A 129,620-nucleotide genomic window follows, 5' to 3' on the forward strand; every position below is an offset into this window, starting at 1 on the left:
ATGAAAGAAACTGAAGATGACACAGACAGATGGAAAGATGTACCATGTTCTTGAATTGGAAGAATCAATATTGTTGAAATGACTATACTACCCAAGGCAATCTACAGATTCAATGTAATCCCTATCAAATTATCAATGGCATTTTTCACAGAACTAGAACAAAAAAATCTTAAAATTTGTATGAACACAAAAAAGACCCCAAATAGCCAAAGCAATCTTGAGAAAGAAAAATGGAGCTGGAGGAATCAGGCTCCCTGATTTAAGGTTATACTACAAAGCTAAAGTCATCAAAACGGTATGGTCCTGGCACAAAAACACAAATATAGATCAATGGAACAGGATACAAATCCCAGAAATATACCCATGCACTTATGGTCAAATAATCTACAACAAAGGAGGCAAGACTATACAAGGAGATGACAGTCTCTTCAATAAATTGTGCTAGGAAGACAGGACAGCGACATATAAAAAAATGAAATTAGAACATTCTTTAACAGCATACACAAAAATAAACTCAAAATGGATTAAATGCCTAAATGTAAGACCGGATACAATAAAACTCCTAGAGGAAAATATAGGCAGAACACTCTTTGACATAAATCGCAGCAATATATTTTTAGATCCGTCTCCTAGAGTAATGTAAATAAAAACAAAAATAAACGGGACCTAATTAAACTCAAAAGCTTTTGCAGAGCAAAGGAAACCATAAACAAAACAAAAATGCAATCCACAGAATGGGAGAAAATATCTGTAAATAATGTCACCGACAGGGGACTAATCTCCAAAATTTACATGCAGCTCATGCAGCTCAATATCAAAATACAAACAACCCAATCCAAAAATGGGCAGAAGACCTAAATAGACATTTCTCCAAAGAAGATATACAGATTGCCAGCAAACACATGAAAGAATGCTCAACATCATTAATCATTAGAGAAATGCAAATCAAAACTACAATGAGATATCATCTCACACCAGTCAGAATGGCCATCATCAAAAAATCTAGAAACAATAAATGCTGGAGAGGGTGTGGAGAAAAGGGAACACTCTTGCACTGTTGGTGGGAATGTAAATTAGTACAGCCACCATGGAGAACAGTATGGAGGTTCCTTAAGAAACTAGAAATAGAGCTACCATATAATCCATCAATCCCACTCCTGGCCATATATCCAGAGAATAACATGGTTCTTAAGTATACATGCACCCCAATGCTCATTGCAGTGCTGTATACAATAGCCAGGATATGGAAATAACTTAAAAGTCCATCAACAGATGAATGGATAAAGAAGATGTGGTACATATATACAATGGAATACTAGCCATTATAAAGAATGAAATCATGCCATTTGCAGCAACATGGATGGACTTGGAGATTAGCATACTAAGTGAAGTAAGTCAGACAGAGAGAAACAAATATCACATGATATCGCTTATATACAGAATCTAAAAAAATGATACAAATGAAATTATTACAGAACAGAAACACACTCACAGACTTAGAGAACGAACTTATGGCTACCAGGGGAGAAGGGTGAGGGGAAGGATAGATTGGGAGTTTGGGATTGACATGTACACACTGCTATACTTATTTTTTTTATAGTTGATTTGCAATGTTGCATTAGTTTCTGCTGTACAGCAAAGTGTATCAGTTATACATATATACACTATTTTTTAGATTCTTTTCCCATGTAGGTCATTACAGAGTATAAAGAAGAGTTGCCTGTGCTATACAGTACCTTATTAGTTATCTATTTTATATATACTAGTGTGTATATGTCACACTGTTATATTTAAAATAGATAACCAGCAAAGACCTACTGTATAGCACAGGGAACTCTGCTCAATATTTTGTAAAAACCTAAATGGGAAAAGAAGTTGAAAAAGAATAGATACATATATGTGTATGACTGAATCACTCTGCTATACACCTAAAACTAACACAACATTGTTAGTTGTGTATAGTATATCAACTATGCTCCAATATAAAAAAATTTTTTAATAAATAAATAAACTTCACTACCTTAAAGACAATGGGCTTATCTGGCTTTGTTCAGCAACTCATGGCAGATCACACTATGAACATTTCCCACGTAATTTTTCCCGTCCATTGACAGCATATCCTGAAGATCCGTCTAGTCAGCACAGTTGGATTCCCCTCATTCCTCTAGGCGTGTGCAACCTCAGCTATCAAGCGATACTGGTGTGTTGCGTCAAGCTCAAAGCCAGTAACAGAATGGCCTTCAGTATGTGTTCTCTAAAACACTCAAGGATTCTTTGTAAGTTTCCAGAGAAAGCAACATTCAAGCTTCCCTTAATTCACAGGGAAATCACAATTATGGAAAATCCACTTTATTTAACTCTGCTAGAAAGTGTTTGCCTCCCTGTAACTCTCAGCCCACAGATGCCGGTAGCTCCTCCCAATCATTTCAACACCCAAACCTACCCTCTGAAACTTCGTGTCAGCTTCCACTTACTTACCAGATGCATCATTGTGGTAGTAAACCACATAACATACTGGTTATCAACCACAAGAATAGGATTTTATGACGGTATCCCCAGACCTCTTATTCACATCCAAAGGATAGGAATGTTATGGTCCATGTCAGGGTCTGGTCTGGGGAAATAGCATGGCAGCATGCAGTAGGACACAGGACTCCCCAGGAAGGATTCCAGGCACCTTCCTCGTCTGTCTTGCTTTCTGTGACAAGATAACGGTTCAGGGACAGATGGGGTGTGAGGTAAGGCTTCGTTTCCAAGGTCAATCACTGCCGTAGGCATCAACGTTTAGGATGGTTCTGTGGTCGTCATGGCTCTTGGCTCCCAGGTCTGGGGTCCTTCTCAGAGAGGACGAGACCTCTCCAGGCTAGGTCACCAGAGTCACGGGCCAGGCGAGGACTTTAAGCTACTAGGGAAGGCTGTCTGCTTTGGCACGGCAGATGAGGTCAGAGGAGGACAGCTGAGAGGAGAAGAGGGGAGAAGATCTCCTCAGGTCAGGGGCAGGTGTCTGATGGGTGAAGGGAAGACATTTTTCCTAAATTCTGGTTGCTCTGGGCTTGTGTGGCATGGAGGGGGTGAGGGTGCAAGAGAGAAGCAGAGGCTGACTGGAGGTGGGGAAAATAGGTCATATAACCTCATATTGTCTGTGTCCCATGGCCCCCGAGAAAAGCCCAGGCCATGTGGGATCTCAAAGGTCATCTCCTCTCACCACCTCCACCCACTGGCCATGAAGAGAATGGATCTGAGATAAACTGAAGCCTCAGAGAGACAGGCCAGTGGGGTGGTGATGTCTTCTCAGAAGATCCACTGCCCTGCCCTTGGTTTGACTCTCACGCTGTGTCCTTTGCCTTCTGTCTCCTGTGCTCTCAGGTTGGTCTTCCCAACTGTGTGTTTGTCCTGGGAAGAGTCAGTACATTGGAGACAGTCTCGCTACCAAAGGAGTTTAATAAAGTTCCTGAGAGTTTCCCAGGCAGAGTGAAAAATCAAAGATTCTAGGGCACCGTCGTAGCCACACTAAATGAGATTCACTGAGTGCGGATCATGGAATCTGCACTTTTTGTTTGTTTGTTTTTTCATAATTCCTCAGTGCTGATTGACATGGACAACTTGTCTGGGCACTGCCAGAGCAGAGGAACGGTCTTATTTTCCCTACTGCCAGGTTTCTCTCTCCATCGGGAGCGTGTGGAGGTGACAGAGGTTTGCTGCCTTCTCTGATGCACAAACCCAAGACCTTCAGGCTAGGAGGCTGACATGCTGTCTGCTGTTCTAAGGAGGCTCTCAGATCATTGTTTCCACGAAACATCCTGATTCCAATCCTGTCAAGCCTCCATCTAAAAGATTTCTGAAGAAACCAGATTTCTATTTAGTGTGCAGCTCCATGCTGTAAGGTCAATTTGTGTTATGTGTTAGCTGCTTTTCTACATATTTTGCAGTAGCCACATTGGATCTTGCCCTTGACTGAGTAAATACAGAACACACTGGGTTTTCCACAATGCCTCCACAGACCTGTGGCTCCAGCCCTTATGCTGGGTGACCCTGAGCAGGCTACTTAGCGTCTCTGTGCCTCAATTCTTCCATTAGTAACGTGGAAACACTAGTTAGGAGTAAATGTAACTACTTCTTGGGGCAGTTTAGAGCACTGACCGTGTTAAGACATGGGAATTTGTCAGGACAGTGCTCGGCATGTGACAAGTTCCTGGTGAATTCTAGCTGTTGCCATTACTGTTGTTAATATTGTTACCGTTCCCACATTTCCCTGGAGAGTGTTCCAGAGAGACAATGTCAAGACCACCTTTGACTCACCACATGGACTTTGCACTATCACTTCAGCCCCTCAGGGACTCAAGAACTGAATGTATGGGGCATGGGTGTGGGTATATTTTTTTTTTTAGCATAATGAGTATTTAACTCTCCTTATGGGGATATTGTGAAGCCTAAATGCACTGCTGGGGTTTCATCAGGCACTCGTATGGAAAAGTTTAGTGCCTATTCTCTAGGAAATTAGAAGTCTAATGACCTCTTCGTATGATTTGTATAATGACGGGAAAGTAAGTGATCGCTGGACGATTGTAGAACATGAGTATATACATTTTCAAAAGCATTCCAGAGGGAAATTTAAATGCCCAAAACCTCATCATATACCCTTTTGGGGGGCCATTATTTTTATCAAGTCTAATTCTCCTGTATCAAATTCTGAATATCTGAATCTGATGAAGATACAAAAGTTTTAATATTCAAACTTTGATCAGTAGGACTTTATTTCTTGTGTAGTTTTCACATTGCCGGTTTTATGGTGTTTCTTATTTCTTCCAGTAATATTCACGTTTTTTTAACCAAAGGGTGATGGTATGAATATTTTCTGAGTTACATCCTGAGGAGTTGGTAAACACTGTTTTTGGATGGAGAGTCTGAGGAAAGGGGCAAAGAGGAGAGAGAGTGCAGCGGCAGTGGGGGAGGAGAAAGCATGGGGGCAGGGAGAGAGGGATATGGCTACAAGCAGAAACAGAAGTGAAGACACACAAGAATAAAAGCTCACCCTTCTGGACCATGTTTAGCTCTCTATATGTATAAGTATAATAAGGTCTCTGAGTACTCACAGCAACATTATGAGGTAAGCATTTTTAACATTACCATCCTTTTTTGCAGATGAGGAAGCTTGAGACACGTAGAGGTTAATGGGTGAAGGAACTTGCCCAAATCACCTGGCCGGCAAGAGCTGAGTCAGATTGCTACCCAGGCCAGAAAGAAACAGAAATGTGGTATCTGACCCCCAAATCTGGAATACACTGCAGTGTCCAACGTCCTCTGGATCAAAAAGCAGGTGAACATGTCCATCGGCATGAATCAGATTACAGTGAATCTGTGTGTGGATTGAACATGATGTCTCCTAAGTGCATGAAAGACCACGGGGTGTCGTGTCAATACGCACACGTCACAGAGCACAGTTCTTGGTCGATATCAAGCTCTATACATGTGTTTGCTCCTACTGACACCAGTATCAACATCCTCATCTTCATTCTCATTATAGAAAGTAGAGTATGGTATTATGTTAAACAAAACAGAATAAAAACTACAGACAGTATTATAAAGACATTACCACCACCCGCCAAGCTCATAACCTTTACAAATGCATTTTTAAAAGCCTGGAATGAATACACAGCGTACTAAGTTGTTTTCTCTAAGTGTGAAACTCTAGATAATTTGCAAATAACAATTTGTTTGCTGCTTTCTTAGTTTTTATTACTCAGCCAACATTTCAATTATAATTTTTAAATGATTTTTGTAAATACACATTCTCTTAAGTCTCTAAATGATTCAAGGTATCAAATTGTTTTGATATCTTTCTCAGGTTAAAAACAGGCAAGTGACCAGAGGTAGCACTTAATGCAAAAAAAGATCTGAGGTACAGTAGAGAGGAGCGATGAGGAAAGGGGAGGCCCAAGTAGAAGGTTAGCTAAGTTCTGCAAGCATCGTGAAAAATGCCACAGATGATACAGGCAAAAACACCGGTCCCTACGAGGACTGTTGGACTATTGAGATGAGTACAGTTGATTCTCCTTATTCACGGTTCTTATATTCTATGTTGTATTCAGTAAAAGTCTGCACAAACAATGAATTAGCAAATACTGAATCACTGCTCCTAAGTGAAATACAGAGCTAGGTTCCTGCAAGACTCTAATAACAACATTTTATCAACCAAGCAATACATATTCTTATTTTTATGTGTGTTTTTATTTAAAGTCACTATATATAAATTGATTGATTGATTGAAGATTCAATAGCATTGTATTCAGGCCCATCAGCACTGTAACTCATTCCTGAACAAAACATATTTAACACATGTATGTTCTCCATTAGTCACATCACAGCCTTCCTGCACTTAGGAACACTGGACAGCACTTTAACACTATGCTTGGGAGCCATTTTAAGCAGCGAAATCATCAACAACAGGCACAAAAATTTGAAAACCATGGCACTAAATCATGGAAAGAACATTATGAGAGCTGAAACAAGATGTCAGACAGTTGGCTTGTTCTTCTACCTCAGCTGGGAATGTGTGTTGAGTTACTCAAATTTTTCAGTGCTCTGTACATGTCCGTGACTGAGACAGCACTATATTTATTTGGGAGTTTCAAATACATTTTAGCGATTAGGCAAATTGAGTACATGGAATCTGGGGATAATAAGGGTCGACTATGTCTTCATTAAGGCTTCTTAGGCCTTTATTATCTTTGGTTCCTACGGTGCAGTGTGGTAGCATGTGATTCTTATAAGACAATACTGCCTTGAGCTATGCTGAGATTGAGAGTCACAGCCTCATCTGGAGCACCACTCCTTTTCTGGACAATCTAGAGCACTTTTCTTGATATCTGGAAGCCTACAGATTCAGAAAGGGAAAAGCGAAAGAAAATACATAGTATAACTGTAGTATATAAAATCATAAGCAACTATTATGAACAATTATATACCAGCAAATTTGATAACATAGAAGAAATGGTTAAATTCATAAAAACATACAATTTATCAAGATGAATCATGAGGAAACAGAAAATATGAACAGACCAGTAACAAGTAAGGAGACTGAGTCAGTAATCAAAAATCTCCCAACAAAGAAAAGCCCAGGATCAGATTGTTTTACTGGTCAATTCTGCCAAACTTTTAAAGAAGAATTAACACCAATCCTTTTCACACTCTTCCAAAAAACTGAAGAGGACAGAATACTACCAAATTCATTTTATCAGGCCAGCACTACTCTGATGCCAAAGCAAGATAAGAACACTACAAGAAAACAAAACTACAGACCAGTATCCCTGATGAATATACAATTGACCCATGAACAATGCAGTGGTTAATCAGCACATAACTTATAGTCAGTCCTCCATATCAATGGATTCAAACAACTATGGACCATGTAGTCTTTTAGTATTTATTATTGAAAAATATCTGCATAGAACTGGACTCTCACAGTTCAAACCCACGTTGGTCAAGGGTCAACTATAGATGCAAAAATTCTCAACAAAATATTAACAAACTGAATTCAACAGCACATTAAAAGGATCATACACTGTGGGGTTTCCCTGGTGGTGCAGTGGTTAAGGATCCGCCTGCCAATGCAGGGGACACGGGTTCGAGCCCTGGTCCAGGAAGATCCCAAATGCCACAGAGCAACAAAACCCGTGCACCACAACTACTGAGCCTGCGCTCTAGAGCCCACGACCCACAACTACTGAGGCCCGCACGCCTAGAGCCCATGTTCCGCAACAGAGAAGCCACCGCAATGAGAAACCCGCACACCGCAATGAAGAGTAGCCCCCACTCGCCACAACTTGAGAAAGCCCGTGCACAGCAACAAAGATCCAACTCAGCCAAAAATAAATAAATAAATAAGAAAATTTATATATTAAAAAAAAAAGGATCATACACCATGATCAAGTGGGATTTATCCCTGGGATGCAAGGAAGGTTCAACATACACAAATTAATAAATGTGATACATGACATTAATAAAATGAAAGAAAAAATCATATAATCATCTCAATAGATGCAGAAAAAAATTTGACAAAATACAATATTCTTCCATAATAAAAACCCTCAACAAATTGGGTATAAAGGGAAGACACCTCAACATAATACAGGCCATATACAAGAAACCCACAGTTAACATTATACTCAATGGAGAAAGGTGTGAAAGATTTTCCTTTAAGATCAAGAACAAGGCAAAAGTGCTGACACTCACCACTGTTATTCAACATACAACTGAAACTCCTAGCTAGAGCAATTAGGCAGGAAAAACAAAAGTTATCCAAATCAGAAAGGAAGAAGTTAAATTGTGTTTATCTGCAGATGATATGGTCTTGTATATAGAAAATCCCAGAGACTTAAGCAAAAAACTGTTGGAAATAATCAATGAATTCAGGAAAGTTTCCTGATATAAAATCAACATACAAAAATCAGTGGTGTTTCTATACACTAACAACAAAATATCTGAAAAAGAAATAAAGAAAAATGATCTCATTTATAATAGCAAAAAATAAAATAAAATAAAATAAAATACTTTGGAATAAAGTTAACCAAGGAAATGAAAGACCTGTACACTGAAAACTGTAAGTTTAATGAAAGAAAAATTGAAGAAAACACAAACAAATGGAAAGATATCCCATATTTCTGGATTGGAAGAATTAATATTGTTAAAATGTCCATAGTACCCAAAACCATCTGTAGATTCAATGCAATCCCTACTGAAATTCCAAAGGCATTTTTCACAGAAGTAGATAAAACAATCCAAAAATTTGTATGTAACCACAAAAGACACAGAATAGCCAAAGCAAACTTGAGAAAGAAGAACAAATCCAGAGGCATCACACTTTCCGGTTTCAAACTATACTGCATAGCTATAGTAATCAAAACAGTATGGTAATGGCATAAAAATAGACACATAGAACAATGGAAGAGAAATGAGAGCTCAGAAATAAACTCTCATATAAATGTTCAACTAATATTGGACACAGGAGCCAAGAATACACAATGGGTAAAGGATAGTCTCTTCAATAAATGGTGCTGGGGAAACAGGAGAAACCACATGCAGAAAAATGAAATAGGACCACTGTCTTAGAGCATTCACAAAAATTACCTTCAAATGGACTAAAGACTTAAATGTAACACCTGAAACTATGAAAGTCCTAGAAGAAAACATAGGGGAAAAGCTCCTTCACATTGGTCTTTGCAACAATTTCTTATATAGGACACCAGAAGCACAAGCAATAAAACAAAAATCAACAAGTGAGACATTAACCTAAAAAGCTTCTGCACAGCGAAAGAAATAATCAGCAAAATGAAAAGGCAACCTATGGAGTGGGAGAAAATATTTGCAAATCATATATCTTTAAGAGGTTAATATCTAAAACATATCAAGAACTCATGCAACTCAATAACAGTACACAATCGGATTTTTTTTAATGGGCAGATGAATAGATATTTTTCCAAAGAAGACATACAAACGGCCAACAGGAGCATGAAAAGATGTTCCACATCACTAATCATAAGGGAAATGAAAATGAAAACCATAAAGAGATACCACCTCAGACCTGTCAAAATGGCTATCATCAAAAAGAAAAGGGAGGGCTTCCCTGGTGGCGCAGTGGTTGAGAATGTGTCTGCTAATGCAGGGGACATGGGTTCGAGCCCTGGTCTGTGAAGTTCCCACATGCCACGGAGCGACTAGGCCCGTGAGCCACAACTGCTGAGCCTGAGCGTCTGGAGCCTGTGCTCCGCAAAACAAGAGGCCACGATAGTGAGAGGGCCGTGCACCACAATGAAGAGTGGCCCCCGCTTGCTGCAACAAGAGAAAGCCCTCGCACAGAAACGAAGACCCAACACAGCCAAAAATTAAATAAATAAATAATTAATTAATTAAAAAACAAAAAAGAAAAGAAAAGAGATAAGAAAAAGAAATAAAAGGAATCCAAATCGGAAGAGAAGTAAAACCATCACTGCTTGCAGATGACATGATACTATACACAAAAATCCTAAAGATGCTACCAGAAAACTACTAGAGCTAATCAATGAATTTGGTAAAATAGCATGATACAAAATTAATGCACAGATCACTTGCATTCCTACACACTAATGAGGAAAAATCAGAAAGAGAAATTAGGGAAACACTCCCATTTACCATTGCAACGTAAAGAATAAAATACCTAGGAATAAACCTACCTAAGGAGATGAAAGACCTGTATGCAGAAAACTATAAGACACTGATGAAAGAAATTAATGATGATACAAACAGATGGAGAGATATACCATGTTCTGGGGTTGGAAGAATCAACATTCTAAAAATGATTATACTACCCAAAGCAATCTACAGATACAATGCAATCCCTATCAAACTACCAATGGCATTTTTCACAGAACTAAAACAAAACATTTCACAATTTGTATGGAAACACAAAAGATCCCAAATAACCAAAGCAACCCTGAGAAAGAAAAACAGAGCTGGAGGAATCAGTCTCCCTGACTTCAGACTATACTACAAAGCTACAGTAATCAAGACAGTATGGTACTGGCACAAAAACAGAAATATAGATCAATGCAACAGGATAGAAAGCCCAGAGATAAACCCACGCACATATGGTCACCTTAACTTTGATAAAGGAGGCAAGCATATACAGTGGAGAAAAGACAGCCTCTTCAATAAGTGGTGCTGGGAAAACTGGACAGCTACATGGAAAAGTATGAAATTAGAGCACTCCCTAACACCATACACAAAAATAAACTCAAAATGGATTAAAGACCTAAATGTAAGGCCAGACACTATAAAATTCTTAGAGGAAAACATAGGCAGAACACTCTATGACATAAATCACAGCAAGATCCTTTTTGACCCAGTTCCTAGAGAAATGGAAGTAAAAACAAAAATAAACAAATGGGACCTAATGAAACTTAAAAGCTTTTGCACAGCAAAGGAAACCATAAAGAAGACGAAAAGACAGCCCTAAGAATGGGAGAAAATATTTGCAAATGAAGCAACTGACAAAGGATTAATCTCCAAAATTTACAAGCAGCTCATGCAGCTCCGTATCAAAAAAACAAACAACCCAATCCTAAAATGGGCAGAGGACCTAAATAGACATTTCTCCAAAGAAGATATACAGATTGGCAACAAACACATGAAAGAATGCTCAACATCATTAATCATTAGAGAAATGCAAATCAAAACTACAATGAGATATCACTTCACACCAGTCAGAATGGCCATCATCAAAAAATCTAGAAACAATAAATGCTGGAGAGGGTGTGGAGAAAAGGGAACCCTTTTGCACTGTTGGTGGGAATGTAAAATGATACAGCCACTATGGAGAACAGTATGGAGGTTCCTTAAAAAACTAAAAATAGAACTACTATATGACCCAGCAATCCCACTACTGAGCATATACCCTGAGAAAACCATAATTCAAAAAGAGTCATGTACCACAATGTTCATTGCAGCTCTATTTACAATAGCCAGGACATGGAAGCAACCTAAGTGTCCATCCACAGAGGAATGGATAAAGAAGGTGTGGCACATATATACAATGGAATATTACTCAGCCACAAAAAGAAACGAAATTGAGATATTTGTAGTGAGGTGGATGGACCTAGAGTCTGTCATACAGAGTGAAGTAAGTCAGAAAGAGAAAAACAAATACCATATGCTAACACATATATATGGAATCTAAGAAAAAAAAAAGGTCATGAAGAACCTAGGGGTAAGACGGGAATAAAGACACAGACCTACTAGAGAGTGGACTTGAGGATATGGGGAGCGTGAAGGGTAGCCTGTGACAAAGTGAGAGAGTGGCATGGACATATATACACTACCAAACGTAAAATAGATAGCTAGTGGGAAGCAGCCTCATAGCACAGGGAGATCAGCTTAGTGGTTTGTGACCACCTAGAGGGGTGGGATAGGGAGGGTGGGAGGGAGGGAGACGCAAGAGGGAAGAGATATGGGAACATATGTATATGTATAACTGATTCACTTTGTTATAAAGCAGAAACTAACACACCATTGTAAAGCAATTATACTCCAATAAAGATATTTTTTAAAAAAAGATTTGGAAAGGATTTTAGGCATCATCACATCAGACCAACTGCCTATCTAATGAAGAATTCCTACTATAATAAACTGGGAGTTAGTTGTCCAAAATGAAAATCTTTTGTATTTTGAGAGAAAATCCTGGTTCTGTGTTGGACAGCTCTGCTAACAGAGTTGCCTTAAATTAAATAAAAATCTACTTCTCTTGGAAAAAAAAAAGAATGAATAACTGTGAGAAAAGCTTTGCTGAAGAAGATATCACAGTAAACACTGGTGCTTGTCACAAGAAGTTAATATATAAAATTTCAGGTTATATGTTTCAGTCGTATGAACCTAAACAGTAGGCTAGAGTGATTATTAACCTACTAGTAATCAATAGAAACTAATTCACAGACTTACTCTTCAGGACATGAAGTATTAAATTGTTTTCAAATGGTTATAATGATTCAAAGACATGACATGTCAAGAAGAAATTACAGTCTATTCAACTGAGAGAAATTAAGAATAAAACAACCTTTTTAAACAAAATAATTCAAGAACGGAATATAGTCTCAACTGTGAATTGTTACTATTTTGAATGTTTTATATTTATAATATATTTAGCATGAGCAGTAAAAAAAAAAAAGAAAGAAAAAAGAAAAAAAGAAAAATGGAGCTAGAGGAATCAGGCTCCCTGGCTTCAGACTGTACTTCAAAGCTACAGTAATCAAGACAGTATGGTAGTGGCACAAAAACAGATATATAGAGCATTGGAACAGGATAGAAAGCCCAGAGATAAACCCACACACATATGGTCACCTTATTTTTGATAAAGGAGGCAAGAATAGACAATGGAGAAAAGACAGCCTCTTCAATAAGTGGTGCTGGGAAAACTGGACAGCTACATGGAAAAGAATGAAATTAAAACAATCCCTAACACCATACACAAAAATAAACTCAAAATGGATTAAAGACCTAAATGTAAGGCCAGATACTATAAAACTCTTAGAGGAAAACATAGGCAGAACACTCTATGACATAAATCACAGCAAGATCCTTTTTGACCCACCGCCTAGAGAAATGGAAATAAAACAAAAATAAACAAATGGGACCTAATGAAACTTAAAAGCTTTTGCATAGCAAAGGAAACCATAAACGAGATGAAAAAGCAACCATCATAATGGGAGAAAATATTTGCAAATGAGTCAACGGACAAAAAATTAATCTCCAAAATATACAAGCAGCTCATGCAGCTCCATATCTAAAAACAAACAACCCAATCCAAAAATGGGCAGAAGACCTAAATAGATACTTCTCCAAAGAAGATATACAGATTGTCAACAAACACATGAAAGGATGCTCAACATAACTAATCATTATAGAAATGCAAATCAAAGCTACAATGAGGTATCACCTCACACCAGTCAGAATGGCCATCATCAAAAAATCTACAAACAATAAATGCTGGAGAGGGTGTGGAGAAAAGGGAACCCTCTTGCACTGTTGGTGGGAATGTAAATTGATACAGCCACTATGGAGAACAGTATGGAGCTTCCTTAAAAAACTAAAAATAGAACTACCATACGACCCAGCAATCTCACTACTGGGCATATACCTTGAGAAAACCATTATTCAAAAAGAGTCATGTACCGTAATGTTCGTTGCAGCTCTATTTACAATAGCCAGGACATGGAAGCAACCTAAGTGTCCATCATCAGATGAATGGATAAAGAAGATGTGGCACATATATACAATGGAATATTACTCAGCCATAAAAGGAAACGAAATTGAGTTATTTGTAGTGAGGTGGATGGACCTAGAGTCTGTCATCCAGAGTGAAGTAAGTCAGAAAGAGAAAAACAAATAACGTATGCTAACACATATATATGGAATCCAAAAAAAAAAAAAAAACATGGTTCTGAAGAACCTAGGGGCAGGAAAGGAATAAACACGCAGACATAGAGAATGGACATGAGGACATGGGGAGTGGGAAGGGTAATCTGGGATGAAGTGAGAGAGTGGCGTGGACATATATACACTACCAAATGTAAAATAGATAGCTAGTGGGAAGCAGCCGCATAGCACAGGGAGATCAGCTCGGTGCTTTGTGACCACCTAGAGGGGTGGGATAGGGAGGGTGGGAGGGAGAGAGATGCAAGAGGGAAGAGATATGGGAAGATATGTATATGTATAACTGATTCACTTTGTTATAAAGCAGAAACTAACACACCATTGTAAAGCAATTATACTCCAATAAAGATGTTTAAAAAAAAGATATATGCGCCCCAATATTCATTGCAGCACTACTTACAATAGCCAGGACTTGAAAGCAACCTAAATGTCCATCGACAGAGGAATGGATAAAGAAGATGTGGTACATATATACAATGGAATATTACTCAACCATAAAATAGAATGAAATAATGCCATTTGCAGCAATATGGATAGACCTAGAGATTGTCATACTGAGTGAAGTAAGTCAGACAAAGAAAGACAAATATATGATATTACTTATATGTGGAATCTAGAAAATGATACAAATGAACTTATTTACAAAACAAAAACCGACTCACAGACTTAGAAAACAAACTTATGGTTACCATAGGGGAGTGGATAAATTAGGAGGTTGGGATTAACATATACACACTACTATATGTAAAGTAGATAATCAACAAAGACCTACTGTATACCACAGGGAACTATACTGAATACTCTTTAATAACCTACACGAGAAAGGAATCTGAAAAAGAATAGATATATGTACATGTATAACTAAATCGCTTTGCTGTACACCTGAAACTAACACATTGTAAATCAACTATGCTCCAATATAAAATAAAGATTAAAAATAAAATAAGCCACAAAAAAATAAAGGAAATTTTTAAAGAATTTTACTGAATGCTTTTTGTTAGGTATCTGATTTCCAAGAGTTTTTTTTAAACCTCTTTTTCTTCTTTTTCTTAATAAATGCCTAACACATAAACATACAGCTTACACAATTGAAGTCTCCTTTTGAGTTCTGATACCAATATTATGGCAACTTCCTTCAAAATATTAGAAAATTCATTCTTTCCCTCTGCAGTGGAAGAGTTGGCAGTAGACTTACAAACCCTGGCGTTCCCCAGCATTGACAATAACTTGGGTGTTTTTTAAAAGAACAAAAGATAACCCATAGGGAGCAGAAATTCTTAGGTTATATTAACTTTGGGTTGGAATGTTTTCATTGAGCTAAGCTAAACATGGGGTAAGCTGAGAGCCATGGAAAATTGGCTGATGTCTGCTATTTCCCCCAAGTCACTTGATGACTTTCCTTCATTCAGAAATTTAGGTGAGGAGATAATGAAAGGGAAGACAGAAAATGTGGGCAATGAAGAAAGGAGGAGAAATGTTTTTCCTTACAGAAAAAAAAGTGTATCTTTGAGGTCTGGTCTGTTTAGACTCAGGTTTACCCAATAAAGGTGGTTGGAAATGTTTTTCTACTGATAAGAGTTTGGATCACAAACCTTTGTCAGGAGCTATGCGGCTAGGTCAGAAGCCATGTTGAAGATTGGTGTCAGCTGCCTCAGCCAGGAGCCTTAGAAGAGACATACTCACCTCTGAGCATCGTGAGGCTGAAAATCCTGTGATGAATTCTGAAAGGAGTCATCCTCCAGGCTGCTCAATTCTAGAAACCTCAGGAGATTCAAGGCCTTGGGCACCTGAAATTCGAGAACTCACAGGACGAATATTTGCAGCAGTTGTGGGTTAGAGGTCTCTTCCTCCTTCACTGAAACAGTCTGATTTGCTGGTACTGGTAACAACCATTGCTTAGTTTTTCGCTGCTTTCTCCACTTCACACATGTTTCTCTTTTTTTTTTTAACATTTTTATTGGAGTATAATTGCTTTACAATGGTGTGTTAGTTTCTGCTTTAGAACAAAGTGAATCAGCTATACATACACATATATCCCCATATCTCTTCCTCTTTCATCACCCTCCCTCCCACCTTCCCTCTCCCACCCCTCTAGGTGGTCACAAAGCACCGAGCTGATTTCCCTGTAATATGTGGCTACTTCCCACTAGCTAGCTATTTTACATTTGGTACTGTATATATGTACATGCCACTCTCTCACTTTGTCCCAGCTTACTCTCCCCGTGTCCTCAAGTCCATTCTCTAGTAGGTCTGCGTCTTTATTCCCATCCTACCCCTAGGTTCTTCATAATGTTTTTTTTTTTAGATTCCATATATATGTGTTAGCATACGGTACTTGTTTTTCTCTTTCTGACTTACTTCACTCTGGATGACAGACTCTAGGTCCATCCACCTCACAACAAATAACTCAATTTCGTTTCTTCTTATGGCTGAGTAATATTCCATTGTATGTATGTGCCACATGTTCTTTATCCATTCATCTGTGGATGGACACTTAGGTTGCTTCCATGTCCTGGCTATTGTAAATAGAGCTGCAATGAACATTGTGGTACATGACTCTTTTTGAATTATGGTTTTCTCAGTGTATATGCTCAGTAGTGGGATTGCTGGGTCATATAGTAGTTCTATTTTTAGTTTTTTAAGGAACCTCCATACTGTTCTCCATAGTGGCTGTATCATTTTACATTCCCACCAATAGTGCAAAAGGGTTCCCTTTTCTCCACACCCTCTCCAGCATTTATTGTTTCTAGATTTTTTGATGATGGCCATTCTGACTGGTGTGAAGTGATATCTCATTGTAGTTTTGATTTGCATTTCTCTAATGATTAATGATGTTGAGCATTCTTTCATGTGTTTGTTGCCAATCTGTATATCTTCTTTGGAGAAATGTCTATTTAGGTCCTCTGCCCATTTTAGGATTGGGTTGTTTGTTTTTTTGATACGGAGCTGCATGAGCTGCTTGTAAATTTTGGAGATTAATCCTTTGTCAGTTGCTTCATTTGCAAATATTTTCTCCCATTCTTAGGGCTGTCTTTTCGTCTTCTTTATGGTTTCCTTTGCTGTGCAAAAGCTTTTAAGTTTCATTAGGTCCCATTTGTTTATTTTTGTTTTTACTTCCATTTCTCTAGGAACTGGGTCAAAAAGGATCTTGCTGTGATTTATGTCATAGAGTGTTCTGCCTATGTTTTCCTCTAAGAATTTTATAGTGTCTGGCCTTACATTTAGGTCTTTAATCCATTTTGAGTTTATTTTTGTGTATGGTGTTAGGGATTGTTCTAATTTCATTCTTTTCCATGTAGCTGTCCAGTTTTCCCAGCACCACTTATTGAAGAGGCTGCCTTTTCTCCATTGTCTATTCTTGCCTCCTTTATCAAAAATAAGGTGACCATATGTGCGTGGGTTTATCTCTGGGCTTTCTATCCTGTTCCAATGCTCTATATATCTGTTTTTGTGCCACTACCATACTGTCTTGATTACTGTAGCTTTGAAATACAGTTTGAAGTCAGGGAGCCTGATTCCTCCAGCTCCGTTTTTCTTTCTCAAGGTTGTTTTGGCTATTCGGGGTCTTTTGTGTTTCCATACAAATTGTGAAATTTTTTGTTCTAGTTCTGTGAAAAATGCCAGTGGTCGTTTGATAGGGATTGCATTGAATCTTTAGATTGCTTTGGGTAGTATAGTCATTTTCACAATGTTGACTCTTCCAATCCAAGAACATGGTATATCTCTCCATCTGTTTGTATCATCATTAATTTCTTTCATCAGTGTCTTATAATTTTCTGCATACAGGTCTTTTGTCTCCTTAGGTAGGTTTATTCCCAGTTATTTTATTCTTTTTGTTGCAGTGGTAAATGGGAGTGTTTCTTTAATTTCACTTTCAGATTTTTCATCGTTAGTGTATAGGAATGCACGAGATTTCTGTGCATTAATTTTGTATCCTCCTACTTTACCAAATTCATTGATTAGCCCTAGTAGTTTTCTGGTAGCATCTTCAGGACTCTCTATGTTTAGTATCATGTCATCTGCAAACAGTGACAGCTTTACTTCTTCTTTTCTGATTTGGATTCCTTTTATTTTTTTTTCTTCTCTGATTGCTGTGGCTAAAACTTCCAAAACTATGTTGAATAATAGTGGTGAGAGTGGGCAACCTTGTCTTGTTACTGATCTTAGTGGAAATGGTTTCAGTTTTCCACCACTGAGGATGATGTGGGCTGTGGGTTTGTCATATATGGCCTTTATTATGTTGAGGTAAGTTCCCTCTATGCCTACTGTTTGGAGGGTTTTTATCATGAATGGGTGTTGAAATTTGTCAAAAGGGTTTTCTGCATCTATTGAGATGATCATATGGTTTTTCTCCTTCAATTTGTTAATATGGTGTATCACATTGATTGATTTGCATATATTGAAGAATCCTTGCATTCCTGGGATAAACCCCACTTGATCATGGTGTATGATCCTTTTAATGTGCTGTTGGATTCTGTTTGCTAGTATTTTGTTGAGGATTTTTGCATCTATGTTCATCAGTGATATTGGCCTGTAGTTTTCTTTCTTTGTGACATCTTTGTCTGGTTTTGGTATCAGGGTGATGGTGGCCTCGTAGAATGAGTTTGAGAGTGTTCCTCCCTCTGCTATATTTTGGAAGAGTTTGAGAAGGATAGGTGTTAGCTCTTCTCTAAATGTTTGATAGAATTCGCCTGTGACACATGTTTCTTGAACCAAACCTTTACTACTGATTATCAAAGTTGAGGATTAAAACCTATTTCTCCAAGGTAACACAGTCTAGGTATGTTTTCTTCCTGATCACATCATCCAACACTCTCAGCTGTTCCAGAATAAAGATTTCATTGCTCTGAGCACAACTTGAGTATTTTGACATAGATCCTTTGGAAGTGTAAGTTCAATCAGCTGGGTCGCTCCTGAGTCACTCTGTAGTACCTCGATTTATTCTATGTCTTCTTATTTTTAGTATAGAAGCATAATTCAAAAACAGAAAAATTCACTTTTTCTGGTTTCCAGTTTTATGGGTTCTGACAAATGCATACAGTATGTAACCACTACCACAATCAAGGTATGGAATAGTTCCATCTCCAGAAAAAATTGTCTCCTGCCTTTTTTAGTCAAACCCCCTCCTGAACTCCAGCCCCTAGAGATCACCAATCTATTCTCAACCTGTACAGTATTGCCTTTTGCAGAATGTCATAGATATGAAAACATCAAGTATATAACCTTTTGAGTCTGGCTTTTTTCTTTTCTTTTTTTTTTATAAATTTATTTATTTATTTATTTATTTTTGGCTGTGTTGGGTCTTCGTTTCTGCGTGAGGGCTTTCTCCAGTTGCGGCAAGTGGGGGCCACTCCTCATCGCAGTGCGTGGGCCTCTCACTGTCGCGGCCTCTCCTTGTTGCAGAGCACAGGCTCCAGACGCACAGGCTCAGTAGTTGTGGCTCATGGGCCCAGCTGCTCTGCGGCATGTGGGATCTTCCCAGACCAGGGCTCGAACCCGTGTCTCCTGCATTGGCAGGCAGATTCTCAACCACTGTGCCACCAGGGAAGCCCGAGTCTGGCTTTTTTCACTTTGCATAATGTGTTTGAGATTCATCCATGCTGTTGCATATGTAAGTAGTTGGTTCCTTTTTATTGCTGAGTAGTATTTTCCTGTATGGATCGAATATAGTTTGCTTATCCATTCACCAGTTGAAGGACGTTTGAGTTGTTTTCAGTTTTTGGTGATTTTGGTGGTTATGAATAAAGCCACCATAAATAACCACCTACAGGTTTTCAGTTTTGGTGATTTGGGTGATTATGTTGTTTTCAGTTTTGGTGATTATGAATAAAGCCACCATAAATAACCACCTACAGGTTTTATTATTATGAAAAGCCACCATAAATAACCACCTACAGGGTGATTTTGGTGATTTTGGTGATTATGAATAAAGCCACCATAAATAACCACCTACAGGTTTTCAGTGAACATAAGTTTTCATTTCTCTTGGATAAATATCTAGGTGTGGAATCACTGGGTCATGTAGTAAGTATATGTTTAACTTCATAAGTTTGTAAACATATACAAACATATTACAAACATATATGTTTGTAAACATATACTTCATATCGTAAGTATATATTTAACATAAGTTTTCATTTCTCTTGGATAAATATCTAGGTGTGGAATCACTGGGTCATGTAGTAAGTATATGTTTAACTTCACGAGAAACTGTGAAACTATTTTCCAAAATGGCACTATCATTTTGCATCCCCACCAGCAATATGAGAGTTCCAGTTGCACTATATCCTAACCAGCAACTGATACTGTCAGAGTTTTTTCTTCTCATTTTAGCTATTAGAATAGGTATGTGGAGGTATCTCATTGTGGTTTTGATTTGCATTTCCCTCATGATTTATGATATTGATATCTTTTCATGTATGTATTTGCCATCCATACATCTTTGGTGAAGTATTTGTTCAAATCTTTGGCCCACTTTGTAATTAGTTTGTTTATTTTCTTATTATTGAGATTTGAGTGTTTTTTTGTATATTCTGCAAACAAGTATTTTATCACGTAGGTGTTTCATAAATATTTTCTCCCTGTATGTGACTTGTCTTTCTTTCTTTTAACCATGTCTTTCTAAGAGCAAAACTTGAAGTCCAATGTATCAATTTTTCTTGTATGGACTGTGCTTGTAATGTTTTATCTAAGAAATCTTTGCCTAACTATATTAGTTTCCTAGGGCTGCCATAACAAATTACCACAAATTTGGTGGCTTAAAACAACAGAAATTTATTCTCTACAGTTCCAGAGGCCAGAAGTCCAAAATCAAGTTGCTTCCTTTTGGATGCTCTAAGGGAGAATCCGTTCCATGCCTCTCTCCTAACTTCTGGTGGGAAGCCCTGATGTTGCTTGGATTACAGATGCATCACTTCAGTCTTCGCCTTCATTTTCACATGGTATTTTCCTCTCCAATTGTGTTTCTGTGTGTCCTCTCCTCTTCTTATAAGAGCACCACTCTTTGGATTTAGGACCCACCTTAATCTAGTATGACCTCATCTTAACATAACTAACTACATCTGCAAAGACCCTATTTCCAAATGAAGTCACATTCTGATATTCTAGGTGAACATAAATTTTGAAGACACACTATTCAACTCACTACACTAACTAAAGGCCATAAATATTTTCTTCTATGTTTCGTCTAGGAGTTTTATAACTTTGGGTGTCACATTTAGTTCTATGATCCATATTGGGTTAATTTTTGTATGTGATGATAGTTATAGGTAAATGTTTATTTTTGTTCTTATCGAATCCAATTACCCCAAAACTATTTGTTGAAAAGATTGTCTTCTGCCTTGAATTGCCTTTGTACCTTTGTTGAAAATCAATTAATCATATATGTATGAGTCTATTACTAGACTCTTGATTTTTTTGGTCAATATCACACTGTCTTGATTACTATGGTTTTATAGTAAGTCTTGAAATCAGGTAGAGTGAGTACTCCAACATAATTCTTCTTCAGAATTGTTTTAAGTATTCTAGCTAATATGCTTTTCTATATAATTTTGATAATCATATTTATTGAAATAGGTTGAAAACAGAATGGTCTCAGGGTAAGCTGAGGTAATCTGCTTTGAAGGACAACACATAAAAGTGCCAGTATCTGCAGAAGGACATGTGGGAAGAGGGTGGATTTCTGCCCCCCCACCCCAGATTGGAGAATGCTCAAATATAGAAGGAGTAGTTGATGGTTCAATGGAGAGGAGTGATAATTGCAGGAGCAAAGTCCCTGAGAAGGTAGAAGGCATGGGATCTGAACAGAGGTGAGGGGCTGGGTGCTATCAGGAGCATGTATGCAGAGGAGTGGCAGAGAATGCCAGGGCAAAGACAGGTAGATTAGGTTTGGAAAGCTCTGAGAAGTCTAACCTGATTACTTCCACCTTTTCCATGAATTATTGCAGGGGGGTCATTAGAATGGAGGAAGTTCGCTAGTGATTGTGGAGGAGTAATGTAGTAGTGTAGGTAGGATGAAAATAAAAGAAGCAATTCTTTCATGGTCATGAATTTAAGATATATAATTCAGTGTGGTTTTTAAGGTTTTCTCATCATTTCTTGGTTGCTCAGATAGGCATTATAATATGGTCACTTTATTATTATTTGTACTAGGAGTAATAGCATATAAAATAAATATAATAACACTCGCATCCTCAAAGGCACAAAAAGTATGTGTCTTCGTTTGCTCAGGCTTCCATAACAAAGTACCAGAGACTGAGTGACTTAAACAACAGAAATTTATTTTTCTACAAATCTGAAGGCTAGAAATCCAAGATCAATGTGTCAATAGAGTTGATTTCTTCTAAGTCCTCTCTCCTCGGCTTATGAATGGCTGACCTCTCCTTGTGTCCTCACATGGTCTTCCCTCTGTACATGTCTGTGTTCTACTTCCCTCTTTTTATAAGGACACCAGTCATGTTGGGTTAAGGCCCACACTAATGACTTCAAGTTAACTTATTGACCTCTTTTAAAACCCTATCTCAAATACAATCACATTCTGAGGTACCAGGGGTTAGAACTTCAACATATGCTTGTTATGGGGATGAAATCTAACCCATAACAGTATTATTGTTAGTTTTATTTTAGCACTATCTTTACTCACATTACTAATAGAATGTCTCAGATAGTTAAGATGCATATCTAAGGGATAATCTCAGTGAGCCCAAACTTTTGTTTTTATTGGAGTATAATTGCTTTACAATGTTGTGTTAGTCTCTGCTGTACAGTGAAGTGAATCAGCTATATGTATACATATATCCCCTCTCTCTTTTTATGGCTGAGTAATATTCCATTATATATATGTACCACATCTTCTTTATCCATTCATCGGTCCATGGACATTTAGGTTGTTTCCATGTCCTGGCTATTGTAATTATATTCCAATAACAAAAAAGAATAAACAACAAGGACCTTGTGTATATCCTTGTGTATAGCACAAGGAACTATATTCAATATCCTGTGATAAACTATAATGGAAAAGAATATGAAAAAGAATATATATATATGTATATATGTAGATAGATATATAGATATATAACCAAATCATTTTGCTGTACAGCAGAAATTAACATAACATTGTAAATTAACTATACTTCAATAAAATAAATTGAAAAAAAACCCAAAACATAAAACAGAAACAATATTGTAACAAATTCAATAAAAACTTTTAAAATGGTCCACATCAAAAAACAATCTTTAAAAAAAATTTTTTTAGAAGAACTAGATTCACATTGCAATATCTAATGAAAAACAATATGAAAACAGTTGTCATTGCTTTTGTAGAGTAAGTGCAATTTGGGAGTTCATTGATGAAAGTAGATTTCAGTACTGGGCTTGTGTTTCATCATAGATGCTATATACACAGCAACCCTAATCCTCAAAATCACTGTTAGTCTAAATGTTCATTAAGCACATGTGTGCCAGGCACTGGGTTGGGCACTTGAACATGTGCTATCCCAGTAAAACTTTAAAACATTCCAAGCATGTAGATATTCGTTTTGTATCTTACAGGGAGGAAACCAAGGGGCTGAGAGGTTGATTTGCCCCAAATTGAATGTCAATCCTAGATTGTCCAGGTTCTGTCAAAATGATATTGTGTTGGTGTTTTACCCTTTTATGAGCCTCAGTTTACTCATCTATAAAATGGGATTAGTTAGACTATACATTGTCTTTTTTTGTGTGAGTTCGACATACTTGTGTCTGTGTGAATGAAATAAAATCACATATGTGAGGCACTTAGCCCAGTTGCTTGCACAACTTAACAAAACACAATAATTTTGGTCATTAATATTGCTATTGCTACTACTGTAGAAAATTCCAGACTGTACATTCTATGGAAGATGGTTGGAACCACTAATTTGCCAACTCTTACCACAACAATATCCTTTGAGAAGAATCTTGACAATATACAACTGGCCAATCCCCTCTTTCTTGGGATGTTATTAAAAACCTAATAAAACAATTAAAAATACAAGTTTAAGGCAGGGGTAAGGGACTTCTTACAGAGCTTGTGGAGATGCTAGGCAATGATGACTTCTTATCTCATTAACCATAGTTGCTGCCAAGAATCATATCACCTGATCAAGATTTTTAAATACCATATTAGGTGTATTTTTCAAGAGACAAAGATGATGCCCAAGATGACTATTACTTGCTTTTTGGTGTTGTATGAGTTATTTTGCATGCAGATTCTCACACTTATTTACAAGGTACACTGAAGTAAAGCAAAGAAAGTTCTTCAAGTTGAAGATAATTGTCCAATATCTCCATTCCCTACAAGATCCTGGCAGTAAATAAGAACATCCACATTTTACAAAACTGAGGCTCAGAGATGTTAAGTGATTTGTCTTCAATCACATAGTGTAATCTCACTAAATCCAAAGACTGTCTTGCCTGCTCTGACACATGGTCCTGACTCAAGTCAGGCTTTTCCCAAAATCTTCCACTTTTCAGAAGGTTGTATGACAAGATAATTCTGAAAAGTGATGCATTACTGGTCTTACCTGTCACCCAGCTGTGAGTTTGATTGAAGAATAATTGTAAAGACACATGTTCTTTCCATGGTCCACTCACTCACAGAGTTTCTTCAGCTTCACCAGGTTTGGAAGCTGTGGCTTGGACCATGATTATGTGAATCTAAGGAACCTGGGCACATCCTGGCTCAGTCCTGTGGTTACTCTAGGGTCTGTTCCAGTGAACCAGACCTCTCTCTGCCAAGGGAATAGAGAGGGCTTTATCAAACACACGTTCCCACTCTAGAATCCAGGAGTCCTCATAAACTTTTCTTTGGGGCACAAACAACTAGACGTAACACCCTGAGCTCTGACATTTTCAATCTCTGTGACCTTTAACAAGACTTTGAATCACTCTGAGCCTATTTCCTCATCTGTCATGTGGGGGGAACACCTGCCTTGCAGATTGGCTCTGAAGATTTCATGGAGTAATATACATAAATTACCTGACATGGTGGAGGAAGGGCACCAATAAGCAACATAGTTCCCTTCCTTCTTCCACTTATTGCATATTCTATCCCTTGGCTTCAGCTACGAGCCCAACCCAGACCCATTATTCCATGGACCAAATCTCTGCCTAAATCACTCCTGCCACAAGCTTCCTTCACCTGATTAGCTTCTGAGAACAGGGGGGAAATTTTTGTGAACCCAGAGGAATAGTTTCTGGTCACAGCTTCAGTCTGGAAGGCAATTTCCTTGTTTCATGGATTCCCACAATTTACCACATTTCCTTCTAGCTAGATCCTAAGGACATTTACTAGATGCCCACCATGAACTGGGTCCTTTGCCCTCTCTTGTCTTCTATATTTCCTACAGACCAACAGCTCACCTTCCCTCTCTCCTTTCTGCCCTCCACAGCAGCCTCTAGATCCTCCAGACTCTATCTCCTCCTCAGCACTTTGCCCAAAAAGGACAATTTCCATCTCTCTCTCTCTGAGGCCCCTATCTGAATTCTTACTCCCAGAAAACAGCTCTGCAACTAAAACCCCTACTTAGAATGCTCACTCCTTAATAGTCCTCAGGTAGGTGTAAATAACAATTGTTTTATGCTCTCAGAAGACTTTAAAGTATCTATTTTCCTCTGTTCTAGCAAGTCTCAGTGTTGACTGTATAGGCAGTGGGCCAGAAAATCTGGGGAGTGGCCTGTGGGATGAGGAGCTGCTGAAAGTGTGAAGAGGAGCTGACCTGAAAACCAGGGAAGTCTGGATCAGTGAGAAAAAGGGGAAGGGAATCAAAGAGAATCATTTGGAAACAATACAGTTGGGGACTGCCTACAGTGCACTCCATGTGGGCTTTAGCATCAGATAGACTTGGATTAGAGTAGTCTCATCTATGGAAATAGAACTACCTATGTATTCTTTGAAGAATTTTGAGGATCAAAGAAGAAGAGATACAAGAAATGCACAGAATTATACATTTTTTCTTCTGAAATTATTTATTTAATCATTTATTTAAAATTTTTAATTATGGCAAAATACATATAACATAAAATTTACCATCTAACCTTTTTTTGGAGATTATTTTCCATTATAAGTTATTACAAGATATTGGATATAATTCCCTGTGCTATACAGTAAATCTTTGTTGCTTATCTATTTTATGTATAGTAGTTTGTATCTGTTAATCCCATACTAGCAATTTGTCCCTCCTCCCCTCCCTTTTCCCTTTGGTAACCATAAGTGTTTTTCCTATGTCTGTGAGTCTCTTTTTGTTTTGTGCATAGATTCATTTGTATCTATTTTTTTAGATTCCACATATAAGTGATATCATATAGTATTTGTCTTTCTCTGACTTATTTCACTAAGTATAACATTCTTTAGATCCATCTATGTTGCTGCAAATGGCAATATGTCATTATTTGTTATGGCTGAGCAATATATGTATATATCACATCTTCTTAAGCCAATCATCTGTTGATGGTCACTTGGGTTGCTTCCCTGTCTTGGCTACTATAAATAGTGCTGCTATGAACATTGGGGTGCATGTATCTTTTTGACTTAGAGTTTTCATTTTTTCCGAATATATACCTAGGAGTGAGATTGCTGGATCTTATGGTAACTCTATTTTTAGTTTTTTAAGAAACTTCCATACTGTTCTCCATAGTGGCTGCGCCAATTTACATTCCCACCAACAGTGCAAGAGGGTTCCCTTTTGTGCACATTCTCTCTAGCAGTTATTATTTGTAGACTTTTTGATGATGGCCATTCTGACAGGTGTGAGGTGAAACCTCATTGTGGTTGTGATTTGCATTTCTCTAATAATTAGCGATGTTGAGCAACTTTTCACGTGCCCATTGGCTATCTGTATATCTTTGAAAAATGTCTATTTAGGTCTTCTGCCCATTTTTTGATTGGGTTCTTTGTTTTTTTTGCTATTGAGTTGTATGAGCTTTTTGGATATTTTGTCTATTAACTCCTTGTTGGTTGCATCATTTGCAAATATTTTCTCCCATTCCATAGGTTGTCTTTTCATTTTCCTGATGGTTTCCTTTGCTGTACAAAAGGTTTTAAGTTTAATTAGGTCCCATTTGTTTATTTTTGTTTTTATTTCTTTTGCCTTGGGAGACTGATCTAAGAAATATGGCTACGATTTATGTCATGAAAGTTTTGTCTATGTTCCCTTCTAGGAATTTTATGGTGTCATGTCTTATATTTAGGTCTTTAAATCATTTTGAGTTTATTTTTGTGTATGGAGTGAGGGAGTATTATAATTTCATTGATTTACATGTAGCTGTCCAGCTTTCCCAACACCACCTGTTGAAGAGACTGTCTTTTCTCCATTACATATTCTTGCCTCCTTTGTCATAGGTTAATTGACCGTAGGTGCGTGGGTTTATTTCTGGGCTTTCTATTCTGTTCCTTTCATCTATTAGTCTGTTTCTGTGCCAATATCACATGGTTTTGATTACTGTAGCTTTGTAGTATAGTCTGAAATCTGGAGGGCTTATACCTCCAGCTTTGTTCGTTTTTCTCAGGATTGCTTTGACAATTCTGGGTCTTTTGTTATTCCATATAAATTTTAGGGTTATTTGTTCTAGTTCTGTGAAAAATTTCCTGGGTATTTTGATAGGGATTGCATTAAATCTGTAGATTGCTTTGGGTAGTATGTCCATTTTAACAATATTAATTCTTCCAATCCAAGAGCACAGGGTAGTTTTCCATTTCTTTGAATTATCTTCAGTTTCCTTTATTACAGTTTTATAGTTTTCAGCATATAGGTATTTCACCTCCTTGGTTAAGTTTATTCCTAGGGTTTTTTTTTTACTTGACTTTAAATGGGATTTATTTTTACTTTCTTTATCTGATATTCCATTATTAGTGTAAAGAAAAGCAACAGATTTCTGTATATTAATCTTGTATCCTGCTACCTTGCTGAATTCATTTACTAGTTCTAATAGCTTTTGTGTGGAGACTTTAGGGCTCTCTACATAGAGTATCATGTCATATGCAAATAGTAACAGTTTTATCTCTTCCCTTCCAATTTGGACACCTTTTATTTCTTTTTCTTGTCTGATTGCTGTGGCTAGGACTTCCAATACAATGTTGAATAGAAGTGGTGAGAGGGGACATCCTTGTCTTGTTCCTCAATTTAGCAGGGAAGGTTTTCAGCTTTTCACTGTTGAGCATTATGTTGGCTGTGGGTTTTCACAAATGGCCTTTATTATGCTGAGATATGTTCCCTCTATATCCACTTTGGTGAGAGTTTTTATCATGAAAAGACATTAAATTTTTGCAAATGATTTTTCTCTATTGAGATGATCATAGAGGACCCATAGGAAAAAACATAGAAGATCATGGTTTTTGTCTTTCCTTTTGTTAAAGTGGTGTATCACATTGATTGATTTGCATATGTTGAACCATCCTTGTGACCCTGGGATGAATCCAACTTGACCATGGTGTACAATCCTTTTATGTATTGTTGGATTTGGTTTGCTAATATTTTGTTGAGGATTTTTGCATCTATATTCATCAAAAATATTGGCCTGTACTTTTCTTTTTCTGGTTTTGGTATCAAGGTGATGGTGGCCTCATAGAATGACTTTGGGAGTGTTCACATTGATTCATTTGTGGATATTGACCCATCCTTGCATCCTTAGGATAAATCCAACTTGATCATGGAATATGATCCTTTTAATGTATTGTTGAATTCAGTTTGCTAATATTTTGTTGAAGATTTTTGCATCTAAGTTCATCAATGATATTGGCCTGTAATTATCTTTTTTGTGGAGTCTTTGTCTGGTTTTGGTATTAAAGTGATGTTGTCCTCCTAGAATAAGCTTGAAAGCATTCCTTCCTCTTCGATGTTTTGGAATAGTTTGAGAAGCATAGGTATAAGTTCTTCTTTGTATGTTTGGTAGAATTTCTCAGTGAAGCTGTCTGGTCCTGGACTTCTGTTTGCAGGAAGTTGTTTTATTACAGATTCTATTTCACTTCTAGTGATTGGTCTGTTCAAATTAGCTGTTTTTTCTTGACTCAGCTTTAGCAGGCTGAATGTTAATAGAAATGTGTCCATTTCTTCTAGGCTGCTCAATTTGTTGGCATATAACTGTTCATAGTATTCTCTTATGATTTGTATTTCTGTGGTATCACTTGGTATTTCTTCTCTTTCATTTCTTATTTTGTTTATTTGGGCCTCCTCTCTTGTCTTCTTGATGACCCTGGCTAGAAGCTTGTCAATTTTGTTTATCTTTTTTAAAAAAGCAGCTCTTGGTTTTACTTATCTCTTCTATTGTTTTTTCGATCTCTGTTTTATTTATTTCCTCTCTGACTTTCTTATTTCCTTCCTTCTGCTGATTCTGGGTTTTGTTTGTTCTTCTTTTTCTAATTATTTTAGGTGTTAGATTAGGTTGTTTATATGAGATTTTTCTTGTTTCTTGACTAAGGCCTGTATTGCTATGAACTTCCCACTTAGACCTGCTTTTGCTGCATCCCACAAATTCTGTAAACTTGTGTTTTCACTTTCATTTGTCTGGACGTTTTTCTGATTTCGTCTTTGATTACATCATTGACCGATTGGTTCACTTTTTTTTTTTTAGTAGCATGTGACTTGGTCTCCATTTGTTCATTCTTTTCCTGTTTTTCTTTCAATGGTTGATTTCTACTTTCATACCATTGCGGTCAAAAAAGATGCTTGAAATAATTTCTATCCTCTTAAATTTTTTGAGGCTTGTTTTGTGACCTTGTATGTGGCTTATACTACAGAACATTCCATGAGTGCTTGAAAAGAATGTGTATTTCTGTCTTTGTTAAATGTAGTGTTTTATAGATATCAATTCTGTCCAACAGATCTATTGTGTGATTTAGGACCTCTGTCATCTTATAGATTTTCTGTCTAGATGATCTGTTCATTGATGTCAGTGGGGTGATAAAGCCTCCTTACTATTATTATATTATTGTCAATTTCTCCCTTTATGTCTGTTAGTATTTGTTTTATATATTTAGGTGTTCCTATATTGAGTGCATATATGTTAATGATTGTAATATGCTCTTATTGTATTATCACTCTATCATTATATACTGCCTTTCTTTGTCTTTCTTTGTGGCCTTTGTTTTAAGGTCTATTTTGTCTGATATGAATATTGCTACCCTGCTTTCTTGTCGTTTCCATTTGCATCAAGTATCTTTTTCTATCCCCTCAATTTCAGTCTATGTGTGTCTTTCACCCTAAAGTGAGTCTCCTGTAAGCAGAATATTGCAAGTTCTTGTATTTTTATCCAATCTGCCACTCTATGCCTTCTGATCAGAGCATTTAGTCCATTGACATTTAAAGTAATAATTGATAGATATGTACTTACTGCCATTTTAATTCTGTTTTCCAGTTGTTTTTGTAGTTCTTCTTTATTCATCTCTTCTTCATTTTGTTTTTACTTTTGTGGTTTGATGATTTTCTTTTGTAGTATGCTTGAGTTCCTTTCTTTTTGGTATTTATGAATCTATTGCATGTTTTCAATTTGTGATTACCATGGAGTTCAAGTATGTTGGCCCATAACTATATCTACTTACTTTTAACTGATATTCATTCAAGTTCAAACACATTCTAAACGATCTACATTTTTATACTCTCCTCCCTACCATTTTGTGATTTTGATGTCTTATTTTACATCTCCATGTTTATCCTTTTACTGTTAACTGTAGTTATAATCACTTTTACAATTTTTTCATTGTTTTTTAATATATGTACTGGCTTATTTAAGTTATCTTTAATCCTTTTATGTATTTCCCTTTCCTATTGTGATTTTCCCTTTCCTATAGATTATTCCTTCTTTTCTCTTTAGAGAAGACCCTTCAATATTTCTTTTAGGGTAGGTTTAGTATTGCTGAATTCTTTTAGTTTTTGCTTGTCTGAGAAATTCTTTCTCTCCTTCTATTCTAAATGATAATCTTGCTAGGAGAGTATCCTAGGTTGCAGGTTTTTCCCTTTCAGGACTTTGAATATATCATGCCACTACCTTTGGCCTGCAAAGTGTCTGCAGAAAAATCAGCTTATAGCCTAATGGGGGTTCCATTGTAACTGACTCTTTGTTTTTCTCTTGCTGCTTTTAGAATCCTTCCTTTATCTCTAACTTTTGCCATTTTAATTATGACGTCTTGGTGTGGGTCTGTTGGGGTTCATCTTGTTTGGGACTCTGTGCTTCCTGTACCTGGATATCAGTTTCTTTCTTTAGGTTTGGGAAGTTTTCAGTCATAATTTCTTCAAATACATGTTCGAGCTCCTTTTCTCTCTCTTCTCCTTCTAGAACCCCTATTGTGCATAGATTGGCACATTTTCTATTATCCCATAGATTTTGTATGCTGCTTTCTTTTTTTAATTTCTCTTTCTGTCTGCTGTTCTGATTTGGTGATTCCCATTATTCTATCTTCCAGATCATTTGTTTGTTCTCCTGTGTCATTTAATTTGCTATTCATTGCTTCTACATTGCTTTTTATCTCAGCAATTGAATTATCCATTTTTGATTATTTCATCTTTACATTTTCTAGTTCCTTGTTACAGTGATCTGTGTTTCTACTGATAATCTTTCTTAATTCAGTTATTTTTATTACTACTTTTTTTTTTAGAAGAGAGACAAGTGTTTTTTGTTTGTTTGTTTTTAATTAATTTATTTATTTATGGCTGTGTTGGGTCTTCGTTTCTGTGCTAGGGCTTTCTCTAGTTGTGGCAAGCAGGAGCCACTCTTCATCGCAGTGTGCGGGCCTCTCACTATCGCAGCCTCTCTTGTTGTGGAGCACAGGCTCCAGACACGCAGGCTCAGTAATTGTGGCTCACGGGCCTAGCTGCTCTGCGGCATGTGGGAATCTTCCCAGACCAGGGCTCGAACCCATGTCCCCTGCATTAGCAGGCAGATTCTCAACCACTGCACCACCAGGGAAGCCCTATTACTACTTTTTTTAACTCGGGGTCTGGGTAGACTGGTGAGGTCTATTTCATTATTCGTTCTTTCAGGGGATTTCTCTTGGTCTTTTGACTGGAAGTAGTTACTCTGCCTTTTCATTTTATTTAACTTTCTCTGTTTCTATGAATTTAGGAGAAACAGCTATCTACTGTCTTGAAGAGGTGTTTTTATGTGGGAGTGTCCCTGTGTAGACTGTGTGTGTCTAATGTCTTTGGTGTGAAGGCTGGTTTTGATATACCATCTTAAGCATTTTTAAGTGTACAGTTCAGTAGTGTTAAGTACATTCACACTGCTGTGCAGCCAATCTCTAGAACCCTTTTCATTTTGCAAAACTGAAACTCTATATCAGTTAGAAAACAACACCTCATTCCCCCTTCCATCCAGACCCTGGGAACTACCATTCTATTTTGTCTCTATGAATATGTAGAATTATGCAATTTTTATTATTACTTATACCTAGTCTGAACGTTATATTTTAAAAGTTTATAGTCTTATTTTGTTTTGCTGTATTTAATTTTAATTAGTTGAGTGTGTTTAGTTTTTTGCCAAATGGAATTTTTTATTTAAATAAAAGTATCAAGTCATAGTTCAGATGGACTGCCAAGAAAGTAACAACTCTGAGGGAGATACTTAATGACTTAACTCTGGAAACTATTTCATTCATTGAGTCAACATTCAGTGATGTTAAGCAGGATTCTAGCTTTGTCCTGGAGAACAGACTTCCAAAATCTAGAGCCCTTGACCTGGAAGTTCTCTTAGTTTCATGGGGAGCCAGAGCAATCCGTTCAATCTACATCAATTTATTAAGTGCCTACTATGTGCCAGACAATGTTCTGGATGTGTGGGGTACAGCATTTCACAAAACAGACAAATATCCCTGTCCCACAAAAGATTATATTCCTTCAGGATCACTGATGGGTGAGCATAATATTAATAACTTACAGATCATCTGATCAAGGTACATGCCTGATATCTGTCAATAGCATTTGGGACTTGAGTACACCACAGCTCCGTGTCACATAGTATAATATTTTTATTCCCCACCCCTCCATTGGATATAGACAAAGCAGAGACATTAAGATTGAAGACATATGAACTCATGTGATGCTGATTAATAACTCCCATAAATAGCACACTAAGTGAGCCATGGCAATAAAATCTTATAATTGTGAGCTTCCCTGGTGGCACAGGGCTTCCCTGGTGGCATCTGCCTGCCAATGCAGGGGACACGGGTTCGAGCCCTGGTCTGGGAAGATCCCACATGCCATGGAGCAACTAAGCCCTTGAGCCACAACTACTGAGCCTGCGCGTCTGGAGCCTGTGCTCCGCAACGGGAGAGGCCGCGACAGTGAGAGGCCCGCGCACCGCGATGAAGAATGGCCCCCGCTCGCCGCAACTGGAGAAAGCCCTCGCACAGAAATGAAGACCCAACACAGCCAAAAATAAATAAATAAATTTATTTTTTAAAAAAATCTTATAATTGTGAAGTAGTACCATGACATCACTGCGTCCTGGAGGATCCACAACTGTGGAGGGCCATGGTGACTGTCACCCCTCATCTCAACCCCAGCCAACCAACAACCTCACCACCAAACTATCTTGAGAGTCTCTTAATTCATTTAAATTCTCTTTTAGAGTGGTAAGTAAAATTTCATTGTTTTCGTCTATGAAGAACTACAGATTTCATTTTGGATTTTCTCAGTATTTTATTCTAAGATATTTTCTAACTGATTCTTTTGCTTTTCTGGACATATAATGTTGATACACAAAAATCATGTCATTTCAATCAAGTACTGACTCAGTATTTCACCTAGATTTTAATGTAAGATTTATATTATCTCAGATTTTTCCCTTACTGTTCTCTTTTGCTACACGTTCAGGGTTCCATATTTGCTTTTAAATGTACTGCATTTTAAAGGAAAATACATAAATTTAACAATAAAACACTTTAACAAAACATGCTGGGCAAAAATTGTATATAAAGTATATTTTAAATGTTGTAAATTATGTATATGTATACCCATACTCACACATAGAGAAAAATGCCTGGACGGTGATATGCAAAAATGTTAATAGTGTTTGTGTGTGGGTTATTTCCTTTTTCTGTATCGTTGGAGTTACATGACTTTTTAAGTATTCTACCTTTTAAAAAAAAAGACCAATGAAAAAACATTAAAGACAGCTCAAACAAAGTAAAATGTTTTATATAATATGATACCTATTATCTGGCAGAAAATTAAAGATTCATGTGTTGTCTCTTAGGTTGTATATATCAACCATGTAAAAATTACATTTATAATTACTTTTAAATGAGCCAAAATTAGACCTTTTTTCATTCAGGGTGTTTTAATGAGCCTTCATCATTTTCTATCCAGCAAAACTTTATTATTTCACTTGTGAATTCTTAAGCAGTTTTAACCTCTGTTTGTTGTACAGGAAATTGGCCAAGTATTCATATCTGCTTATGAGTCCACTCCCATTATTTGAGTTTAAATTATAATAGTTTTTCCCAGAAGTGTGAATATTTTCCAGGACACGTGTGATAGAAAGTTCACAGGTTGAGGTGCTAAATCAGAGCTTTGTCTCTTATTGATTGTATTAACCTTAGTCCAGTTATTTCCTTTGCTAGGCCTCAGTTTCCTCTTCAGTTAAATGGGCCTGATCATTCCTATTAGAGTTTTATGTCTTCAGCCCATGGTGATTGGCAAAAATAATCATGGTTATTACACTTGATTGTTCTTTAGCAGAAGGAAGAGATCAGATTGCAGTGAAAACATTCATATTTTTCATGGCAAGATATCCATTTTTAATATTTACAATCAAACACAGGGTGACTGGGAGTTTGAAACACTTAAAAAGTAAACATGAGGTTTGATGAGTGGTCATAGAGGAAAGTACAAAGGATCCAGCTCCTGCTTTCTGCCTCAGTGCCCCTCTCTGTGCTGGGTATGGACAGGCTGACTAATGGGGATGGCCCCTACTCTGTGTGAGTGAGAAGCACCTACTCAGTTGGGAATAACTGCCAGGGCTCTGGTCTGGGAAACTAGGTGGGTGGTGACCACATCCAATAACTTCCTCCTTCTTCTATGTCCAGCAATTTGCACTGTTCTCTCATTGACTGTCTCCCCTCCAGCATCGCTCAACCGGGAAAACAACAATAATAAAGGCTGCCATTCACTGAGCACCTACTCTGCACCAGGCACTTCATTCATTCCAGGAACTGACGTTTATTGAGGATCATCTATGTGCCTGGCAGTGTTGTAGGAGCCAAGGATGCACCAGTGCACTAAGCAATCTAAAATCTGCCCTTGTTGAGTTTATATTCTAGTGGGGGAGACAGCAATAAACAATGAATTTAATAAATCAACAAATGATGCAGTGTGGTATGTGTTATTAGAAAAGTAGTGAAGGAAAGGAGGCCTGGCAGTGCTGATCGCTGGGTATGCAGGTTTAAATGGGTGTTCAGGGTCAGCCTCATTGAGAAGGAGACATTTGAGCAGATACTTGAAGATGGTGAGGGACCAGGACACAGGGATATCTAGAGGAACAAAGCTACAGGCATTTGGAACAACCCTGCACTCCTCTGAAGAGGGGGTGGGTGTGCTGTGAATTCCCGAACACTGAGCTGGGCATTGGAGTTACAATGCTGAAATCACACTCCCATGGGCTTGGGAGAGACGGACAATTCTACGAACAATTACAACAAACTTGCAAGTACTACCTGGTTTAGAGGGAATGAAGGGGATTTTGTCAGCATTTATTTGCCTTTTTAAGGAAGTCAGAGGAGCTTGCCTGAGGTGCCAGGAACCTCAGAACAGAAGGAATAGGAGAAGTTACCTAGGATGGGGGGAAGAGTTTTCTAGACAGTGTGAGTGCCATTAGGAAGTGCGTCTCAGGAATCTGAGGGCAGGGAATTTAATTGTCTGAGGGCACCAGCTGCTGCATTCTGAAATCCATCTCCACATTTTTACTAGACTACACTTCCCACAGGCTGCTCTCAGCCTATAACTGAATGTGACAGAAATAGTAAGTCAGGACTGTTCCTGGGAGGCTGATTTTGTTTCTGTTCCACCTGCCCTTTGTTCCCTTTGTGCTTTTTTTCTTCCTTTTTTGGTACTTTGTGTGTGTGTGTGTGGTTCATTTTTCCCCTTTGTAGGCTTATTAGCAATAAATTTTGTTTTGTTAGTGTTTGATCTTGAACTTATCACATATACTTTTATTACTTAAAAGTCTATTGCTGTAAGATAAAAGTATTTTTATTTAGCTAGATTATACTATGAGAATATTACAGTAATAGTCCATTTCTCTGCAGTCAACATTTGCGAGGTATTTTCATACATTTTACTTTCACATAGTATGTTTAAATCCCTACACTGCATTGTGGTTTTTCATAAACAGTAAATATCTTTGAAAAAGTTTAAATAGTAGGAAAAATTCTCATACCTTTGCCCATGCAGTTACTATTTCAGGTGTTCTCCACTCCTTTGTGTAGATCTATGTTTCCATTTGCTATCATTTCCTTCCTCCTGAAGGACTTCCCTTAACATTTCTTGTAGGATGGGGCTGCTGGTGAGGGAGGCTCTTAGATTTTGTGTGTCCGAAAAAGACTTTCTTTTGCCACTGTTTTTGAAATGCTACCAAACCAAACTTGGGCCCATTCACCCAAGTGTTGTAAAGCCAAACTACTGACACCGATTCGTGGTGAAGGAAAGTACAACATTTACTCTAAGGTGATCAACATGGGTCCAAGCAAGAGGACATGCAGCTCATGCTTAAAAGACCTGAACTCCCAGAAGGCTTTCAGGGAAGAGTTTTTAAAGGCAAGATGAAAGAGAGGGTCGTGGGGTGCATGATCAGTTCATGCTCAATTCTCTGGTTGGTTGAAGGTGAGGTAACAGGATGTTTTGGGAATCTCAATCATCAATCTTCTGGTTCCAACCAGTCTGGGGTCTATGTGCTGGTGGTCAGCATGCAGTTAACTTCCTCCACCTGGTGGGGGTTTTAGTATCCGCAAAGCAACTCAAGGACATGGCTCAGAATATTACCTATAGCTCTTGAGGAGGAACTAAAGGTCCTTGACTTTGTTTTATGACTAAACTAATAGTATTTTGTCTTCTTTGACTGTTTTCCTCTGTTTCTGCATTTTCTCACTTCTCTGATTAAATTTGCTCCCGTTTACCATTGCAACAAAAAGAATAAAATACCTAGGAATAAACTTACCTAGGGAGACAAAAGACCTGTATGCAGAAAACTATAAAACACTGATGAAAGAAATTAAAGATGATACCAACAGATAGAGAGATGTACCATGTTCTTGGATTGGAAGAATCAACATTGTGAAAATGACTATACTACCCAAAGCAATCTACAGATTCAATGCAATCCCTATCAAATTACCAATGGCATTTTTTACAGAACTAGAGCAAAAAATCTTAAAATTTATATGGAGACACAAAAGACCCTGAATAGCCAAAGCAGTCTTGAGGGAAAAAAACGGAGCTGGAGGAATCAGACTCCCTGACTTCAGACTATACTACAAAGCTACAGTAATCAAGACAATATAGTACTGGCACAAAAACATAAATATAGATCAATGGAACAGGATACAAAGCCCAGAGATAAACCCACGCACCTATGGTCAACTAATCTATGACAAAGGAGGCAAGGATATACAGGGGAGAAAAGACAGTCTCTTCAATAAGTGGTGCTGGGAAAACTGGACAGCTACATGTAAAAGAATGAAATTAGAACACTCCCTAACACCATACACAAAAATAAACTCAAAATGGATTTGAGACCTAAATTTAAGACTGGACACTATAAAACTCTTAGAGGAAAACATAGGAAAAACACTCTTTGACATAAATCACAGCAAGATCTTTTTTGATCCACCTCTTAGAGTAATGGAAATAAAAACAAAAATAAACCAATGGGACCTAATGAAACTTAAAAGCTTTTGCACAGCAAAGGAAACCATAAACAAGACGAAAAGACAACCTTCAGAATGGGAGATAATATTTGCAAATGAATCAATGGACAAAGGATTAATCTCCAAAATATATAAACAGCTCATGCAGCTCAATATTAAAGAAACAAACAACCCAATCCAAAAATGAGCAGAAGACCTAAATAGACATTTCTCCAAAGAAGACATGCAGATGGCCAAGAAGCACATGAAAAGCTGCTCAACATCACTAATTATTAGAGGAATGCAAATCAAAACTACAATGAGGTATTACCTCACACCAGTTAGAATGGGCATCATCAGAAAATCTACAAACAACAAATGCTGGAGAGGGTGTGAAGAAAAGGGAACCCTCTTGCACTGTTGGTGGGAATGTAAATTGATACAGCCACTATGGAGAACAGTGTGGAGGTTCCTTAAAAAACTAAAAATAGAACTACCATACGACCCAGCAATCCCACTACTGGGCATATACCCTGCGAAAACCATAATTCAAAAAGACACATGCACCCCAGTGTTCATTGCAGCACTATTTACACTAGCCAGGTCATGGAAGCAACTTAAATGCCCATCAACAGACGAATGGATAAAGAAGTTGTAGTACATATATACAATGGAATATTACTCAGCCATAAAAAGGAACGAAATTGAGTCATTTGTTGAGACGTGGATGGATCTAGAGACTGTCATACAGAGTGAAGTAAGTCAGAAAGAGAAAAACAAATATCGTATATTAATGCATGTATGCGGAATCTAGAAAAATGGTACAGATGAACCGGTTTGCAGGTCAGAAGTTGAGACACAGATGTAGAGAACAAACGTATGGACACCAAGGGGGGAAAACCGCGGGGGGGTGGGATGGTGGTGTGCTGAATTGGGCGATTGGGATTCACATGTATACACTGATGTGTATAAAATTGATGACTAATAAGAACCTGCTGTATAAAAAAATAAATAAAATAATATATTTTTTAAAAAAAGGAAGAAAGCAGGGAATGGTGGCTGCCAGGGATGGGGGGAGGGGTGTGGGGAGTTGACTGGGTAGAGAGATTCAATTTGGAAAGATGAATAATGTTCTGGAGATGGGTGGTGGTGATGGTTGCACATCAGTGCAAATGTACTTAATGTCACTAAACTGTGTACTTAAAAATGGTTAAAATAGTATATTTTATGTTATGCATATTTTACCACAATTTAAAAAAAAAACCTGTACCCTGTAGCTATCACATCCCCCCCCCATATTTCCTATACTCCCTATCCCCACCCTCCCAGCCACTGGCAGCCTCTAAACTATCTTCTGTCTCTGTAGATTTCTCTGTTTTGGACTTTGACATGAATGGAATCATGCAATATGTGGTCTAGTGTGACTGATTTCTTTCACTTAGAGCAATGTTTTCACTGTTCATCGAAGTTGTAGCATGTATCTGTGCTTCATTCCTTTTTATGGCTGAATATCCTCTTATCTTCTAAGTTTTAATAATTAAACCTCTTCCGTTGGTTCCTTTCATCGTAGGAATGGGAAGCTGCTTCCTGCAGTTGCTACCTCTGTGATCCCTTTTTTTACCTGTTTAGTTACTAGTGAATAACTTTATATGTAGGTAACAATTCTTTATATTAAATTCTTTCTGTTCAAATCACTAGTGTGACTTCTGTCTCCTGATCAAACCCTGATAGTCAAGAAAAATCAAGATAATTTGAATTCCTGGGCTATTCATGCAGCTGCCTCATACATCCTCTGTCAGGGATGGTTCCCTCCATCTTCATCTGGTCAATTCCTGCTTACCTTCAGCTCTCAGGTTACACTTATCTTTCTCTAGGGGGCTTTATCTGTCCCTCTGAAATTAGGTTATTTCCTGCTATGTGCAGACAAATCCATATAATTACCTTCTCTCTGATAGAAAGCACTTATCCCAGTTCCTTGTCAGTGCTTGTTTTATCGAATGTCTCCCAACAGACTAGGAGTCCTTGAGGGTAGAGATTGTACATGTCTTTTCCTCCCTTGAACCCCAGAACCTAACATAATCTGAGAGACACGGTGTTACATATTCATTGTTTTAGTTCAATATCAGATGTTAGAATGGGGAAATAATCAAATATGAAATCATACATCCAATTCCTGTTCATCCAACAAAGGTTAAATCTGAATGGAAGACTTCAGTTAATAAATTTGATTTTTTTATTTCTCATTATAAAAACTAGACTTGGTTTTTATGGATAATTTGAAAACAAAAGGATAAATAAGAAAATTAAAATCACTTATAACCCTATGATCTAGAGATTATTCAATATTTTGGTATATTTCCTTCCAATCTTTTTTGTAAGATGAAGTATATCAGTGCCTTCTGAAGCCTGGATGCTGTGTAAGCAATGAATATGTAACACTGTGTCTCCCAGATTATGGTAGGTTCTGGGGTTCAAGGGAGGAAAAGACATGTACAATCTCTACCCTCAAGGACTCCTAGTCTGTTGGGAGACATTCGATAAAACAAGCACTGACAAGGAACTGGGATAAGTGCTTTCTATCAGAGAGAAGGTAATTATATGGATTTGTCTGCACATAGCAGGAAATAACCTAATTTCAGAGGGACAGATATAGCCCCTAGAGAAAGATGAGTGTAACCTGAGAGCTGAAGGTAAGCAGGAATTGACCAGATGAAGATGGAGGGAACCATCCCTGACAGAGGATGTATGAGGTTGTTTACAACAGCATGTATGAGGTTGTGGAAATCAGAGACAGCATGGGGAATGTGATGAACAGAAAGAGGTTCAGATTGCCTGGAACATACAATGTGGGATGCTGATTCAAGATACTGCCTGAAACATTGTGAGCTTACTGAATATTTATTGACTTGAATAGTCTTTATGCTCCTGACTGGAAGAACACTCCCTCAATCCTTGAGTCAGTACGGAGGAGATATCTGTGAAGTCACTAATCTATAACTTGTGTGTACCAAGTGTTGGACAACCTCCTGTACTGAGCTGCAAGTTGTTGCAGGAATAGAACTTTGACTTGCTTTCCTTTGTTATCACACAACAAGTAATACAGTTATCATCCACCACATGACATGCCAGCAATTGCAGGACTCAGTCATTTCCAGAGAAGCTTTGGGATTATTGGAATATCTGACATGGACTGAAGTGTTATTTAATTAATTTATTTACTTATATCAATTTTAACAGCTTTATTGGAATATAATTCACATATCACACAAAGTATTCCTTTAATGTGAACAAGTCAGTGATATCTAGTATGTTCACAAAATTGTGCAACCATCACCACAACTTAAGAACATTTAAGAACATTTTAATCACCCCAACGAGAAACGCTAACCCTAGGCATCTACCAATGTACTTTCTGTCTGTCTGCCTGTTCTGAGCATTTCACATAAATGGAAGCATACAATATATTGTTCTTTATGACTGGTTTCTTGTGATTTAACAAAATGTTTTTAAGGCTCATCCATCATGTACTTCATTTCTTATTATTTTTGAATAACATTCCATTGTAAAAATGTACCATATTTATTTATCCAGTTGTCAGTTCGTGGATATTTCTATTGTTTGTACTTTTTGGCAATTATGAATAATGCTACTATGAACATCATATACATTTTTTTTTGAGTATACATAAGATTTTATTTCTTTGTGGTATATACCTAGGAGAGGAATTGCTGGGTCATATGGTAACTCTATATTTAACTTTTGAGGACCTGCCATATTGTTTTCCAAAGCAGCTGTACCATTTTACACTTCAACCAGCACTGTATGAGGCTTCCAATTTCTTCACACTTATTATCTGTCTGTTTTATTGTAGCTATCCCAGTGCGTGTGAAGTGGTATCTCATTGTGCCTTTGATTTTTGTTTTCCTGAAGCTAATGATGTTGAGCACCTTCTCATGTGCTCATGGGCTATTTGTATATCTTCTTTGGAGAAATTTCTATTCAAATCCTTTGCCCATTTTTTAACTGTGTGGTTTGTCTTTTGTCTTGAGTTGTAAGATTTCTTTGTATATTCTGGATACAAGTCCCGTATAATGTATATGATTTGCAAGCAATTTCTCCCATACTATGGGTTGTCTTTTCACTTTCTTGATAGTGTCCTTTAAAGGATAAAAGTTTTAATTTTGATGATTCCAAATTACCTATTTTTGTTTCTTCTCTTGCTCGTTCTTTTTGTATCATACCTAGGAAATCATTGCCTAATCCAAGATTATTAACATTTACATCTACGTTTTCTTCTGAGTGTTTTATAGTTTTAGCTCTTACATTTAGCTTTTTGATCAATTTTTAGTTAATTGTTGTATACAGTGTGAGGTATAGGTCTAAATTCATTCTTTTGCATGTGAACATCCAGTTATCCCAAGACCATTTGTTGAAACATTATTCTTTGCCATTGAATGGCCTTGGCACCCCTGACAATAATCAATTGACCACAGAGATATGGGTTTGTTTCTGGACTCTCCATTCCATTCCATTATCTGTCTATATACTATCCTTATGTCAGTACAATACTGTCTTGATTATAGTAGCTTTGTAGTGGGTTTTGAAACTGGGAAGTGTAAGTACTTGAACTTTGTTCTTCTTTTTCAAGACTGTTTCATCCATTCAGGGACCCTTTTATTTGCTATTGTTAGAATTCTAGGATCAGATTGTTAATTTCTGGGGGGAAAGAGCAGTTCAAATTTTGATAGGGATTTTATTGAATCAGTAGGTCTACTAGGGGAGTATTGCCATCTTAACACTAAGTCTTCCAATCCGTGAATGTGAGGTGCCTTTCCACTTATTTAGATCTTCTTTAATTTCACTCAACAATGTTTTGTGTAGTTTTCAGTGTATAAGTCTTGTATGTCATTTGTTAAATTTATTCCTAAGTATATTACCCTTCTGATGCTATTGTAAATGGAACTGTTTTCTTAATTTCATTTTTGAATTATTCATTGTAAGTGTATAGAAATACAATTGATTTTTGTATATGATCTTGTATTGTAACCTTGTTGAGCCCCTGTATTAGGTCTAATAGTTTTGTGCAGGGGGGTGGGGTTCTTTAGGATTTTCTACACACAGGATTATGTCATCTGCAAATAGAAAAGTTTTACTTCTTTTCCAATGTAGATTCATTTTATTTCTTTGCCTTGCCTAATAGTCCTGTCCAGAACCTCCAGAACAATGTAGAATAGAAGTGGTGAGAGATGACATCCTTGCATTGTTCCTGATTTTAGGGGGAAGCATTTCTGTCTTTCACCATTAAGTACTGTGTTAGCTGTGGGTTTTTCGTAGATGTCTTATATCAGGTTGAAGATGTTTCTTTCTATTTCTAGTTTGAGTGTTTTTATCATGAAGGGATGCTGAATTTTGCCCAATGCTTTTTATGCAGCTACTGAGATGATAATGTGGTTTTTGTCCTTTATTCTATTGATGTGGTATATTTAACTTAATTGAGTCCTAATATTAAATCAATGTTGCATTTCTGGAATAAAACCCACTTGCTCATGCTGTATAATTTGGTTTGCTAGTATTTTATTAAGGATTTTTGTGTCTATATTCATAAAAATATTGGTCTATGGTTTTCTTTTCTTGTGTTGTCTTTGTCTAGTTTGGTATCAGGGTAACAATGGCCTCATAAAATTAGGCAAAGGAATTAAATTCCTTAATAGATATAGTGTTATTCATCTTTATTTCTTTTTGAGTGGCCTTTGCTACTCAGCATTTATCAAGGAATGTTCTCATTTTATTTAAGTATCAAATTTTTTTAGATAACATTCTTTCTACTGTCCTTTTTTAAACACCTTTATCGAGGTATAATTGATATACAACAAATTGTTTATATTTAATGTGTACAATTTGATGAGTTTGGACATATGCAAACACTGATAATACCATCACCACTATCAAGGTAATAGACATATTCAACACCTCCTAAAATTTCCTTGTGTCCCTTTATTTTTGTTTTTTGTTAGGTTGTGTGTGTGTAGTGAGAGCACTTAACGTTAGATATACTCTCAACAAATTTTGAATAATATTTTTTAAATCTTCCCTTATTGTGCATTTAATATCTGAAAGCTCTGTATTGATGTCCCCTATGGCAGTGGTCCCCAATCTTTTTGGCACCAGGGACTGGTTTTGTGGAAGACCATTTTTCCACGGATGGGGGGGAGGGGGGAAGGATGGTTCAGGCAGTAATGCGAGTGATGGTTCAGGCGGTAACGTGAGTGATGGGGAGCGATGGGGAGCGGCAGATGAAGCTTCGTTCGCTCGCCCGCCTGCTCACCTCCTGCTGTGCGGTACAGTTCCGTGGCCCAAAGGTTGGGGACCCCTGCCCTATGGCATTACTGAACTTGGTAATTTGTGTCACTCCTTCTTTTTCTCTTTTTTTAATCAATCTGGCTAAAGGTTTATTATTTTATTAATCTATTCAAAGTATCAACCATTGGTTTCATTTATTTTTTTGGTACTGATTTTCTGGATTCTATTTAATTGATTCCAGCTCATATGTTTGCTATCCTTTTCTTCTCCTGGCTTTGGGTTAAATTTGATTTTATTTTTCTAGTTTCTTAAGGAAGATTATTGATCTTTGAATGATCATTGGCCTTTTACCTTTTCTAATACAAACATTTAATGCTATAAATTTCCCTCTATGAAGCTTTGGCATCAACTCATAAATTTTGATATGTTGTTATTTTCTATTTCTCCTTTGATCCTTGTATTAATTTGAAGTGTTGTTTAATTTACAAATAGCTTGTGATTTTCCAGCTATCTTGCCACAGCTAATTTCTATTTTAATAGAAACAACTTTACCATTTTCAGGCTTGCTTTCAAGCACTGTTAGATGGGACAAGAGCAGTCACTAATCTAGTGCTAATTTGCCCCACTACTGAGGTAATATCTTGCTAAGTAATCTACATAATACATATCTACATAATATGAGAGTTTTCTTCCCTCTGGTAGGCGAAGATGAGCTATTTCCATCCCTCTGTGAGCTCTGGGGTTCTTCCGCCCACTCCTTTTTGATGGTTCTTTTCCCAGCCATAGGTAATTTCTTCACACACACGTGCTGATCAGAATTCAGCAGGAGACACCCAGGGAACTCTGTGCAGATCTCCAGAGAGCGTTCTCTCTCTCTCTCTCTCTCTCTCTCTCTCTCTCTCTCTCTCTCTCTCTCTCTCTCTCTCTCTCTCTCGCTGCAGTCCTCCCCCTCCATGCAACTCCCTTTTATCTGGTCCTGTGCTCTAGGAATTCTAGATGCCTTGGCCTCCCTGAGTGCTGAACTCTGTTTCCTCAGCTCTGATAGAATGCTGGCCCCAGTCTGGGTTCCCTCTTTCTGAACCGAAGCCTGGAAAGCCTCTCCAGGAAGTAAGCTGGGGGAAATTGTAGTGCTCACCTCGTTTTTCCCCATCTCTCAGGTATCAACATCCTGCATGCCTGTTGTACCACATCCGAAAACTGTCACTTCCAATTTTTTAGTTATTTAAAGTGGGAGGATAAATCCAGACCCTGTTACTCCATCATGGCCAAAACCAATTCCTAGTTCAGTCTTAATTAGCCCTTGAGTGCTCTGTTCAGAGGATCAGTTATCTTCCTCATATGACGTGTGTGCGTGCTGTGATGAAGAGGTTGAGGGAAACTCCTGAGGTTCTGTCAGTGTAAAGATGTAACTGCTGTTGCTATCCTGACAATTACCACTGTTGATGATGATGAGAAGGCATCATGTGTAAAGCATGTGGCAGCTGAGCACGATTTAAAGAGCACCTGCTATACTAGAGGCGGAAGAGAATGTTGTTTTACATCAGGACACAGAGTCAGAGAGTGCAGTGTGTGAATCCAGGCTTTGCCATGAACTAGTGGAGAGACCCTGGGCAAGCTGTCTAACTCTTTGATACCTCAGTCTCCTTGCCCATTGGTCTATTAGCAGAATCAGGGGTGAATGTGGCCTGTTGCAGCCACTCAAAGGAGGGAGTGCCAGGAAGGAGGTTGTGAAGGGTCAGCTGGGGCAAGGGGCAGAGGGTTCCTAGAACGTGGGGCCTCAGAATGCCTTGCCCAGCAGCAGGGAGAGGTGGGTTCAGCCTTGGACATGATCCTGCAGGTGACTAAGAGGTCTCTGGAGGACAAGACCCACAGGATGGATTCTCCAGCCCACAGGACATGCACAGAGAGGAGTGGTCACTGAGACTGAGAGTACTCCGAATATCTGGTCTTTCCAATTCATGTGGTGGGGACCACATTTCTTTCCGGGATTATGCAGGTGCGGTCTTGATTGGCTTTGACTGTCTTTCTGATATCAGTGGCTACTGCTGTCACTGATATTGATGTGGAATAAGGCACAGACAGGGGTAATGGGCAGGAGCTCTGTGACCAGACAGACCTGGGTATGAGTATGGTGTTTCCCCCTCTGGTGAGCTTGAGTAAGTTAGTGAGCTGATGCACAGTACATCAGTTTACTCATCTGTAAAATAGTGATTAATGAGAATAACCACCTCCCAAGGGTGTTAGAAGGAGATAACTGATGGTTAAAATAGAGCATCTCTGGAAACAATAATAATGACAAAAACATTAATAATACTGGCTAATATTTATCTCACATTTATTCTGTGCCAGGCCCTGCGAAAACTCTTATTGGGATCATCTCATTTACACTTCGTGAAAGCTTGTGAGGATTGATACTACTTCACAGTGGAGAAGACGGAGGAACAGGGAGAGAAAGGGAATGAACCAGTCACACAGCTGATATGAAGAGGACAAGCTGAGAGCAACACTCAGGGAAATGCCAGAACCCAATGCCAGAACCAGTGCCAGTGTTCGGGCTAGGCCGTGGAGACATCTATTCCAGATGGGGCTCTGCTGGGGCTGAAAAGTGGAAGAAGGAATCAGAGTGGGCTGCTGTGGGCAGTGAGTACTGGGAAGATACACCGAGTGGACGAAGGGGTTGAAGGGCAGTGATGATGCCTACCGATGCGGGGGATTGGAGTGTCGACTGAGGACCCTAGGAACGGAGGAGAAAGAGGACTGTATGGGAATCAGAGGGAACATCACTGGCTGAGAACAAGGACCCTTCTGGATGTTAATGTTAACTCCTGAATTTGTTCGTTCATTCATTCACTCATTCATTACTTCACAAACCATTTCCTGAGCTCCTGCTGTCTTCTAAAAGGGCTCCAAAAAGGAGCGCTCAGACTCAATCCTGCTCCCAGGCATATTGTTCTACATGACTTACACAGAGTTAGATTGAACCACAATTTTTTTCACTTTAATTTCTATCATTTAAAAAAAAAAAAAAGCAGAATATGACAAGAACCCAGACCTCCAGCTTCTCTGGGAAAATCACAACCCCTGCCCATGCAGGGGTCTCATTCCTGCACAAAGATAGTAGGCGATAGCAGCATTGTGGATGCCCCCTCAGACAGGGTGAGGGTCTGGGGTCTGCGCCAGCCCCATCTTCTCTATCGTACCCACACGCTGGCCTCTGTCTGGGTTCCCGCTCCCTGCACTGATGCCTGGAAATCCTCTCCAGGAAGTAAGCTGGGGGAAACTGTAGTGCTCACCTCATTTTCCCCCTTCTCTCAGGTATCAGCATCCTGCATGCCTGTTGTAGTGCTTCTGAAGACCGTCACTTCCAAATTTTTAGTTACTTAAAGTGGGAGGATAATCCAAACCTGTTAATTCAACATGGGCAGAACCAATTCCTAAGTCAGTCTTAATTAATCCTTGAATGCTGTGTTCAGAGGATCGGTTATCTTACTCATCTGACATGTGTGTGTGTCCTGTGATGAAGAGGTTGAGGGATGCTCCCAAGGAGTTTACATCAGTGTAAAGATGTAACAACTGTTGCTATCCTGACAATTACCACTATTTATGATGCTGAGGAGGTTGTTGTGAGGGTCTGGGGTCTGTGCCAGCCCCATCTTCTCTATCGTACCCACACCGGAAGCAGGTTGGCAGGGAACATTTACCATACCCATGTGCTGCCCTTCCCTACCCTCACATGAGCTGCGTTCCCTAATGCACAATAACTGCCTGGCCCTGGGGCATGTAAGTTTGAGAACCCTGTTACTGGAGACCCTCCAGATACCCTCACACACAAATGCTCTGTGGTACAGGTATTGTTTTCGCCACATGACTTTGCTTTAGACAGAGTTATTCGTGAATAAGTGGCTGCTGTGAAAGATTCCATTAGTACATCAGTACATGGACTACACAGGTCATCACATTCCTCCACATTCTCTACTTCCTGGGCCAAACAGTGGGGCTAGTTATAGGTGCTTCCTTGTTCCTTTCAAAAATATTTCCCTGTATTTAAACCACACACACAAACACAGAGCAGGCCCCACTATGAGCATCTCCCATTTGCTTCCCCTCCCACCTAATATTAACAGCATGTCCTGAAGAAGATCCCTCTGATCAGTACACACTGGTGCCCTCATGCTGTTCCATGGCCAGTGTGTGCTCCATGGTATAACATGAACCCCTCACCGTTTGTTTACAATCCAACCATCATCGACTCTTAATGGACATAAAGAGGTTTTACACAATTGTTGGCTACTACCTTCCTTCTACACACAACTCTGTGAATGTGTATGTTGATTATACAGTTTTAAAGTGGAGCTGCTGGGTCAAAACTCAGTCATTCACCAATCATCCACTGAGCACCTACTATGTGCTGGGCACTGGGGAGACTGGCCGTACTAGACAAAAAAAAAAAGTCTCTACCCTCACCGACCTAGCATTGTAAGGATTTTTCACTTTGATACATGCTGCCACGATGCTGTCCATCGGTGGTGCAGGAGAAGTAAAGCTTGTTTATGGGCTCCTCACATCATTCTTGGGGCAGACGCTCTGCTGCAGTGAACAGGATGCTTAGACCTTTGCTCCCTTCAAGATCTTCAGGGTCTGGCGATGAGACTGTACGTTTGGATGTGTTGGGGGGTAAGGAGGGGGGGAGAGAAGGGAAGGAACAGTTCACAAATAACGTGGTGGAGGGAGGTAGGAATACTAGAGTCCACCACTTAGTTGTGTAGGAGGGACGCTGAGCCTGGTTAGAAATGCAAATTCTCGGGCCCCACCAAGGACCCACTGAATTAGAAACTCGGGGATGGGGAGCAGCAATCAGTGTTTTAACAAGCCCTCCAGGTGACTGCGATGCATGCTAAAGTTTCACATTCACATTAGACCCACAGAATAAAGTGGGAGGCTAGGACTGAAGTGAGAAACAGCACACACACACCCCCCACCGCCCTGCGTATCACCTCCTGGGGGTGTCCGGTTCACCCCTTCGTTTCTACCTGGTCACATTCAGGTGGGGATGGCAACGGGGCGAGGGATTGGCTCCGGGATTGCGGGGGCCGGAAAGCGTTCTGGGCGGTGATTGGTCGCCACGAGATTGCCGGAATAAGCTCTTCCGGTACACAAAACGGAGCCGGAAATCCCGCTATTCCTTCCCCCTCCCCCCGCAAGGTGGTAGCCGAGTTGGAGTTCAGGGCGAGAGCGTGTTCGTGTGCGCGCGGGCATTTTCAGAATGTACATTTTTCTGAGTTGGACTACTCCAGAACTGGCTGTCCCGACAGGCATAGCTAGAAAGGGCGAGGATTCCGCTAGGGTACATGTACGGGGTAACAGAACGGTGACAGAGCCCATGGTCTTTATCTCATGTAGTCAGTGTCTTTGGGACCCCTGGGAGATGTCCCCTTTCCTAACGGAACCGAAGGCACGGTTGTCCTTTCCACCGATTACAGTCAAGGACAGAGGCCTGCCCCTCACCAGGCCTTCTGATCCCAGTCTGGAGCTTTATCCCTCCTGCCCGTTGGGGGGCTGTGGCTGGCTTGCCCCACTAGGCCTATTCTGTATTACCCAGGGAGGCACAAGCAATCACAAGGCCCAGCACAGAGAAAACTTCTTGTAATGCTCCCTGTTATAGTGGTGTTACTGCAGGGAGGTAACTTTCCACGTAGGAAGACTTTTTCCCAGATCCAAGACTCCAGAGAATTGCGAGGGTTTCATCCTAACTGTGCCCTCCCTCCCTTTGGGAACCGGCCAGCAATGGTCCGCGGGCATCTACATCCGCTGTTCCCCGATCCCACCACCAAGGGGCGCGCGAGATGAAACGGTTCTGTCGTGGAACGTACCGCTGAGGGACAGAGGGAAGACCTTCGAGTAGGGAAGGAACCATTGGGGAGGGGGCGTCCATTCTGGAATAATCCACTGAGCGCTGTGACAACACTGAGGGTCCCCTTACACCGCGTCGGGCATCAACCATGGGTCCCAGCGGAGGCACTCAGGGCGCCGCTGGGTCCATCCCCATTGTAACCGCTCCATCTTCCCGGCACATTCGAGGCCGATTGGACACCGGGTCTCAGCCTGCTGCCTTCTTTTCTATCTACTCCAGGTTCACCCCTTCGTTTCTGCATGGTCACATCCAGGTGGGGACAGCAACGGAGCCAGAGATTGGCTCCGGGATGCGTGTGGGGGGCGGGGTCGAAATCGAGAAAGCGTTCTGGGCGGTGATTGGTCGCCGCGAGATTGCCGGCATAAACTCTTCCGGGGCGTCAAGCGGCGCCGGAAATCCCGCTATTCCTGCCCCTCCCTCCTCACCTGCCCAGTTCCCATTGGCTGTCTGTCTGGGACAGGCACAGTGGTCGCCGAGTTGGCGCTCAGGGTGAAAGGTGTGCGTGTGCGTGTGCGTGTGCGTGTGTGCGCGCGGGCATTTTCAGAGTCTACATTTTTCTCCGAGTTTGACTACTCCAAGACTGACTATCCGTAAGGGGCTGATTAGCGGCCCGGGTCGGTGGCGAGGTTCGGCGCAGTCGCTGGCTGTGCAGGGTGACGATGGTGGTGTCTTTCCGCGAGCTCTTACAGTCTTGTTTAGCCTTCACTCAGTCTGGGGCGTGTGGTACCGCAGGGTCAGTCGCGCAGATTCATATAATTAAGCCCAAGGAGAGGTCACTAAACTTTTTTGGTGTCTCTCCCTGGGAAGTAACATGTGTCGTGCAGTTTGGAGATGTGTACCGCTACGTCTGACATGCCAGGTGCTGTTTGAGTACATTTGACGTCTCTGAGCATTTTGGGGAGATTTTGGTGAATGGGATATTTTATCTGAGTGGATTTTGTGAGCCATGGTACAAAGTCTGTAGGGCTTTGTGTCCTTGTAGACCTGGGTGTGCATTTTCTGAGCTTTTGGGCATTAGAGTCACTGGGTGTTAGACCCTAATGTAGAAGTCTGAACCCCAGAGTGTGAGACCTCTGAACTGTTGCGATTCTGGGTCCCAAGGTGTGATGTCTCTGAGCTGCTTTAGGAAGGGGTTTGTCTAAAGGTGTAAAGTATCTGAGCTGTTTGGGGTCTGTGTGTCAGTAGTAAAATCTCTTACCATTTTGGCTGTGAGGTCTCTGTCCAGGAACTGAGGGAGTTGGAAACCCGGCAGATATGATTCCGAAGCCTGGAACCCGACGTGCTGATGGTGCGTTGTTGAGGGTGTCACTTGTCTCCTGGAGTCTCAGTACGTATCATAATTAATAAAATGGGGCCAGTGCCCACCTTGGAGGGTACCTGTGCATGTTAGCAGTGTGTGTAAAGGGCCTGGCTCCCAGCTATGGTTCAGAAAATGTTTTCTGAGCACCTGCCATGTACCTGAGTACTATTCGAGGAGTTTGTGACAGGACAAAACTGACAAAGTCTCTCATTTCATGGAGTTGGTCAATAAATAAATCAAGGGTGGCAGGTGCTATGTATGAAGAAAGATAGGGCTGGATCAGGGGAAAGGGTATGTGGAGATGATGTTATTATTTTATTCAAGGTAATCAGGGAAAGTCTCCCTGAAGGATGACGAATGAGCAGAGACCTGGAGGAAGTGAGGGAGCACGCCATGGGATTACCTGAAGGAAGAGCATTCCAGGCAGAAGGAACAGCAGGTGCCACGGTCCTGGCGGGGCCGTCTACTTGGCGTGCTCCTGGATATCAAGGAGTCCTGTGATGCACTGGGTTTGGCACGTCGCACTCATTGAAAGGTGTCCGGTGCTGCTCTCTGTGTTTGTCCCACAATCTGTGGTCATCCCCATTTCACAGATGAAGGACCCGAGGCTCCAAGATGTGCCCTGCACCTTCTCTCCTGCTTACACCTGAAATTACTGAAGAGGGGTGAAACCTTCTAGTCCATCATGAGAGACAGAGGGTTTGAGTGTAAGAGCTGCGGGGAGGACACCATCCACACTGAATGTCAGCCAACCGGCGGAGGTCAGTTATAATATGGGAATCATGCCCCTCATAACATTGCTACTCTTGATGGAGGGCAGGACTTAAGAATGAGAAAGGAACTGGGGCAAAGGAGAGAGGCAGGAAGGGGAAGCTGGAGGACAGTGAGAAAAAAAACCCACTGGCTTCATCATATTGCTTGGATTTGGCCCAGTTCACCTTGATTAACTGATTGTACTAAGATATATTCACTTTTCCCCTGTCCCTACCCTTTCTTTCCCTTCCCTGCTCTTCTTTTTTGTGGCTGAGCAGTTCAGTCCTAAAGCCATTAGGTGTTGCTGGGCAAGGCAAGTATATGCGCGTAGGGGCATCCCAATTTGGGAGGTCAGAGCCCAAGGCGGTAAGGAGGATGTCCCTGGGCGTTCTGTGGGGAGGAGGCTAACTGGCTCAGGGATTCAGGCTTGAGTGAGGTGTGGAAGTCAAGGGCAGGGGATGGTTCAGCATAGCACGTGGGGAGGACCTCTTTGTGGAGGAGGGATGGCTTATATGCATTGGGATTTGTCAACTCAGTAAATATATAAGGATGGTGGGAGCCACGTCTGTCACTTTTGGAAGAGGGAATTTCCAATATGGAAAGGAGGTAAACTGGAACAACTTCTGAGGAGTTCTACTGGAACTAAAGGTCTCCGTGAGAACTCCTGGTTTTCAATAGATATGTGTGCATATGTGGATAGACTGATATAGAAATATGGAAATATATGTGTGTGTGTGTGTGTGTATGTGTGTGTGATTGTGTTCACACATATATTCCAAACTTCCTGAAAACAGCAACATCCCAATGACAATAAGTACACCTACCGCTAGATCCTAGCTTCTGAATACCATTCTCCACTAAATGATGGGTTCCCAGGCTGAGGAGAGATAGGATTAATGAGCCAGGCTCAACTTGTCATGTCAGTAATAAGGGAAAGTTAAAGAATGGTGGGGAGATGTCAGGGGGACACAGAATATAGCTGGAGGGCTCTCCCACTGGAAACACTGGGGACTCTTTTATCTTTTCCAGCTTCTTTGAGGTATTATTGACATATAGCATATAAGCGTAAGGTGCACAGTGTGATGATTTGATACACGTAGATAGGGCAAAACGATTACCACAATAAGGTTAGTTAGCACTCTATCCCCTCATAGAATTACCTTTTTAAAAATTGTGGTGATAACATTTCAGATCTACCGTCTCAGCTTTCAATATATGATACAGTTTTGTTCATTATACTCAGCATGCTGTACATTAGATCCCCATAACTTATTCATCTTATAGCTGGAAGTTTGTACCGTTTGACCAACATTTCCCCCAGCCCCTGGCAACCACCATTCTAAACTCTATTTCTGTGAGTTTGACTTTTTTAGATTCTACATATAAGTAGAACATACAATATGTCTTTCTCTCTTTCACTTACTTCACTTAGCATAAAGCCTTCCAGGTCCATTCATGTTGTTGTGAAAGGCAGGATTTTCTTCGTTTTTGTGGCTGAATAATATTCCGTTGTATATGTCACCACATTTTCTATGTCCATTCATCCCCTCCATGGCCACTTAGTTGCTTACATATCTTGGTTGAAGCTGCATTGTAAATTGTAACGTTGGTGTTAGTCCTCCAACTTTGTTTTTCAAAATTATTTGGCTATTCTAGTTCCTTTGCCTTACCCCAGAAATTTTACCATCAGTTAGTCTATATGTACAAAAAAATCCTTGCCTGGATTTGTGATTGGAATTGTATGAAATTGATGGATCTATTTGGGGACTATTGACATCCTAATTATATTGAATTTCTCAACACATGAACGCAGTATGTGTCTCCATTTTGTTAGGTCTTCTTATATTTCTTTCCTCAGCATCTTGTAGTTTTGAGCATACAGATCCTGCTTATGTTTCGCTAGGTTTTGGGGGAAGCTATTATAAATGGTATGCACAGGTCTTTTTTTTTTAATTTCCTAATTGTTCATTGCTAGTACAGGCAAATATGCCTGATTTTTTTTGTGTTGAGCTTGTATCCTGCGACATTGTTAAACTCCCTTCTTAGTTATAGGAGTTTTTGTTAATAGATTTCATGGGATTTTCTAGGTAGATAATCATGTCATCGGTGGATGGGAGCAGTTTGAGTTCCTCCTTCCCAATCTCTAAACCATTTATTCCTTTTTCCTTTCTTACGGGAGTGGCTAGGACTTCCAGTACAATGTTGACTTATAGCAGGAGTAAGACTGGCTATCCTCCTGGCCTGGTTCCTGATCTTAGGGAGAAAGCGTTTAGTCTTTCTCCATCAAGTAGGATGGAGGGGCAGGTATTTTTGTAGATGCTCCGTATCAGGTTAAGAAAGCTCCCTTCTCCTCCTGTTTAGCTGAATGTTTTTCATCATGAACGACTGTTGAATTTTGTCAGATACTTTTTCTGCGTCAACAGGTAACGATCATGTGGTTCTTTATCTTTGGTATGCTACTATGGTGGCTTGATTGATTGATTTTTTTAATGCTGCACCAGCTTTGCAGTTCGGGGATAAACGTCACTTGGTCATGGTGTATTATTCTTTTTATATATTGAATTTGATTTGCTACTACTGTCTTTGTTTGACTTTGGTATCAGGGTAATGCTAATCTGAAAAAATAATTCAACAAGTGTTCCCTCTCTTCTGTTTCCTTGAAGAGATTGCGTAGAATTGCTGTTATTGCTTCTTAAATGTTTGGTAGGATTTTCCAGGGATACCATCTGGCCCTGGAGATGCCTTTTCTGTAAGTTTTTCAACTACAGACTCGACTTTAAAAATAGGTGATCTGTTTCTTTTTGGCTGAGCTTTGATAGTGTGTTCCATTTTGCCTAAATTGCCAAAAGTAGTTATGTAGAATTATTCATAGACTCCTTTTAATTTCTGTGGGATCTGTAACCTGTTTCATTCCTGATGTTGGTAAGTTGTGTCTTCAGTTATCTTGCTTTTTTTTTTTTTTTTTTTTGTCTGTCTGGTTAGAAGTTTATTCATTTGTATTGACCTTTTGAAAGAACCAGATTTGGGTTTCGTTGATTAACTCTATTCTTTTTCTGATAACTGTTCCAATCTCTATTTCCCTTATTTGCTTGCTTTGAATTTATTTGGATTTTCTTTTTCTAGTTTCTTAAGGTGGAAGCTTTCGTTATTGATTTGGGTTCTTTTTTCTTTCTAATACAAGCATTTGATGCTGTACATTTATGGCTAAGCACTGCTGTACCTGCATCCTGCAGATTTTGGTAGGTTGTTTTTTCATTTTCATTTTGTTTAAATTAATTTGTAACTTTCCTTGATCCTTGCTCTTTGGTCCATGGATTACTTAGAAATATGTGATTTAATTTCCTTGTGTTTGGAGACTTTCCTCCTAACTTTGGCTTACTTATTGGGGGTTTCTCTCTTTTGGTCAGATAACATTCTTTGTATGATTGCAATTATCTTGCAATTGGTCATATTTGTTTTATGACCCAGGATATAGTCTACCGTGGTGAAACTTCCATATGCACTTGAAAAGAATGTGGTATATTCGGCTGTTGTTATGTGGAGGGTTCTATATACCTGTGAGAACATTCGGTTCACCCATGCATTCTAATTTGCTTTCTCTCCGTTCTGTGTATTACTGAGATTGTTGAAGTCTCCAGCTGTTCTTGTAGATTTGTTTGTTTCAGTTCTTCCAGTTCTGACTTGGTCATGTATTTTGAAGCTTTGCTGTTGAGTACTGTGCAGAATAGAGTTAACATAGCAGGCCTGGGACTATAATCCTTAGAAGGGCTGGCTTGTGGGCCCTCACGTCGCGTCTGAGAACTTGGATTTCAAGAGGTTTCCCACCGTTGCCTCCTTCAGAAGTGTAGGTTACTCCTCCATCTGTCCAAACAGTATGTTTTATGCTAAACACCTGCTTTCCTCCTGGGAACCTGAAATCTTGATACGTGCTAGGCCCCGGGTTTCTCAGGAGCTTCCCTGGTGGACAGCATTTCACACGCGTTGTCATGATCCGTTGCCGGAGGGACAAATTGCGTGATTCTACTAGGAAAGGACTCTTGGAAGCTTGCGCTGGTTTCCTCCGGATGTTGCCCAGTGCACCTCTCCCCCTGGATGATTTGGCTTTGTATCCTTTTGCTGCAGTAAATCTTAGCCATGAGGATGACTATGTGCTAGGTCCTTGGAGTCCTCCTAGGAACTCATCAAAAGCAAGGGTGGTCTTGGGGCATCTGAAACAGTGGTGGCAGCTGTGGATTCACTAGCGAGACTGTGACTCGCTGAAATACGGTGAAAGCCTTGTTTGAGTAAAGGGAGGATGAAGCAGTAGGGATGACGATCCTTCTGTGCTTGGTGACTGTGGATGTACCCGTGCTATGAAACAGCAGCTGAGCCACTGACTGTTGTGATAGGTGTTACTTACAGAATTTGAAAACAAAAGATCCAGATCCAGGAGAGTTAGCGCACTGCATCCTCGGCTGCTTCTGCTGTGCTGCCCGATGTTGGGGGTGGGGTGGGGCGGGGAGAGTGCAGGCAGCTCCTGACTTTGGTGTTTGTTATTTCCTCCAGGCCTGGGGCAAAAGGATGCGAACCTTACAAAAGGTGGACTCTGGGTCGGCCAAAAAATGTTGAAAGTTTGACTTGCTCTCTCCTGCAAGCGGAAGAAAGCAAATACAATCAGGTTCTGGGCTGGAGAAAGCTTCAGATAAACTAGAGGCAAGAAGGGGAAAAAGCTCTGCAGGCTTTTCTTCAACTTGGCGGCTGCTGCTGCTGCTGCAGCCCCAGCCCCTCCCGGCACTCGCGCCTGAGCTCCCCGGCCGCTGTGCGGTACCCTGGTGAGTGTCAGTTTACTGCTAGGGGTTTGAGTAAAGCGTCCCTGAGAGAGGGAAAAGGGGGAATTTTAAAAATGGCTTTGTACGTTGTGGCTGTTGCATCCGGATGTTTGAGACAACTGAGACGAGACGTTAGGCATATGACTCTTCAGTGCGAGAGAATGAGCTTTTCCAGCCTCCTCACGGGATCAGTGAGAGAGACAAAAGGACAGGAGGTTGTGTCAACCCATTTTGAAAATTTTTTAACATTCAGGATTTTGTCCTGGCCAGTTGCGAAACATAATGTCTTTACAGTTAGATTATAAAACATGTTTTGCTATGAAAGTACTTTTGCCTTTCTTGCCTACAGCCCTTCCATACAAAAGGCTTGGGGGACATTAGGAGATAATTAAAGAAATGTAAAGTTTTGATTTCAGGATTGTACACAGTGATTGTATAACAATGGAGAACACACCACCCCTGGCACCTGGCGGGGAAGCGTAGCGAGGGAGCGAGGGCATTAATGATCTTGTCTGTCCAAACTGTTCCTGGGAATTTTCTATGTTTCCTAAAGGAATACTCCCCGTGCAGCCTTCAGAGCTGCTGTGAGCACTTTTTTTTTTTTTTGAATTTTATTTTATTTATTTTTTTATACAGCAGGTTCTTATTAGTTATCTATTTTATACATATTAGTGTATATATGTCAATCCCAATCCAGTGAGCACTTTGAATGCAAACTGTCTGCTGAGGCTCCAGTCACACCTGAGGGAGCTCTGACTGTGGGACCGCGGGAGTGGCCCCAGCCCCTGGACGTTGCATGCAGAGCACCTCCAGGTGTCACTCACCCTTGGAAAGAGGATGCGCTGGGGTCCTGGACAGACAGAACTGTTTGGAACGGGCTGCCTCCAGGCAGTGCCTCTGAAACTAAGACCTCCCTCCGATGGATTATTCAAACTGGACAGGGAGTCCTAGGGGGGCAGGTTCCTCGGTGGGAGGCCACACTGGGGCCCCAGGGAGCTGTCCTGCCTGCCTGATGTATGTCCTGCTCGGGGCAACCTAGCAGTCGTGAACCCTTTGTTTCTAGGGATACATGTAAGCCTCGGAATTACCCTCCTTGTGTGTGAGCCCTGAATATCCCTACACGGCCTCAGCCTGGACGAGTAGTGACCAGAGTATGCTGTGCCTGAATTGGTGCCTCAGGTGCCTCAGCTACAAAAGGTTCATACAAAAAACTAAGCCGTAAGGTTCCTGGCTTTCTAAGTTAGACCTTCATGGTTAATGACATCTGTATTTAAATGGCCGAGTCCTGGAACCCTAAGAGATGTAACTGACGTCAGTACTGCAGTGTAGGCTGGTGTCACTGTGCTGCCTGGGTCCTACGACCTGTGGCATTCCCCTCCCTCCCTCTGCAGACTGACATCCTTCTCGCTCGTCATTAAGACACTGGGTCCAGTCCTTCACCCGTTACGTCAGCTCCACAAGTGTGGACTGACTTCCTACCGTGTGTCAGGTCCTCTGCCCCGAGGACACCAGGATGAACGGGGTGTGTTTCCAGCCTTCTGAGAAGGAGTTAAAAGTCTGGTGAGGGAGACAGACATGGAAACAAAACCTCAGTGCCTCAAAGACAATGGGCTTATCTGGCTTTGTTCAGCAACTCATGGCAGATCACACTATGAACATTTCCCACGTAATTTTTCCCGTCCCTTGACAGCATATCCTGAAGATCCGTCTAGTCAGCACAGTTGGATTCCCCTCATTCCTCTAGGCGTGTGCAACCTCAGCTATCAAGCGATACTGGTGTGTTGCGTCAAGCTCAAAGCCAGTAACAGAATGGCCTTCAGTATGTGTTCTCTAAAACACTCAAGGATTCTTTGTAAGTTTCCAGAGAAAGCAACATTCAAGCTTCCCTTAATTCACAGGGAAATCACAATTATGGAAAATCCACTTTATTTAACTCTCTGCTAGAAAGTGTTTGCCTCCCTGTAACCCTCAGCCCACAGATGCCGGTAGCTCCTCCCAATCATTTCAACACCCAAACCTACCCTCTGAAACTTCGTGTCAGCTTCCACTTACTTACCAGATGCATCACTGTGGTAGTAAACCACATAACATACTGGTTATCAACCACAAGAATAGGATTTTATGACGGTATCCCCAGACCTCTTATTCACATCCAAAGGATAGGAATGTTATGGTCCATGTCAGGGTCTGGTCTGGGGAAATAGCATGGCAGCATGCAGTAGGACACAGGACTCCCCAGGAAGGATTCCAGGCACCTTCCTCGTCTGTCTTGCTTTCTGTGACAAGATAACGGTTCAGGGACAGATGGGGTGTGAGGTAAGGCTTCGTTTCCAAGGTCAATCACTGCCGTAGGCATCAACGTTTAGGATGGTTCTGTGGTCGTCATGGCTCTTGGCTCCCAGGTCTGGGGTCCTTCTCAGAGAGGACGAGACCTCTCCAGGCTAGGTCACCAGAGTCACGGGCCAGGCGAGGACTTTAAGCTACTAGGGAAGGCTGTCTGCTTTGGCACGGCAGATGAGGTCAGAGGAGGACAGCTGAGAGGAGAAGAGGGGAGAAGATCTCCTCAGGTCAGGGGCAGGTGTCTGATGGGTGAAGGGAAGACATTTTTCCTAAATTCTGGTTGCTCTGGGCTTGTGTGGCATGGAGGGGGTGAGGGTGCAAGAGAGAAGCAGAGGCTGACTGGAGGTGGGGAAAATAGGTCATATAACCTCATATTGTCTGTGTCCCATGGCCCCCGAGAAAAGCCCAGGCCATGTGGGATCTCAAAGGTCATCTCCTCTCACCACCTCCACCCACTGGCCATGAAGAGAATGGATCTGAGATAAACTGAAGCCTCAGAGAGACAGGCCAGTGGGGTGGTGATGTCTTCTCAGAAGATCCACTGCCCTGCCCTTGGTTTGACTCTCACGCTGTGTCCTTTGCCTTCTGTCTCCTGTGCTCTCAGGTTGGTCTTCCCAACTGTGTGTTTGTCCTGGGAAGAGTCAGTACATTGGAGACAGTCTCGCTACCAAAGGAGTTTAATAAAGTTCCTGAGAGTTTCCCAGGCAGAGTGAAAAATCAAAGATTCTAGGGCACCGTCGTAGCCACACTAAATGAGATTCACTGAGTGCGGATCATGGAATCTGCACTTTTTGTTTGTTTGTTTTTTCATAATTCCTCAGTGCTGATTGACATGGACAACTTGTCTGGGCACTGCCAGAGCAGAGGAACGGTCTTATTTTCCCTACTGCCAGGTTTCTCTCTCCATCGGGAGCGTGTGGAGGTGACAGAGGTTTGCTGCCTTCTCTGATGCACAAACCCAAGACCTTCAGGCTAGGAGGCTGACATGCTGTCTGCTGTTCTAAGGAGGCTCTCAGATCATTGTTTCCACGAAACATCCTGATTCCAATCCTGTCAAGCCTCCATCTAAAAGATTTCTGAAGAAACCAGATTTCTATTTAGTGTGCAGCTCCATGCTGTAAGGTCAATTTGTGTTATGTGTTAGCTGCTTTTCTACATATTTTGCAGTAGCCACATTGGATCTTGCCCTTGACTGAGTAAATACAGAACACACTGAGTTTTCCACAATGCCTCCACAGACCTGTGGCTCCAGCCCTTATGCTGGGTGACCCTGAGCAGGCTACTTAGCGTCTCTGTGCCTCAATTCTTCCGTTAGTAACGTGGAAACACTAGTTAGGAGTAAATGTAACTACTTCTTGGGGCAGTTTAGAGCACTGACCGTGTTAAGACATGGGAAGTTGTCAGGACAGTGCTCGGCATGTGACAAGTTCCTGGTGAATTCTAGCTGTTGCCATTACTGTTGTTAATATTGTTACCATTGCCACATTTCCCTGGAGAGTGTTCCAGAGAGACATTGTCAAGACCACCTTTGACTCACCACATGGACTTTGCACTATCACTTCAGCCCCTCAGGGACTCAAGAACTGAATGTATGGGGCATGGGTGTGGATATATTTTTTTTTAGCATAATGAGTATTTAACTCTCCTTATGGGGATATTGTGAAGCCTAAATGCAATGCTGGGGTTTCATCAGGCGCTCGTATGGAAAAGTTTAGTGCCTATTCTCTAGGAAATTAGAAGTCTAATGACCTCTTCGTATGATTTGTATAATGACGGGAAAGTAAGTGATCGCTGGACGATTGTACAACATGAGTATATACATTTTCAAAAGCATTCCAGAGGGAAATTTAAAGGCCCAAGAACCTCATCATATAGCCCTTCTGGGGGGCCATTATTTTTATCAAGTCTAATTCTCCTGTATCAATTTCTGAATATCTGAATCTGATGAAGATACAAAAGTATTAATACTCAAACGTTCATCAGTAGGACTTTATTTCTTGTGTAGTTTTCACATTGCCGGTTTTATGGTGTTTCTTATTTCTTCCAGTAATATTCACGTTTTTTTAACCAAAGGGTGATGGTATGAATATTTTCTGAGTTACATCCTGAGGAGATGGTAAACAGTGTTTTTGGATAGAGAGTCTGAGGGAGGGGGCAAAGGGGAGAGAGAGTGCAGTGGGAGTGGTTGAGGAGAAAGCAACGGGGGCAGGGAGAGAGGGATATGGCTACAAGCAGCAACCGAAGTGAAGAGACACAAGAGTAAAAGCTCACCCTTCTGGACTGTGTTTAGCGCTCTATGTGTATAATAAGGTCTCTGAGTACTCACAGCAACATTATGAGGTAAGCATTTTTAACGTTACCGTCCCTTTTTGCAGATGAGGAAGCTTGAGACACATAGAGGTTAACGGGTGAAGGATCTTGCCCAAAGTCACCTGGCTGGCAAGAGCTGAGTCAGATTGCTACCCAGGCCTGAAAGGAACAGAGAGGTGTGGTATCTGACCCCCGAATCTGGAATACACTGCAGTGCCCAGCGTCCTCTGGATCAAAAGGCAAGTGAGCATGTCCATCGGCATGAATCAGATTACCAGGGATCTGTGTATGGATTGAACATGATGTCTCCAAAGTGCATGAAAGACCACGGGGTGTCGTGTCAATATGCACACGTCACAGAGAACAGTTCCTGGTCCATATCAAGCTCTATACATGTGTTTGCTCCTACCGACGTCAGTATCAGCATCCTCATCCTCATCATTACGGGAAGTAGCATAACCATACTATAATGATAAACAGAACAACAGATAGAAAAGTATGAAGACATTACCTCCCCCCATGTCCTAATTTTTAAAACTGCAGAGAAAAAGAACTGGAAGGCAGTAGACCACGTATTAAGTGTTTTTCTCTTGAGTGTGAAATTCTAGATAATGCCCAAATAACCTTTTAATGTGCTGTATCTTCATTGTTACATAGCCAGTTTTTCTATTATAATTTTAAAATAGTTTTTCTGAAGACCTGTTCTCTTAGGTATCTTGACGTTTCAGGATTAAAAAAAATTGTTTTGGTATCCTTGCAAAGTGAAAACCCAGTCAGCACACTTAAGTGAGGAGTATGATCTTTGGTACAGCGGTGGGGGTGGGGGTGGGGGGGTGGGGGGAGCAGAGAGGTCCTGATGGAAGGTTAGCTAAGTCTGCAAGCGTTGTGAAAAAGGCCATGGACGATATAAGCCCAAACCAAACAACAGCTCACAGGTCCCTAGGAAGAGGCTGGTGTTCTATCCACATAAGTGTCTGTACTAGGACTTCTTAGACCTTTGCTCTTTTGGCTTCCGTGGCGCAGTGGGGCAGCGTGTGGCGCTTATAACGCAGTCCTGCTTTGACCCAGGCTGTGGATGAGAGTCGCAGCCTCCCCTGCAGCACCGCCCCTTTTGTGGGCCAACTGGAGCACTTTTCTTGATGCCTGGGAGCCTCCAGATTCAGAAGGGAAGGGAGACAGAAAATACATAGCTCAGTAGGTAGATCCGACCCTCCCAGATAGAGCTGTGCACAGCAAGTGAGATGCAGGTGCAGCTTGGTGCAGTAACCCGTTGGGAATTAGCAGAGTTGGATTGGGTGACTCAGGGAAGAAATGTGGACGTGAATGCAAAGGGGAGAAACCACATTAAGAGGGGTAAACAGCTATAATTCCCATTTCTGTAACAGGGTAGGGTACTCCATTATTGTTGGGAGAAGGCTTCCTGGTCTGAGCTCTGGGAGGGCGTCACGGCACTTTAGTGATGAGCGTCCTGAGGAACCGCCATCAACCCTAACCAGGGGGCGCTGAGTGTCTGAAGGCAGGAAGTCTCAGTCTTTACCCCTAACAGACACAGACAGCTTCTTAGCCCTGCTGAGAGTGGTGCTGTGGCACCTGAGGGAAGCTCAAAGTTGCCCTCTAGCAAAACTACCAGTGCTCCTTATGTCCTAATCCAGGTCAGGGTGGCTGCCCAGGCACTGTGCACTGACCTGGATAAGTCTGATGGTAACTGTGTGTGCGTGTGTGTGTGTGTGTGTGTGTGTGTGTGTGTGTGTGTGGTGTGTGTGTGTGTGTGGTGTGTGTGTGTGACAGTGACTATTCATTGAATCGTTCACCAAGCTCCAACTGTGGTCAAGGCACTGTGCTGGATGGCTGGGGATACATAAATTGGTCAGCTGGGCATCTGCTCAGTCAGCTGACTGACAAGGACAAGGAGGGATCACAGATACTGAATGACAAGCCTGTGCCAGGCCTTAGAAGGAGTGAGAGGCAGGACGTGGGGGAAGAGCAGAGAGAGTCGAGGTGGAGCAAGCAAGGAACTAGGAGGACCGCGTGAGGGGCAGCTCCGAGTGAGGCTGATGGCCTCACCTGGACTTGACATACCCTTCCTAACTGTGCTCATGTCCCTGACTCCATGGACACCTGTGCTCTGGGCACAGCGTCACAGACTCCACTAGCAGCCTGCGTTCATTCAACAGTCCATCGATTGGACGCGTAGTTGCGGGGCCTACACTGGGCACCAGCCACTTGGTACTTGGGAGACATTCAGTGAACATTCGGTGCTCTAAGGATCTTGACCCAGGTTCCGCTGTGAGGCCAGAACTGTGGCTGATGGGGCAACAGAGTGACCCACACGTGTGTAATGAACGTTGCAGCCTCTTTGATTAGGAGTTTCCGGAATTAGGGATCGTATGAAAGATGCAATGCTCCTCCCCCCACCAAAGGGAAGAGAATCTGACTCGAGATATGCCCTGTTTACTCCATTCTCCTGTGTCAGTTTTAACACAGAAATAACTGGTCCAAGAAGAGCTACCCTTTATTGACCAAGTACATTGAGTCGAGGTCCTTCATTCATTGAGGAAACAAGTTCAAAGCACCGACCAGACACTAGGTCTCCGCTACTGGGGTCAGTTTGGGGATGCAGGGATGATGGGGGCTGCAACCTGCAAGCAGATGACTGCCCCCTGTTGTGTGAGAAAAGCCATGGCAGGATTTAAATCATAGAACCCTAGGAACACAGAAGAGAGCCTCTGACCCCTGCCATAGTGTGCGGGGGTGTGTGGTGTGTGGGTGTTTGGTCAGGACACACTTCTCGGGGTGGGGAGGTTCTTCAGGTGGCACTTGGATCATCCACAGTTGACAGACACAAGCTGAAGAGCAGAGACATGAACACGGGTGGAGCCAGATTTCCATTCTCAGTCTGTTGGCTCCAGACCACCATGGCAGCTGGGTCAGCTCCAGAGCTGTCATGCAGCCACTAAAAACACTTCCTCTGCCTCTGCTTGCCTCTCAGTTCCTTACATCTGACAAATAGAGTGAGACTGGTGGAGACATAACTGGGGGAGGGTTGATTGCAAAGCCTCTCTGATATGGCAGAGTGCCTCCCCACAGGGGAGGCTGAAGTCCTGCCCGGCCGTTGGCTCTGAGGCAGTCCTTTTGCGCCGGTGGACTCCAGTTTCTTGGCTGCAAGGCAGCTCCTGCGAAGGCAAACACAGAGAGGGTCTTAGAACCTTTCAGGGTGGCTTTGCCCTACTGGGTGCCTGCATTTCACAGGTGGACATGGTATTGGGACAGTCATGACTTTCCTGTCACGGAACAACATCTGCATCTCGGCACCTGAATCACAAGCCAAGTGGGTTGTCGTGACCGCAAAGAAGACGGGCTTTGCAGTCGGGCAGAACTAGGGCTTGACTCCCAGATCCAGCCTTTACTGCATCAGTGACCTAACCTCTTTGAGCTTGTTTCCTTGTCTGTGGAAGGCGGGGGTTGATACTTCTCTGGATCTATGGGAAATAAAACCGCATATGCCCGGCTCCCATTATTAGCTCAGTAACTAGGCTCCGGGTGAACCATTTTACACTGCGCCCTGTGTTAGGGACACATCAGTGTGGAGGTAAGCATGCCGGGGACCTCTGGGCATCTACTCCACCCTCTGGCTGGGGTGGGGGTTGGGGTAGTGGTGGTGGAACTGGTGCCATTGCCATCTCTTTAATTGTCTTTACATATCAAAGGCACACACTTCATTTCATACTTAGGTGTGCTCTGCTCAGAGGAGTTGTACTGAATGAAGTCAGTCCTCACAGTTGGGTCTGTAGCAGGCAGAACCAGCAGTGGGGACACCTAAGGAGTTGCAGGAAGGTGCTGTCAGATTCCCTAAGAGGGTCCCCATACTGAGCGCGCAGCTGATCCTTGCCTCCCTGATGACCACAGGGGACTAGTAAATCAAACCTTGCATAGGGAGGACCTGTAAATATACTTTCTCCTGGGGCTTCCCTGGTGGCGCAGTGGTTGAGAATCTGCCTGCTAATGCAGGGGACACGGGTTCGAGCCCTGGTCCGGGAAGATCCCACATGCCGCGGAGCAACTAGGCCCGTGAGCCACAACTACTGAGCCTGCGCGTCTGGAGCCCGTGCTCCCCAACAAGAGAGGCCGCGAGAGTGAGAGGCCCGCGCACCGCGATGAAGAGTGGCCCCCGCTTGCCGCAACTAGAGAAAGCCCTCGCACAGAAACGAAGACCCAACACAGTCAAAAATAAATAAATTAAAAAAAAAAAAATATATATATATATATATATATATATATACTTTCTCCTGTCCTAACAGAAACTCAGACTATAAACTATAGTGAAAATCTCATCAAAACAAAGTCCATGGGTAGGGCAGTTCAAAGCCTGTTCAATTTACTGGGTCACAGATACCATAAAGTGACAGATTTTTTCCCCATTGTTCAGCTTATCCCTCCTCACTGTGAAGCAGGTGGTCACCCTGGATCCCTCTATGCTTCCAAAACTGTGGCCAAATTCCAAAGGTCATATTCAAAGGCAACAGTGGGCCCATATAACATAAGGCGAGAGCTTTTCTGTCTGTATCCTGTTCTTAGCAAGGAAGCCTTTCCCAGAAAAACTCAGCCATCAGATTGCATTTCAAATCAGCTCGTTGTGAACCACAGTAAAACGTGTGTCCATGTGCGGAATTCATAATGAAATCTCCATCACCTTCCATTCGGTAAAAATATCAAATCTGGTAACTGTGGCTTTTCATCCAGGTACTCCCCAGGAAAAATGGAAATTGCTCTACCCAGCCTGACAGCTGAACCTAAGAAGGAATCAGATAGATGAGGAGGGAGGGAGGGCATGTAAGATGGAGGGAACTGCACGTGTGAGGTTGTGAAATCTGTGGGTGGTGGGGGCCGTGGGGGGGGCGGGCAGGGGTGGCGAGGGAGGACGAGTGTGAGCACACCGGCCATCTGATGAACAGAAAGAGGTCTCGGTGCGCTGGAATATCAAGTGGGGCTTGGAGCAGAAGGAGGGGGTCTGGTGAAGATCAGGCGTTTGGGGGCAGGCAAGGCCTGCTGTGCTTAGTCCAGGAGGCTGGACATTATCCTAAGAGCAGCGGGCAGCCCCTGCAGAGTTTTGAGCAGGGGTGTCATGCCCAGGTTAGGACTTAAGAAAGCTTCCTCAGGCAGTAGGATAGACGATGCGTTGGAAAGCATCAGGATTGCTGGTGGTGGTCAAGGAGAGAGATGAGGGTGACGTGGACTAGGGAACTCACTGTGCCGATGGAGAGAAGTGTCAGGATCTTACTTAGAAAGACTTAGGAGGCAGAAAGGTGGGGCTTGATGATTGAGAGGGTGGTGAGAGAGAGGCAGCAGGCAAGGATGGCTTTAAGGATCTCTGGCCTAAGCAGCTGGGGAGAAGGCTGCCTTGCCCTGAGTTAGGCAACAGTAGAGGAGGTGCAGCTATGTGGGGAGGGGTTGTGGATGGGTTCAGTTTGGACTTGCTGAGTATTCCTTGCCTTTGGGGCTCAAACACGTATTACCTGAATGACTTGGGGGAGCTGACCTAACCACTCTGTGCCCAAGATGCCTCAACAGTGATAGGGGAAAGAGACTAATAACTAAGAAAAAGACTAATTTCTGTTTCATTTATTTATTTATTAAAGAAAACATTTTTTAATCTTACAGCACAGTGCCTTGAAAAGTACAGTAGTACGGTACAACAGCTGGCCTACAGGGGCTGGCGTTTCATTTATTTAGTCTATGAGAATGTCCTCCTTTTACACAGCAGCACGCTGTTTTACTGTCAGGTACTCCCTAGGTACAATGGGAATGTATCTTCCCTCCATATATCTGCTTGGTTTTACATATCTGCTTTGTGTATTTTCACCATGTACCATGCATTGCCAAGTGTAAAAGAAAAATAAATACATTCAAAGTAACAAGTGTTTGTCACATGCATGCAGAATGGCAGTCCATCAGCCTGTCTCTCAGAGAAATAGCCCCCCCTTCAGACCCTCCAATTCTTCCTCCTCTAGCCCCTCACTCCCTCCAGGGAGTGGGCACAGGGCCTTTGGGACCAAGTATGTCTAACACTTCTCTCCGCTGTGAAGTCATCTCCAGTGTCCCAGAAGTTGCCTAGCACTTGTTGAGTGCAGTCTCCCTGTGGACCTGTCAGTTGACTAGGGAAGTCTGTAGTTTAGGAGAGAGGATTGAGCCTGATAGGTGGAACTGGAAACCATCGGTGTGTGGCTGCCTAGCAGGGAGGTGATGAAGCCACAGATACCTAGATTTGAATCGAGGCCCCACCACTTACTCCTTCTGTGACTTTGGGCAGGTTACTTAACCTCTCCGTGGCTCAGTTTCCTCAACTGTAAGATGAGGATGATGGTCCTATTCTGGGATAATAACTCCTTTTTGCTTCCTTCATGTAGATCACAAACATATAACCTTTCGATAACTATACAGTGCTGTTCGAGCGTCGATTACTTCCAGGGCAAAAAGGGAAGCTCTCTGCTTATAGACTTATCTACTTGGACAGGCATGAAAGATGCCTGGCTCATGTTTACCATGTTGACAAGGTTGAACTTCACCTGAGCCCTGAAAAAAGCCACAGTAAAGAAATCTCTGCAGACTTTTGTGTTCCCGAAATGGCTTACTGCAAAGGACCACCCTTCCCCTTATGACTCAAGATAAGGCTTCTCATAAGTCTCAGGTGACTCCTGGGTTTACCTGCTACAAGGCCAAATACAGACCTTCCTCCTTTCCTTAAAGCGCAGATACAGACCCTCCAGCTCCTTGTTTTTTGTCTCATGACTAGTAACTGAGATTAAAAGTCAGTCCTCCTGAAAGTAGCTAGTCACAAAGATAATCATTTCCTGCTCAGTTGACTGAGACCTCCCCTGAACGGTTTTCCCACCTGCAAACGTCCCCACTGTAACTTGTCTACTACTCTCTACGAAATGAAGTACAGTGCAAAACCACCCTGCTGACAGTCTGATCTTCAGATCTGGGGTGCTCTCCCAATTGCAATTGGTAGAATAAAGTCAGTCTGTTTATTAGTTTGTGTTTTGTCTTTCCCAGTGTGATGTATCACACGGGGTGTGATTGGTAAGAACTAGGTAAGAAAAAAATCAAGTAACAGGAGCTGCTTCTCACGTAGGCACGCAACAACACAAATTACCAGGCAGTCAGGGAGAAGCCCGCCCCCACCCCCCTTCCAACCCCAATAGCCCACCACGACCATGCGTCGTCTGCGAGGTCATCTCCAGCGGCCGGAAACTCTTGCTGCGACTCCAGAAGCGATCGTCCCTTCTACTCTCCAAGCTCCTGGGAGAGGCGCTCCGGTGCGCGGCCGGGAGGGGCGGGCACTGCCTTCTCTTCTCCGAATCCCCCAGCCCTACTGCCGCCGTCCCCGGGGAGGAACCTACTCTCCTTCAAGCCACTCCCGGCTCCCTCCCGGCCCACTACAACCCAGGGAAGGCCTACGGGGACCCTACTTCTATAAGGGGCGGGGGGTGGGGGGTGGGGGGCGGTGGGCGGGGGGTGGTGGGGGGGTGGGCGGGGAATGTCGCATCCCTATGACTTCAGACGCAGACCCGCAGACTCCTCCTCCCGTGGAGGGCGGGTAGCCTCTATAGGACGCCGGAGGACTCCTCCCCTCGGTGGTCTTAACCCTTCTATTCCCGGCGCGGCCCGCACCCCCGCCACTCCCGCCTTCCCGCCAGGTCTGAGGATGGGAGGCGGTGCACTGGCGTCCTGATGGCGGAAACCTGATCCCGGGAAAGAAGGTGCGAGAGTGAGGGATGGAGACAGGGACAGACACGCAGACAGAGGGAGACGTCTCCCTAGGACCGACCAGGTGTGCGTTAGTGTCACAGGACCAGAATCCTTCTCTTTAGCCAGTTGGGATCGGTGCTCTCTCTGAGAGAACAGTTGCTTTCCGCAGATGCCCTACCTCTTGAGTGTCAGAATTCCTGTTGGACAGTCTGTGTATGGCTTATTTCTCTTTCTCTGGTTGGGGATTGCCATTTTTTAAGCCGAAAGAGACGATGTTGAAACTTCCAGTGGGCCTTGGTCGACCCCCGGGATAACTGGGCTAGAATCAGTGTTCAACAGGTTCAGAAACAGTTTGTCTGTTTCCTTGGCATCACCTCCCTCCCCACCTCATGTCCCACCTCACAAAATGAGACAAAATAATTGAAGTGTTTTCAAGGCAAATGCGTTTCCTGTATTGAACGCATCAGAGGAATTCTTCCTCGAGAGTGTGTGAGAGAATTGGGTCGTGATGTGACACGACTAGGAATGGGTACATACTTTTAACAGGCTCTTTGATTCCTGTGTTGGTGTGGAATGATTTTGAAAACTTTTACCACATGAATCGACAAGCAGCAGTGTATAATAATTAGAAAAGGAAGGTGTCTTTGGTGGTCTGGTTTTCTGGAGTACAGCTGATCCTGGGCAGTAGACCTCTACTGTGGTCAGAAAGTTGGATCTATGATTAGTTTGGGGGTCTCCGTTTGTATTTCCAATAGCCATTTCCTTATATGTGACATACGTCTATTGGGTGTATTAGATGTGTCTGTGTGCCTGTGGGTTAGGGTTGTTTTGCTTGTTTGTTTTGTCAGAAATAGAAAAGTGAAGTGGCTTTGCTTGCCTGAGTCTCTCAGGGCAGCAGCAACAGAGAAAATGGATAAAAAGAAAGGATTTCCGTATTTTAAGGAAAAGAATTTCCACAACTCCTTATGAGAGGGGCTGGGTCTCCTACCTAGAACGCGTTGGCATTCAATGAAATGTTTTGTGAGTGGCTGTTTTAGGGAAGCAGTGGTTCTACTGTTTTTCCTTGAATATTGGCTACATTTAAAATTGTACTTGAGACTGTGTGAAATAGGTGAGTAAAACTGCAGATCTCAGTGACCCATTTTCTTTACCCAGCTTGTGAGTGCGATACAGACTCAATGTAAACCTCCGGTTTGGGCGGGGCCGACGTGCCCGGCAAGGAAATTTTGTTTATAAAGTGGAGAGAGGCTGGATGTGCTCAAAGGAAATCTGTACTTTGTTCAGCAGATTATTTATGTATTAAAGGAGTAAGTAGAGCCAAGGGAATGTTTAAGGTGGTGATGGTGAATTAAAATAGGTGACAACATTCAGAGAGAGAGAGAGATTGGTATAATGAATAGTGCAGAGACCTCTGCATGTTAACAGACGTAGGTGAAAACCGGTCAGGACCACTACCTAGCAGTGTGACCTTGAGCGAGATGCTTACCCTCTCTGATCCTCAGTTCCCTCATCTGCAAATGGGGACAATACTATTATATATTATCCCACCCCCGGGTGAAGCCATCCCTCACCACCTGATCCCAGCATCCTGTGGCTCCGGCGGCCAAGGCTCTCATCACGCTTGTTTCGCCACTGTCTTCAGTCTGGCTCCCTGCCCGCCACACTGTGAGCTCCTTGAGGACCGTTTTCCTGCGTGAAATGTTCCCGTGGGCACAAAGTCTGCGAAAGCACAGGTCCTGGAGCCTGGTGCCCCGCAGGTGCTCAGAACATGTTTACCGTCTTGCGAGTGATGATGACGTGAGGTACACGCCCAGAGCAGTGTTAGCTGTTGTTATGCTGTCAATTCGTTTGTTGCAAACAGTATATCCGAAATGAGGGGCTAGAGCAAATCTCTCTGCTCAGTTTTCCGTTGGTCCAGGGGCTGTTTGTGTCTTTTATCCCCGCATTGTCCAGAACCCTATTGTACCAGAGTAACACCCACGTTTCCCCTTCCTGGTGCATAACTATTATAGCAGCCGTTTCTCAGCTGAAAACGCGTACTGTCAATGAGCGAACACTGAAAATCCTCGGCTCAAATTTCTGTTCCTTGGAGCGGGTGAGGAGCATCCCGTCTTCTATCCCGACTCTGTTGGGAGTGTCTGGTGTCCGTCTCTTCCCCACTTTTCTTCCCCTTGATTTGGTATCTTGGATAATCTTGAGCCTCCTGAGACTGAGGTCTGTCCTAGGTTGTGGCTGCTTTGGGCACTTTGCTGAGGGCATTGATGACCAGGTGGGCCCTGGGTGAGTATTTGTTGGATGAATACAGCCCGGACAGCCAGGCTGCTTTGTTTCGTGGGTGAGAGGTGTAGCTGTCACTCGGGCTCCCATCAGCAGGATGGACGGTGTGAACCCGCTGACCGGTGTCCTGGGGCAGGTCCCCGGGAGCTCTGTCCCTCTGCTCTGCTCGTCTTCCCCTTGCTTCTGTAGCCACTCCTGCGCCTTATCCTCCCCCCGTGCCCTCCTTTGTGCTCCCACTGCTCTCTGTGTATATGTACACTGCGCCTGAGCTTGCCCTGTCTCCTGGCTTCATGCCGTGTGGTTGTGCGTTACCTTTCCGATTAGGCCGGTTTGAGGAGTTTTCTCTTTACTCACAGCCCAAAGCAGACTTCCTGATATAGTGAGCATCGTGGGTTTCCTTTTTTCTTTTTCCTTCCTTTTTTCCTTTTCTGAGGGAACAGTATGGTGTCGTGGGTAAGGGCACTAGCTCTGATTCTAGACAACCTTCCTTTCAGCCCAGTTCTGCCACTTGCTATCGTATCATCTTGAGAAATTTACTTGGCCCCCTGTGCCTTACTGTCCTCACCTGAAAATGGGTTAATTATTCTTAATAACGATACGAACTGAGGAGGGTTGTATTTGTGAGTATGGAATGAGGCACGCGTAGAAATGTGCTGGCACGTTCCCCGTCATGACAACTACTGACGCTGCCACGGGGCAGGTTGTAGGTCAGGCCTTGCCCTGCAGGAGCTCCAGGAAGAACTTCAAGATCACATTAGACATCTGTGTCCAGCCCTAGAGGCTCTTTCTTTCTCTGCCACGCTCCTCGAGCTTTTCCCTCACACCTGGATGACCCCTCACCAGAAGCCTGGCTCTTCCTTGGGGCGTCTTCCCAACTGGAAGCCACAGACGGACATCATCTTCTGTTGTGTGCGTCCTTCAGTTCATGCCAGTTCTGTCCTCAGATGGGTTGGGGCTGCTTCCATTGCGGGAGGGTGCCCAGGGCTGGTAGCAAAGGGTGTGATGTTTTGCTGCTCCCCCGTGGCACTGGAAACTCTCTGGGACCTGTCCCCAAACTCCTCTCCCCAAAGTCATCTCCCTCCACCCCAGAATTCACAGTTTACACTCAAGCTGGGTTCCAGTGCAGCCCCTGCCAGCCCAGTCACTCTCCTTCAGCCTCAGATTCCTCATCTGTAAAATGGCAATAACTCTGCCTGCTGGTGAGGTTTGTTGGGAGACCTGAGGGAGATAACGCATGTAAAACACCTATAGCGCCCATGACCGGACACGTGGAAGGCACTAAAAAAACAGCAGCATCCCCCATCACACTTCTTTAATCCACAGCACCTGGCGCGGGATAATATGGTGACTCAGGCAATGTCTTTGGGTTGGACTGAGAAAGATGTGACATATTGGGGGCGTATTAGTCAGGCGTCTCCAGAGAAACACAACCGATAGAGATTTATTTTAGGGAACTGGAGCATGGGATTGTGGGTGCTGGCAGTTCTGATATCTATAGGGCAGGTCGGCTGGCTGGAAATCAGGTTGCAGTCTGGAGTCCGAAATCCGCAGGGCAGGCCAGCAACTTTGAGTCTCACGCAGGGTTTCTCGGCTGCAGCCTTGAGGCTAAATTGTTTCATCCTCAGGAAGCCTCAATCCCTGCCCTTAAGGTTTTCAGCTGATTGGAAGAAGCGCCCCCCGCCCCCGCCCCATTATGGAGGGTAACCTGCTTCACTTAAAGTCTACTGATTGTCGCGGTGTCGATCACAGCCACAGATACCTTCATACAGCACCGTCTAGTTGCTAACATCTGAACAACGGGGCACCAGAGCCAAGCCAAGCTGACTTTTAAATTATCCATCGTAGTGGGGAAGCAGTACATCGAGAGACATCACCTCCCAAACTGAAGCTCTGACCAATGGGCTGTCTCTCTGGCTTCACTCATCTCAACTAAAATCTGTTCCCTGTCCTCAGAAGCCACGTGAGATGACGATGGAGACTCGAGGCAGCGGTGATTTAAGCAGAGAGTTGGTGCAAGATCCTTATTCATGTGGGGCAAGTGACTGTGGAAGGAATGAAATGGGGTGAGATGATGAATTCATTGCCCCAGCCACCCCCCTGCCCCCAGGTAGCCGACTTCAACAGGGCTGGCTGGGGTTAATGCCTTGTGTAGAGGCTCACGAGTCACGTCATGTGTGTGGTTTGAGAAGCTCGTGGGGCACGTACAGATAGCATGGCCAAATATTCATTTCACAGAGTGGATGGAGGGAGAAGAAGAGAGAAAAGAATGATCAGACGTGGGTTAGTTGTGAGTCAGTTTCTAAAGTCTCAGTATTTTTTTACAAGGTGTGTGTGTGTGTGTGTGTGTGTGTGTGTGTGTGTGTGTGTGTGAAATCTTTTCTTTATTTGAGAATTGACTTTCTACGTGAAGAAATATCATCTTGAGAGACTCCTTGTGACACGTGGAAATTGGCTGGGAGTTAACTGGGTTAAGATCATTTTCCAAATGTTTCACACCAAATGTTTGTGTAACAGGATGGCGATGGCCCAGAAGAACTGAACTAACTGGTTGAAGTACAGATCTCAGTGACTGAAATGTGAAGAGACTCTTTCTGGGAGGTGTGATCATCTTAGCCTGTGTACACAGGCAAGTCATAGGATTCTAACCATGTCTCAGTAGTGTCCTTTTGTTTCTTGCCCTTGAATGTGCTGGGAGCCGCTGTTTGGTTACTAAAGTTCGTAAGTAACAGTTCTCTGAGAAAACTAGCTCTCTAGAAAACAGCAGTGCCTGAGCAGCTGATCTAAAGTTCTAATATAGCATTTGATGTAATTTTTGTTAGCTTCACCCAAGATATATTTATTCAAAGAATATAGAGAGATGCACCTACTTCAAAATCTACCACTGGATTTTTCAAATTAGCATATAGTAAGATCAGCCTGGTTTTCTTTTTGTTGTTGTTGTTGTTGTTTCTTATAAATGTATTTATTTTATTTATTTAATTTTGGCTGCGTTGGGTCTTTGTCGCTACGCACGAGCTCTCTCTAGTTGCAGCGAGCGGGGGCTACTCTTTGTTGCGGTGCGCGGGCTTCTCATTGCGGTGGCTTCTCTTGTTGCGGAGCACGGGCTCTAGGCGCGCAGGCTTCAGTAGTTGTGGCACGCGGGCTCAGCAGTTGTGTCTCACTGGCTCTAGAGCGCAGGCTCAGTAGTTGTGGCGCACGGGCTTAGCTGCTCCGCGGCATGTGGGATCTTCCCGGACCGGGGCTCGAACCTGTGTCCCCTGCATTGGCAGGCGGATTCTTAACCACTGTGCCACCAGGGAAGCCCCCAGCCTGGTTTTCTTTTGGTGTACAGTTCTATGAGCTCTAACACATGGAGAGATTCAGGTGACCACCACCGTGACCAGGGCACAGGCCAAGTCCATCACCCCCGAAAACGCCCAGGTGCTGCCCCTTTGTTGTTTCCCCTTCCTTTGGGATGTTTCCCAATCCCTGACAGAAAGGATCTGTCCTCCTTCACTGTAGTTTGTCCTTGGCAGGGTGTCCTGTAAAGGGAATGACGCAGCCTGTAGCCTTCTGAGATGGGCTTCTCGCATGTAGCACAGTGCACCATCTTGCATGAAGCTGACAGGCACCTATCGACAGTCTGTGCTTTTTCAGTGCAGAGCAGGTGGCCATTGCATGGGATACCATTTGTTTATCCATTCATCCACACAAGGACATTTGCACTGTCTCCATTTTGGGGAAGTTGTGAATAGAACAGCTCTAAGCATGCATGTTCAGGCTTTTCATTTCTCTGGGGTAGATACCCAGGAGTGGGATTGCTGGGTCATAAGTAAATGTATGTCTAAGTTTCTAAGAAACTACCAAACTGTTTTTCAAAGTGACTGTGCTGTTTTGCATTCCCACCTGCTAAAAGTGTGAGAGTTCCACCCTCACCAGCGCCGGGTGTTGCCAGGACTTTTGATTTTAGCCTTTCCAATACGAGATTCGGTATCTCATCTTGGTATTAATTTGAAGTTCCCTAAAGGTTTATGATGTTCAACACTGTATTACGCGCTTACGTTGAGTCCCTATCCCACTTCCTAATTGGGTTGTTTGTTTTCTTACTGTTGACTTTTAAAAATTCCTTACATATCCTGAATATAAGCCCTTTGTCAGATCTGTGATTCGCAAACATTTTTCTCCTAATAAATAGCTTCCCTTTTCATTCAGGAGGCATGAGCGATGAAATCTACTTTTTCTCCCCACACCCGGAGTCCAATGTTGTATACCACGCGAGTGCCCATGAGATTCTTCTGAACTGAAAATGAATTCTGCTCTCTGTCAGTCTGTGCTTTTAGCTAGTCCTCTGAGCTGTATTTCTGCAGAAATCTACGAGTCTTCTGCAGACAGAGGCGCTTGAGAGCAGGTAAGTTGATTGGATTCTGAACTCGTGATCTCATCAGAGAGCTTGGGAGCTCAACCATCCTGCCAGGCTTGTCTCCCAGCTCCAAGGGAGAAGGTAAGTCAAGCAGGGCTTTTCTTCTTGAAACTCAAAGGCCTGAATTCAGACAGTCACTGGGGGTGTGTTTAGCACGGGTAAAATGGCATTTCACGTTTGTTGATCCTTTCCCAGGTATCAGACAATATTCAGTGTATTTCTATCACCTTATTTAATCTCTCGCAGACCCATCATTTTGCAAGATATCAATCCTAATTGATGATGGGACTTCCCTGGTGGCGCAGTGGTTAAGAATCCGCCTGCCAATGCAGGGGACACGGGTTCGAGCCCCGGTCCGGGAAGATCCCACATGCCGTGGAGCAGCTAAGCCCGTGCGCCACAACTACTGAGCCTGCGCTCTAGAGCCCGTGAGCCACAACTGCTGAGCCCGCACGCCACAACTACTGAAGCCCGCATGCCTAGAGCCCGGGCTCCGCAACAAGAGAAGCCACCGCAATGAGAAGCGCGCAACGAAGAGTAGCCCCCGCTCGCTGCAACTAGAGAAAGCCCGTGCGCAGCAACGAAGACCCAGCGCAGCCAAAAATAAATAAATAAAATAAACAAATTTAAAAAAAATCCTAGTTGATGAGGTGGGAAAGCAGACTACAGAGAATTTAGGGGAGCTGCTCAGGGTCACACAGGCCGTCAGAGGAGGAGTGACCCACAAACCTAGGCATACTCGATTCAGAGCCCACACTCTTTATTTTTTAAATTAAAATCGACATACCATATTGTATTAGTTTCAGGCACACAACAAAGTGATTCCACATTTTTAAACATTAGGAAATGAATACCACGATAAGTTTGGTTACCATCTGTCACCATACAGACTTATTACAATATTATTGACTATATTCCGTATATGTACATTCCATCCCCATGACTTATTTATTTTATAACTGGAAGTGTGTATCTCCTAATCCCTTCACCTCTTTTACACAACTCCCCACCCGCTCCCCCTCTGGCAACCACCAGTTTGTTCTCTGTGTCTCTAACTCTGTTTCTGTTTTGTTCCCCGTGCTCACTTGTTTTGTTTTTGAGGTTCCACATACAAATAAAACCGTGTGGTATTTGTCTTTCCCTGTCTGCCTTATTTCAGTTAGCATAATACCCTCTAGGTCCATCCATGTTGTCGAAAATGGCAAGATTTCATTCTTTTTTTATTGCTGAGTAATATTCCATTGTGTATATGTATACCACTTCTTCTTTATTGATCCATCTATCGATGGGCACTTCCATATCTTGGCTAGGGTAAATAATGCTACAGTGAACAGAGGGGTACATACAGCTTCTGTGATTAGTGTTTTTTGTTTTCTTCAGATAAATACCAAAAAGTGGAATTGCTGGATCATATGGTAGTTCTAGTTTTGGGTTTTTTTTTTTTAAATTTATTTTATTTATTTATATTTGGCTGCGTTTGGTCTTCGTTGCTGTGCGCGGGCTTTCTCTAGTTGTGGCGAGCGGGGGCTACTCTTCATTGCAGTGCGCGGGCTTCTCATTGCAGTGGCTTCTCTTGTTGCAGAGCATGGGCTCTAGGCTCACGGGCTTCAGTAGTTGTGGCACGCGGGCTTAGTAGTTGTGGCTCGCAGGCTCTAAGAGCGCAGGCTCAGTAGTTGTGGCGCACGGGCTCAGTTGCTCCGCAGCATGTGGGATCTTCCCGGACGAGGGTTCGAACCCGTGTCCCCTGCTTTGGCAGGCGGATTCTTAACCACTGCGCCACCAGGGAAGCCCCTAGTTTTAGGTTTTTGAGGAAACCCTCACTGTTTCCATAGTGGCTGCACCAATTTACATTCCCACCAACAGTGCATGAGGGTTTCCTTTTCTCCACATCCTCGCCCGCATTTCTTACTTGTTGTTGTCTTTTTGATAATAGCCACTTGACAGGTATGAGGAAGCACCTCACTGTGGTCTTGATTTTGTAATCCCTGATGATTAGTGATGTTGAGCATCTTTTCATATGCCTGTTGGCCATCTGCATTATCTTCTTTGGAAAAATGTCTATTCAGTGTTTTGCCCCACTTTTTAATCGGGCTCTTGGTTTGTTTTTTGTTTTGTTTTGTTTTGATAATGAGTTCTATGAGTCCTTTAGCTGTTTTGGATATCTACCTCTTTTCGGATATATCACTTGCTAATATCTTCTCCCATTCAGCAGGTTGCCTTTTTGTTTTGTTGACGGTTTCCCTTGCTGTGTAAAAGCTTTTTAGTTTGATGTACTCCCATTTGTCCATTTTTGCTTTTGTTGCCCTTGCCTGAGGAGACATATCCAAAAAATTACTGCCAAGACCAGTGTCAAAGAGCATACTTGGCTACGTTTTCTTCTAGGAGTTTTATGGTTTTAGGTCTTACAATTTAGGCTTTAATCCATTTTTTGTTTATTTTTGTATGTTGTGTAAGAAAGTGGCCCAGTTTTCCCAGAACCATTTATTGAAGAGGCAGCCTTTTCCCTAATGTATATTCTTGGCTCCTTTGTCATAGGGGTTTATTTCTGTCAGAGCCCACACTCTTAAGCATCCCCAACCGTACCCTCCGTAAAGGCTGGGGAGAAGTGGGAAGAGCTGGTGACTTCAGTGTCCGTTCACAGCTGGTGGCACCAAGTCTGGGTAAGATACGTCATTGATCCTGCCCACAATGCACTGGGGCGGGGATAACCATCCCCACCTGGCACGAGTTCACCAGGGTGGTGATGTCACGGGCTCACTCCAGCAGCCAACCCAGGTCAATCCTGCCAACCACAATCTACCATTTAGCCAATCATGAAGGTTTTCACTGTATCCGTTACATCCCCCCACTCCACGCCAGGCTGGCTGTTGAGACGGGGAGGTGAGGAGGAATTGCAGAGCCAGTCCCTGCCCTCGGGAGCTGAGTCATTAATCAGAGAGAGATCTGCCACCCATAGATGTGGTGGCAAGTGCATCATTGATCCCCTGTGAGGCTGGGTTGCTAGGAGACGAGAGGAGTGACAAGGATCAGGGTGGGATGAAGTGGACATGGCGGCGGGGGTGGGGGGAGCGGAGCAGGGTATGCTGGGTACTTGCCGAGGCCAGTCCCAACTGCAGAATTACCCACAGCCTGCATGAGGGCGCCTGGAGGATGGATGGGCGGGTGTAAATGAGGGAATCAGCAGCGCCACCCCATCCCCACCTCAAAGTGTCTGTATCCCCAACCTGTGTATTGGGTGTACGTGGTCTGGGGGTCCCATCTGAGACAGCATACTCTCCCAAGTTACAGAGTAGGAGCCAGAATCCCGTGATGTCCAGAGATGTCCAGCATGTCAAATTCTAGGCCAGAGACCGAGCCACAGGCACCAAGAGGCCAGAAAATATTGGATGGGAGTTGGCTTAAAACGCAATGGCCGGTGCTTTGCGATGACCTAGAGGGGTGGGATAGGGAGGGTGGGAGGGAGGCTCAAGAGGGAGGGGATATGGGGACATGTGTATGCATATGGCTGATTCACTTTGGTGTACAACAGAAACTAACACAGTATTGTGAAGCAGTTATACTCCAATAAAGGTCTATTTAAAAAAAGAAAAAACAAACCGCAATGGCCAAATAACAGATTGGAATGTATGTACCTATAGCAAGTAAAGATATCGCATCATTAATTTAAAAACCTTCCCACAAAGGGAAGCCCTGGGCCTCCTGGTTTCATTGGTGAATTCTATCAAATGTTTAAAGAAGAAACAATATCCATCCTTCACAGACTCTTCCTGAATAGACAGGAGGGAGGAGGGAGCATTTCCTAACTCATCCTGTGAGAACAGTATTACCCCACTACCAAAGCCAGACTTGACATCACAAGAAAGCTATAGGCCAATATCTATCATGCATAGTGATACATACATCCTCAACAAAATATTAGCAAACCAAATCCAGCAACATTTGCAAAGGGCTATGCAGGATTTATCCCAGGATCGCAATATTGGTTTAACATTCAACTTCAGTTAAGGCAAGCACCATGTTAATATAATGAAGGACAGAAACCACCTGTCATCTTGGTAGACAAAGAAAAAGCATTTGACACAATTCAAGACCCATTCATGATAAAAACGGTCAACCAACTCGGGATACAAGGGATCGTCCTCATTGTGCTGAAGGACATCCCCGAGAAACATCCAGCTCTCGTCCTGTCATATTTAGTAGTGTTAGAATGAATGCTTTCCTCTTGAGATCCAGACCAAGGCAAGGAAGTCTGCCTCAGCCACTTCTCTCCCACACTGACTGAAGGTTCTAGCCCGTGCATCGTGCAAAACATGAACTTCTGCTTTCTGCTACAGCATGGGTGAGCCTCCAAAGCATTATGCTAAGTGAAAGAACTCAGACACAAAAGGCCCCTTCCTGCAGGAGTCAGTTTATATGAAATGCTCAGAAAGGGCAAATCTACAGAGATAGAAATTAGATTAGAGGATGCCTGGGCCTGGAGGTACTATTGGGGATTGACTGCTGATGGGTACACGGAATCTCTTTGTGGTTCTGGCAATGTGCCACAACTGGATTATGGTGATGGTTGCACAACTGCGTAAATTCACTAAAAGTCACTGCATTGGGTGCATTAAATGGGTGTGATTTGTGGTATGTATATTATACCTCAATAAAGCAGTTTAGGAAATGTAATGCAGATGTCCAAGTAAGTCATGCGGGAAGAGATATGCCACTGCTTTTGTCACAATGAGGAATCCCCCCCTTCCATGTTCTGGGTCCGGCCTCCTCCATATGTGCTAGATGCTCCCTCCAGAAACAGCCACTGTGCACGTCAGGACAGAATTGCTAGTGAGCACACATGTCTAGCGTGCCTGTGTGTGTTCATGCACAGGCACCCTTTGTGTGACCACAAGTCAATGGCTCTGGGCAGGCTCCCATAATCCATCCTGCGTCTGAAATTCTACTTAGTTGTTTTTCCATTCTTCTCGAATCCCATGGACCCAGCTTGCGTTTCTCTGGTAACGGATCTCAGCCCTTAGCTCCAACTTCTGGTCACAGGAATACCTGTAGCCTGGGCATGAGGCCCCCTGCCTGAGCTCAGCAACCCAGGGGGGATGCTCAGCAGAGTGGTAACCAAGACAACGGAACCCCATCCAGCCTCCTTCTGCCCCCAGGACTGAGGTCCGTTCCCTCCCCTCCACCTGCCTGAGTGTCTGATAAGGAAGGGGACTTGGGGGCATGACACACAACCGAGTCACTGAAATTGTTCTAAATATGGCTGTGAAATAAATATGTCAAATTTATTAACCACCGTGGTGGCCCGGTGGTTAAGAATCCGCCTTCCAATGCAGGGGACGTGGGTTCGATCCCTGGTCGGGGAACTAAGATCCCACATGCCGCGGGACAACTAAGCCGGCGCGCCACAAGAAAGAGCCCGCACGCCGCAACAAAAGATCCCGTGTGCGGCAACGAAGATCCCACGTGCCGCAACTAAGACCCGACGCGGCCAAATAAATAAACAAATAAATAAATAAACAAACATTAAAAATAATAGATCTCATAAGACACATTATAAAAATTGTTTAAAATTTCATTAGTAACAAACATGGCTCTGAAGCTCAAGATTCTATTTAAAACCAGGACAGGTGAAGCATCATGCAATTATGCTTCTCAACCTAAGTTGTGCATCAGATCTCCCCTGGAGAGGCTTTAAAAGCAGGACATCCCCAGAGAGTCTTAAGTAGTAGGTCTGGAACGTGGCCCCAGCATGAGCATTATCTGAAAACTTCTCTTATGAAAGCCGAGATTGCAGCTGTGGGAACAGAACCATCCTTACAGGAGGAAATCATTTTAGATTTGAAATTTGAGACTCCTCTCTACAAGGAAAGCAGGTTTTCACCATGACCCGCTATGCTTCGCAGATATCTTAGGCTGAGGAAAGGGACAACACGCCCAACGCTTGTTTTAAAACTGACCTTGTACTTGCTCTGCTCCATGTTCCTGAATCCAAAATTTTACAGTTAAAATCCTGCTTTTGCTAATGAAACTTAGTACCTTTTAGTTCTTGTCAGGATCCCTTGTGCTTAGTTACTTGAAAACATTTCTGAAACATTGTGGAGCTAACTTCATGCGACAGATCAGAATAGTTCTTTGAAAATTAAAGATGGCTGAGAATTGTAGCCGTTGATGCAGAAGGATCAGCTGTCGGCTTATCTGCTGAGTGTGCTGAGTTGCATTTTTAAACTTTTTAGTATAATTTATGTTATCAAATTAACTCCCGTGCTCAGATAAAGACCAAATAGGACCAGGATGTTTATTGTGAAAAGCACAACTGAGCAATCCCTTGTTCCATGCACACCCATGAACACCCACCTGCACAAACGTTCTCTTTCAGGGGTCTCTTCTGGATATTTATCTGCACATTCCCAAATGATGGGCTTACACTGCTATGTCCTGACTCATCGTCTTGCTAAAGACAAGGCTTTCAATCTATTAGGCGTGTTACAGTGCCCAGGTTCTCCTCGGAGATCCAAAACAGGGCGTAGGCCTGTGCTCAGGACCCGCTCAGAGTGTGTCTGCCAAGAACGAGGCCTCACAGAGGAAACAATCCACATCTGTGGCAACATGAAGGTCACGGGTTAGCCTTTTCCAAAGCAGGTCCAGGGGAGTCATGGCGCGGTGGAGATCACACCCAGCAGCGTCCCCGGGATTTTGGTTTAAGGAATTGGGTAGATGGCAGTGCCCATCCATGAGATGGGGAACATTGGTTTGGGGCCAGCAGCAGATTTGCAGGGCTTGTGGGAGGTCTGAGTGCAGATGTCCCGTAGGTCTCGGCCTGTGGGGACTCTGGGGCCCAGCTGAGATTCCTTAGGTAGACTTGGCGATGGGCAAAGCCATCAGCATACAGGGGGATACAGATGAAAACAAGTCAGATGGGTAAAAGCTCTGCGGGGGGGGGGGGGGTGTGATGTGGTCACCCAAAGATCATATATAGAATGGAGGAGCATGGGGCAGAGGTTGGAAACCAGAGGAAAAGAAAACCAAGATTTAGGAGGGGATCAAAGTAAATGGACAGACAATGAGACTCAGAAGTAATGGACTGAGAGGTAGGAGGGAAGCCAGGATGAGCTGCTGTCACAGACTCTGACACAGGAAAGCGTTTTTAAAAACGGAATGTCTCTGTGGCCAATACAGCACCGGGTACTACGGTTTGGCACATGGAGCTCTTGGGAGATGTTAGCAAGGGGATGTCCCGTGGATGGGGCACATGGAGGAGGAATCATCGAGAGGTAACCAGATAAGGATGCTCCTGGAGCCTACACTTTCAAGAAGCTTGGCTTGAAAGGAATCAAAGACGCAGGGTAGTAGAAGCAGAGGGCTGTGTGCTTGCAAGGTATGTAATTTTCTGTTCCCCAAACCAAGAAGACCAGGATGCAGGTTCCAAAAATTCCTAAGAATCATCAGGACTGTTGAATAGATGACAGAGTCGAGAATTGGGATGATCCTCACAGGTGATTCTTCAAGTCGAGGAGTGGGGAGTGGTGGTCTCAAAGCAGCAGTGGAGTTGCAGGAAGACTTCCATCCTCCCCCTCCAGGCCCCACTCCTGCCTCTGCGACCCATGGTCACAAGAGGAGCTGGTGGGGAGGGGTTGCTGAGATCACAGACTCATTCATGCTCCTCAGACTCCACGGGCGCTTTGGTGTATTTATTCTCCCTGGCTGATCTGATCTTCATCACGAGTGTCCACCCTCCAAACTGGTTAGTAAGGGGGTGGGAGGGGAAACCCACTGACTGAATTTACTTCTAATCTGGAAAGTGTGGTTGGATGCAATGAAGTGAATGGTCCCCATATACAAACGCTCAGTCTGTTTTGGTGAAAATGCTCAGTCTCACATTTCCACCCCACCTCTCTTCTTTCCAAGATGGGGAAAGGGTATGTTTGTCGTACATCTGGCAGTAATGTGGGAAGGGTATCTACGACAGGACACACCTGTGTTGCTCACAGTGGCCTGGGTGGTCCCTGAGGGAAGGACGGCTCTCCTCTCCCGGGTCCAGCTGGCGATGCTGACCTGCACCGCCCATGGGTGGGGTTGGTGAAACTTGCATTTTTGTCTCTCTCTTCTTGGTGGGGAGCCGGTGCTCCCTGGCTGACTCAGCCTCAGCTCACTCTGCTGGCATCTGCAGACCCCTCTGAATCTGGGTCTCATCCTCCATCCCACCCCTGGGCAGGGCTGTCCCCTCCACAGCCTCAGCTGCAAGGTCACCTAGCCCATTGCCTGCTTAGGCTTCCTCTGGATTCACTCACTTTCTACCTTCTTCCCTCAGGGGATGCAGATCCCTCCCTTGGATCTCACCTGCACCACAGCAGGAACCAAGGTCAGCTCCAGAAAATTAAACTCCTAAACTCCAGCTACCCCTCTGCCCAAAGACACTGTCGGGTCATTGTACAGAGTGTGCCCCTGTGAGTTCCAAGTGTGAATGGGGTGAAATCCTCCTGTCCTCGGTGCTCCTCTTCATTTCTTGACACACCTCCCTTGTCTGAGCTGTCTTACCTCTGCCTGCCACTGCCTCTGTGGGCTGTTCCCCCCTGTGACTGGGACACTCTTTTCTTTGGCTTGTCTTTCATTTGACCCGAGACTTCCCATACAATATACAGGTCAAAAGAGGCATACTGTAGAATGTGTACCTTGTCGAGTACAATTAGGAGAATATGTTGTCACATAAGCCCTCCCCCCCCCGGCAAATATAAAAAGAGTGATAAAGAAGACAAGGGTCAAATATGCCAAAGGTGCCTGAGATGTTGTCTAGGATGAGCACTGAAGAGTGTCTGTGGGATCAGGAAGTATGGATATTAATGGTGGCCTTGACAAGGCCAATTACAGTGGAGTGGTTGGGACAAAAGCTCCATTGAAGGGGGTGAGGAGAGAATATCTCAGCAGAATTTGAAGCAGTTTTGCTTTGAAGGGCAACCAGTAATGTGCCAGTAGCTGCAGAATGGGGTGGTGGCAGAGGGCGGGTTTCCCCCTTTGCTGTGGAATGCCCCGATGTAGAGGGAGCAGGTGCTGATTCAGGAGAGAGGGGTGGTAATTGCAGGCGCAAAGTCCCTGAGAAGGTGCAAGGCATGGGATCCTGGGCAGAGGTGAGGGGCTGTGTGCAGTCAAGGAGCACGTGTGCCGAGGGGCAGCAGAGTGACAGGGCAGAAACAGGCAGTTTGGGAAGTTTGAGAAATCCCACGGGATTGCTTCAGTCTTCTCCACGAATTATTGGGGGTGGGGGCGGGGGGGAGACTGGTGGTCATTAGCATGGAGGAGGGTTGCCAGTGTGTAATGTAGTATTGTAGGTGAAAGTGAAAATGAAAAGCAATTCTCCCCTGGTCATGGATTTAAGATAAAACAATTCCGTAAAGTTTCAAAGTTTCGTCCTCAATGCTGAGGTGCTCAGATACAGGCAGGGGGTGAGTGGGGAGGAGGGTGCAAGGAGCACAGGAGGTGTGTTTGTGGGGGACAGTTTCCAGCCCTGGGTCAGCGGAGTAAGGAGGGGCCTGGCGGATGGTGTGGAAGGATGTGTGGTCGGTGAGCTGGCGGTTTCCAGGAGGTTGGGGCTATCAATGCAGGAGCACTAGAGCGAGGGAGCTGGAGGACAGGACGTCGTGTTGGGGGTGATGAGAGGGAGGAATGCTATACACCATGAGGGCCGCGGTCTTCCTGATACCCAGGGCGTGACCGTGGGCAGGGGGATGCTCGGGTGGGGAGGAGAAGAACATCGCTGAGGTCGGAGAGGCTCCGGGGTGACCGGCTGAGCCTCGCGGGCACTGAGGTCGCCGGGACGGATCAGAAGAGTGAGGGCTGACAGGAGCACAGTTCAGTGTGCCACGGGACGAGGGCGTTCACAGGCCGGGGGTGGGCGGGAGGAGAATGACCAGGGGATTGGTACCGGTCCCGCACGTGGGGGGCTGGGGCAGTGGGCGACAGGACCCGGACAAAGCCCGAGAGAAAGCGTCTAGCGGACCGGGACAGGGAGACTGGCACGAAACTCACTGAGCTCCCGCGCGCAGGCCCAGAACCCACCAATCGGATCACAGCCCCGCCCTCCGGGCGCCGGATCTTCCCGGGCGCCCCGACTTCCTGCCGCTGTTGCTATGGTTGCGGGGGCGGGACTAGGGGGAGGCTGCACTACCAAGGATGGTTCCGCAGGCAATCGGAACGGTTCCCTTCCTTTCTGTGGTCCTTACTGGCGTCAGCCTTAGTTTCCGCATCCACGTTCTCTAGCGGTCGGCGCGGAAAACCGGCAGAAAGGATGCATTTTCTTCCGTGCTTGTGGCGTTCGGTTTCTCTGGTCTGCAGGTGGCAGTGTTGCTCCGTGCACGCGCTCGGCCCGTTTCTCCCCCGCCCTTCGCGCTTGAAAAAACTCCGCGGAGCCTTTTACCGCAAGAAGTGGCGGATTTTTTCTGCTGGCCTGCCGGTTCAGACTTGAAGTATGCACTTTCACGGGGGCCCCTAGACAAAATTCTCTGCCCGGAGCCCAAACATTTTTGCCTTTCAAGTTGGTTTTCTACTAAGAGGCTGCCTAGTTTCCTTAGCAACTTGTATTTGTGTTTCTCTGAATGGTACTGTCTTTGGCTTTCCCCAATTGTTTCATGGACCTCATAACTATATTGTTTCGCCAGTCACTTGACTTCCCTGTAAAAAATTTTGAGGACAGATTAAATACAGTAAAGAAGTATATCTAAGCCACAGCCCCATCACCCACTGATGACCATGAATACTACTTTGTGATAAATTTCCTTAGAGATTTTTAATCTATAAAGGTGCAGTTTAAACACGAGATTCATATATTGCATTGTGACTTCACCATCTTTTGTTAATCTCAGATATAGCATGAGTTACCTGTTCAAAAAAATCATTTGAAGAGACTTGAAAAAAAATGTTTTCATGCCTCTTCCTAAAAGTATACATAGTCTGAAAGAGTGGGGGGAAATTATATTTAATGACTGAGATGGAAAGAAGGAATAATCACTGACCCCCTACCTCAAAGGGAAATATAATGTAACCGTCCTAAGGACAGGTGCTATATTTTTTGCTTTGTTTTTGCTCACCATTGTTTTTGCAGCATTAACAAAACAATGCCTGGCAGTGTGTTCTTAATATATATTTGTTGAATTAATGAGCAAGTAGCTGATTTCTTCCAGGTGCTTTTCTTTGTAAATATGTTATCATGTCATAATACTGGTGTAGTGTATGAACCATTTTCTATGTGGCTTTTCCCCCCTTTCATTTAGCATTTTATTGTGAGTAAATACACTTCTTAAAAAGTTTTGCAGGCTGTTTTACCATCTTTTCCAGTGAGTATTTTATTTCATTCTTGTATTGGGGGCAAGAAGGCATCCTGCAAACCAGTGTGCAATCTACAGTCTGACAGAACTGGGACCTGAATGTAAGGACCCTCATTGAGAAACCCCGAGACCCTTGTCAGCTGACTCTTTCTCTGTGTGCCACAGTTTTCACAGGCATAAAATGAGGGCAGTAATAGCATCTGCCTCATGGGTGGTGTACAGCATCAATTACCCAACAGGTTCTTAGCTTGGCACTTGTAGTTATCCTGTTATTATTGTTGGTGCTATCGTCAGTATTTGCTATAATGTGTAGTAGGTAAAGATTTTCTAGCCACAAGACTCAGTGTGATAAATATGTTCTCTTTAAACTTACTTACAGCAGATATCTGTTCTTCAAATACCCATTTCTGCTTTTTGATAGAGAACTCACACTAGTAATTTGTAGGGAAATTCAGTCAAGAAAATATATACAAGGAAAACACATTGGTACCTTCTTCAAAGATTATCCCTCCAGAAAAATGAAAATAATATTTTTGTACATACATATTTTTACCATCTCAGACTGTTTATAATAGATTTCCAGGAGTAGATTGAAAGACATGAACAATTTTTTAAAATTTTATTTTATTATCTTATGTATTTATTTTTGGCTGCGTTGGGTCTTCGTTGCTGCGTGTGGGCTTTCTCTAGTTTCGGCGAGCGTGGCCTACTATCCCTTGCAGTGTGCAGGCTTCTCATTGTGGTGGCTTCTCTTGTTGTGGAGCACGGCCTCTAGGCGCATGGGTTTCATGTGGCACGGCATGAACACTTTTAACACTCTTGGTGCACATTGCCAAAACATAATACCCATTTGTTTTCCCATCGACATTCTATGAGAATTTTTGGTTTTCATATCCTCACCAGAATTTATTAATGTTTTAAAAATAATTAGCTTATTTACTTTAATAGTTGTATGTGTAGAAATTAACCCCCCATTCTGTCATACATATTGCAAATACTTTTTCTGTTTTTTGCCTTTTAATTATATTTGAGGTTTTCAGATGCACAGATTTTATTTTTATGTAGTCTTATCTATATATTCAAAGTTCAGACTAGGGAACAAACCCATGAGACAAAAGAAAATTCCTTGGCTGACCAGTATGCCAAACAGTTTGCTCTCATCCAGGTATCAAATATTAAAGGTGGTCTGATTACTCGGGATCATTTCTATGAAACCTTGAGAGAACCACAGTCACAAGCAGGAGAGTCTGTAAAAAGTATGTTGGGAGTACAGTGATGTCTCAAAAAAATTAAACATTGAATTACCATATGATCCAGCAATTCCACTTCTGGGTATATATCCAAAAGAATTGAAAGCAGGGATTCAAACAGGTATTTGTACCCCCATGTTCATAGCAGCACTATTCACAATAGCTAAAATGTGGAAGCAACCAAAGTGTCCATTGACGGATGAATGGATAAACAAAATGTGGCATATTCACACTATGGAATATTATTCAGCCCTACACAGGAAGGAAATTCTAACACATGCTACAACATGGATGAACGCTGAAGATATATGCTAAGTGAAATAAAGCAGTCACAAAAGGACAAATACTGTATGATTCCACTTATATGAGGTACCAAGAGTAGTCAAATTCATAGAGACAGAAAGAATGATGGTGCCAGGGGCTGGGGGGAATGTGAAGTTATTGTTCAACTGGTACAGAATTTCAGTTTTGCAGATGAAAAGGGTTCTGGAGATGGATGGTAGTGATGAATGCACGACAATGTGAATGTACTTAATACCAATGATTTGCAAAAAAATCAACATTTTAGACTGTGTTTTCATTAGTTTTCAGTAAAAGGACGAAAAATATGAAAATGATTTTTAAAAATCTACAACTGCCTTTAAAAGGGAGGTTAAGGTACGATGCAAAAATGAAGTTTAGTATGTTTAAAATACACATTTTGAAGAAAAGCCTCTGGGAAAATTGATCACAAAATACTATTAATGGACATCGGTGGCTGATGGGACTGTAGCTTATACTGTTTTATTGTATTTTTAACTGTCTTTGCTCAGAAACTTTTCACAAACGTCTCCAAGAAAGGAACAGATCTAGTTTCAACCAGCCAAACAGCGCAAGCACAGAAAAAATCCGCCACTTCTTGCGGTAAAAGGCTCCGCGGAGTTTTTTCAAGCGCGAAGGGCGGGGGAGAAACGGGCCGAGCGCGTGCACGGAGCAACACTGCCACCTGCAGACCAGAGAAACCGAACGCCACAAGCACGGAAGAAAATGCATCCTTTCTGCCGGTTTTCCGCGCCGACCGCTAGAGAACGTGGATGCGGAAACTAAGGCTGACGCCAGTAAGGACCACAGAAAGGAAGGGAACCGTTCCGATTGCCTGCGGAACCATCCTTGGTAGTGCAGCCTCCCCCTAGTCCCGCCCCCGCAACCATAGCAACAGCGGCAGGAAGTCGGGGCGCCCGGGAAGATCCGGCGCCCGGAGGGCGGGGCTGTGATCCGATTGGTGGGTTCTGGGCCTGCGCGCGGGAGCTCAGTGAGTTTCGTGCCAGTCTCCCTGTCCCGGTCCGCTAGACGCTTTCTCTCGGGCTTTGTCCGGGTCCTGTCGCCCACTGCCCCAGCCCCCCACGTGCGGGACCGGTACCAATCCCCTGGTCATTCTCCTCCCGCCCACCCCCGGCCTGTGAACGCCCTCGTCCCGTGGCACACTGAACTGTGCTCCTGTCAGCCCTCACTCTTCTGATCCGTCCCGGCGACCTCAGTGCCCGCGAGGCTCAGCCGGTCACCCCGGAGCCTCTCCGACCTCAGCGATGTTCTTCTCCTCCCCACCCGAGCATCCCCCTGCCCACGGTCACGCCCTGGGTATCAGGAAGACCGCGGCCCTCATGGTGTATAGCATTCCTCCCTCTCATCACCCCCAACACGACGTCCTGTCCTCCAGCTCCCTCGCTCTAGTGCTCCTGCATTGATAGCCCCAACCTCCTGGAAACCGCCAGCTCACCGACCACACATCCTTCCACACCATCCGCCAGGCCCCTCCTTACTCCGCTGACCCAGGGCTGGAAACTGTCCCCCACAAACACACCTCCTGTGCTCCTTGCACCCTCCTCCCCACTCACCCCCTGCCTGTATCTGAGCACCTCAGCATTGAGGACGAAACTTTGAAACTTTACGGAATTGTTTTATCTTAAATCCATGACCAGGGGAGAATTGCTTTTCATTTTCACTTTCACCTACAATACTACATTACACACTGGCAACCCTCCTCCATGCTAATGACCACCAGTCTCCCCCCCGCCCCCACCCCCAATAATTCGTGGAGAAGACTGAAGCAATCCCGTGGGATTTCTCAAACTTCCCAAACTGCCTGTTTCTGCCCTGTCACTCTGCTGCCCCTCGGCACACGTGCTCCTTGACTGCACACAGCCCCTCACCTCTGCCCAGGATCCCATGCCTTGCACCTTCTCAGGGACTTTGCGCCTGCAATTACCACCCCTCTCTCCTGAATCAGCACCTGCTCCCTCTACATCGGGGCATTCCACAGCAAAGGGGGAAACCCGCCCTCTGCCACCACCCCATTCTGCAGCTACTGGCACATTACTGGTTGCCCTTCAAAGCAAAACTGCTTCAAATTCTGCTGAGATATTCTCTCCTCACCCCCTTCAATGGAGCTTTTGTCCCAACCACTCCACTGTAATTGGCCTTGTCAAGGCCACCATTAATATCCATACTTCCTGATCCCACAGACACTCTTCAGTGCTCATCCTAGACAACATCTCAGGCACCTTTGGCATATTTGACCCTTGTCTTCTTTATCACTCTTTTTATATTTGCCGGGGGGGGGAGGGCTTATGTGACAACATATTCTCCTAATTGTACTCGACAAGGTACACATTCTACAGTATGCCTCTTTTGACCTGTATATTGTATGGGAAGTCTCGGGTCAAATGAAAGACAAGCCAAAGAAAAGAGTGTCCCAGTCACAGGGGGGAACAGCCCACAGAGGCAGTGGCAGGCAGAGGTAAGACAGCTCAGACAAGGGAGGTGTGTCAAGAAATGAAGAGGAGCACCGAGGACAGGAGGATTTCACCCCATTCACACTTGGAACTCACAGGGGCACACTCTGTACAATGACCCGACAGTGTCTTTGGGCAGAGGGGTAGCTGGAGTTTAGGAGTTTAATTTTCTGGAGCTGACCTTGGTTCCTGCTGTGGTGCAGGTGAGATCCAAGGGAGGGATCTGCATCCCCTGAGGGAAGAAGGTAGAAAGTGAGTGAATCCAGAGGAAGCCTAAGCAGGCAATGGGCTAGGTGACCTTGCAGCTGAGGCTGTGGAGGGGACAGCCCTGCCCAGGGGTGGGATGGAGGATGAGACCCAGATTCAGAGGGGTCTGCAGATGCCAGCAGAGTGAGCTGAGGCTGAGTCAGCCAGGGAGCACCGGCTCCCCACCAAGAAGAGAGAGACAAAAATGCAAGTTTCACCAACCCCACCCATGGGCGGTGCAGGTCAGCATCGCCAGCTGGACCCGGGAGAGGAGAGCCGTCCTTCCCTCAGGGACCACCCAGGCCACTGTGAGCAACACAGGTGTGTCCTGTCGTAGATACCCTTCCCACATTACTGCCAGATGTACGACAAACATACCCTTTCCCCATCTTGGAAAGAAGAGAGGTGGGGTGGAAATGTGAGACTGAGCATTTTCACCAAAACAGACTGAGCGTTTGTATATGGGGACCATTCACTTCATTGCATCCAACCACACTTTCCAGATTAGAAGTAAATTCAGTCAGTGGGTTTCCCCTCCCACCCCCTTACTAACCAGTTTGGAGGGTGGACACTCGTGATGAAGATCAGATCAGCCAGGGAGAATAAATACACCAAAGCGCCCGTGGAGTCTGAGGAGCATGAATGAGTCTGTGATCTCAGCAACCCCTCCCCACCAGCTCCTCTTGTGACCATGGGTCGCAGAGGCAGGAGTGGGGCCTGGAGGGGGAGGATGGAAGTCTTCCTGCAACTCCACTGCTGCTTTGAGACCACCACTCCCCACTCCTCGACTTGAAGAATCACCTGTGAGGATCATCCCAATTCTCGACTCTGTCATCTATTCAACAGTCCTGATGATTCTTAGGAATTTTTGGAACCTGCATCCTGGTCTTCTTGGTTTGGGGAACAGAAAATTACATACCTTGCAAGCACACAGCCCTCTGCTTCTACTACCCTGCGTCTTTGATTCCTTTCAAGCCAAGCTTCTTGAAAGTGTAGGCTCCAGGAGCATCCTTATCTGGTTACCTCTCGATGATTCCTCCTCCATGTGCCCCATCCACGGGACATCCCCTTGCTAACATCTCCCAAGAGCTCCATGTGCCAAACCGTAGTACCCGGTGCTGTATTGGCCACAGAGACATTCCGTTTTTAAAAACGCTTTCCTGTGTCAGAGTCTGTGACAGCAGCTCATCCTGGCTTCCCTCCTACCTCTCAGTCCATTACTTCTGAGTCTCATTGTCTGTCCATTTACTTTGATCCCCTCCTAAATCTTGGTTTTCTTTTCCTCTGGTTTCCAACCTCTGCCCCATGCTCCTCCATTCTATATATGATCTTTGGGTGACCACATCACACCCCCCCCCCCCCCGCAGAGCTTTTACCCATCTGACTTGTTTTCATCTGTATCCCCCTGTATGCTGATGGCTTTGCCCATCGCCAAGTCTACCTAAGGAATCTCAGCTGGGCCCCAGAGTCCCCACAGGCCGAGACCTACGGGACATCTGCACTCAGACCTCCCACAAGCCCTGCAAATCTGCTGCTGGCCCCAAACCAATGTTCCCCATCTCATGGATGGGCACTGCCATCTACCCAATTCCTTAAACCAAAATCCCGGGGACGCTGCTGGGTGTGATCTCCACCGCGCCATGACTCCCCTGGACCTGCTTTGGAAAAGGCTAACCCGTGACCTTCATGTTGCCACAGATGTGGATTGTTTCCTCTGTGAGGCCTCGTTCTTGGCAGACACACTCTGAGCGGGTCCTGAGCACAGGCCTACGCCCTGTTTTGGATCTCCGAGGAGAACCTGGGCACTGTAACACGCCTAATAGATTGAAAGCCTTGTCTTTAGCAAGACGATGAGTCAGGACATAGCAGTGTAAGCCCATCATTTGGGAATGTGCAGATAAATATCCAGAAGAGACCCCTGAAAGAGAACGTTTGTGCAGGTGGGTGTTCATGGGTGTGCATGGAACAAGGGATTGCTCAGTTGTGCTTTTCACAATAAACATCCTGGTCCTATTTGGTCTTTATCTGAGCACGGGAGTTAATTTGATAACATAAATTATACTAAAAAGTTTAAAAATGCAACTCAGCACACTCAGCAGATAAGCCGACAGCTGATCCTTCTGCATCAACGGCTACAATTCTCAGCCATCTTTAATTTTCAAAGAACTATTCTGATCTGTCGCATGAAGTTAGCTCCACAATGTTTCAGAAATGTTTTCAAGTAACTAAGCACAAGGGATCCTGACAAGAACTAAAAGGTACTAAGTTTCATTAGCAAAAGCAGGATTTTAACTGTAAAATTTTGGATTCAGGAACATGGAGCAGAGCAAGTACAAGGTCAGTTTTAAAACAAGCGTTGGGCGTGTTGTCCCTTTCCTCAGCCTAAGATATCTGCGAAGCATAGCGGGTCATGGTGAAAACCTGCTTTCCTTGTAGAGAGGAGTCTCAAATTTCAAATCTAAAATGATTTCCTCCTGTAAGGATGGTTCTGTTCCCACAGCTGCAATCTCGGCTTTCATAAGAGAAGTTTTCAGATAATGCTCATGCTGGGGCCACGTTCCAGACCTACTACTTAAGACTCTCTGGGGATGTCCTGCTTTTAAAGCCTCTCCAGGGGAGATCTGATGCACAACTTAGGTTGAGAAGCATAATTGCATGATGCTTCACCTGTCCTGGTTTTAAATAGAATCTTGAGCTTCAGAGCCATGTTTGTTACTAATGAAATTTTAAACAATTTTTATAATGTGTCTTATGAGATCTATTATTTTTAATGTTTGTTTATTTATTTATTTGTTTATTTATTTGGCCGCGTCGGGTCTTAGTTGCGGCACGTGGGATCTTCGTTGCCGCACACGGGATCTTTTGTTGCGGCGTGCGGGCTCTTTCTTGTGGCGCGCCGGCTTAGTTGTCCCGCGGCATGTGGGATCTTAGTTCCCCGACCAGGGATCGAACCCACGTCCCCTGCATTGGAAGGCGGATTCTTAACCACCGGGCCACCACGGTGGTTAATAAATTTGACATATTTATTTCACAGCCATATTTAGAACAATTTCAGTGACTCGGTTGTGTGTCATGCCCCCAAGTCCCCTTCCTTATCAGACACTCAGGCAGGTGGAGGGGAGGGAACGGACCTCAGTCCTGGGGGCAGAAGGAGGCTGGATGGGGTTCCGTTGTCTTGGTTACCACTCTGCTGAGCATCCCCCCTGGGTTGCTGAGCTCAGGCAGGGGGCCTCATGCCCAGGCTACAGGTATTCCTGTGACCAGAAGTTGGAGCTAAGGGCTGAGATCCGTTACCAGAGAAACGCAAGCTGGGTCCATGGGATTCGAGAAGAATGGAAAAACAACTAAGTAGAATTTCAGACGCAGGATGGATTATGGGAGCCTGCCCAGAGCCATTGACTTGTGGTCACACAAAGGGTGCCTGTGCATGAACACACACAGGCACGCTAGACATGTGTGCTCACTAGCAATTCTGTCCTGACGTGCACAGTGGCTGTTTCTGGAGGGAGCATCTAGCACATATGGAGGAGGCCGGACCCAGAACATGGAAGGGGGGGATTCCTCATTGTGACAAAAGCAGTGGCATATCTCTTCCCGCATGACTTACTTGGACATCTGCATTACATTTCCTAAACTGCTTTATTGAGGTATAATATACATACCACAAATCACACCCATTTAATGCACCCAATGCAGTGACTTTTAGTGAATTTACGCAGTTGTGCAACCATCACCATAATCCAGTTGTGGCACATTGCCAGAACCACAAAGAGATTCCGTGTACCCATCAGCAGTCAATCCCCAATAGTACCTCCAGGCCCAGGCATCCTCTAATCTAATTTCTATCTCTGTAGATTTGCCCTTTCTGAGCATTTCATATAAACTGACTCCTGCAGGAAGGGGCCTTTTGTGTCTGAGTTCTTTCACTTAGCATAATGCTTTGGAGGCTCACCCATGCTGTAGCAGAAAGCAGAAGTTCATGTTTTGCACGATGCACGGGCTAGAACCTTCAGTCAGTGTGGGAGAGAAGTGGCTGAGGCAGACTTCCTTGCCTTGGTCTGGATCTCAAGAGGAAAGCATTCATTCTAACACTACTAAATATGACAGGACGAGAGCTGGATGTTTCTCGGGGATGTCCTTCAGCACAATGAGGACGATCCCTTGTATCCCGAGTTGGTTGACCGTTTTTATCATGAATGGGTCTTGAATTGTGTCAAATGCTTTTTCTTTGTCTACCAAGATGACAGGTGGTTTCTGTCCTTCATTATATTAACATGGTGCTTGCCTTAACTGAAGTTGAATGTTAAACCAATATTGCGATCCTGGGATAAATCCTGCATAGCCCTTTGCAAATGTTGCTGGATTTGGTTTGCTAATATTTTGTTGAGGATGTATGTATCACTATGCATGATAGATATTGGCCTATAGCTTTCTTGTGATGTCAAGTCTGGCTTTGGTAGTGGGGTAATACTGTTCTCACAGGATGAGTTAGGAAATGCTCCCTCCTCCCTCCTGTCTATTCAGGAAGAGTCTGTGAAGGATGGATATTGTTTCTTCTTTAAACATTTGATAGAATTCACCAATGAAACCAGGAGGCCCAGGGCTTCCCTTTGTGGGAAGGTTTTTAAATTAATGATGCGATATCTTTACTTGCTATAGGTACATACATTCCAATCTGTTATTTGGCCATTGCGGTTTGTTTTTTCTTTTTTTAAATAGACCTTTATTGGAGTATAACTGCTTCACAATACTGTGTTAGTTTCTGTTGTACACCAAAGTGAATCAGCCATATGCATACACATGTCCCCATATCCCCTCCCTCTTGAGCCTCCCTCCCACCCTCCCTATCCCACCCCTCTAGGTCATCGCAAAGCACCGGCCATTGCGTTTTAAGCCAACTCCCATCCAATATTTTCTGGCCTCTTGGTGCCTGTGGCTCGGTCTCTGGCCTAGAATTTGACATGCTGGACATCTCTGGACATCACGGGATTCTGGCTCCTACTCTGTAACTTGGGAGAGTATGCTGTCTCAGATGGGACCCCCAGACCACGTACACCCAATACACAGGTTGGGGATACAGACACTTTGAGGTGGGGATGGGGTGGCGCTGCTGATTCCCTCATTTACACCCGCCCATCCATCCTCCAGGCGCCCTCATGCAGGCTGTGGGTAATTCTGCAGTTGGGACTGGCCTCGGCAAGTACCCAGCATACCCTGCTCCGCTCCCCCCACCCCCGCCGCCATGTCCACTTCATCCCACCCTGATCCTTGTCACTCCTCTCGTCTCCTAGCAACCCAGCCTCACAGGGGATCAATGATGCACTTGCCACCACATCTATGGGTGGCAGATCTCTCTCTGATTAATGACTCAGCTCCCGAGGGCAGGGACTGGCTCTGCAATTCCTCCTCACCTCCCCGTCTCAACAGCCAGCCTGGCGTGGAGTGGGGGGATGTAACGGATACAGTGAAAACCTTCATGATTGGCTAAATGGTAGATTGTGGTTGGCAGGATTGACCTGGGTTGGCTGCTGGAGTGAGCCCGTGACATCACCACCCTGGTGAACTCGTGCCAGGTGGGGATGGTTATCCCCGCCCCAGTGCATTGTGGGCAGGATCAATGACGTATCTTACCCAGACTTGGTGCCACCAGCTGTGAACGGACACTGAAGTCACCAGCTCTTCCCACTTCTCCCCAGCCTTTACGGAGGGTACGGTTGGGGATGCTTAAGAGTGTGGGCTCTGACAGAAATAAACCCCTATGACAAAGGAGCCAAGAATATACATTAGGGAAAAGGCTGCCTCTTCAATAAATGGTTCTGGGAAAACTGGGCCACTTTCTTACACAACATACAAAAATAAACAAAAAATGGATTAAAGCCTAAATTGTAAGACCTAAAACCATAAAACTCCTAGAAGAAAACGTAGCCAAGTATGCTCTTTGACACTGGTCTTGGCAGTAATTTTTTGGATATGTCTCCTCAGGCAAGGGCAACAAAAGCAAAAATGGACAAATGGGAGTACATCAAACTAAAAAGCTTTTACACAGCAAGGGAAACCGTCAACAAAACAAAAAGGCAACCTGCTGAATGGGAGAAGATATTAGCAAGTGATATATCCGAAAAGAGGTAGATATCCAAAACAGCTAAAGGACTCATAGAACTCATTATCAAAACAAAACAAAACAAAAAACAAACCAAGAGCCCGATTAAAAAGTGGGGCAAAACACTGAATAGACATTTTTCCAAAGAAGATAATGCAGATGGCCAACAGGCATATGAAAAGATGCTCAACATCACTAATCATCAGGGATTACAAAATCAAGACCACAGTGAGGTGCTTCCTCATACCTGTCAAGTGGCTATTATCAAAAAGACAACAACAAGTAAGAAATGCGGGCGAGGATGTGGAGAAAAGGAAACCCTCATGCACTGTTGGTGGGAATGTAAATTGGTGCAGCCACTATGGAAACAGTGAGGGTTTCCTCAAAAACCTAAAACTAGGGGCTTCCCTGGTGGCGCAGTGGTTAAGAATCCGCCTGCCAAAGCAGGGGACACGGGTTCGAACCCTCGTCCGGGAAGATCCCACATGCTGCGGAGCAACTGAGCCCGTGCGCCACAACTACTGAGCCTGCGCTCTTAGAGCCTGCGAGCCACAACTACTAAGCCCGCGTGCCACAACTACTGAAGCCCGTGAGCCTAGAGCCCATGCTCTGCAACAAGAGAAGCCACTGCAATGAGAAGCCCGCGCACTGCAATGAAGAGTAGCCCCCGCTCGCCACAACTAGAGAAAGCCCGCGCACAGCAACGAAGACCAAACGCAGCCAAATATAAATAAATAAAATAAATTTAAAAAAAAAAAACCCAAAACTAGAACTACCATATGATCCAGCAATTCCACTTTTTGGTATTTATCTGAAGAAAACAAAAAACACTAATCACAGAAGCTGTATGTACCCCTCTGTTCACTGTAGCATTATTTACCCTAGCCAAGATATGGAAGTGCCCATCGATAGATGGATCAATAAAGAAGAAGTGGTATACATATACACAATGGAATATTACTCAGCAATAAAAAAAGAATGAAATCTTGCCATTTTCGACAACATGGATGGACCTAGAGGGTATTATGCTAACTGAAATAAGGCAGACAGGGAAAGACAAATACCACACGGTTTTATTTGTATGTGGAACCTCAAAAACAAAACAAGTGAGCACGGGGAACAAAACAGAAACAGAGTTAGAGACACAGAGAACAAACTGGTGGTTGCCAGAGGGGGAGCGGGTGGGGAGTTGTGTAAAAGAGGTGAAGGGATTAGGAGATACACACTTCCAGTTATAAAATAAATAAGTCATGGGGATGGAATGTACATATACGGAATATAGTCAATAATATTGTAATAAGTCTGTATGGTGACAGATGGTAACCAAACTTATCGTGGTATTCATTTCCTAATGTTTAAAAATGTGGAATCACTTTGTTGTGTGCCTGAAACTAATACAATATGGTATGTCGATTTTAATTTAAAAAATAAAGAGTGTGGGCTCTGAATCGAGTATGCCTAGGTTTGTGGGTCACTCCTCCTCTGACGGCCTGTGTGACCCTGAGCAGCTCCCCTAAATTCTCTGTAGTCTGCTTTCCCACCTCATCAACTAGGATTTTTTTTAAATTTGTTTATTTTATTTATTTATTTTTGGCTGCGCTGGGTCTTCGTTGCTGCGCACGGGCTTTCTCTAGTTGCAGCGAGCGGGGGCTACTCTTCGTTGCGCGCTTCTCATTGCGGTGGCTTCTCTTGTTGCGGAGCCCGGGCTCTAGGCATGCGGGCTTCAGTAGTTGTGGCGTGCGGGCTCAGCAGTTGTGGCTCACGGGCTCTAGAGCGCAGGCTCAGTAGTTGTGGCGCACGGGCTTAGCTGCTCCACGGCATGTGGGATCTTCCCGGACCGGGGCTCGAACCCGTGTCCCCTGCATTGGCAGGCGGATTCTTAACCACTGCGCCACCAGGGAAGTCCCATCATCAATTAGGATTGATATCTTGCAAAATGATGGGTCTGCGAGAGATTAAATAAGGTGATAGAAATACACTGAATATTGTCTGATACCTGGGAAAGGATCAACAAACGTGAAATGCCATTTTACCCGTGCTAAACACACCCCCAGTGACTGTCTGAATTCAGGCCTTTGAGTTTCAAGAAGAAAAGCCCTGCTTGACTTACCTTCTCCCTTGGAGCTGGGAGACAAGCCTGGCAGGATGGTTGAGCTCCCAAGCTCTCTGATGAGATCACGAGTTCAGAATCCAATCAACTTACCTGCTCTCAAGCGCCTCTGTCTGCAGAAGACTCGTAGATTTCTGCAGAAATACAGCTCAGAGGACTAGCTAAAAGCACAGACTGACAGAGAGCAGAATTCATTTTCAGTTCAGAAGAATCTCATGGGCACTCGCGTGGTATACAACATTGGACTCCGGGTGTGGGGAGAAAAAGTAGATTTCATCGCTCATGCCTCCTGAATGAAAAGGGAAGCTATTTATTAGGAGAAAAATGTTTGCGAATCACAGATCTGACAAAGGGCTTATATTCAGGATATGTAAGGAATTTTTAAAAGTCAACAGTAAGAAAACAAACAACCCAATTAGGAAGTGGGATAGGGACTCAACGTAAGCGCGTAATACAGTGTTGAACATCATAAACCTTTAGGGAACTTCAAATTAATACCAAGATGAGATACCGAATCTCGTATTGGAAAGGCTAAAATCAAAAGTCCTGGCAACACCCGGCGCTGGTGAGGGTGGAACTCTCACACTTTTAGCAGGTGGGAATGCAAAACAGCACAGTCACTTTGAAAAACAGTTTGGTAGTTTCTTAGAAACTTAGACATACATTTACTTATGACCCAGCAATCCCACTCCTGGGTATCTACCCCAGAGAAATGAAAAGCCTGAACATGCATGCTTAGAGCTGTTCTATTCACAACTTCCCCAAAATGGAGACAGTGCAAATGTCCTTGTGTGGATGAATGGATAAACAAATGGTATCCCATGCAATGGCCACCTGCTCTGCACTGAAAAAGCACAGACTGTCGATAGGTGCCTGTCAGCTTCATGCAAGATGGTGCACTGTGCTACATGCGAGAAGCCCATCTCAGAAGGCTACAGGCTGCGTCATTCCCTTTACAGGACACCCTGCCAAGGACAAACTACAGTGAAGGAGGACAGATCCTTTCTGTCAGGGATTGGGAAACATCCCAAAGGAAGGGGAAACAACAAAGGGGCAGCACCTGGGCGTTTTCGGGGGTGATGGACTTGGCCTGTGCCCTGGTCACGGTGGTGGTCACCTGAATCTCTCCATGTGTTAGAGCTCATAGAACTGTACACCAAAAGAAAACCAGGCTGGGGGCTTCCCTGGTGGCACAGTGGTTAAGAATCCGCCTGCCAATGCAGGGGACACAGGTTCGAGCCCCGGTCCGGGAAGATCCCACATGCCGCGGAGCAGCTAAGCCCGTGCGCCACAACTACTGAGCCTGCGCTCTAGAGCCAGTGAGACACAACTGCTGAGCCCGCGTGCCACAACTACTGAAGCCTGCGCGCCTAGAGCCCGTGCTCCGCAACAAGAGAAGCCACCGCAATGAGAAGCCCGCGCACCGCAACAAAGAGTAGCCCCCGCTCGCTGCAACTAGAGAGAGCTCGTGCGTAGCGACAAAGACCCAACGCAGCCAAAATTAAATAAATAAAATAAATACATTTATAAGAAACAACAACAACAACAACAAAAAGAAAACCAGGCTGATCTTACTATATGCTAATTTGAAAAATCCAGTGGTAGATTTTGAAGTAGGTGCATCTCTCTATATTCTTTGAATAAATATATCTTGGGTGAAGCTAACAAAAATTACATCAAATGCTATATTAGAACTTTAGATCAGCTGCTCAGGCACTGCTGTTTTCTAGAGAGCTAGTTTTCTCAGAGAACTGTTACTTACGAACTTTAGTAACCAAACAGCGGCTCCCAGCACATTCAAGGGCAAGAAACAAAAGGACACTACTGAGACATGGTTAGAATCCTATGACTTGCCTGTGTACACAGGCTAAGATGATCACACCTCCCAGAAAGAGTCTCTTCACATTTCAGTCACTGAGATCTGTACTTCAACCAGTTAGTTCAGTTCTTCTGGGCCATCGCCATCCTGTTACACAAACATTTGGTGTGAAACATTTGGAAAATGATCTTAACCCAGTTAACTCCCAGCCAATTTCCACGTGTCACAAGGAGTCTCTCAAGATGATATTTCTTCATGTAGAAAGTCAATTCTCAAATAAAGAAAAGATTTCACACACACACACACACACACACACACACACACACACACACACACCTTGTAAAAAAATACTGAGACTTTAGAAACTGACTCACAACTAACCCACGTCTGATCATTCTTTTCTCTCTTCTTCTCCCTCCATCCACTCTGTGAAATGAATATTTGGCCATGCTATCTGTACGTGCCCCACGAGCTTCTCAAACCACACACATGACGTGACTCGTGAGCCTCTACACAAGGCATTAACCCCAGCCAGCCCTGTTGAAGTCGGCTACCTGGGGGCAGGGGGGTGGCTGGGGCAATGAATTCATCATCTCACCCCATTTCATTCCTTCCACAGTCACTTGCCCCACATGAATAAGGATCTTGCACCAACTCTCTGCTTAAATCACCGCTGCCTCGAGTCTCCATCGTCATCTCACGTGGCTTCTGAGGACAGGGAACAGATTTTAGTTGAGATGAGTGAAGCCAGAGAGACAGCCCATTGGTCAGAGCTTCAGTTTGGGAGGTGATGTCTCTCGATGTACTGCTTCCCCACTACGATGGATAATTTAAAAGTCAGCTTGGCTTGGCTCTGGTGCCCCGTTGTTCAGATGTTAGCAACTAGACGGTGCTGTATGAAGGTATCTGTGGCTGTGATCGACACCGCGACAATCAGTAGACTTTAAGTGAAGCAGGTTACCCTCCATAATGGGGCGGGGGCGGGGGGCGCTTCTTCCAATCAGCTGAAAACCTTAAGGGCAGGGATTGAGGCTTCCTGAGGATGAAACAATTTAGCCTCAAGGCTGCAGCCGAGAAACCCTGCGTGAGACTCAAAGTTGCTGGCCTGCCCTGCGGATTTCGGACTCCAGACTGCAACCTGATTTCCAGCCAGCCGACCTGCCCTATAGATATCAGAACTGCCAGCACCCACAATCCCATGCTCCAGTTCCCTAAAATAAATCTCTATCGGTTGTGTTTCTCTGGAGACGCCTGACTAATACGCCCCCAATATGTCACATCTTTCTCAGTCCAACCCAAAGACATTGCCTGAGTCACCATATTATCCCGCGCCAGGTGCTGTGGATTAAAGAAGTGTGATGGGGGATGCTGCTGTTTTTTTAGTGCCTTCCACGTGTCCGGTCATGGGCGCTATAGGTGTTTTACATGCGTTATCTCCCTCAGGTCTCCCAACAAACCTCACCAGCAGGCAGAGTTATTGCCATTTTACAGATGAGGAATCTGAGGCTGAAGGAGAGTGACTGGGCTGGCAGGGGCTGCACTGGAACCCAGCTTGAGTGTAAACTGTGAATTCTGGGGTGGAGGGAGATGACTTTGGGGAGAGGAGTTTGGGGACAGGTCCCAGAGAGTTTCCAGTGCCACGGGGGAGCAGCAAAACATCACACCCTTTGCTACCAGCCCTGGGCACCCTCCCGCAATGGAAGCAGCCCCAACCCATCTGAGGACAGAACTGGCATGAACTGAAGGACGCACACAACAGAAGATGATGTCCGTCTGTGGCTTCCAGTTGGGAAGACGCCCCAAGGAAGAGCCAGGCTTCTGGTGAGGGGTCATCCAGGTGTGAGGGAAAAGCTCGAGGAGCGTGGCAGAGAAAGAAAGAGCCTCTAGGGCTGGACACAGATGTCTAATGTGATCTTGAAGTTCTTCCTGGAGCTCCTGCAGGGCAAGGCCTGACCTACAACCTGCCCCGTGGCAGCGTCAGTAGTTGTCATGACGGGGAACGTGCCAGCACATTTCTACGCGTGCCTCATTCCATACTCACAAATACAACCCTCCTCAGTTCGTATCGTTATTAAGAATAATTAACCCATTTTCAGGTGAGGACAGTAAGGCACAGGGGGCCAAGTAAATTTCTCAAGATGATACGATAGCAAGTGGCAGAACTGGGCTGAAAGGAAGGTTGTCTAGAATCAGAGCTAGTGCCCTTACCCACGACACCATACTGTTCCCTCAGAAAAGGAAAAAAGGAAGGAAAAAGAAAAAAGGAAACCCACGATGCTCACTATATCAGGAAGTCTGCTTTGGGCTGTGAGTAAAGAGAAAACTCCTCAAACCGGCCTAATCGGAAAGGTAACGCACAACCACACGGCATGAAGCCAGGAGACAGGGCAAGCTCAGGCGCAGTGTACATATACACAGAGAGCAGTGGGAGCACAAAGGAGGGCACGGGGGGAGGATAAGGCGCAGGAGTGGCTACAGAAGCAAGGGGAAGACGAGCAGAGCAGAGGGACAGAGCTCCCGGGGACCTGCCCCAGGACACCGGTCAGCGGGTTCACACCGTCCATCCTGCTGATGGGAGCCCGAGTGACAGCTACACCTCTCACCCACGAAACAAAGCAGCCTGGCTGTCCGGGCTGTATTCATCCAACAAATACTCACCCAGGGCCCACCTGGTCATCAATGCCCTCAGCAAAGTGCCCAAAGCAGCCACAACCTAGGACAGACCTCAGTCTCAGGAGGCTCAAGATTATCCAAGATACCAAATCAAGGGGAAGAAAAGTGGGGAAGAGACGGACACCAGACACTCCCAACAGAGTCGGGATAGAAGACGGGATGCTCCTCACCCGCTCCAAGGAACAGAAATTTGAGCCGAGGATTTTCAGTGTTCGCTCATTGACAGTACGCGTTTTCAGCTGAGAAACGGCTGCTATAATAGTTATGCACCAGGAAGGGGAAACGTGGGTGTTACTCTGGTACAATAGGGTTCTGGACAATGCGGGGATAAAAGACACAAACAGCCCCTGGACCAACGGAAAACTGAGCAGAGAGATTTGCTCTAGCCCCTCATTTCGGATATACTGTTTGCAACAAACGAATTGACAGCATAACAACAGCTAACACTGCTCTGGGCGTGTACCTCACGTCATCATCACTCGCAAGACGGTAAACATGTTCTGAGCACCTGCGGGGCACCAGGCTCCAGGACCTGTGCTTTCGCAGACTTTGTGCCCACGGGAACATTTCACGCAGGAAAACGGTCCTCAAGGAGCTCACAGTGTGGCGGGCAGGGAGCCAGACTGAAGACAGTGGCGAAACAAGCGTGATGAGAGCCTTGGCCGCCGGAGCCACAGGATGCTGGGATCAGGTGGTGAGGGATGGCTTCACCCGGGGGTGGGATAATATATAATAGTATTGTCCCCATTTGCAGATGAGGGAACTGAGGATCAGAGAGGGTAAGCATCTCGCTCAAGGTCACACTGCTAGGTAGTGGTCCTGACCGGTTTTCACCTACGTCTGTTAACATGCAGAGGTCTCTGCACTATTCATTATACCAATCTCTCTCTCTCTCTGAATGTTGTCACCTATTTTAATTCACCATCACCACCTTAAACATTCCCTTGGCTCTACTTACTCCTTTAATACATAAATAATCTGCTGAACAAAGTACAGATTTCCTTTGAGCACATCCAGCCTCTCTCCACTTTATAAACAAAATTTCCTTGCCGGGCACGTCGGCCCCGCCCAAACCGGAGGTTTACATTGAGTCTGTATCGCACTCACAAGCTGGGTAAAGAAAATGGGTCACTGAGATCTGCAGTTTTACTCACCTATTTCACACAGTCTCAAGTACAATTTTAAATGTAGCCAATATTCAAGGAAAAACAGTAGAACCACTGCTTCCCTAAAACAGCCACTCACAAAACATTTCATTGAATGCCAACGCGTTCTAGGTAGGAGACCCAGCCCCTCTCATAAGGAGTTGTGGAAATTCTTTTCCTTAAAATACGGAAATCCTTTCTTTTTATCCATTTTCTCTGTTGCTGCTGCCCTGAGAGACTCAGGCAAGCAAAGCCACTTCACTTTTCTATTTCTGACAAAACAAACAAGCAAAACAACCCTAACCCACAGGCACACAGACACATCTAATACACCCAATAGACGTATGTCACATATAAGGAAATGGCTATTGGAAATACAAACGGAGACCCCCAAACTAATCATAGATCCAACTTTCTGACCACAGTAGAGGTCTACTGCCCAGGATCAGCTGTACTCCAGAAAACCAGACCACCAAAGACACCTTCCTTTTCTAATTATTATACACTGCTGCTTGTCGATTCATGTGGTAAAAGTTTTCAAAATCATTCCACACCAACACAGGAATCAAAGAGCCTGTTAAAAGTATGTACCCATTCCTAGTCGTGTCACATCACGACCCAATTCTCTCACACACTCTCGAGGAAGAATTCCTCTGATGCGTTCAATACAGGAAACGCATTTGCCTTGAAAACACTTCAATTATTTTGTCTCATTTTGTGAGGTGGGACATGAGGTGGGGAGGGAGGTGATGCCAAGGAAACAGACAAACTGTTTCTGAACCTGTTGAACACTGATTCTAGCCCAGTTATCCCGGGGGTCGACCAAGGCCCACTGGAAGTTTCAACATCGTCTCTTTCGGCTTAAAAAATGGCAATCCCCAACCAGAGAAAGAGAAATAAGCCATACACAGACTGTCCAACAGGAATTCTGACACTCAAGAGGTAGGGCATCTGCGGAAAGCAACTGTTCTCTCAGAGAGAGCACCGATCCCAACTGGCTAAAGAGAAGGATTCTGGTCCTGTGACACTAACGCACACCTGGTCGGTCCTAGGGAGACGTCTCCCTCTGTCTGCGTGTCTGTCCCTGTCTCCATCCCTCACTCTCGCACCTTCTTTCCCGGGATCAGGTTTCCGCCATCAGGACGCCAGTGCACCGCCTCCCATCCTCAGACCTGGCGGGAAGGCGGGAGTGGCGGGGGTGCGGGCCGCGCCGGGAATAGAAGGGTTAAGACCACCGAGGGGAGGAGTCCTCCGGCGTCCTATAGAGGCTACCCGCCCTCCACGGGAGGAGGAGTCTGCGGGTCTGCGTCTGAAGTCATAGGGATGCGACATTCCCCGCCCACCCCCCCACCACCCCCCGCCCACCGCCCCCCACCCCCCACCCCCCGCCCCTTATAGAAGTAGGGTCCCCGTAGGCCTTCCCTGGGTTGTAGTGGGCCGGGAGGGAGCCGGGAGTGGCTTGAAGGAGAGTAGGTTCCTCCCCGGGGACGGCGGCAGTAGGGCTGGGAGATTCGGAGAAGAGAAGGCAGTGCCCGCCCCTCCCGGCCGCGCACCGGAGCGCCTCTCCCAGGAGCTTGGAGAGTAGAAGGGACGATCGCTTCTGGAGTCGCAGCAAGAGTTTCCGGCCGCTGGAGATGACCTCGCAGACGACGCATGGTCGTGGTGGGCTATTGGGGTTGGAAGGGGGGTGGGGGCGGGCTTCTCCCTGACTGCCTGGTAATTTGTGTTGTTGCGTGCCTACGTGAGAAGCAGCTCCTGTTACTTGATTTTTTTCTTACCTAGTTCTTACCAATCACACCCCGTGTGATACATCACACTGGGAAAGACAAAACACAAACTAATAAACAGACTGACTTTATTCTACCAATTGCAATTGGGAGAGCACCCCAGATCTGAAGATCAGACTGTCAGCAGGGTGGTTTTGCACTGTACTTCATTTCGTAGAGAGTAGTAGACAAGTTACAGTGGGGACGTTTGCAGGTGGGAAAACCGTTCAGGGGAGGTCTCAGTCAACTGAGCAGGAAATGATTATCTTTGTGACTAGCTACTTTCAGGAGGACTGACTTTTAATCTCAGTTACTAGTCATGAGACAAAAAACAAGGAGCTGGAGGGTCTGTATCTGCGCTTTAAGGAAAGGAGGAAGGTCTGTATTTGGCCTTGTAGCAGGTAAACCCAGGAGTCACCTGAGACTTATGAGAAGCCTTATCTTGAGTCATAAGGGGAAGGGTGGTCCTTTGCAGTAAGCCATTTCGGGAACACAAAAGTCTGCAGAGATTTCTTTACTGTGGCTTTTTTCAGGGCTCAGGTGAAGTTCAACCTTGTCAACATGGTAAACATGAGCCAGGCATCTTTCATGCCTGTCCAAGTAGATAAGTCTATAAGCAGAGAGCTTCCCTTTTTGCCCTGGAAGTAATCGACGCTCGAACAGCACTGTATAGTTATCGAAAGGTTATATGTTTGTGATCTACATGAAGGAAGCAAAAAGGAGTTATTATCCCAGAATAGGACCATCATCCTCATCTTACAGTTGAGGAAACTGAGCCACGGAGAGGTTAAGTAACCTGCCCAAAGTCACAGAAGGAGTAAGTGGTGGGGCCTCGATTCAAATCTAGGTATCTGTGGCTTCATCACCTCCCTGCTAGGCAGCCACACACCGATGGTTTCCAGTTCCACCTATCAGGCTCAATCCTCTCTCCTAAACTACAGACTTCCCTAGTCAACTGACAGGTCCACAGGGAGACTGCACTCAACAAGTGCTAGGCAACTTCTGGGACACTGGAGATGACTTCACAGCGGAGAGAAGTGTTAGACATACTTGGTCCCAAAGGCCCTGTGCCCACTCCCTGGAGGGAGTGAGGGGCTAGAGGAGGAAGAATTGGAGGGTCTGAAGGGGGGGCTATTTCTCTGAGAGACAGGCTGATGGACTGCCATTCTGCATGCATGTGACAAACACTTGTTACTTTGAATGTATTTATTTTTCTTTTACACTTGGCAATGCATGGTACATGGTGAAAATACACAAAGCAGATATGTAAAACCAAGCAGATATATGGAGGGAAGATACATTCCCATTGTACCTAGGGAGTACCTGACAGTAAAACAGCGTGCTGCTGTGTAAAAGGAGGACATTCTCATAGACTAAATAAATGAAACGCCAGCCCCTGTAGGCCAGCTGTTGTACCGTACTACTGTACTTTTCAAGGCACTGTGCTGTAAGATTAAAAAATGTTTTCTTTAATAAATAAATAAATGAAACAGAAATTAGTCTTTTTCTTAGTTATTAGTCTCTTTCCCCTATCACTGTTGAGGCATCTTGGGCACAGAGTGGTTAGGTCAGCTCCCCCAAGTCATTCAGGTAATACGTGTTTGAGCCCCAAAGGCAAGGAATACTCAGCAAGTCCAAACTGAACCCATCCACAACCCCTCCCCACATAGCTGCACCTCCTCTACTGTTGCCTAACTCAGGGCAAGGCAGCCTTCTCCCCAGCTGCTTAGGCCAGAGATCCTTAAAGCCATCCTTGCCTGCTGCCTCTCTCTCACCACCCTCTCAATCATCAAGCCCCACCTTTCTGCCTCCTAAGTCTTTCTAAGTAAGATCCTGACACTTCTCTCCATCGGCACAGTGAGTTCCCTAGTCCACGTCACCCTCATCTCTCTCCTTGACCACCACCAGCAATCCTGATGCTTTCCAACGCATCGTCTATCCTACTGCCTGAGGAAGCTTTCTTAAGTCCTAACCTGGGCATGACACCCCTGCTCAAAACTCTGCAGGGGCTGCCCGCTGCTCTTAGGATAATGTCCAGCCTCCTGGACTAAGCACAGCAGGCCTTGCCTGCCCCCAAACGCCTGATCTTCACCAGACCCCCTCCTTCTGCTCCAAGCCCCACTTGATATTCCAGCGCACCGAGACCTCTTTCTGTTCATCAGATGGCCGGTGTGCTCACACTCGTCCTCCCTCGCCACCCCTGCCCGCCCCCCCCACGGCCCCCACCACCCACAGATTTCACAACCTCACACGTGCAGTTCCCTCCATCTTACATGCCCTCCCTCCCTCCTCATCTATCTGATTCCTTCTTAGGTTCAGCTGTCAGGCTGGGTAGAGCAATTTCCATTTTTCCTGGGGAGTACCTGGATGAAAAGCCACAGTTACCAGATTTGATATTTTTACCGAATGGAAGGTGATGGAGATTTCATTATGAATTCCGCACATGGACACACGTTTTACTGTGGTTCACAACGAGCTGATTTGAAATGCAATCTGATGGCTGAGTTTTTCTGGGAAAGGCTTCCTTGCTAAGAACAGGATACAGACAGAAAAGCTCTCGCCTTATGTTATATGGGCCCACTGTTGCCTTTGAATATGACCTTTGGAATTTGGCCACAGTTTTGGAAGCATAGAGGGATCCAGGGTGACCACCTGCTTCACAGTGAGGAGGGATAAGCTGAACAATGGGGAAAAAATCTGTCACTTTATGGTATCTGTGACCCAGTAAATTGAACAGGCTTTGAACTGCCCTACCCATGGACTTTGTTTTGATGAGATTTTCACTATAGTTTATAGTCTGAGTTTCTGTTAGGACAGGAGAAAGTATATATATATATATATATATATATATATTTTTTTTTTTTTAATTTATTTATTTTTGACTGTGTTGGGTCTTCGTTTCTGTGCGAGGGCTTTCTCTAGTTGCGGCAAGCGGGGGCCACTCTTCATCGCGGTGCGCGGGCCTCTCACTCTCGCGGCCTCTCTTGTTGGGGAGCACGGGCTCCAGACGCGCAGGCTCAGTAGTTGTGGCTCACGGGCCTAGTTGCTCCGCGGCATGTGGGATCTTCCCGGACCAGGGCTCGAACCCGTGTCCCCTGCATTAGCAGGCAGATTCTCAACCACTGCGCCACCAGGGAAGCCCCAGGAGAAAGTATATTTACAGGTCCTCCCTATGCAAGGTTTGATTTACTAGTCCCCTGTGGTCATCAGGGAGGCAAGGATCAGCTGCGCGCTCAGTATGGGGACCCTCTTAGGGAATCTGACAGCACCTTCCTGCAACTCCTTAGGTGTCCCCACTGCTGGTTCTGCCTGCTACAGACCCAACTGTGAGGACTGACTTCATTCAGTACAACTCCTCTGAGCAGAGCACACCTAAGTATGAAATGAAGTGTGTGCCTTTGATATGTAAAGACAATTAAAGAGATGGCAATGGCACCAGTTCCACCACCACTACCCCAACCCCCACCCCAGCCAGAGGGTGGAGTAGATGCCCAGAGGTCCCCGGCATGCTTACCTCCACACTGATGTGTCCCTAACACAGGGCGCAGTGTAAAATGGTTCACCCGGAGCCTAGTTACTGAGCTAATAATGGGAGCCGGGCATATGCGGTTTTATTTCCCATAGATCCAGAGAAGTATCAACCCCCGCCTTCCACAGACAAGGAAACAAGCTCAAAGAGGTTAGGTCACTGATGCAGTAAAGGCTGGATCTGGGAGTCAAGCCCTAGTTCTGCCCGACTGCAAAGCCCGTCTTCTTTGCGGTCACGACAACCCACTTGGCTTGTGATTCAGGTGCCGAGATGCAGATGTTGTTCCGTGACAGGAAAGTCATGACTGTCCCAATACCATGTCCACCTGTGAAATGCAGGCACCCAGTAGGGCAAAGCCACCCTGAAAGGTTCTAAGACCCTCTCTGTGTTTGCCTTCGCAGGAGCTGCCTTGCAGCCAAGAAACTGGAGTCCACCGGCGCAAAAGGACTGCCTCAGAGCCAACGGCCGGGCAGGACTTCAGCCTCCCCTGTGGGGAGGCACTCTGCCATATCAGAGAGGCTTTGCAATCAACCCTCCCCCAGTTATGTCTCCACCAGTCTCACTCTATTTGTCAGATGTAAGGAACTGAGAGGCAAGCAGAGGCAGAGGAAGTGTTTTTAGTGGCTGCATGACAGCTCTGGAGCTGACCCAGCTGCCATGGTGGTCTGGAGCCAACAGACTGAGAATGGAAATCTGGCTCCACCCGTGTTCATGTCTCTGCTCTTCAGCTTGTGTCTGTCAACTGTGGATGATCCAAGTGCCACCTGAAGAACCTCCCCACCCCGAGAAGTGTGTCCTGACCAAACACCCACACACCACACACCCCCGCACACTATGGCAGGGGTCAGAGGCTCTCTTCTGTGTTCCTAGGGTTCTATGATTTAAATCCTGCCATGGCTTTTCTCACACAACAGGGGGCAGTCATCTGCTTGCAGGTTGCAGCCCCCATCATCCCTGCATCCCCAAACTGACCCCAGTAGCGGAGACCTAGTGTCTGGTCGGTGCTTTGAACTTGTTTCCTCAATGAATGAAGGACCTCGACTCAATGTACTTGGTCAATAAAGGGTAGCTCTTCTTGGACCAGTTATTTCTGTGTTAAAACTGACACAGGAGAATGGAGTAAACAGGGCATATCTCGAGTCAGATTCTCTTCCCTTTGGTGGGGGGAGGAGCATTGCATCTTTCATACGATCCCTAATTCCGGAAACTCCTAATCAAAGAGGCTGCAACGTTCATTACACACGTGTGGGTCACTCTGTTGCCCCATCAGCCACAGTTCTGGCCTCACAGCGGAACCTGGGTCAAGATCCTTAGAGCACCGAATGTTCACTGAATGTCTCCCAAGTACCAAGTGGCTGGTGCCCAGTGTAGGCCCCGCAACTACGCGTCCAATCGATGGACTGTTGAATGAACGCAGGCTGCTAGTGGAGTCTGTGACGCTGTGCCCAGAGCACAGGTGTCCATGGAGTCAGGGACATGAGCACAGTTAGGAAGGGTATGTCAAGTCCAGGTGAGGCCATCAGCCTCACTCGGAGCTGCCCCTCACGCGGTCCTCCTAGTTCCTTGCTTGCTCCACCTCGACTCTCTCTGCTCTTCCCCCACGTCCTGCCTCTCACTCCTTCTAAGGCCTGGCACAGGCTTGTCATTCAGTATCTGTGATCCCTCCTTGTCCTTGTCAGTCAGCTGACTGAGCAGATGCCCAGCTGACCAATTTATGTATCCCCAGCCATCCAGCACAGTGCCTTGACCACAGTTGGAGCTTGGTGAACGATTCAATGAATAGTCACTGTCACACACACACACCACACACACACACACACCACACACACACACACACACACACACACACACACACACACGCACACACAGTTACCATCAGACTTATCCAGGTCAGTGCACAGTGCCTGGGCAGCCACCCTGACCTGGATTAGGACATAAGGAGCACTGGTAGTTTTGCTAGAGGGCAACTTTGAGCTTCCCTCAGGTGCCACAGCACCACTCTCAGCAGGGCTAAGAAGCTGTCTGTGTCTGTTAGGGGTAAAGACTGAGACTTCCTGCCTTCAGACACTCAGCGCCCCCTGGTTAGGGTTGATGGCGGTTCCTCAGGACGCTCATCACTAAAGTGCCGTGACGCCCTCCCAGAGCTCAGACCAGGAAGCCTTCTCCCAACAATAATGGAGTACCCTACCCTGTTACAGAAATGGGAATTATAGCTGTTTACCCCTCTTAATGTGGTTTCTCCCCTTTGCATTCACGTCCACATTTCTTCCCTGAGTCACCCAATCCAACTCTGCTAATTCCCAACGGGTTACTGCACCAAGCTGCACCTGCATCTCACTTGCTGTGCACAGCTCTATCTGGGAGGGTCGGATCTACCTACTGAGCTATGTATTTTCTGTCTCCCTTCCCTTCTGAATCTGGAGGCTCCCAGGCATCAAGAAAAGTGCTCCAGTTGGCCCACAAAAGGGGCGGTGCTGCAGGGGAGGCTGCGACTCTCATCCACAGCCTGGGTCAAAGCAGGACTGCGTTATAAGCGCCACACGCTGCCCCACTGCGCCACGGAAGCCAAAAGAGCAAAGGTCTAAGAAGTCCTAGTACAGACACTTATGTGGATAGAACACCAGCCTCTTCCTAGGGACCTGTGAGCTGTTGTTTGGTTTGGGCTTATATCGTCCATGGCCTTTTTCACAACGCTTGCAGACTTAGCTAACCTTCCATCAGGACCTCTCTGCTCCCCCCACCCCCCCACCCCCACCCCCACCACTGTACCAAAGATCATACTCCTCACTTAAGTGTGCTGACTGGGTTTTCACTTTGCAAGGATACCAAAACAATTTTTTTTAATCCTGAAACGTCAAGATACCTAAGAGAACAGGTCTTCAGAAAAACTATTTTAAAATTATAATAGAAAAACTGGCTATGTAACAATGAAGATACAGCACATTAAAAGGTTATTTGGGCATTATCTAGAATTTCACACTCAAGAGAAAAACACTTAATACGTGGTCTACTGCCTTCCAGTTCTTTTTCTCTGCAGTTTTAAAAATTAGGACATGGGGGGAGGTAATGTCTTCATACTTTTCTATCTGTTGTTCTGTTTATCATTATAGTATGGTTATGCTACTTCCCGTAATGATGAGGATGAGGATGCTGATACTGACGTCGGTAGGAGCAAACACATGTATAGAGCTTGATATGGACCAGGAACTGTTCTCTGTGACGTGTGCATATTGACACGACACCCCGTGGTCTTTCATGCACTTTGGAGACATCATGTTCAATCCATACACAGATCCCTGGTAATCTGATTCATGCCGATGGACATGCTCACTTGCCTTTTGATCCAGAGGACGCTGGGCACTGCAGTGTATTCCAGATTCGGGGGTCAGATACCACACCTCTCTGTTCCTTTCAGGCCTGGGTAGCAATCTGACTCAGCTCTTGCCAGCCAGGTGACTTTGGGCAAGATCCTTCACCCGTTAACCTCTATGTGTCTCAAGCTTCCTCATCTGCAAAAAGGGACGGTAACGTTAAAAATGCTTACCTCATAATGTTGCTGTGAGTACTCAGAGACCTTATTATACACATAGAGCGCTAAACACAGTCCAGAAGGGTGAGCTTTTACTCTTGTGTCTCTTCACTTCGGTTGCTGCTTGTAGCCATATCCCTCTCTCCCTGCCCCCGTTGCTTTCTCCTCAACCACTCCCACTGCACTCTCTCTCCCCTTTGCCCCCTCCCTCAGACTCTCTATCCAAAAACACTGTTTACCATCTCCTCAGGATGTAACTCAGAAAATATTCATACCATCACCCTTTGGTTAAAAAAACGTGAATATTACTGGAAGAAATAAGAAACACCATAAAACCGGCAATGTGAAAACTACACAAGAAATAAAGTCCTACTGATGAACGTTTGAGTATTAATACTTTTGTATCTTCATCAGATTCAGATATTCAGAAATTGATACAGGAGAATTAGACTTGATAAAAATAATGGCCCCCCAGAAGGGCTATATGATGAGGTTCTTGGGCCTTTAAATTTCCCTCTGGAATGCTTTTGAAAATGTATATACTCATGTTGTACAATCGTCCAGCGATCACTTACTTTCCCGTCATTATACAAATCATACGAAGAGGTCATTAGACTTCTAATTTCCTAGAGAATAGGCACTAAACTTTTCCATACGAGCGCCTGATGAAACCCCAGCATTGCATTTAGGCTTCACAATATCCCCATAAGGAGAGTTAAATACTCATTATGCTAAAAAAAAATATATCCACACCCATGCCCCATACATTCAGTTCTTGAGTCCCTGAGGGGCTGAAGTGATAGTGCAAAGTCCATGTGGTGAGTCAAAGGTGGTCTTGACAATGTCTCTCTGGAACACTCTCCAGGGAAATGTGGCAATGGTAACAATATTAACAACAGTAATGGCAACAGCTAGAATTCACCAGGAACTTGTCACATGCCGAGCACTGTCCTGACAACTTCCCATGTCTTAACACGGTCAGTGCTCTAAACTGCCCCAAGAAGTAGTTACATTTACTCCTAACTAGTGTTTCCACGTTACTAACGGAAGAATTGAGGCACAGAGACGCTAAGTAGCCTGCTCAGGGTCACCCAGCATAAGGGCTGGAGCCACAGGTCTGTGGAGGCATTGTGGAAAACTCAGTGTGTTCTGTATTTACTCAGTCAAGGGCAAGATCCAATGTGGCTACTGCAAAATATGTAGAAAAGCAGCTAACACATAACACAAATTGACCTTACAGCATGGAGCTGCACACTAAATAGAAATCTGGTTTCTTCAGAAATCTTTTAGATGGAGGCTTGACAGGATTGGAATCAGGATGTTTCGTGGAAACAATGATCTGAGAGCCTCCTTAGAACAGCAGACAGCATGTCAGCCTCCTAGCCTGAAGGTCTTGGGTTTGTGCATCAGAGAAGGCAGCAAACCTCTGTCACCTCCACACGCTCCCGATGGAGAGAGAAACCTGGCAGTAGGGAAAATAAGACCGTTCCTCTGCTCTGGCAGTGCCCAGACAAGTTGTCCATGTCAATCAGCACTGAGGAATTATGAAAAAACAAACAAACAAAAAGTGCAGATTCCATGATCCGCACTCAGTGAATCTCATTTAGTGTGGCTACGACGGTGCCCTAGAATCTTTGATTTTTCACTCTGCCTGGGAAACTCTCAGGAACTTTATTAAACTCCTTTGGTAGCGAGACTGTCTCCAATGTACTGACTCTTCCCAGGACAAACACACAGTTGGGAAGACCAACCTGAGAGCACAGGAGACAGAAGGCAAAGGACACAGCGTGAGAGTCAAACCAAGGGCAGGGCAGTGGATCTTCTGAGAAGACATCACCACCCCACTGGCCTGTCTCTCTGAGGCTTCAGTTTATCTCAGATCCATTCTCTTCATGGCCAGTGGGTGGAGGTGGTGAGAGGAGATGACCTTTGAGATCCCACATGGCCTGGGCTTTTCTCGGGGGCCATGGGACACAGACAATATGAGGTTATATGACCTATTTTCCCCACCTCCAGTCAGCCTCTGCTTCTCTCTTGCACCCTCACCCCCTCCATGCCACACAAGCCCAGAGCAACCAGAATTTAGGAAAAATGTCTTCCCTTCACCCATCAGACACCTGCCCCTGACCTGAGGAGATCTTCTCCCCTCTTCTCCTCTCAGCTGTCCTCCTCTGACCTCATCTGCCGTGCCAAAGCAGACAGCCTTCCCTAGTAGCTTAAAGTCCTCGCCTGGCCCGTGACTCTGGTGACCTAGCCTGGAGAGGTCTCGTCCTCTCTGAGAAGGACCCCAGACCTGGGAGCCAAGAGCCATGACGACCACAGAACCATCCTAAACGTTGATGCCTACGGCAGTGATTGACCTTGGAAACGAAGCCTTACCTCACACCCCATCTGTCCCTGAACCGTTATCTTGTCACAGAAAGCAAGACAGACGAGGAAGGTGCCTGGAATCCTTCCTGGGGAGTCCTGTGTCCTACTGCATGCTGCCATGCTATTTCCCCAGACCAGACCCTGACATGGACCATAACATTCCTATCCTTTGGATGTGAATAAGAGGTCTGGGGATACCGTCATAAAATCCTATTCTTGTGGTTGATAACCAGTATGTTATGTGGTTTACTACCACAGTGATGCATCTGGTAAGTAAGTGGAAGCTGACACGAAGTTTCAGAGGGTAGGTTTGGGTGTTGAAATGATTGGGAGGAGCTACCGGCATCTGTGGGCTGAGGGTTACAGGGAGGCAAACACTTTCTAGCAGAGAGTTAAATAAAGTGGATTTTCCATAATTGTGATTTCCCTGTGAATTAAGGGAAGCTTGAATGTTGCTTTCTCTGGAAACTTACAAAGAATCCTTGAGTGTTTTAGAGAACACATACTGAAGGCCATTCTGTTACTGGCTTTGAGCTTGACGCAACACACCAGTATCGCTTGATAGCTGAGGTTGCACACGCCTAGAGGAATGAGGGGAATCCAACTGTGCTGACTAGACGGATCTTCAGGATATGCTGTCAAGGGACGGGAAAAATTACGTGGGAAATGTTCATAGTGTGATCTGCCATGAGTTGCTGAACAAAGCCAGATAAGCCCATTGTCTTTGAGGCACTGAGGTTTTGTTTCCATGTCTGTCTCCCTCACCAGACTTTTAACTCCTTCTCAGAAGGCTGGAAACACACCCCGTTCATCCTGGTGTCCTCGGGGCAGAGGACCTGACACACGGTAGGAAGTCAGTCCACACTTGTGGAGCTGACGTAACGGGTGAAGGACTGGACCCAGTGTCTTAATGACGAGCGAGAAGGATGTCAGTCTGCAGAGGGAGGGAGGGGAATGCCACAGGTCGTAGGACCCAGGCAGCACAGTGACACCAGCCTACACTGCAGTACTGACGTCAGTTACATCTCTTAGGGTTCCAGGACTCGGCCATTTAAATACAGATGTCATTAACCATGAAGGTCTAACTTAGAAAGCCAGGAACCTTACGGCTTAGTTTTTTGTATGAACCTTTTGTAGCTGAGGCACCTGAGGCACCAATTCAGGCACAGCATACTCTGGTCACTACTCGTCCAGGCTGAGGCCGTGTAGGGATATTCAGGGCTCACACACAAGGAGGGTAATTCCGAGGCTTACATGTATCCCTAGAAACAAAGGGTTCACGACTGCTAGGTTGCCCCGAGCAGGACATACATCAGGCAGGCAGGACAGCTCCCTGGGGCCCCAGTGTGGCCTCCCACCGAGGAACCTGCCCCCCTAGGACTCCCTGTCCAGTTTGAATAATCCATCGGAGGGAGGTCTTAGTTTCAGAGGCACTGCCTGGAGGCAGCCCGTTCCAAACAGTTCTGTCTGTCCAGGACCCCAGCGCATCCTCTTTCCAAGGGTGAGTGACACCTGGAGGTGCTCTGCATGCAACGTCCAGGGGCTGGGGCCACTCCCGCGGTCCCACAGTCAGAGCTCCCTCAGGTGTGACTGGAGCCTCAGCAGACAGTTTGCATTCAAAGTGCTCACTGGATTGGGATTGACATATATACACTAATATGTATAAAATAGATAACTAATAAGAACCTGCTGTATAAAAAAATAAATAAAATAAAATTCAAAAAAAAAAAAAAGTGCTCACAGCAGCTCTGAAGGCTGCACGGGGAGTATTCCTTTAGGAAACATAGAAAATTCCCAGGAACAGTTTGGACAGACAAGATCATTAATGCCCTCGCTCCCTCGCTACGCTTCCCCGCCAGGTGCCAGGGGTGGTGTGTTCTCCATTGTTATACAATCACTGTGTACAATCCTGAAATCAAAACTTTACATTTCTTTAATTATCTCCTAATGTCCCCCAAGCCTTTTGTATGGAAGGGCTGTAGGCAAGAAAGGCAAAAGTACTTTCATAGCAAAACATGTTTTATAATCTAACTGTAAAGACATTATGTTTCGCAACTGGCCAGGACAAAATCCTGAATGTTAAAAAATTTTCAAAATGGGTTGACACAACCTCCTGTCCTTTTGTCTCTCTCACTGATCCCGTGAAGAGGCTGGAAAAGCTCATTCTCTCGCACTGAAGAGTCATATGCCTAACGTCTCGTCTCAGTTGTCTCAAACATCCGGATGCAACAGCCACAACGTACAAAGCCATTTTTAAAATTCCCCCTTTTCCCTCTCTCAGGGACGCTTTACTCAAACCCCTAGCAGTAAACTGACACTCACCAGGGTACCGCACAGCGGCCGGGGAGCTCAGGCGCGAGTGCCGGGAGGGGCTGGGGCTGCAGCAGCAGCAGCAGCCGCCAAGTTGAAGAAAAGCCTGCAGAGCTTTTTCCCCTTCTTGCCTCTAGTTTATCTGAAGCTTTCTCCAGCCCAGAACCTGATTGTATTTGCTTTCTTCCGCTTGCAGGAGAGAGCAAGTCAAACTTTCAACATTTTTTGGCCGACCCAGAGTCCACCTTTTGTAAGGTTCACATCCTTTTGCCCCAGGCCTGGAAGAAATAACAAACACCAAAGTCAGGAGCTGCCCGCACTCTCCCCGCCCCACCCCACCCCCAACATCGGGCAGCACAGCAGAAGCAGCCGAGGATGCAGTGCGCTAACTCTCCTGGATCTGGATCTTTTGTTTTCAAATTCTGTAAGTAACACCTATCACAACAGTCAGTGGCTCAGCTGCTGTTTCATAGCACGGGTACATCCACAGTCACCAAGCACAGAAGGATCGTCATCCCTACTGCTTCATCCTCCCTTTACTCAAACAAGGCTTTCACCGTATTTCAGCGAGTCACAGTCTCGCTAGTGAATCCACAGCTGCCACCACTGTTTCAGATGCCCCAAGACCACCCTTGCTTTTGATGAGTTCCTAGGAGGACTCCAAGGACCTAGCACATAGTCATCCTCATGGCTAAGATTTACTGCAGCAAAAGGATACAAAGCCAAATCATCCAGGGGGAGAGGTGCACTGGGCAACATCCGGAGGAAACCAGCGCAAGCTTCCAAGAGTCCTTTCCTAGTAGAATCACGCAATTTGTCCCTCCGGCAACGGATCATGACAACGCGTGTGAAATGCTGTCCACCAGGGAAGCTCCTGAGAAACCCGGGGCCTAGCACGTATCAAGATTTCAGGTTCCCAGGAGGAAAGCAGGTGTTTAGCATAAAACATACTGTTTGGACAGATGGAGGAGTAACCTACACTTCTGAAGGAGGCAACGGTGGGAAACCTCTTGAAATCCAAGTTCTCAGACGCGACGTGAGGGCCCACAAGCCAGCCCTTCTAAGGATTATAGTCCCAGGCCTGCTATGTTAACTCTATTCTGCACAGTACTCAACAGCAAAGCTTCAAAATACATGACCAAGTCAGAACTGGAAGAACTGAAACAAACAAATCTACAAGAACAGCTGGAGACTTCAACAATCTCAGTAATACACAGAACGGAGAGAAAGCAAATTAGAATGCATGGGTGAACCGAATGTTCTCACAGGTATATAGAACCCTCCACATAACAACAGCCGAATATACCACATTCTTTTCAAGTGCATATGGAAGTTTCACCACGGTAGACTATATCCTGGGTCATAAAACAAATATGACCAATTGCAAGATAATTGCAATCATACAAAGAATGTTATCTGACCAAAAGAGAGAAACCCCCAATAAGTAAGCCAAAGTTAGGAGGAAAGTCTCCAAACACAAGGAAATTAAATCACATATTTCTAAGTAATCCATGGACCAAAGAGCAAGGATCAAGGAAAGTTACAAATTAATTTAAACAAAATGAAAATGAAAAAACAACCTACCAAAATCTGCAGGATGCAGGTACAGCAGTGCTTAGCCATAAATGTACAGCATCAAATGCTTGTATTAGAAAGAAAAAAGAACCCAAATCAATAACGAAAGCTTCCACCTTAAGAAACTAGAAAAAGAAAATCCAAATAAATTCAAAGCAAGCAAATAAGGGAAATAGAGATTGGAACAGTTATCAGAAAAAGAATAGAGTTAATCAACGAAACCCAAATCTGGTTCTTTCAAAAGGTCAATACAAATGAATAAACTTCTAACCAGACAGACAAAAAAAAAAAAAAAAAAAAGCAAGATAACTGAAGACACAACTTACCAACATCAGGAATGAAACAGGTTACAGATCCCACAGAAATTAAAAGGAGTCTATGAATAATTCTACATAACTACTTTTGGCAATTTAGGCAAAATGGAACACACTATCAAAGCTCAGCCAAAAAGAAACAGATCACCTATTTTTAAAGTCGAGTCTGTAGTTGAAAAACTTACAGAAAAGGCATCTCCAGGGCCAGATGGTATCCCTGGAAAATCCTACCAAACATTTAAGAAGCAATAACAGCAATTCTACGCAATCTCTTCAAGGAAACAGAAGAGAGGGAACACTTGTTGAATTATTTTTTCAGATTAGCATTACCCTGATACCAAAGTCAAACAAAGACAGTAGTAGCAAATCAAATTCAATATATAAAAAGAATAATACACCATGACCAAGTGACGTTTATCCCCGAACTGCAAAGCTGGTGCAGCATTAAAAAAATCAATCAATCAAGCCACCATAGTAGCATACCAAAGATAAAGAACCACATGATCGTTACCTGTTGACGCAGAAAAAGTATCTGACAAAATTCAACAGTCGTTCATGATGAAAAACATTCAGCTAAACAGGAGGAGAAGGGAGCTTTCTTAACCTGATACGGAGCATCTACAAAAATACCTGCCCCTCCATCCTACTTGATGGAGAAAGACTAAACGCTTTCTCCCTAAGATCAGGAACCAGGCCAGGAGGATAGCCAGTCTTACTCCTGCTATAAGTCAACATTGTACTGGAAGTCCTAGCCACTCCCGTAAGAAAGGAAAAAGGAATAAATGGTTTAGAGATTGGGAAGGAGGAACTCAAACTGCTCCCATCCACCGATGACATGATTATCTACCTAGAAAATCCCATGAAATCTATTAACAAAAACTCCTATAACTAAGAAGGGAGTTTAACAATGTCGCAGGATACAAGCTCAACACAAAAAAAATCAGGCATATTTGCCTGTACTAGCAATGAACAATTAGGAAATTAAAAAAAAAAGACCTGTGCATACCATTTATAATAGCTTCCCCCAAAACCTAGCGAAACATAAGCAGGATCTGTATGCTCAAAACTACAAGATGCTGAGGAAAGAAATATAAGAAGACCTAACAAAATGGAGACACATACTGCGTTCATGTGTTGAGAAATTCAATATAATTAGGATGTCAATAGTCCCCAAATAGATCCATCAATTTCATACAATTCCAATCACAAATCCAGGCAAGGATTTTTTTGTACATATAGACTAACTGATGGTAAAATTTCTGGGGTAAGGCAAAGGAACTAGAATAGCCAAATAATTTTGAAAAACAAAGTTGGAGGACTAACACCAACGTTACAATTTACAATGCAGCTTCAACCAAGATATGTAAGCAACTAAGTGGCCATGGAGGGGATGAATGGACATAGAAAATGTGGTGACATATACAACGGAATATTATTCAGCCACAAAAACGAAGAAAATCCTGCCTTTCACAACAACATGAATGGACCTGGAAGGCTTTATGCTAAGTGAAGTAAGTGAAAGAGAGAAAGACATATTGTATGTTCTACTTATATGTAGAATCTAAAAAAGTCAAACTCACAGAAATAGAGTTTAGAATGGTGGTTGCCAGGGGCTGGGGGAAATGTTGGTCAAACGGTACAAACTTCCAGCTATAAGATGAATAAGTTATGGGGATCTAATGTACAGCATGCTGAGTATAATGAACAAAACTGTATCATATATTGAAAGCTGAGACGGTAGATCTGAAATGTTATCACCACAATTTTTAAAAAGGTAATTCTATGAGGGGATAGAGTGCTAACTAACCTTATTGTGGTAATCGTTTTGCCCTATCTACGTGTATCAAATCATCACACTGTGCACCTTACGCTTATATGCTATATGTCAATAATACCTCAAAGAAGCTGGAAAAGATAAAAGAGTCCCCAGTGTTTCCAGTGGGAGAGCCCTCCAGCTATATTCTGTGTCCCCCTGACATCTCCCCACCATTCTTTAACTTTCCCTTATTACTGACATGACAAGTTGAGCCTGGCTCATTAATCCTATCTCTCCTCAGCCTGGGAACCCATCATTTAGTGGAGAATGGTATTCAGAAGCTAGGATCTAGCGGTAGGTGTACTTATTGTCATTGGGATGTTGCTGTTTTCAGGAAGTTTGGAATATATGTGTGAACACAATCACACACACACACACACACACACACACACATATATTTCCATATTTCTATATCAGTCTATCCACATATGCACACATATCTATTGAAAACCAGGAGTTCTCACGGAGACCTTTAGTTCCAGTAGAACTCCTCAGAAGTTGTTCCAGTTTACCTCCTTTCCATATTGGAAATTCCCTCTTCCAAAAGTGACAGACGTGGCTCCCACCATCCTTATATATTTACTGAGTTGACAAATCCCAATGCATATAAGCCATCCCTCCTCCACAAAGAGGTCCTCCCCACGTGCTATGCTGAACCATCCCCTGCCCTTGACTTCCACACCTCACTCAAGCCTGAATCCCTGAGCCAGTTAGCCTCCTCCCCACAGAACGCCCAGGGACATCCTCCTTACCGCCTTGGGCTCTGACCTCCCAAATTGGGATGCCCCTACGCGCATATACTTGCCTTGCCCAGCAACACCTAATGGCTTTAGGACTGAACTGCTCAGCCACAAAAAAGAAGAGCAGGGAAGGGAAAGAAAGGGTAGGGACAGGGGAAAAGTGAATATATCTTAGTACAATCAGTTAATCAAGGTGAACTGGGCCAAATCCAAGCAATATGATGAAGCCAGTGGGTTTTTTTTCTCACTGTCCTCCAGCTTCCCCTTCCTGCCTCTCTCCTTTGCCCCAGTTCCTTTCTCATTCTTAAGTCCTGCCCTCCATCAAGAGTAGCAATGTTATGAGGGGCATGATTCCCATATTATAACTGACCTCCGCCGGTTGGCTGACATTCAGTGTGGATGGTGTCCTCCCCGCAGCTCTTACACTCAAACCCTCTGTCTCTCATGATGGACTAGAAGGTTTCACCCCTCTTCAGTAATTTCAGGTGTAAGCAGGAGAGAAGGTGCAGGGCACATCTTGGAGCCTCGGGTCCTTCATCTGTGAAATGGGGATGACCACAGATTGTGGGACAAACACAGAGAGCAGCACCGGACACCTTTCAATGAGTGCGACGTGCCAAACCCAGTGCATCACAGGACTCCTTGATATCCAGGAGCACGCCAAGTAGACGGCCCCGCCAGGACCGTGGCACCTGCTGTTCCTTCTGCCTGGAATGCTCTTCCTTCAGGTAATCCCATGGCGTGCTCCCTCACTTCCTCCAGGTCTCTGCTCATTCGTCATCCTTCAGGGAGACTTTCCCTGATTACCTTGAATAAAATAATAACATCATCTCCACATACCCTTTCCCCTGATCCAGCCCTATCTTTCTTCATACATAGCACCTGCCACCCTTGATTTATTTATTGACCAACTCCATGAAATGAGAGACTTTGTCAGTTTTGTCCTGTCACAAACTCCTCGAATAGTACTCAGGTACATGGCAGGTGCTCAGAAAACATTTTCTGAACCATAGCTGGGAGCCAGGCCCTTTACACACACTGCTAACATGCACAGGTACCCTCCAAGGTGGGCACTGGCCCCATTTTATTAATTATGATACGTACTGAGACTCCAGGAGACAAGTGACACCCTCAACAACGCACCATCAGCACGTCGGGTTCCAGGCTTCGGAATCATATCTGCCGGGTTTCCAACTCCCTCAGTTCCTGGACAGAGACCTCACAGCCAAAATGGTAAGAGATTTTACTACTGACACACAGACCCCAAACAGCTCAGATACTTTACACCTTTAGACAAACCCCTTCCTAAAGCAGCTCAGAGACATCACACCTTGGGACCCAGAATCACAACAGTTCAGAGGTCTCACACTCTGGGGTTCAGACTTCTACATTAGGGTCTAACACCCAGTGACTCTAATGCCCAAAAGCTCAGAAAATGCACACCCAGGTCTACAAGGACACAAAGCCCTACAGACTTTGTACCATGGCTCACAAAATCCACTCAGATAAAATATCCCATTCACCAAAATCTCCCCAAAATGCTCAGAGACGTCAAATGTACTCAAACAGCACCTGGCATGTCAGACGTAGCGGTACACATCTCCAAACTGCACGACACATGTTACTTCCCAGGGAGAGACACCAAAAAAGTTTAGTGACCTCTCCTTGGGCTTAATTATATGAATCTGCGCGACTGACCCTGCGGTACCACACGCCCCAGACTGAGTGAAGGCTAAACAAGACTGTAAGAGCTCGCGGAAAGACACCACCATCGTCACCCTGCACAGCCAGCGACTGCGCCGAACCTCGCCACCGACCCGGGCCGCTAATCAGCCCCTTACGGATAGTCAGTCTTGGAGTAGTCAAACTCGGAGAAAAATGTAGACTCTGAAAATGCCCGCGCGCACACACGCACACGCACACGCACACGCACACCTTTCACCCTGAGCGCCAACTCGGCGACCACTGTGCCTGTCCCAGACAGACAGCCAATGGGAACTGGGCAGGTGAGGAGGGAGGGGCAGGAATAGCGGGATTTCCGGCGCCGCTTGACGCCCCGGAAGAGTTTATGCCGGCAATCTCGCGGCGACCAATCACCGCCCAGAACGCTTTCTCGATTTCGACCCCGCCCCCCACACGCATCCCGGAGCCAATCTCTGGCTCCGTTGCTGTCCCCACCTGGATGTGACCATGCAGAAACGAAGGGGTGAACCTGGAGTAGATAGAAAAGAAGGCAGCAGGCTGAGACCCGGTGTCCAATCGGCCTCGAATGTGCCGGGAAGATGGAGCGGTTACAATGGGGATGGACCCAGCGGCGCCCTGAGTGCCTCCGCTGGGACCCATGGTTGATGCCCGACGCGGTGTAAGGGGACCCTCAGTGTTGTCACAGCGCTCAGTGGATTATTCCAGAATGGACGCCCCCTCCCCAATGGTTCCTTCCCTACTCGAAGGTCTTCCCTCTGTCCCTCAGCGGTACGTTCCACGACAGAACCGTTTCATCTCGCGCGCCCCTTGGTGGTGGGATCGGGGAACAGCGGATGTAGATGCCCGCGGACCATTGCTGGCCGGTTCCCAAAGGGAGGGAGGGCACAGTTAGGATGAAACCCTCGCAATTCTCTGGAGTCTTGGATCTGGGAAAAAGTCTTCCTACGTGGAAAGTTACCTCCCTGCAGTAACACCACTATAACAGGGAGCATTACAAGAAGTTTTCTCTGTGCTGGGCCTTGTGATTGCTTGTGCCTCCCTGGGTAATACAGAATAGGCCTAGTGGGGCAAGCCAGCCACAGCCCCCCAACGGGCAGGAGGGATAAAGCTCCAGACTGGGATCAGAAGGCCTGGTGAGGGGCAGGCCTCTGTCCTTGACTGTAATCGGTGGAAAGGACAACCGTGCCTTCGGTTCCGTTAGGAAAGGGGACATCTCCCAGGGGTCCCAAAGACACTGACTACATGAGATAAAGACCATGGGCTCTGTCACCGTTCTGTTACCCCGTACATGTACCCTAGCGGAATCCTCGCCCTTTCTAGCTATGCCTGTCGGGACAGCCAGTTCTGGAGTAGTCCAACTCAGAAAAATGTACATTCTGAAAATGCCCGCGCGCACACGAACACGCTCTCGCCCTGAACTCCAACTCGGCTACCACCTTGCGGGGGGAGGGGGAAGGAATAGCGGGATTTCCGGCTCCGTTTTGTGTACCGGAAGAGCTTATTCCGGCAATCTCGTGGCGACCAATCACCGCCCAGAACGCTTTCCGGCCCCCGCAATCCCGGAGCCAATCCCTCGCCCCGTTGCCATCCCCACCTGAATGTGACCAGGTAGAAACGAAGGGGTGAACCGGACACCCCCAGGAGGTGATACGCAGGGCGGTGGGGGGTGTGTGTGTGCTGTTTCTCACTTCAGTCCTAGCCTCCCACTTTATTCTGTGGGTCTAATGTGAATGTGAAACTTTAGCATGCATCGCAGTCACCTGGAGGGCTTGTTAAAACACTGATTGCTGCTCCCCATCCCCGAGTTTCTAATTCAGTGGGTCCTTGGTGGGGCCCGAGAATTTGCATTTCTAACCAGGCTCAGCGTCCCTCCTACACAACTAAGTGGTGGACTCTAGTATTCCTACCTCCCTCCACCACGTTATTTGTGAACTGTTCCTTCCCTTCTCTCCCCCCCTCCTTACCCCCCAACACATCCAAACGTACAGTCTCATCGCCAGACCCTGAAGATCTTGAAGGGAGCAAAGGTCTAAGCATCCTGTTCACTGCAGCAGAGCGTCTGCCCCAAGAATGATGTGAGGAGCCCATAAACAAGCTTTACTTCTCCTGCACCACCGATGGACAGCATCGTGGCAGCATGTATCAAAGTGAAAAATCCTTACAATGCTAGGTCGGTGAGGGTAGAGACTTTTTTTTTTTGTCTAGTACGGCCAGTCTCCCCAGTGCCCAGCACATAGTAGGTGCTCAGTGGATGATTGGTGAATGACTGAGTTTTGACCCAGCAGCTCCACTTTAAAACTGTATAATCAACATACACATTCACAGAGTTGTGTGTAGAAGGAAGGTAGTAGCCAACAATTGTGTAAAACCTCTTTATGTCCATTAAGAGTCGATGATGGTTGGATTGTAAACAAACGGTGAGGGGTTCATGTTATACCATGGAGCACACACTGGCCATGGAACAGCATGAGGGCACCAGTGTGTACTGATCAGAGGGATCTTCTTCAGGACATGCTGTTAATATTAGGTGGGAGGGGAAGCAAATGGGAGATGCTCATAGTGGGGCCTGCTCTGTGTTTGTGTGTGTGGTTTAAATACAGGGAAATATTTTTGAAAGGAACAAGGAAGCACCTATAACTAGCCCCACTGTTTGGCCCAGGAAGTAGAGAATGTGGAGGAATGTGATGACCTGTGTAGTCCATGTACTGATGTACTAATGGAATCTTTCACAGCAGCCACTTATTCACGAATAACTCTGTCTAAAGCAAAGTCATGTGGCGAAAACAATACCTGTACCACAGAGCATTTGTGTGTGAGGGTATCTGGAGGGTCTCCAGTAACAGGGTTCTCAAACTTACATGCCCCAGGGCCAGGCAGTTATTGTGCATTAGGGAACGCAGCTCATGTGAGGGTAGGGAAGGGCAGCACATGGGTATGGTAAATGTTCCCTGCCAACCTGCTTCCGGTGTGGGTACGATAGAGAAGATGGGGCTGGCACAGACCCCAGACCCTCACAACAACCTCCTCAGCATCATAAATAGTGGTAATTGTCAGGATAGCAACAGTTGTTACATCTTTACACTGATGTAAACTCCTTGGGAGCATCCCTCAACCTCTTCATCACAGGACACACACACATGTCAGATGAGTAAGATAACCGATCCTCTGAACACAGCATTCAAGGATTAATTAAGACTGACTTAGGAATTGGTTCTGCCCATGTTGAATTAACAGGTTTGGATTATCCTCCCACTTTAAGTAACTAAAAATTTGGAAGTGACGGTCTTCAGAAGCACTACAACAGGCATGCAGGATGCTGATACCTGAGAGAAGGGGGAAAATGAGGTGAGCACTACAGTTTCCCCCAGCTTACTTCCTGGAGAGGATTTCCAGGCATCAGTGCAGGGAGCGGGAACCCAGACAGAGGCCAGCGTGTGGGTACGATAGAGAAGATGGGGCTGGCGCAGACCCCAGACCCTCACCCTGTCTGAGGGGGCATCCACAATGCTGCTATCGCCTACTATCTTTGTGCAGGAATGAGACCCCTGCATGGGCAGGGGTTGTGATTTTCCCAGAGAAGCTGGAGGTCTGGGTTCTTGTCATATTCTGCTTTTTTTTTTTTTTAAATGATAGAAATTAAAGTGAAAAAAATTGTGGTTCAATCTAACTCTGTGTAAGTCATGTAGAACAATATGCCTGGGAGCAGGATTGAGTCTGAGCGCTCCTTTTTGGAGCCCTTTTAGAAGACAGCAGGAGCTCAGGAAATGGTTTGTGAAGTAATGAATGAGTGAATGAATGAACGAACAAATTCAGGAGTTAACATTAACATCCAGAAGGGTCCTTGTTCTCAGCCAGTGATGTTCCCTCTGATTCCCATACAGTCCTCTTTCTCCTCCGTTCCTAGGGTCCTCAGTCGACACTCCAATCCCCCGCATCGGTAGGCATCATCACTGCCCTTCAACCCCTTCGTCCACTCGGTGTATCTTCCCAGTACTCACTGCCCACAGCAGCCCACTCTGATTCCTTCTTCCACTTTTCAGCCCCAGCAGAGCCCCATCTGGAATAGATGTCTCCACGGCCTAGCCCGAACACTGGCACTGGTTCTGGCATTGGGTTCTGGCATTTCCCTGAGTGTTGCTCTCAGCTTGTCCTCTTCATATCAGCTGTGTGACTGGTTCATTCCCTTTCTCTCCCTGTTCCTCCGTCTTCTCCACTGTGAAGTAGTATCAATCCTCACAAGCTTTCACGAAGTGTAAATGAGATGATCCCAATAAGAGTTTTCGCAGGGCCTGGCACAGAATAAATGTGAGATAAATATTAGCCAGTATTATTAATGTTTTTGTCATTATTATTGTTTCCAGAGATGCTCTATTTTAACCATCAGTTATCTCCTTCTAACACCCTTGGGAGGTGGTTATTCTCATTAATCACTATTTTACAGATGAGTAAACTGATGTACTGTGCATCAGCTCACTAACTTACTCAAGCTCACCAGAGGGGGAAACACCATACTCATACCCAGGTCTGTCTGGTCACAGAGCTCCTGCCCATTACCCCTGTCTGTGCCTTATTCCACATCAATATCAG

At 44.4% G+C, this 129,620-nt stretch overlaps 6 long non-coding RNA genes across 18 annotated transcripts; 3 read left to right on the plus strand and 3 right to left on the minus strand.

The window, feature by feature from the left end:
• Positions 1-50,526: 50,526 nt before the first annotated feature.
• On the plus strand, positions 50,527-62,332 carry LOC309651951. 5 transcript variants are annotated; one of them, XR_014258478.1, is made up of 5 exons: positions 50,527-50,608; positions 51,232-51,345; positions 51,643-52,025; positions 56,617-56,882; positions 61,595-62,332. It is a non-coding gene; the product is annotated as an uncharacterized lncRNA (long non-coding RNA). The 5 variants fall into 5 exon arrangements; XR_014258479.1 differs by lacking the exon at positions 50,527-50,608 and adding an exon at positions 59,619-59,823 and having other exon boundaries at positions 51,114-51,345; XR_014258480.1 differs by lacking the exon at positions 50,527-50,608 and having other exon boundaries at positions 51,114-51,345.
• A 1,691-nt stretch (positions 62,333-64,023) lies between these two features.
• On the minus strand, positions 64,024-69,014 carry LOC309652673. The gene is made up of 2 exons (XR_014258874.1): positions 68,737-69,014; positions 64,024-64,702 (listed from the first exon to the last, which is right to left on the minus strand). It is a non-coding gene; the product is annotated as an uncharacterized lncRNA (long non-coding RNA).
• A 62-nt stretch (positions 69,015-69,076) lies between these two features.
• Positions 69,077-93,983, plus strand: LOC309651950. Of its 4 annotated transcripts, none has more exons than XR_014258476.1 (3): positions 69,077-76,035; positions 76,201-78,614; positions 79,237-93,983. It is a non-coding gene; the product is annotated as an uncharacterized lncRNA (long non-coding RNA). The 4 variants fall into 4 exon arrangements; XR_014258477.1 differs by having other exon boundaries at positions 69,077-74,181; positions 75,747-78,614; XR_014258474.1 differs by having other exon boundaries at positions 69,077-78,614.
• On the minus strand, positions 87,065-106,702 carry LOC309651952. 6 transcript variants are annotated; one of them, XR_014258485.1, is made up of 4 exons: positions 102,161-106,702; positions 101,598-101,709; positions 97,165-100,032; positions 87,065-96,542 (listed from the first exon to the last, which is right to left on the minus strand). It is a non-coding gene; the product is annotated as an uncharacterized lncRNA (long non-coding RNA). The 6 variants fall into 6 exon arrangements; XR_014258486.1 differs by having other exon boundaries at positions 97,165-99,578; positions 99,744-101,709; XR_014258483.1 differs by having other exon boundaries at positions 97,165-101,709; positions 106,490-106,702.
• A 62-nt stretch (positions 106,703-106,764) lies between these two features.
• Positions 106,765-111,755, plus strand: LOC309651953. The gene is made up of 2 exons (XR_014258489.1): positions 106,765-107,042; positions 111,077-111,755. It is a non-coding gene; the product is annotated as an uncharacterized lncRNA (long non-coding RNA).
• LOC309651954 lies at positions 108,335-119,136 on the minus strand. Its single transcript, XR_014258490.1, has 2 exons — positions 118,897-119,136; positions 108,335-114,184 (listed from the first exon to the last, which is right to left on the minus strand). It is a non-coding gene; the product is annotated as an uncharacterized lncRNA (long non-coding RNA).
• Positions 119,137-129,620: the final 10,484 nt, after the last annotated feature.

This window comes from Balaenoptera physalus, assembly GCF_965194825.1.
Source record: "Balaenoptera physalus genome assembly, chromosome: X".
Taxonomy (NCBI): domain Eukaryota; kingdom Metazoa; phylum Chordata; class Mammalia; order Artiodactyla; family Balaenopteridae; genus Balaenoptera; species Balaenoptera physalus.